The sequence below is a fragment of the Protomyctophum parallelum genome, assembly GCF_964188405.1.
Source record: "Protomyctophum parallelum genome assembly, chromosome: 17".
Taxonomy (NCBI): Eukaryota; Metazoa; Chordata; class Actinopteri; order Myctophiformes; family Myctophidae; genus Protomyctophum; species Protomyctophum parallelum.
The window spans coordinates 21,309,193-21,453,371 of NC_139719.1; the positions used below are offsets into that span (position 1 = coordinate 21,309,193).

The 144,179-nt window shown below is 44.1% G+C and overlaps 6 protein-coding genes across 8 annotated transcripts in view; 3 read left to right on the forward strand and 3 right to left on the reverse strand.

Annotated features, from left to right (window-relative positions):
* Window positions 1-13,275: 13,275 nt before the first annotated feature.
* On the forward strand, window positions 13,276-48,470 carry myocd (myocardin; the record flags this gene model as incomplete). Its single annotated transcript, XM_083786660.1, has 13 exons — window positions 13,276-13,330; window positions 19,696-19,761; window positions 30,184-30,348; window positions 36,433-36,617; window positions 38,796-38,900; window positions 40,061-40,443; window positions 41,690-41,864; window positions 42,293-42,913; window positions 43,359-43,910; window positions 44,519-44,662; window positions 45,158-45,280; window positions 45,634-45,691; window positions 45,847-48,470. 13 exons carry the CDS (start codon window positions 13,276-13,278, stop codon window positions 46,500-46,502), a joined length of 3,288 nt encoding a protein of 1,095 aa, XP_083642786.1. The 3' UTR covers window positions 46,503-48,470.
* A 1,403-nt stretch (window positions 48,471-49,873) lies between these two features.
* map2k4b (mitogen-activated protein kinase kinase 4b) lies at window positions 49,874-67,694 on the reverse strand. 3 transcript variants are annotated; one of them, XM_083786661.1, is made up of 13 exons: window positions 67,483-67,694; window positions 66,812-66,847; window positions 66,244-66,276; window positions 63,883-63,988; window positions 63,050-63,224; window positions 60,504-60,623; window positions 60,044-60,163; window positions 59,886-59,937; window positions 59,664-59,791; window positions 57,004-57,081; window positions 55,199-55,347; window positions 53,227-53,272; window positions 49,874-51,919 (listed from the first exon to the last, which is right to left on the reverse strand). In XM_083786661.1, the coding sequence occupies exons 1-13, from the start codon at window positions 67,610-67,612 to the stop codon at window positions 51,806-51,808; spliced, it is 1,287 nt and encodes a 428-aa protein (XP_083642787.1). In that variant the 5' UTR covers window positions 67,613-67,694; the 3' UTR covers window positions 49,874-51,805. The 3 variants fall into 3 exon arrangements, with proteins under 3 accessions (XP_083642787.1, XP_083642789.1, XP_083642788.1); XM_083786663.1 differs by lacking the exon at window positions 66,244-66,276 and having other exon boundaries at window positions 63,883-63,976; XM_083786662.1 differs by lacking the exon at window positions 66,244-66,276 and having other exon boundaries at window positions 67,483-67,693.
* Window positions 67,695-68,436: 742 nt separating this feature from the next.
* On the reverse strand, window positions 68,437-72,392 carry adprm (ADP-ribose/CDP-alcohol diphosphatase, manganese-dependent). Its single transcript, XM_083786810.1, has 3 exons — window positions 71,602-72,392; window positions 71,049-71,171; window positions 68,437-69,872 (listed from the first exon to the last, which is right to left on the reverse strand). The coding sequence occupies exons 1-3, from the start codon at window positions 72,197-72,199 to the stop codon at window positions 69,568-69,570; spliced, it is 1,026 nt and encodes a 341-aa protein (XP_083642936.1). The 5' UTR covers window positions 72,200-72,392; the 3' UTR covers window positions 68,437-69,567.
* Window positions 72,393-73,891: 1,499 nt separating this feature from the next.
* Window positions 73,892-75,784, reverse strand: LOC310874646 (glucosidase 2 subunit beta-like; the record flags this gene model as incomplete). Its single annotated transcript, XM_083787507.1, has 1 exon — window positions 73,892-75,784. The coding sequence occupies one exon, from the start codon at window positions 75,782-75,784 to the stop codon at window positions 73,892-73,894; it is 1,893 nt and encodes a 630-aa protein (XP_083643633.1).
* Window positions 75,785-80,844: 5,060 nt separating this feature from the next.
* LOC310874380 (myosin heavy chain, fast skeletal muscle-like) lies at window positions 80,845-117,123 on the forward strand. Its single transcript, XM_083787155.1, has 41 exons — window positions 80,845-80,885; window positions 82,158-82,383; window positions 83,467-83,610; window positions 84,323-84,479; window positions 84,603-84,630; window positions 84,747-84,852; window positions 85,321-85,413; window positions 85,512-85,575; window positions 85,672-85,770; window positions 85,863-85,966; window positions 86,388-86,526; window positions 87,212-87,330; window positions 88,026-88,175; window positions 88,290-88,460; window positions 88,863-89,061; window positions 92,095-92,205; window positions 92,616-92,683; window positions 92,783-92,870; window positions 93,831-93,948; window positions 94,525-94,648; window positions 94,915-95,051; window positions 96,112-96,367; window positions 99,672-99,914; window positions 101,535-101,711; window positions 102,088-102,233; window positions 102,481-102,571; window positions 103,080-103,314; window positions 105,451-105,605; window positions 106,641-106,767; window positions 106,879-106,997; window positions 108,154-108,350; window positions 109,122-109,305; window positions 109,722-109,887; window positions 110,559-110,683; window positions 111,087-111,395; window positions 112,102-112,305; window positions 113,583-113,708; window positions 114,854-115,024; window positions 115,405-115,509; window positions 116,096-116,191; window positions 116,971-117,123. Exons 2-41 carry the CDS (start codon window positions 82,180-82,182, stop codon window positions 117,112-117,114), a joined length of 5,799 nt encoding a protein of 1,932 aa, XP_083643281.1. The 5' UTR covers window positions 80,845-80,885; window positions 82,158-82,179; the 3' UTR covers window positions 117,115-117,123.
* A 3,359-nt stretch (window positions 117,124-120,482) lies between these two features.
* gas7b (growth arrest-specific 7b) overlaps window positions 120,483-144,179 on the forward strand; it is a 59,517-nt gene continuing 35,820 nt past the window's right edge. Inside the window, 2 exon segments of the mRNA XM_083786689.1 lie at window positions 120,483-120,977; window positions 137,957-138,074. Of these exon segments, the coding sequence (XP_083642815.1) occupies window positions 120,798-120,977; window positions 137,957-138,074 (298 nt within the window). The 5' untranslated portion in view covers window positions 120,483-120,797.

Here is a 144,179-nt window from a genome sequence, read left to right on the forward strand (position 1 = left end):
CTCCCTATTCCTTCACGCTTTCATCGAGAAACTCGATTCACAATTTAAAATATCCACCTTACTGTGGACATGCATGCACACTTGAGATTGTTGCTTTGAAACAATTTGCAGTTTTCAAAATATTTAACCCATTTTAGGCGGGAACCCCTTCTGGTGTTAGCATTATGTTATGCTTTAGCTATTGAAAAATAGCAGATCTACAAGCTCATAGCCACCGAGGGGCGCGCTACGAGCCTGTAGGTCTGCTATTCTTGAAAAATCGAAGAACCACTGACATAGAAACATGGCTTTTTCAGAAAACTGTCAGGATGTAGAAGACATTTTTAGAATCTGATCTCAGGTCAGAGTATGGCCATGGCCATTTACAGGGTAGCAACGGCAAAGAACACGATTCTATACATATATTTTACAATGCTCTTGTAAGACAGATTGGGGAGCCCAGGGAGCCAGATTGCTCATAATGCTGAGCTGCTTATGCCAGGATTCGATCCCACGACCTTGTGGTTCAGAGCCAAGTTCTCTTCTGCACCACCCAGCCACAAGAAACAATGTAGATTAACATTCCATGAACGTGCAATCTTTATACTTGGCAGATATTATTTTTTATTATGGCATGGGCGAAGCCGTGTGGTGGTGTATACATTTTGAGTTAAGACCATTAATATCAACCCATGTTCCTCTGCACTGTAGCAATTAGTACAGCTGGGGATGCCTATAGCCTGTCAATCATCGCAAAGTAACTAACTGCATTTACTTTTTTTTCCTTTTTGGTAAAAAAGCTGCAATGTGACGTGCACTGATCTTGTAGATTGCTCTTTTTTATTGTATTTTTTAAAACTTGACAATATTTGAAACATCTGCGTTTTTTTTTTTCATTTAAGTACTCAGTACTAAGTATATTTTGATGCCAATACTTTTATACATTTCAAGCTCAAATTTTCCAAAACAACAATTAATGCAATGATCAGTGGTGCAGAGTAACTAAGTACATTTACTCAAGTACGATACAAGTGCTTACAATGCACAGTACAATGTTGAGGTACTTTTACGTTACTTTCCATTTTTGTTACTTCTACTAAATGCAGCATTTGACAGATTTAGTTTATTCATTCTTTGCAGATTTTATTAATACAAAACATCAATTACCTGTAACTACTTAATTATTGGCGTCATGAGCTTATAGATCTGCTATTTTCTGAAAATGTGAGTACTTTTCCTTTGGTACTCAGAGTATATTTTGATAATATAACTGCATACTTTGACTATTCAAAGCTTGACAATCTTTGGCAAATTTTAATACTTGTACTCCAATTTAACACTAATGTAAAAGCTCACTGCAGCTCACACAGCACCCTAAAACCCATCACCCACCTTACTGTACTGTATGTAGGTTATTCCAGGTTTCTTATACATGGGCATGAATATCCAAAGGCTACAAACCGAAGAAGGAACTAAATGATATTGTCTGATACTCAAACATTGCCGATCAACAAGCCCACAGCGCATCGCAGCGCTATACACGTTGTGAGCTTGTGAATCAGCTGTTTTTTGGTGCACACGGGCACGATGCGCATGCATAGTGTAAGCATACTGTAACTCAACAGTGTGACACCAGGAACTTGGAATAGAGCTACTGTTCTCTGATGCAACCCAAGCCCAATGGATGAGCTCTGTATGTGGACACAGTGACCCTGTCCCGGGACAGCGCGGCAATTTATGACTCCGCGCTATCAGCAGTGTTACTGAACCAAGCTCATTCAGCATGTCGTAGCAACAACTTATTCAAACCCCGTTGGAGTATACACAATGTCAGCCTACTGTTCGCTGTCCAAGTCCAAGAGGTCCATCTTGATTCTCTGGTTCTTAACCATAATTATGTATACCGCATTGACCGGGATCCCCCCAGGGCTCTGTACTTGGCCACGTTCCTTTTTCATTCTCTTTTGCCTGAAATGGCCAATCTACAGTTGTGTTTTCAATCAAAATAAAATACTTTTATGACATGCCCAGAATAGGGATGCTGGTGTTCATGTGGTCGAACTTTTGGCAAATATTGATTGAACCCAACTATACACCATTCAAAGGACCTGTTGGGAAATATTTTTCAAGACTTTCCCCTTTAACTTATTCTCTGGCCTTCCTTCCAGTCGATCTCCCCGCAAAAGGCGCAGCACATTCTGCCTCCCCCGGACATGAATATTGACTTAACCAATGAGGTAAAAGGCAACAGTTTTTCGGCGTCTCGCAATCCTATCAGCTGTGGTTTATCCAATTATCTTCAATCGAGAATGCAGTGCGAGTTTCCCCAAAAGCACTTTTGGTCTTGGAGGAGGGGTGGGTGTGAGCTGGGGGGGGGGGGGGTTAAAACGCAGACGAGGAAACATGGCCTCATCCAGGTCTCTAGAACAACATTTGATCAGAACCCACTGCGGGTCCCTGGGGTGTTAAAAAGCAAGCATGACCCTGTAGCTGTTGGTGCCCCATGCTGTTGTTTCAGCTTTCAGATCAGGAAAAGAAAGAGAGGTTTGTCTGACCAACATTACCTATCACAGGAAAAAATAATAAAAAATGGCAACGTACCGCATCAGTTTGCTCGGCGTGACGATGGCGTAGTAATTTCTTACTGACAACCTGCATAAGTCAGGGCTCTCAACATCCTGCGGGTAGTGGAGATATAGCACATATAGCACATGTAACTGTTTGTTTGGTTTGAACGTGGAATGGCAGAAAATGTCACCCCTGATAAATGCCCCGTGGTGCAGATAAGACCGTTCCCCTCGGCCTGGCAGGCGCATGCACGAAATCTCACACATGTAGTTTGAGGTGGTGCACACACACGCATGTATTCATGCACACGCATGTATTCATACACACACACACACACACACACACACACACACACACACACACACACACACACACACACACACACACAAGTAGAGTCCTATTTATAAGTATCTGTCCTGCCTTGGGGAGGGTGGGGTGATGGGGGAATTGTAATGAAAATGAAAAATGCTTAATAAAAACTTGGTCACAAAAACAAGTATCTGTCCTGCAGGGGTCAAGTTGAGTCCATTGAAGTAGATAAGGGTCCAGTGTGCCCAGCAGTGTCCAGTCTGTGGCCCGTGGCAACCCTGCATCTGCGTTCCGTCTGTCAAACCTCTTGTGCAGAAACTGCTTCAAAAACACTGAGGGGGAGACGTCGCCCGGAGTCATTCTGCAAACGGGGAACGCGGATCTGACCTCAGATCAGCGTCTGCGGGGCCTGTTGTTTTTTACTCTATCGCTGTCCCGATACGCGCCAGGCGAGTTGTCATAACGTTCGGCATAGAAAGGGGAGGTGGGGGTGGGTTGGGTCATACCAACAAAAACATGGCCCGAAACTCTCCACATTGAGGGAAGGAATGTGCTGGCTGACAGGCCATTTCAACCAGGCCGTTTGGACCATGGTTGGACTGGCTTGGGACATCCAGAAAACCAAATATTTGCACTAATGGGTATCCATCCCTTCTCTATATTCTGAATCTGCTCTGTTAATAATGCTGTGGTAGGCCTAACTATAACTGGCACTCGTACCCTCCATGTGAGAACATCCTTTGTATTTCAGCTATACGTACTACAAGCATTTACTGTTAAGTGGTGACCGGTGACACACATAGGCCATTTCTGTCAGGACAACTCATGGAGGATAAGATATGTTGAATATAACATGAGCAATATATTTATTTTGGCTTGGCAATGAATTTAATCTAAAAGTGCATCTCCCAACCATAGGGACTCTGAATCGCCCATACATAAAATATAGTCTAAGGTCCAAAAGCGGCAGGTGGTTGCTGGGGCGGTGGAGGGTGAGCGCCAGTTAAACAGCAGCAGCAAGCGTCGGCACCATTATAGACGCAGCAGCAAAAGGCAAGCAAGGACTGAGCAATGCAAATTCCCCATTCAAATAGGGTGTTCTATTATGAAGTGAGTATTAGGACTGTTACGATTACCGGTACAAATTTAAGTTGACAATTAATTGTCACACAAATAATTTGCGATTAAGGATTTAATTGTGTGTTTTCTTTTTTTGCATTGAACATTGGAATGTTACAATTTGTATTTCTGTTTGCCTTTTAGACAAATTGCACAGAGCAGATATGAGACATAACTTAAATAGACAAAAAAATAATCACTCACACTGCACTCACACATAAGGAGAAGGCCAAGTGCAGACCCCTGAGGCACCCTGGTCAACGAACTAAAATGTCTATAGAGGTTTCAGTGGTAAAAAAAGAGGACTTCTGCTTCACATGGAGATGCAGCATGCAGAGCTCCTGCAGGTTGACTCGGCTCTGCAACACCGTCTATAGTCTCATGGCTCGCCATAACTTTAACCATACTATTTACCCTGGAAGGACTTCACATAAACCTCCTGGGATAAATACTGAAATTATATCAGTGATTATAGACTGTACTGTATTTCTTTCTTTCTTTTTTTACTTTCAATTTTAACGTAATTTTTTCTCCAACTCTTGATATAGTTTCCCTTTATAACTGTGCGGGGTCAGGCGAGATAAAAGACATTTGCTTGGCATAAATGATTATTCCCCCGTCTTGATGCGTCTTTCATTTGAGCCATGTTAGTCACGGAACACACACATTTAACAGCAACAAAGTAGACTCCTTTGAGTTATTAAATGTTCTGATAGTGAAGTTTTTGGGAATGCCACACAAAGCCGGCCCATAGGCCAGGAGTTACAGCTAAGCTTGTGGAGAGAGATGCAGGGCTACCTTCTCTTGGCTGCTCTGTGTGCTGATGCCTTAAAGGCATGCCCCCCCCCCCCTCCCCCCCCCCCCCTGCCCTGAAACTGTCTGCCCTGCGATGGCCACCGTCCAGCGCCTGCAGCAGACTGTATAGCGCGGAGGCAATTGAGAGAGAAATCAAAACAACCACAAAGACACCAAAATAATAATATCTCCCCGGTGTGTTTTTTTATTTTTCTTTTTTTTTGCCTTTCTGTGTGGTGCAGATTTCAGTCTGGGTCCACCAAGGAGCGTCCGTATCTCCCTCACTCACTCACTCACTCTGTCTGTCTGTCTGTCTGTCTCTCTCTCTCTCTCTCTCTCTCTCACTCGTTATTGTGTTTTGGGATTCCACTCATATTGGTTACAGCCAGGGGACCCAGAGTCTCTCACACACACACACACACACACACACACCGACTTTTACACAAACGAGCTCCGCTTGATGAGAGAGAGCACAGAGTGGAGGCGACGGAGGAAGGGGGGAGGATGGAGAGAGACCCCGATGTTGAGTTGTGTTTCGATAACAGGAGGGGGGGGGGGGGGGTAAAAAGAAAGATCTAAGATGAGACATGGAGGCGGCCCTCGCGGTCTCTCTGTCGCCTCTGGTTTAATTATGCTCGTATATACCTCTCAAAATAAAGGGTGGGTCGCAAAACACACCAAGACTGCAGTTCAAATAGTTTATTTCATATTTGAACAAATGCGGACAAACGTTTCGGCTATCCATGCTTTCATCATTGTGCTCGTATATATATACCTCTCCGACGTCGTCATGAACTGCAGATCAGAGGCGGGTATATATATATATATATGGAAATGTCTGGTTCCATCCAAGTCTCATTCTCACCCCTCCACCTTTTCTTCGTCTCTCTCTCTCTGTCTCTCTCGATCTCACTTCGTTGCGCTTTCTCCGATTTGATCTTGTCAGAAAATCGTCTCCCTTATCCGTTTTCAGTATTTCAGTCAAATTACATGAGCTTTCCACAATTCCCCCCCATTTTCTCCCCTCCCTTCTTATTGCTGTATGCCCCCCCCCCCCCCTTATTGCCCCCCCCCCCCCCCCTTCCCCCTCTCTCGTTTTGGCTTCAGATAGCCAGATTATGTTCGTGAGAAAACCCTTAGTTCCCTGATAACACTGTGATTCGGTCTTGATAAAAGCCTGAATTGTTCCCAAGAATGTCTCTGTGGACTAATCTATAGTCTCGTATGAACGCATCGACTTCCTCAAGTTTTAACAGTGGAACTAATTGGAAAAGGGAGAGTTGAGGAAAAACAAAAATGTTTAAAAAACAAGAGGGCTGCGCACACCCAGTTCCTGGCTGGTGCTGGACAAAGGTAGATACCGTGTCAAAGAAAACTAAGTCCGCACAAACAGCTCTGCTGCACAGTGCCTTTAGTTTATTTAAAACACTGATAGTGTCAGTGACAATAATTGTCAGTGTTTTAAATCAACTAAAAACACTGTGGAGCAGAGCTGTTACACCTTTTACACCAAAAACAAAAATGATATCAAACATGTACCCATATAAGCATCTTGAATGGTTGATTTCCGTAGTGGTGTACTCCACTACATGTATTTGAAAACTTTAGTTACTATAGTTACTTTGTAGATTGATTTTGATTATTATTACAAAACATACATTAACCACTTCAGCCCTATTATACATTTCGGTCACTTGAAAATAGCCGATCTACAAGCTCAAAATGTGACGCATTTTGAGCTTGTAGATCTGCTATTTTCTTTTATGTTTTATACATTTGAGAACTTTGAATGGGACATTCTGTATAATGACTATACTTCACTTTTGGTACGTTTACAGTACATTCGAATGCCAATACTGTAGTACTTTTAATCAAGTAAATATTGAATTCCGAACCTTAACTTGTAAACGGGAGTATTTCTACAGTATATTGCAGTATTGATACTTTTACTTAGTAAAAAGAAAATCTTACTTTTTCCACCACTGAATGTCCGTGGCGTGTTTGTTCTGCTGCCGGGCTCCAGGCTGTATAGCCTATATATTCTTTATTTTTTTGTATGTTTTTTTTGTGGCTTTCGCCTTTATTTATTTATTTTTTATGGAGGGACAGACAGTAGGCTGACAAGAAATGGGGAGAGAGATGGGGGGGGAAGACATGCAGTAAAGGCCGTCGGGATCGGGAGGCGAACCAGCGGCACACTGCCAGACTGGATTACCAACCAAGGTGCCTGGACCGCTGAGCCACGGCCCAGGCCGTATAGCCTATATCTGACGGGGGGGGGGGGGGGGGGGGGGATGTTAACCTGGGCAGTGTTCATCGCAGCGCGCTGCCCTGCGGCCTCGTGCGGTGACAGTAAGCAGCAGCCGAGGGCGGAGGAGGGGTTCGGGGGGTTCGGTGGGTGTACGTTAAAATACTGCTATATCTGAGGCAGGGACCCTGCAACTGCACTCTAGGCTGATACGATGCAGCTGCTGCTGGGGCCATAGAGGCTGCTGCGCCTGCCTCTGTACACACACACACACACACACACACACTCACTAATGCCCTTAGACCCCCCACCCATATCCTGTCCACTCCTGACCTGACAGACTCATCTCTTGTCGTCAGACAAACTCTCCCCCCGATCCCTGTCTATATCTCCATTCCTCCTCCTCCTCCTCTTCCACTGAAACCTCCCCTGACCTCCCCCCCCCCCACGGCCCCTGCCAGCTCCTCATCCTGTCCTCCCAACAATACCTCGGATCTTACATTAATCCTCGGGCTCCTTTATAGCCACATGTCCCCATCCTTTCTCCTCCTGTGCCCCCCCCCCATCAGAGGGAGTACATCGCTTGGGTTATAGCCCCTCATATCGCCCAGCCTCTCTCTCTCTCGCTCTGGTGGGACTGATTGGCCCCTAACACGCACGCCTAGATTCCAGTCGGCCTCGTCGTCTCTATATACATAAATTATAGCTCGAGAAACGAAAGTCTAAAGGGATGGAATGGTGTAATGCTGAAGATACAGGAGGAAGAAGAAGCAAGATCATTAACCCATTTTGGTGTTTTAAACATTATGTGACAATTTAGCTATTGAAAAATAGCAGATCTACGCGCTTGTAGGTCTGCTATTTTTGAAAAGTCGTTCAAATGTGGCGCAAATCATTGAGTATATATTTCAGAGTGAACATTTTTAACTAAAATTCTGGCTTCTGGGGGGTCCCTGGAACTACATATTTTGAGATGGGGGGTCCGTGTGGCCCAATAGAGATAATTCTGGGGGTCCTGAAAAAGGTTGAGCATGACTGACAAAGAAAAACATAGGTTTTTCAGAAAAAAGGTTTTGATTTAGAAGCCTTTTTTTATCGACCTCAGTCCAAAATGGGTTAATGGGAATAAGACTCTTGACTTGTACAGCGTAACGTGCAGATATAGTTGCCATGGTGCAGAGCACATGTTGCATTCATGCGGCATTAGGCAGTAGATTCCATGACACTTCCTCCCGCGACACACACACTCTTCCCAGACAAATGGCCGACGAGGGGACAACTGGATTCCTCACATTGGCACATGCATGCACAGCGAGAGATATGTCAAGCACGTAAAGCACGCGGCACTTCCCAAACAGTGGCTACAGGAGCCACACATATCAATTCCATTACTGTAAAGCAGAACACGTTTTTTTTTCGTTTTTTTGCACATTGTTTAACCGTTTACGCCGTCCCCCCCATCGCTGTATATCCCCAAAACACGAGGAATCACAAGCACTAACAATAGTCATATTTTGATAGAGATGTCTATGTCGTTCGCCAATAAACACACACCAATAAACACACGCTGTTGCTGATGTAGGACGCGGAACGCGGAACTCTCGTCATGGTCGGCCCGACGTGCGATGCATTATGACTTATTTCATTTGAGTAGCGTGTTTGAAATGAGCGTACAGCTGGGCCCTAGGGGGAGGGGGGCCTGGGCCCTAGGGGGAGGGGGGAGGGGGGCCTGGGCCCTAGGGGGAGGGGGGAGGGGGGCCTGTCCGTGACATTCTGCTGCACACAAATCACTGTCCAAAGGTTAAGAGTCCCTCTTTGCAGAATGAACGCGTACACACACACACACACGTACACACACACACACACACACACACACACACACACACACACACACGCACACAATGTACAAACCATTCACATTTCTGTCTGGTACATGAGCATGGGCTCATTCTTTCTGTATCTCTTTGTCTCTCTCTGTGTGTCTCTCTCTCTCTCACACACACACGCACGCATGCACGCACGCACGTGCGCACACACACACACAACCATAAGGCTCCAAACGGATCAGATGAGACTTGTCATGTACGTTGACACAAGGCCCAATTAAAGGGGAGGATTAAGCCAGGACTGGGTGACCTCTGTAGGAATCTCCCTGTGACGGTGTGTGTACACTGTCAAACCTTCCTGACAGACCTCTCCTTTAAGCACTTTCACCTGCTAATTAAAACACCCTGGACTATTTGTGTTTGTGAGCGTGTGCGTGCATGTGTGTGTGTGTGTGTGTGTGTGTGTGTGTGCAAGTGTGACATGCGTCCTTGCTCGCGCGCACATGTCTGTAGTGTGTGTGTGTGTGTGTGTGTGTGAGACAATGAAGCACGTCTGCGGCCGACGGACCGGAGAGCCGATAGATTTTCTGTCCAAGAAGTTCCTATGTAAATATTTGGCTTTCCCATCGTATGGTTTTTTGGAGTCAGCGCCAGCACACGCACACACACGCCAGCACACGCACACACACACGCCTGCACACACACACACACACACATACACCAGCAGCACACACACACACCAGCAGCACACATATACACACACCAGCAGCACACACAGGCCACCTGTAACAAATGGGGAGTGTCACTTACTTCACTGACTTACCGTTTCGCTATTACTCTGCAGTTGCAGCTGTGTAAAGGAAAATGCAGGTCAAAGGTTTGTCCTTGGCCTCTAGGGAGTGTGCATGCAACGTTTCACGCAGATCGGTGCAGTTTTAGATAACAATGGTGAAAATCTGCCTCATGGTGGCGCTATAACAGGCTGTTCTGGAAAATATGGGGCAGAGGGTCATCGTTGGCATCCAGTGTGTGTGCAAAGTTTGGCATCGACCAGGGTTAACGGTGCCGGACAGACGGACGGAGGGAAAAACATACTCTCTCCCCATGCCTGCCTGGTGGAGACAATGAATAATGCACATTAAGTGCATGTGCAGTGGTTCTCAAAGTGGGGTCCGGGGACCCCCAGGAGTCCTTGAGGGGTGTTATCCCACTACCAGCATCGGAGTAGGGTTGACGTGGTGTGAGTTTCCTGCGATGGAGCTTACCAGCACTCCACTTGACTCACACTTCATAAGTACTCTGCCTTGGGTCTAGGAGTATCATCCCGCCCTAAATGTCTTCACATATTGTACAGTTAATATAATAAAACGCATTATTCAGGCACATTTCAGCCAGCTCTTTTGCCCATTATAGGACCACTCTCTACGCAACGTCATCAAACAGTGACGCACCAGTGGTGACATCATTCTGTTTTGTTTAGTTTTTTTCAGGCAGGTCGGTCAAGCTTCTAGTATGTATGAAGTATTGCTGTATACTGAGGTGAGCATAATGTGCAAGCACATAACATGGGGATACCAGGGGCAGGGGGTCCCCCCAGCCTAATGATGAGTTCATATAGCATCACATTCACTTCTCACATTCAGGGTGAGAAGTTGAGTCACACGAGAGAGACTCAGAGTAGAACCGCTGCTCCTTTCGCCTGGAAAGGAGCCAGCTTAGGTGATTCGGGCATCTGGTTAGGATGCCTCTCGGGCGTCTCCCTATAGGGAGGTCCTCGACGCACGTCCCACTGGGAGGAGACACCGGGACAGACGTCTGGGGATCCCCCAGGAGGAAGTCACTGATGTTGCTCTGGAGAGGGAAGTCTGGAGCACTCTGGTGGAGCTGTAGCCCCCGCGACCCGACTACGGTTAAGCGGTTGAAGATGGATGGATGGATATAGCATCACATTCATTTTAACCACTTCGTTCATTCATTCATTTATGCTTTCGCTATTCAAAAATTGCAGACCTGCGTGGCACAATCAGCTTTTTAGTTTTTATCCATCGGGAAATAAATAAATAAACAAACGTTGACAAATGTGTGTGGGGGGGGGGGGTGGCGGCCAAATACACAATTGAGATCCAAGTGCTGCATTATGTAGGATTCTTCAAAACTGAAGTCGAGCAGCTACAGTAGTATAGTGTATAAGTGGACTGGGAATTGTAAACGATGAGGTACAGTATATAGTGACGAGTCAAGCCAGTGACCGGTGTGTGTGCTGCTACTGTACACACAGCGACGTGACCGGTGTGTGTGCTGCTAAGCACCAGCAGTGTGAGTCATGCCCTTGTCACAGACTCACTGGATGTACGGGTATATGGGCGTCATGCATGTCTCCGCGGAATATTTTAACACAAGTAAATAAAACCCGGATCTACAACATATATTTTCAAATAGGCAATGGATCTCACTTTGAGAACCATTGCCATAAGGGTGCCGTTTAGGGACGTCGACGAGGCCTCCTATATCATGGAGACTTGGAGATTAGTGGTGGTGGCGGACATTGGGATCAATATTAGAGAGACATTGGGAGACCCCGAAGAGACGGAGAGACATGACGAGTCACACTCACACCAGGACAGGGAACCAGGGATGATGAGGGGGGAGGGGGTTGGGGGGGTCCAACTGGTCAAAATAAATAAAAAACACTGGCACTGAGTGTTCATTCCCTAGCATCCCTATTTGTCACAATATCAGTCTGCTGCACACTTTTACTGTTTAGTGACGTCCTAGTGTTTCCTGTTTTCCCTAGTCGTGTTTGCCTGTCTTGTCTTACCTCCTTGTGATTACTAGTTTTCTCCACCTGTGTCCTGTTAGTCTCCTAGCCAATCCCAGTGTTGATTGTTTGTTCTGTTCACCTGTGTATTGTGCTCCCTCTGTCTACTGAAACCATCAGTTCCTTATGCTCCCTGCTTGACTATAGATGTTGTTATGGTGTTCTGTAAGTAGTGTTTCCAGTCCTATGTGTATTCTATGTTATCCTGAGTTTTGGGGTGAATAAATCCCTTTGCATTTGACCTCCTGCCTTTGACCAGTCTATTCTGCATTTTGGGTCCTACTTCTGAGTCGCACCGTGACACTATTCCGAGGCTAAACATTCAGATATTGTATGTCGTAACAAACGGACCAGTATTAACGGTCAACTGACTGGTTCCTCCTGGGCATTCTCTCGGGCCTAATCTGGTTCTATTCTTGTTTCTGTGTGCCGATCCTCGTTGAACAACTGTCGGGGAACAGAAAGCCTCGGACATGTTCAGCCCGACAGCCTCATGTGTGTACATAGGAGCGGACTAGACGTGCTGACGGACACTTTCGGAGTGCTGCATGCCGCTTAGCGGCAGCAGTTGTTGGCCTGCATAACGCCGTCTCGGAGGAGGAGGAGACGAGCAGACAACAACAACGCGGAGTCGGTCGATTCGCTTCAACTTTGACAAATGTCCGGCTGGTATGTGGGAGCCGGAGGAAGGGATGCTTTGTTGAATTACAGGCTGGAGAATCTCCTATCATACTTGGCTGATAAGATAAGGGCTTCTCCGTAACGGTATATGACTGGGCTGTAACTGGACACTTTCCTTTATACCGTATATACCTCAAAGGCCTGGGCATGTTTACAGGAGTTGTCCTCAAAATGACCATTTCATACATATAAACTTCTTCTACTTTTGACTCTTTCTATCGTTTGGCACTGGTAGTGCTAGTGACTCCTGTATCTCTTTATCTCTCTCTCTCTCTCTCTCTCTCTCTCTCTGTCTCTCTACTGTCAGCCTGTGGTCAGATAGGCAGATATATTTACATTGGTAGCAGGGAAGGAAGGAACCATCAGAGTCTCCCCGGTCCAGCCTCCCTGCTCTGCCCTCTCCCCAGGGGGTGGAGCGAGCAGTTGTTAGCCCCTCCCCAGAGCTGGGCATATCTCCTCTCCCTCTCTCTGGCCCTGCTCAGAGCTCGCAGCTTGATGGGACCAAAGCCTTAACCGGCCCACCGTGTGTGTGTATGTGTGTGTGTGTGTCTCTCTCTCTCTCTCTCCCTCTCTCTCCCTCTCTCACACAAACACACTCCCACATCAAGACCCCGGGGGAGAGGCAGTGAAGAGGAGACAGGAAGAGAGTGGAGACCAACAAGAAGGCTAAAAAAGACACATCAGATATTTTTGTTCTGTTTTTCGTTTCTCGCAACCAGTTTTTGCAACCCAGTCTCCTATAAAAGACGTTGATGAGGCAGGTCGGGTCAGCTGGTGGAGGAGCTTCATCTCAGTCTCTGGGGGTCCAGCGAAGAGGGGCGGGGGGGGGGGGGGGGGGTGTGTGGGACTGAGAGCGCGTGGCGCTCATCGAGTGTGTGTGCCGCCCGCGCGCGTGTAATTCTTTTGAACACTGGAACCGTACACTAACCATTATGACTCTTCTGGGCTCTGAACACTCCATTCTGATCCGGAGCAAGTTTCGCACAGGTAAGTCCAAATGATGACAGATGATTGTAAAGGGCTCTCTCTATCTGCTGTGTTCACCTGTCTGTTGTTTATTATGGGATGGACTGTGGTGTTGTTTTGGACATCATGCCTTGAAGAATAGAAAGAATGAATTGCCACTTTTTTTTGTAGTTTTTGCCCCATCTCTTGGCGGCACGGTTATTGGTGTTTAGTGAATATCGACCCAATAGTTTCCCTTTTGACAACGTCGTCGTCGTCGTCGTCCCCCCCCCCCCCCCCCCCCCGTGCCGACACCTCACAGCACACGGCCTCGGTCAGTAGTAGCACCGGGCCGGTGGAAGACTGACAGGTGTGCGCGATTTTACCGCACGCACGCGCGCGCTGGTACGAGGAATACCAGAGATGGGGAGGCCAGCCCAGCCCAGCCCCGGCCCAGCGCCGGTGTCAGAGTAAGAATCATGATGTATACCGGGCCTAACGACGTGTCCTGTCGCGGCCGCCGTGGATTTATGACGGCGTGGGCGTGTTCTTTTTGATGTCCCCCCCCCCCCCCCCCTGCCCTGCCTCGTAATGAAAATGAGCGGAACACGTGAGCGTCTCCTCGTCTCTCTCTCTCCCGTCGGGGCAGGTTAGTCGGTGCACTTGTTTCGTGCCAGCCGCGTGACCCGTGGCCGCTCGGGGGGGGGGGGGAGACCTTCCCTGCACTCCGAGGCTCAGGGGTTCCTGATAACGAGAGATTAGTCCCAAATACGGGGGTCATAAGGTTATCACCACACGGCCTGTGTTGTGTGTGTGTGTGTGTGTGTGTGCGTGTGTGTGTTCTTGCGTGTGTGCGTGCGTGCATGCTTGTGTCTCTACCTGCAGGTACGTACTGTAACAGGGAGGAACGCATGGACTGCAAACACTGATTTAAACTCCCCTTAACGCACAGCAGCTGTGGGGGTTTGTCTCTCTAGCTGCAGTCTCTCTCACACACCCAGCCTCCCTGCCCACATCATACAATCACATGTCTGTCTGTCTGTCTGTCTGACCCCCCCCTCCTCCCTCCCCCTCTCGTCTCTCTCCCTCCCAGTCGATTCCTCATTGTGCGGCCACTCCGTCTCTCTTCCACTCTCCTCCTGTGTTTTATCCCGGGCCATGTTGAAATGTCATTCTTCCGTCTCATTGGACATCTGCTGCTGCTCCAGACATAGCAGCAGTAGCAGCAGCAGCAGTAGTAGTAGTAGTAGTAGTAGTAGTAGCGCCATTCGTTGTGCTTCCTGTCTGTAGTCTGAGCAACACTGCCACCTCCCTGAGGAGCACGTAACTGATGGCAGTGACCAGCAGCAGGCCTCTCTCTGCTTCTCTGTGACACACCGCTCCATGTTCTGCAGCAGCACGTGTGTGTGTGTGTGTGTGTGTGTGTGTGTGTGTGTGTGTGTGTGTGTGTGTGTGTGTGTGCGCTAGTGTGAAACCCTCGGTTACATTCGCACACGCTCTCTGCGTTGCGAATGGACAGACTAACGCCGAGTTAAATGAACACTCGAGGTTTTTGCAGTGCCGTGTTTGATACACGCCAATTAACTACAAAAAGAAACAACACTTTTTATCAGGGGGGGGCCTTATAGTTTCGCAGCGCTGTGGAGGGCGGAATACGAGCGGGGGGGGGGGACTTCTGTTCACTTTGAAATGGCTCGGTGGAGCCGTATATATACTCCTGACTTCACTTTGCTCCAATCTCTCTGAGCTGTAATTGCCTTCCAGAAATGGGAGGGTAAACGATGCTTTTCCTTTGTGTCGGTTGGAGCAGATCGGGGCAGGGTGGGAAATGACCCCCAGTCAGTCAGTGCCCTGGGGAGGGCAGAGAGAACCCAATGCCTGCGGGGGGAAAAAAACAACACAACAATTTTCACACAGTATATGGCTCATGTTTGTGGGGTGCTGCTGTTGTGGTGCTTTTGACAAACACGCTGTAGGCTTTTATAACGTGCCACAGATGTGGAGAAGATACCTGTAGCATGCCCGAAAAGGTCTCTCTCTCTCTCTCTCTCTCTGTGAGCCTGGTGCGATGTTATGTTCTGTGAGGAATTAATGTCTGGTGATAACAGGCCTCAGCGAGTATAGTGACCGGTGAGCGTATTTATGAGCGCACGACTGAAATATGGTCCCTAAGTAAAGTGAAACTGTCTCTAAATCTCTCTCCGATAGCCACTCATGATGAGTGAGGGGGCGTCGGCGGGTGGGTTTTAAGCAAAAAGATGGATGGCTTTCTTTAAACTGTAGCAGCTTAAGTTGCATTCGGTGGCCAGTAAAAATATGACACCGGCTAACTGTTGTTCCTTTTTTTGCACCATGCTGGAAGCACATTATCAAAGCTGTGGGAACTACCACTGCATGGGCCTAGCTGTACGAGAAGAGATAAAGATCTCACTTAAGTACTCCCTGTGAACCACCACTTTTTCCTGTGTGTGCGCGTGTGTGTGCGTGCACGTGTGCGCGTGCCTGTGTGTGTGCGCGCGCCTGTGACTGGTTCTCATGCTGCCTTGATTAACAGCTTAAGTGAACGTGGTCTGTTCCCTATACGGCCATTACGTAATTCCAGGACAGAGGTGTCAAATGGAAGTTAAATCAATACGGCGAGATGTCAAATACATGTTATACATTAAAACGGCTCCGTACGAGTCGCGAGGGCCTCTGCAATCCGTTCGATACTTCGTTCAAACATGTGACATTTGCTCCTCGTGCATTTACAATCTTGGCAGTTGGCGTACTGTAGTGTGCGTTAACATGCACATTAACCCCTGGAGACAGGGCAAAAACCGGTCCTAACGCTCCCCCACCCATCACGTTTTTGGTAAAGAATGTTCAGAAACAGTGACGACGGCTTTACTATACAAGCTCACAACGCAAAGCCGCTATATTTGTTATATTGCACTTATGTAGGGAAGAAGTGGTTAATTACTGGTTGTTATTATTATTATGAATTCTACTTTACTTTACTACTCAAACATTACATATACATTTAGCATACACACATTTAGCCCAAGAGCCTGCACAGCGTTCCCCTTATTTACACCGGCGTCTCGCACCGAAAATAGCAGATCTACAAGCTCTCAATGCATCCACCGCTGCAACACATCTTGAGCTTGCGGATCGTCTGTTTTTCAGCCCGCGAGACACCGGCACGCAACTCTAACGTATAAATCAGGTGTAATGTGTCCGTATAGCACAGCAAATCACCCGGCGGGTTTCTGTCACCGTATCTGTAAACCACGTTTATCATTCACTGTCGGCAGAGCAGCTCCAGAAAGTATATCTTAATGACATCACAGGTTAGATTCTTGGCTTCTCCTTCATCTGGGCTCTGTTTCATGTTCACAAATCTACGACTCGAAACCGACGCCGTGGCAATAAAACACGAGTGTTCTGTTTTTTTGGACGGGGGATTTTCACTTTAGGCTAAGAAGGTATTATGCTAAAATAAACTCCCATACGTCATTGAGGAATACCTGTTTATGAGAAGTCATACACACATGCTTGATACATCTGCGTACATTCCTGCTCTTGTTGAAAGAGAGTTCACGGGTATACCGATGAAAGCTAACGCTGCGTCCGTCCATTTTTATATACCGTATAATATATAGTAATATAGTAATATATAGTTATACGAGAGGATGAGGATAGTTAGGAGAACTGTTAGAATTATTAGCCTCTAGCCCCGTCAGAAGGTGACTCTGGCAGCAGACACATTTTTTACTGAAGCTTATTTTATAGTCCCACCTTGTGAGGGTGTCCCTTTGCCAAAGAGACATGACACTAACAATTTACTTGTGGAGCATTTTGTATTATGAAACAGGCTTAAACCCATTTTGACCTGAGATCGATTTTTCAAAAATATCAGACCTACAAGCTCGTAAGCCTATGAGCTTGTAGATCTGCTATTTTTCAATAGCTAAAGCGTAACATAATGCTAACACCAAAAGTGCGTGCGATTTTTGTCCCGCGCGACGTTGAAATAGAAATGTGAGAGGTTGTCAGTGTGTCGCCGATGTGAAGTGATGCTCTTTGCTGCTCTGGGGCCTAAAGCTGAAATGACCACCATGGTTCACCCATTATGCACACACGGTATACGGCTCTGCTCTGGGGCCTAAAGCTGAAATGACCATCATGGTTCACCCATTATGCACACACGGTATACGGCTCTGCTCTGGGGCCTAAAGCTGAAATGACCATCATGGTTCACCCATTATGCACACACGGTATACGGCTCTGCTCTGGGGCCTAAAGCTGAAATGACCATCATGGTTCACCCATTATGCACACACGGTATACGGCTCTGCTCTGGGGCCTAAAGCTGAAATGACCATCATGGTTCACCCATTATGCACACACGGTATAATGACCATCATGGTTCACCCATTATGCACACACGGTATACGGCTCTATTTAGAGCATTCTTAGAGTCACACATTTTACTGTGTATATATACCGTATAGGCCCAGATGATCCTATATCAATTACGCTTAAATTACTTATACGGTTACACGACCGGAATTATTATCTCGGCTGTAACTTTCCGTGTAATGACGAGTTGGGATTTCAATAATGAGGCGTTCCTATATAGAGTTGATGCAGAAGTTTAAGCAGAACCCCACAGCCAGGCTTCTTTTTTTATATCAAGTGACTCCCACAACAGCAGATAAGAGGCGAGAACGTGTGTGTGTGTGTGTGTGTGTGTGTGTGTGTGTGTGTGTGTGTGTGTGTGTGTGTGTGTGTGTTTGTGGGAATGAAGTGCGGTATTTGTACAAGAAAGACGTTTTTTCCTGGCCCCGGCCAGTGACATGTTTCGATCTCCAGCTCTGAGGGCACACACAGACTAATGCCTGCACCCAGTCTTCGTGGTGTGTGTGGGTGTGTGTGTGTGTGTGTGTGTGTGTGGGGGGGGGGGGGGGGGGGGGGGGGGGGAGGGTCATGGCCCCTGCTCTATAAACTGAAGCAGATGGTGTGGTTTAGTGAAGGTGAATATTACATAACGGAGGTGCTCTCCTCCAAAGATGGAGAAACCCCCGGTCAACCCGACACCTGGTCAAACTGCGGCTATAGAGAACACCAAAGCTCGTTTTGCGTCACGCGCTGAAAGGGGACTAAATTAATGACATACTCAAATGTTGCTTGAGATTGTATTGCCCCGGGCTAATTAAGGAGAGAATAGGAGAACTTGTTATTCTCCGCTTTTTAACTGCTCGCTCGCTAACTTCTCGCATTTGCGCGCCACGAACACCTGAGAGTGATCGGCAGCGGTGTAAAGTGATTGGCCCATAAAGAAGGGCAGAACACATCGTACTGGCATGTCAGACGCACACACGCACACGCACACACACGCACATGCACACGCACACGCACACACTAACAGAATGTGACTCAGACAAACAGACACGGGGGAGGGACACAGCTTCATGTTTAGGAGCGTTCCTTTTATTTTTAAGACACTCCACTTATTGTATACGGGCGTGTGCATACCGCACATGCACTAATACACGCTCACATGTGCACACACACACTCTCACGTGTGTGTGTGTGTGTGTGTGTGTGTGTGTGTGTGTGTGTGTGTGTGTGTGTGTGTGTGTGTGTGTGTGTGTGTGTACACACGGTCGCGCACGCAGCACACACCCATGGCCCAGAGTAGACCACACAGTGCCGAACAGATCTGTTTAAAAGCCAGGAGCAGTGTTTATCATTCCCTACGTCTTGCTCAAAGAAATATTTGTGAGAAAGCAGCTTCACCTTTTTTTTCTTTTTTCATTTTTTCTTCTTTTTCTCTTCTTTGTTTTCTGGCCTGCAGGTGGATGCATGTGTGTGCGCGACCTGTGGATGTAAGGGGAGTGAGGGTTTGTGCATGCATCTGCGTGAGTGTGTGTGTGTGTGTGTGCGTGTGTGCGTGTGTGCGTGTGTGTGTGCGTGCATGCACGTGCGCAAGCGTGCGTGTGTGCGTGTCCAAACTGCTCGCTGTCTGTTTAATGAGTTCCAGAGATTGGCATTGGGATGCTTGTTTCGATGATGGATCGTTGCCTAAATGCAACCTGCTGGAGTCAACAGCGAGCGCACACTGAGTTGCGCATTGCGATCCCAACCCTCCCGACGGATTCGAAAAGCTAGTAGCCGTCCAAATCAAACATTATGAAACGCAATCACACTAAATATGTTACTGATTTAAAAAGTGAGCTGAATTCTCAGTCTCTCTCTCTCTGCCCCTTTCTTTTCTCTTTCCCTTACCTGTCTGTCCTTCCCCCTTTTCCTCTCTGTCTTTCTCTGTTTTTTCCACCCTGTCTGTCCGTCCATCCGTCCGCCTCTCTCTCTCTCTCTCTCTCTGTATCTCTGTCTCTCGCCCTTCTCCTACCCACCTGTAGTCCTGCAGCTCAGACTTCAACAGAGGAGGACACAAGAGCAGCTCGCAGACCAAGGCATCATGCCTCGTGAGTAACACTTATACCTACACACACACACACACACACGCACGCGCACACACACACACACACACGCAGGCACACGTGCACGCACGCACACACCAGGATTCTCACCTAAGTACCCACATGCAAACATACTTTTACACTAAACGTGACAAGAGCAACAAAAACCCCCTTCATCAGAAAGGAACGAGATAGATAACGCCAGAGACAGAGAGAGAGAGAGAGGGAGGGAGAGAGACACCTGAACTAATAAAACAGAATACCAACTGACAGGGGTGGGGGGGTGGAGGGGGGGAGACCAAGAAAGGTACAGAGGGGGGGGGGGAGACGTAGAGGGAGATTGCCTATCTATCTATCTATCTATCTCTGCATGTGGCATTGTGCCGTCTGACTCCGGCCCTGAAACATGACACACGACATGGCCTTGCCTACACACGAGCCGAGGCACTTACCTCACAATAAAACTGTGTAACCACCCTCCAATGCCCCCCCCCCCCACACACACACACACACACACACACTCCCACCCCCCGCCGCCCCATCACAGCATGTTGGCCTCTTCCTTACTGTCACTCTCTCTCTCTGTCTCTCCCTGTTTCTCTCTCTCTCTCTCTCTCTCTCTCTCTCTCTCTCTCTCTCTCTCTCTCTCTATGTAGTATACAAACAGACGGTCCTCCTAGACATGCCGACAGACAGACAGACAGACAGACAGACAGACAGTGTATATATCGCGGCTGTCAACGTGAAGATGCACACGACAGATCGTCGACGACATTTTCATGAAGTTATACTATATATAGGAAACTATATATAGTATATAGTTTCCGTCCCAGCAGGTATAGTATAGCCACATAGGAACTGGCAGACAGACAGACAGGCAAGACAGACAGACAGGCGGACAGACAGACAGGCGGACAGACGGGCAGATATTGCTGCCAGCGAGCAAGCAGACAGGTCGGTGAGCGACCGCCGAGGAATGCTCTTGTGTTGGAGAGGCTCTTAGGTCTCAGTAGAAACAGCGAGTGCTCGGCCAGCGGGGCCAGATTTACGTAGACGAGCACCTGTTTACAGCACAGTGCCTACAAAGCACGGTGCATCGCTAGAGGGATATCTAAATAGAGCAATCCTGCTGGACTGAGCTCCGGCCGGGGGCTCAGATTTATGTGTTTTGCACACACACACACACACACACACACACACACACACGGGGGCTTTGCACTCTTTAGATTATGAGGTATGAGACATCCAGAAAACATTACGAGAGCATTTTGTACAGTACTGTGCCAAGGCGTGTGCGGTGTGTATATATACGTCTCCCCATTCTGACCTGAGATCAGATTCTAAAAGTGTCTTCTACGTCCTGACGGTTTTCTGAAAAAGCCATGTTTCTATGTCAGTCGTTCTTCGACTTAAAAAAAAATTAGCAGACCTACAAGCTCGTAGCGCACCACTCGGTGGCGCGCTATGAGCTTGTAGATCTGCTATTTTTCAATAGCTATAAAGCATGACATGATGCTAACACCAAAAGGGGTTCCCGACCAAAATGGGTTAACCCTGTCGTCCCTTTGGCATATGTCCCAAGTCATGGTTGGTGAACATTTGACAAAAAACATTTCGGCGAAAATATAGGCATTCAGATACATTTGTCAATCTACAAGCTCCCATTGCTCCAGGTTCAGACAGTGTTTTTTTCCCCCCAATGTTTAGCCTTTTCTGCCTTTTATTGATAGATACAAGTGAATATTAAAAGGAAAGACTGAGAGAGAGAGACATGCAGCAAAGGTTGTCATGAACGGGACTCGAACACGCGACGCGCTGTCAGGCCAGAGAGCCCCTATATGTGGCAGCATGCGCCTGGACCACTAGGCCAGCGGGCGCCCCCAGACAGTGTTTATTATGTACAACAAAGTAGAGTGTTTAGGCGATTATCTAACGACTACAAGGGTTAACATGGGACACACCACGCTTGTTTCAAGCTCATTGGCGTGTATGGGGGGAAATGTCACTTTATCGAGTGTCCGTGGGTGCTCTGCACAAGTGCACGCTGGGACGACAACACCACGTTTGATCGTATAATAGATGTTTTGTGCGGCGGAGGACTGAGGCAGAGAACCAGCGTTTAACCGAGATATTATCTCGCTTCCTCCGGTACAGTCTAGCACATTGTTGCTGCAAAACAACGCGTGTCTCCCGGCACAGGCGGCGCAGTGAGGGAAGCCAGTTTTCTTTTCCTGTAGCGTCGGTGCCGCTGGTCGTATACGTTTAGACGTCGTGTTGGCTGCTCTTAGACTGGGTATTTATACATGACTCGCCTGCGAGGGGGGGAGAGAGGAGGAGGAGGAGGAGGGGGACAGGGGGGACTATAGGGCCAGGAGTTTAGCTGAATGATATCTCTGGCACCGCGTGCTGTTTCGCTGAGGCTCCAGCCCTTCACAGATAACCGGGGGTATAAGTGTGCGGGGGGAGCGGAATCCAGAGGCCCAGCGCGGTCCTATCAGTTTCTAGGAGTCTGACGGAGATAAGGAAAGCAAGGAGGAACGCGATTGGACCGGCGGCGGCGGGCGGCGGTCCTCAAGCACTTTTTTTTTTCTTCCCTTCTTCTTCTCGATTGGTGGTTTTGTCTGGGCCGTTGTGTGCACAGCCGAGGAGGGGGTTGTCGGCAACGCATGCAGATAGAAAGAGGGGTTAGTTTTGAAGAGCGAGTTCGTGAGTATTATTTATTAGCTCCTCCACGCACACACACACACCACGGAGACATAAAGAACCCGGTAGCGGCAGCCGGCGCGAGGCTGTCTCGACAACGGGGGCCTCGTTTTTGTCTGTTCTATACCGCATCTTTTTTCATGTCGCGGGATCTGCCCCCGAAGAATAAAACATCTCACTCGGAGCTCGCGTCAGGCAGCGTCCTCCTCCTCCTCCTCCTCCTCCTCCGTTCTCCTGTGGATGTGATGATACTTCAGATCCTGGCTAGGCTGGGCTGGCTCCCCTGGCTGATGTTATTCCTGCTGGGGGAGATGGACACAGCGCATGCAGGGCCCGTGTATATATTACCCAGGGAACATCTGGTGTTTATTAGGCTCTCTGCGAGACTCAGCCCCGCAGGAGCCCCTCGTCCTACCAAGGCTGGCGTGTGGCCTTGGGGAGGGGCATGCTCGTGTCTGACCGCTCGCCACTTGTCTCGCCGGTCATGCGCGCACGCACGCACGCGCCGCACACATTCAGTGGGCGTGCACAGGCATTTTGAGGGGCAGCTCAGACAATGTAGGCCCTTAAGTTTAATAACAGGGTGCAAGTGAAAAAGTGACAAGGTTTCGATGTTTAAGAAAGTTACATCTTTGTCAGGCGGCAGGCCTGACCTGTTATTAAACTATAAGGGCCTAAATTGTCTGAGCTGCCTTCTTTTTCACATGTAACCTGTACTGCTTCTGAGACGCACCACACTGGCCTGCCATAGGCTAGAGGCTGCCTCTGAGACGCACCACACTGGCCTGCCATAGGCTAGAGGCTGCCTCTGAGACGCACCACACTGGCCTGCCATAGGCTAGAGGCTGCCTCTGAGATGCACCACACTGGCCTGCCATAGGCTAGAGGCTGCCTCTGAGACGCACCACACTGGCCTGCCATAGGCTAGAGGCTGCCTCTGAGACGCACCACACTGGCCTGCCATAGGCTAGAGGCTGCCTCTGAGACACACCACACTGGCCTGCCATAGGCTAGAGGCGCGTTTGGAACTCCCTTCTACATTTTGCGGGGCAGGTTCTCATGGGAGGAACCCGCCAGCTGCCCAGTTAATAGTGTGTGAGAGTTATAGATTTTGAGGCATAAAGAATATATTAGAACCTTTTTAATCCAGAATTGGTCGATTGGTCACCATGGACCACGCACTGTACACTGACCGTACATAACAAAAATAAAATGAACAAACTGTACAAAAAACGAACTTTCAAAAGGGAAAATTGCTGTCCATTGGGCAAAAGGACAGGTGCTTCTGCACCATCGGTGTCTTATCTGTGCACGCCCCTGTACATTTTGTTGCGAGTGTAACGTGTTCTCGTCACAATCACAGACACATACTGTAAACCGCTAGGGGTGTACTGTAGGTGTGATGACGTGTACTGTGCACACACCATCACATGCACACACATATGGGCGATTTATACAAGGGCCCGGCGTGCATTTCCACTTCCATTTCCATGGCAGCGGTGCTTTAAAAAAAAGAATCAATCCTCTGCAAATGGAAACACAAAAGGGAATTATTCCTGCCCTAATGCACCGCATGCGTCTCTCTCTGCTTCTCATACCCGCGGTGTTTACATTTGACGGATACAGTCGGCAGGTATATATATATATATATCACTCGCCTATATAGGTTTAAAGTGCGTCGTCGTGTGTTTTAACACGGCCCACGGAATGTTTAAAAGTCTGTAAAAGCCGACTTCAGTCGCACCGTATCGCGTTACATCATGCCCCCCCCCCCCCACCCCGGGGGACATCCGCCGCTATAAGTCTGAAGGGACGGCCTCCCAGCCCCGGCGCGCTGTTCCCGCGGCCACACACTTTAAACCATTTAGGGCGGGTTTCATTATGTTATACTTCATAGCTATTGAAAAATAGCAGATCTACAAGCTCGTAGCGCGCCACCGAGTGGCGCGCTACGAGCTTGTAGGTTCTGCTATTTTTGAAAAATCGTGCAAATCTTTGAACATATATTCTTTCAGAGCGAACGTTTTTAACTCAAATCTTTGCTATACTGGGGGTGGGGGGGGGGGTCCCTGGAACAACATATTTTCAGATGGGGGTCGGCTGGCCAATTACATAATAATCTTGGGGGTCCTTGACATGAAACAGTTTGAGAACGACTGACACATAGAAACATAAAACATAAAAACCGCCAGGATTTAGAAGACATTATTTTGTGGAATCGTTCCCGGGTCTAAATGGGTTAAACACAGTTAAAGCTCCGCGTATCCCCCCCCCCCCACCGTGTACAATCGGGTCTTAAATCAGTCCTCGTGCCAAGGGAGTGTCAGGTTTGGCGAGTGAGTTCCGAGACGGCGGGGGGGGGGGGGGGAGGGGGGGGGGGGACAGCGGTGACATGCGGAATTATAAACACATGCCGTATGTCACACCTGCTGGGTTTAACACTAACAGACATGGCGTGTCAACGTGAGGGACACTAATGGCTTATTTTTAGACCTCGCCGTAAGAGCAAAAGTCGCTCTCGCGGAAAGTCCGTCATTTTATGGTGAGCGACATGGTCATGTCGACCCCCTTTTGGTGTTTTAAACGTTATGTTATGATTTAGCTATTGAAAAACAGCAGATCTACAAGCTCATAGATCTTGTAGGTCTGCTATTTTTCCGAAAAATCGGGAAAATGTAGTGCAAATCTTTGAATATATATTCTTTAAGAGCGAACAACATATTTTCAGATGGGGGCGGAGGCCAATTACATGTAATTTTTGGGGTCCTTGACATGAATATTGAGAACCACTGATATAGAAACATGAGGTTTTTCAGAAAAAATACATTTTAAAAGGCATTTTTAAAATTTCGACGTCAAGCCTAAATGGGTTAAGTACAACCAACCCGTCAGCTGCTCCAGGCCTCGTGCTGTCTGCATAGGTCTACTGACTGCTCTCCATGTTGGCTCCAGGGGGGCAGTCAGACAGATATTTTGTGAAGCCACAATGGAAATCGGGATTTCCTGAAAGTTCATACCTGCCTGTTGTGGTGCTGTCATTGGGCCAAAAAAACCCCATAGCCCCATAGAAGTCCACGTATTTGGGCCCAACTTCACCTAGACTGTATTACCTTAACATGGTCATGAATACTTTCTGCTTCCAGGCACTAGTTTAAAGTCTCATTTCTAATGTCATAATATTCTTTTTGGAAAATTATGGTCCCATTTATTAAAAAAATGACCATAAAGTCGCGTATGTTCTGAGGGGCGTGGCTACCGTTACAGTCTATGATCGGGATTCCCCACCCACTCGAGTCAAAATAAAAACCAACTAAGAAGAAGGGGGGAAGTCCCGCCTCGTTGTCTGGGCCAGCCAATGGGCCAGCTGGGCCCAAACGGATCTAGAAAGATGGCGATGTACAATTCAAGGACTGACAGGCTTCATTTTACGTTCATGTTAGACCCGGGGAACGCTTTGTCCATATTTTTTACAGTCTATGGTTGGCTCATCAAAACCCTTACTTCCCTTCACGCGGTAAATGGTGCAGTCATATAGCTCCCTTGTCCAAAGTGCTTTAAAGCAGACGTTCCCAAAGTGGGGTCCGGGGACCCCCAGGGGTCCTTGAGGGACTTCCAGGGGGTCCCCACTAGCTATGATGGATAGTTATAGGAGCCAAATGGACCCATGGAGAGTTAAACTAACAGTGATTTTTACAATATAAATTGGGGTCCCAGAGATAGAAATGCCATTAAATGGGGTAATGCATATGGAACTGGGGGTCCTTGAAATTATTAAAATGGTTGAGAATCACTGCTCAATTCAATTCAATTAGCCTTTATTGTCTCCGAGGAGAAATTTGTCTTGGGCACCAAGAGACAGCGTTATACACATACATACATACATACATACGTATACATACATACATACATACATACATACATAAAAGAAGTAGATTTTTATCTCCTTTCTGTTCATTTATTTGTAAAATAAATAAATGGTATCCAGGTCTTGCTGTGAACTTTTACTCCTGTATGGTTTTAGGTTGTTTTATTAATGTTCTTTTTAGGTATGCGGTCTAGCTTAAACTTGGACTCAGGGGTTGGACGCCTCTGCCTTGCATAGTCCCCAGTGAATAGGCAGTTATTTTGGACTCCTTTTTAAATATATGAAGGTATTGCGGCAGGGATTTTTACAAAAAAGCCCCCCCCTTTTAAATACATACACACATACATACCTACATACATACATTTCAGAAGTTTTAGCAGTTTTTAAGGACCCACTTTTAGGCCAGTCCTAGAGCCGTAAAAATCTTCTCTTATGGGGGTCCCTGGCATATTTCAAATGGGGGGTCCGTGGGCTAATTAGTGTCAATTTGGGGGTCCTTGACATGAAAGGTTTGGGAACCACTGCTTTACAGTACGTACAGTATGCAATGTGCATTAACCCATGTTGGGCGGGAACCCCTTTTGGTGCTTTAAACATTATGTTATAATTTAGCTATTGAAAAATAGCAGGCGCTACGAGCTTGCTATTTTTGAAAAATCGTGAAAATGGAGTGCAAATCTTGAATATATATCCTTTCAGAGCGAACGTTTTTAACTCAAATCTTTGCTACTGGGGGGGAGGTCCCTGGAACAACATATTTTCAGATGGGGGTCGGCGGCCAATTACATAATAATCTTGGAGTTCCTTGACATGAAATGTTTGAAAAATAGCAGATCTACAAGCTCATAGCGAGTGGCGCGCTACGAGCTTGTAGGGTCTGCTACTTTTTAGGTCAGGCCTACAGTAAATGGGGTTAAAGATAATGCATACCGACAGCGGGAGGGAAACATGTATAGGTCACCGGGGGCAGTTAGGCTATAGGGGGAGGTTAAGTGTTTTCTTTGACAGTAACCTTTACCCAGGAGGAAACGGGAGGATCAAACCGGGATCCTCTCCCCATTACAAAGCTGCCACTTCACGTCATGAGCCGCCCACCATTCGCACTTCCTTAGTTCCTTCCTTCCTTCCGTCCATCCTTCCTTCCTTCCAATCCTTTCCTTTCATGATGCTGTTCCTCTCGTCCCCTACAGTATGTCCTCTCTTCCTTCCTTCTGTCCTTCCCGTAAATGGACACTGTTCTCGCTCTGTCCTTTTCCTCGCATCCATCCTCATCTCCTCAGACCTCCTGTTACTTCTGTCCTCCTTCCATACAGGGTGTTATATTTAACCCATTTTGGCCTGACCTCGAAATCAAAAATATATATATATTTTCACGATTTTTCAAAAATAGCAGACCTACAAGCTCGTAGCGCGCCACTCGGTGGCGCGCCATGAGCTTGTAGATCTGCTATTTTTCAATAGCTAAAGGATAACATAATGCTAACACCAAAAGGGGTTCCCGCCCAGAATGGGTTAAAGATGTACAGTTGAATTAGTGTGAGACACTGAAAGCGGAGCATTAGCCCCGTTAGGCCAAATACTTTCTGCGTTTCGCAATGATTATAATTGATATTGGACGTCAACATGACTTAACGCTGATGTTGAAATCGCTGTTTTTGTGTGTGTCTTATGACAGATCACCGCATGTCACGTCTCCGTTTCCAATACATTTCTCACCACGCGATATTAATATATTTCACCTGAATCGGCCAATAAAACTATAATTAATTTAATGTTTGGCAATGCATCTCATTTAATCCTCCTACATTTTTATTTGGCTCCCGGGGGAGATAATATGATAAAAATTGTATTCGACCAAACGTGTATTGCCATTTCTTTCAGTGAGATAATCAAACTAGACCCCCCCCCCCTCCCTTGCCCTGTCATCACTGCTAGGTAATACAGTCTAGGCCAAGCCAGGTCATGTCTGGGACTGATTGTTTTTGCAGGTCTTAATAGGGAGAGATGGTTGGATAAGGTAGACAATCTCGCGCCCGCTGCGTGCCGACCGCTCTCCTTTAACCTACTCCAGACGGGAGTTCATACATAGCATTATGTTATACTTTAGCTATTGAAAAATAGCAGATCTACAAGCTCATAGCGCGCCACCGAGTGCCGCACTACGAGCTCGTAGGTCTGCTATTTTTGAAAAGTCTTTGAATCTTTGAATATATATATTCTTTCACAGCGAAAGTTTTTAACTCATATTTGCTTCTGAGGGGGGGGGGGGGTCCCTCATCTTCAGATGGGGGTCGGCGTCCAAGTATACATACAGACCCCCACATATTCTGGGGGTCCTTTGACATGAAAAAGGTTGAGCTACGACTGACATAGAAACATAGGTTTAAAAAAAAAAAAAGATTTTAGAAGACATTTAAACGTCTTCTACACATTTTGTATAGAATCGCCCTCCTCGGTCTAAACGGGTTAATTATAGAGCCACTGCGTTTATTTTCCTAGCAGCAGAAAGTGTCTGGCTGTTGAGTGGCGGAGGAAAACAGAGGAGTAATTCGAAGCACTCCAGAATAGATTGATTGTCTCCTGTCAGCGTGGCTTCGGCAGCTTGAGTGCCATGCCCTGCCATGTTGCTAATGGACGGGGGGGTCCCCACGATGCAGGCAGCGAGCAGTGCCATGCCCTGCCATGTTGCTAATGGACGGGGGGGTCCCCACGATGCAGGCAGCGAGCAGGTACATGCAGACGCTTCCAGAACGCAGGCGTGCTTTGCTTTGCATTCTGGAATAGATCTGGTTGCAGTGATGGAAGAAGACGTATATCCATCACACTTTAACCACAAGGCCACTGACCTGAGATCAGATTAAAAACATGTCTTCTACATCCTGACAGTTTTCTGAAAAATCTATGTTTCTATGTCAGTCGTTCTTCGATTTTTCAAAAATAGCAGACCTACAAGCTCATAGCGCGCCATGAGGTGGCGCGCTATGAGTTTGTAGATCTGCTATTTTTCAATAGCTAAAGCATAACATGATGCCAACACCAAAAGGGGTTCCTGCCCAAAATGGGTTAAGAGTGTCCACCCTGAAACTGGGACCCCGGCCGGGTCATACCAAAGCCTGTAAAAAAAAATGGGACCCAATGCCTCCCTGCTTGGCACTCAGCATCAATGGGTCGGATCGGGGGGGGGGGGGTGAAATCAACTAATGATTCCCAGGCGCGGCGCACGCTGTCTCACCGCTCCAAGAGATGGGTCAAATGCGGAGAACAAAATGTCACTGCGGTAACGTGTGTGACTAATCGTAGTACGACTTTGACTTTCTTTACTTAAGTGGTATCAATATGGCAGGTGTATATACTCGTTACAAGTAAGAAGTTCCATTATTCAAAATGTATACTTGAGTTCGCCGGTTCAAATGCGGATATACCGACGACCGTTGCTGCGTGTCACTCACCATCTCTCTCTCTCTCCATGTTCTGTCAGACTATACTGTCCTGTCAATAAAGGCATAAAAGTAATTGTAGTCGTGGAGTAAGGGAGCTTTCACACCAGGACTGTTTGGTTCGTTTAAAATGCCCCTGACCCCTTTCTAAGCAAACTTTGGGTGTGAAAGCGCCCTGAAATTTCTACTATTTTCCTCTGCGATGTAGTGGAGTAGAAATAAAAGTACCTCAAAATGTAAGTAGACAGAACTTAATTAACATGTGCTTAGTTACTTGCCACCAATGTCTGGTTGTATCATTAATATAAACCAAAATTATGTTGCATTATTTGATAACACTACGAACACGTACTCGTAGCAGTTAAGCGTGTGTGTGTGTGTGTGTGTGTGTGTTGTTGATGTGGTGGTGTGTGCCGTGTATAGACCCCGTCTCAGATGCCTCCTGTCTGGAGGCCCAAATGAGGCTAAAGCGAGCGCGGCTCGCCAGCGACCTCAATGAGAGACTGGCCGTGAGGCCCGGCCCCCTTGAGTTGGTACAAAAGAATATCATTCCCCTAGACCCGGCTGTCGGAATGGACTCCACGACAGGTACCGGTGGAACGGGGTTGCTGTGCAGTGTCTGTTCGTTTTAATCCTGAGAACGTGCCGCAAATGTCACCTAAATGGACCCATACGCCGTGATAAAGGGTCCATTTGGTTACGTTTGTCCACTCTCCGAGTTCACAAATGGATAAATTAACACTGAGGATTTTAGCCCCGTATGAACTAACATGTTTTAAACGCGTGTGTGTGATTCACAGCTTTGGTTTGTGTGTGATTTATACGCTTTTCTTTTTCACTCGCACAACGTCGTCATTTTGTTTCGAGTGGATAAAAGTGCACTTCTCTCAGCTGGACTCACTCGACCCAACTCGAATGTGTGTGTAGATATTAACCAAAACGGCTGTCAAAGTGGTGTTAACTAAACATATCTCAGAGGAATCTGCTCGAGGCTGTATAATCCAGCATGAACTCGATTGCATTGCAACGTCGGCCATTTCTGGGGGCGGTCTTGGATGGCATGGTGGTGGTGTTGAGGAGAGGTGCCGTATACTGTAGTGTATGCCCATTCAGCTGTTTGGGGAAAACCCTCTTGAGATTATACTGTATAACCATACACTGACAGTGTATGGTTTAACCCCTTTTTTAGACCTGAGTTAAAAACATTCACTTTGAAAGAATATATATATTCAAAGATTTGCGCAACATTTTTACAATTCTTCAAAAATAATGTTAAATGTTATAATTTAGCTAATTGAAAAATAGCAGACCTACAAGCTCGTAGGTCTGCTATTTTTCAATTAGCTAAATTATAACATGATGTTTAAAACACCAAAAGGGGTTTCCGCCCAGTATGGGTTTAAAGCTGCAAACCTGTATAAGAGCTTATGTCGATCCTACAAATGTCTTCTAAACAGTTTTCTGAAATTTTGCTCTATCAGTGGTGCTCAAAAGTATAGCCAAAATTATATTTGTTTGGACGTGGAGCCCCATCTCAAAATATGTTGTTTAAGAAGCAAAGATTTGAGTTTAACATTTTGCAGTTTAACATTTTTAAATTATTTCTATGAGCTTGCTGCTATTTTTGAATAGCCAACGTAATAGACATGCTTTCCCGGTTTGAATGGCTTAATGAATACGATGTTGTTTTAAAGGTATATTCAGTGATTTCACTCAAAAAACCTTAGGTTTCGTTTTTGGCTGTGGGATCCAGCCTTTCGTCCAATCAGGATAGAGAGTCAAAAACGAAACCTAAGGTTTTTTGACCCCCAGGGGTTAACTGGGGACAGGGAGGAACTCCTTATATGGCCAGCACACTCTATAGTAGGGAGCATTATCACAACAAAACAAAAGAATAAGTGATATTTGAATTAAGTGAAATCACTGAATATACCTTTAACTAGTTGGTATGTAGCACACCTGCCAGTGGTTGGAGATGTCTCCCTTGCCCTTTCATTTAGCCCATTTAGGCCTGACGATAAAAAAAAATGTCTTTACTTCTAAATTATTTTCTGAAAAACCTCATGTTTCTATAGCAGTGGTTCTCAAACAGTTTCATGTCAAGGACCCCCAAAAATATATGTATTTGGCCGCCGACCCCCATCGGAAAATATGTTGTTCCAGTGACCCCCCAGAAACAAATATTTGAGTTAAAAACGTTGGCTCTGAAAGAATATATTGAAAGCTTTGCACTACATTTTCAAGATTTTGTTCTCAACCAGTGGTCCAGGGACCACCAGTGGTCTTTGAGGGGGGTCCGTATACGGGTCCATTTGGTTTCATATTACACTCCCAAGAATTAATTTATTGTTAAACATCTGCATTACTTAATTTACAAGAAGTCTTTGATCAATGATTGCCTGTTGCCAATGCCTATATGGTACCAACATCAATACAGCACGTTGTGGGTCTGAGAGGCTAAATGCAGAATAAATGATGGTCCTTGATGTGATGAGGGTTGAAAACCACTGATTTTAGACAACCAGCAGTGGTGTCCGTCAGGTAGGACCGGTACTGGTTGACAAGTAGTGCTGCCTGCAGCTCATAAACATCTACCTGTCCGAGCAGTGATTCTGCATGGGGTCCTTGGAGGGCCAGCGATATTTGTCAACTCGATCAATTTAACCACTTTTAAACATAATACTTTGGCTATTCAAAAATAGCTGATGTATAAGCTTTTAAAAAAACGTTTTAAAGTTGAATAATTCAGATTTCTATTTTTATTTATAAAACATTTTTTGTGGCTTTCGCCTTTATTTTATATTTTTCATGGAGGGACAGACAGTAGGCTGACAGGAAATGGGGAGAGAGATGGGGGAGTGACATGCAAGTGAAGGCCGTCGGGATCGGGAGTCGAACCCGCGGCACACTGCCATACTGGATTACCAGCCAAGGTGCCTGGACCGCTGAGCCACGGCCCAGGCCAATTCAGATTTCGTTTTTACACAAATCTTGTCTTCCCCACGGCGCTTTTTTGAGATGGCGGTCCACGGCCAAATAAATATCATTTTGCGGGTCCTTGACATGCAAACGTTGGAGAACCCGTTTCTGTGACGGATGTCCAGAAAAGCACTTTATTTGTCAATTTCTTTGATTTAAGGATAAGGAGTAGTGCTGAGTGGCCCGTTGCAACACTCTGACCTTGCAGTGTTTGTCATTCACCCCAAACATCGCAGCTATTCTGTCTCCATAGAACTCCTGTCTTTCACTCCAAACATCGCAGCTATTCTGTCTGCATAGAACTCCTGTCTTTCACCCCAAACATCGCAGCTCTTCTGTCTCCATAGAACTCCTGTCTTTCACCCCAAACATCGCAGCTCTTCTGTCTCCATAGAACTCCTGTCTTTCACCCCAAACATCGCAGCTATTCTGTCTCCATAGAACTCCTGTCTTTCACCCCAAACATCGCAGCTATTCTGTCTCCATAGAACTCCTGTCTTTCACCCCAAACATCGCAGCTATTCTGTCTCCATAGAACTCCTGTCTTTCACCCCAAACATCGCAGCTATTCTGTCTGCATAGAACTCCTGTCTTTCACCCCAAACATCGCAGCTCTTCTGTCTCCATAGAACTCCTGTCTTTCACCCCAAACATCGCAGCTATTCTGTCTGCATAGAACTCCTGTCTTTCACCCCAAACATCGCAGCTCTTCTGTCTCCATAGAACTCCTGTCTTTCACCCCAAACATCACAGCTATTCTGTCTCCATAGAACTCCTGTCTTTCACCCCAAACATCGCAGCTATTCTGTCTCCATAGAACTCCTGCCTGTCCAAAGCATGTATGTCATTTTAGATACATACAGCTATATGTCTTTCAGAAAACTCTTAGGATTTAGAACAGTGGTTCTCAAAAAATAGCAAATATACAAGCTCTGCAAGCTCATACATTTTTGTTTTATTATAAAATAATATACCGTATAATTATTCTCTTGTGGGTGTCCCTGGCACAAAACATTCTGAGATGGGAGGGGGGGGGGGGGGGGGGGGGGGGTCCGCGGCCAAATACAATCATTTTGGCGTTCACAAAAACGTTTGAGAACCTTGTACGACGAATTAGGGCATTATAATTTACGAGAAAGGGGGAAAAAACCAGAAAGGTGATATATGGAGATACAAGGTATCTGCCCGACTGTGACGAAATGCTGGTTTTATGTTTGCCCCCCCTGAGCTCTCGGTAAACACGTTGCGTCATTTAAAGGACCGTTCACACTGCACTGTCAAACCCAGAGTGATTATTTAACTCTTATGAGAGTGTAAAATGGATCTGTAAGGATTCACTCTTGAGTGTGGATTTAACGGTGAACCTCGTTAGACTGTAGTTTATTGAGATGAGCAGCAGCTGTATTTGGGTACAGCCCTTTCTTTAGACGGGCGAGTGCGTTTGCGCGCGCACACGTGTGGGTGTGGGCGTGTGTACACGTGTGTGCACGTGCACGTGTGTGTGATAAGTGTGTGGTAAGATTTGCAGACTGCATTTTGTACAGCACCTTGTAAATATTTGTGTTCTTGTATTGTATCTCTTATGTGGACACATAAATGAATGATTATGTGTGTGTGTTTGTGTGTGCTCTGTGTGTGTTTGTATAACTTTGTAGCCACAAGTATGCAAGTACATGTGTGTTTGGATGCTCGGATTGGCTTCATTGGTATGTTCATGTGTACATGTTCTCTGTGTGTGTGTGTGTGTGTGTGTGTGTGTGTGTGTGTGTGTGTGTGTGTGTGTGTGTGTGTGTGTGCGTGTGTGTGCGTGTGCGTGTGCGTGCGAGTCACCTACACTGCCCAACGCTCTATGGCAGGACCAGGCTGTCTTACCGCTGGTCCAGGACCAGGCTGTCTTACCGCTGGTCCAGGACCAGGCTGTCTTAGCGCTTGTCCAGGACCAGGCTGTCTTAGCGCTGGTCCAGGACCAGGCTGTCTTACCGCTGGTCCCCATGCGGGCCTGAACACAGGAGGCATTCCGTGACCCTATGCTTTCAACCCGGTGTCCTTATTTCGGACGTGCTATGATTTGATTATTTATTTACTTATTATGGGCAAACACTATAGCGAAATAGCAACCACTATATATACCAAGGAAAAAGAGCTGTTATCGGTTATATTCGCCCACACAACACTTGTATATGGCAAAGTATTAACTAGCGCTTAAAAGGTAATGCCACTCATTTTCAACATTGAACTGTCATTAATACCATAGAGTTGTCATGTGGTCAGTGACATCACAAAGATGTATACTCTTTGGTTCACAGAGTACATCTTCGTGATGTCACTGACCACATGACCTCAAGTTCTAGACCTCCAGTTCTAGGCTACACAGAACGGGAGGGGGGGGGGGGGGTTATTTCCACACAACAACTCTAAGGTATATTAATGACATAGTTCAATGTTGAAAATGAGTTTTTTTCCCCTTTAAGTGGTAGAGCTCTACAAGCCCCTTTTTAAATAATACGTCAGTGACCTCCTCCAGCCCGTCCGTCACTTGTTGGAAGTGTCTGACCTTTGACCTCTAGCAGAACACTTGTTAGAAGGGTCTGACCTCTAGCAGAACACTTGTTGGAAGTGTCTGACCTTTGACCTATAGCAGAACTTGGAAAACCGAAACAGGGTTCATCTCACATAAGTTCCTGTGACGCGTCGCGTCGTGCACCTCAATCAACCTGTGACATCCAATGGACAGATCACACGCATGGAACTTCACAATTAATATACAGAAATATACAGTATGTAGTGTCAAATTGTCTGTGTGTGTGTACGTGTGTGCGTGTGCGTGTGTGTGTGTGTGTGTGTGTGTGTGTGTGTGTGTGTGTGCGTGTGCATGTGTGCGCACACGCGTGTGCATGTGACCACGCAGGCTGTATGTTGCGGTGGGTTTAGTCTTTCTCAGAGCAGAGCTTGTGGTGTGATTGAAGCCAGGGTCTGTTCTTGGCAGGTCACATGTTTGCATACTAAAGGAGAGTCTTATACCTCCTGCACACGCACACGCACACACGCACACACAAACGCACACGCGCACACACACACACACACACACACACCCCTCTTCCCTGCTCTGTCTCTGTCCCCTCACTAACCCCCATGAGGTTGCAGCTCCTCCAGATAGCGCCAGCCACGCTCTTAGCTCGGCCAATCGCGGCTCCCGTTCACTATCAGCCCGGCCAATCGCATGCCGCGGTCACTGAAGTGAAGTGGTTCTTGTTTCGGTCTCTCACCAGCGCGCCGTAACACCTCGGCGCTGAGTGTCGCGCTAGGTGAGAGTGACAGGCGGGCGGCGTGTGAATACCGCTGTTCACGGGGCCTGAACAGCCCAGCAGGGCGGGGTGGGGGGTGGGGTGTGGTTGGTGGTGGTGGTGGAGGGGGTGTGGTGTGGTGTGGTGTGCGTGGTCGGTATACACGTACGAATGACCGAAAGCCACCCACAAACACGAGCCTTGTACAAACACACTTTGGCGAGGGCCGAGACACACAAACACTCACCCCCTTTTCCCTTTTCATGTGTCAAACAACATTTAAAGCATGGCCTGTTTGCAGGCAGCACTCTCTCTTTCTGCGCGCCGAGAGACTGGATAACATCTTATTTACCTCTTGTCTCCTTCTCTCTCTCTCTCTCTCTCTCTCTCTCTCTCTCTCTCCCTGTAGTAAACCACGGCAAGTTCCCGAAGCAGGAGGACTCGTATGCCTTCGAGGAGGACAGCAGCAGCGACGGCCTGTCTCCCGAGCAGCACCACAGTGACGAGTCACAGGGGTCGGCCTGCCCTTCGTCCGAGGCCGTTGGCAGCGCGCCCTCCTCGTCCTCCTCTCCTGCCCTCACCAGCCCGAGACAGGTGAGAGAGAATGGCCGTCTCTCTCTCTCTCTCTCTCTCTCTCTCTCTCTGTTCTCAAACCTGTTCTCCTCTGCCGCGGGACAGCCATCTATGAGAAGATCTGTGTTTAAAAACACATTAAATCTTTCTGTGTTTTCTTAACCACATAAACCTGGTGTACTGTGTTGACTGCCTCTATCCTTGGCGCCCTCATTGTCCCTCTCTACACCAAATCTACACAAAAATCACGTTGTTATGCCTGTTACTATATGACACGCCCACAATAGGGTTCTCTATAGGGTTCAAGTGGTCTAGTCTATTCTCCTATATGTCGTTGAGAAGAAGACTCTCACCTCAGACAGTTGCTAACTCATAATACTTGCCTACTACGGCACACAGTCCATAAAGGCTTTGGTTATACTGCCCTCGTATGGCGGCATGAAGACCTACACCCTGTCTCTGTGGTCTCTGGCGACCATTGGACTGAGTATAATATCAAGGCAAGGGCTCACCCTGCCTCCTTGCACCCTCTTAGTCATTTCATCCTGGAGCTGCGGCCCTGACGCTGGGTAATGCCGACGTTGGCCACGTCAAACAACACCATCAAGTCTCCCCATTCCACCTTCCACTGGTGACATCATCCCAATTAACGCTCCCTTGATTGACCCCTTATTCTCACCTGTGACATGTTCCCGTTTAATTGACAATGTGTGCTTATCCGACATCATCAGTTGGAACTGTTTTGTTTTTGGACGTTTCAGAATACTGTCGAAATTTATAACGTCGTTTTTTTTTTTCAACGGAGGGAAGAAAGCAGTTTTGTTTGCTGTCCAATTCTCACTTTGTATTAGCATTCTGCCAGTGCATTTGTCAGACGCGAGGGCTACGATGAAAACCCATGGCAATGTCAAAATATATGATTGATTGGGCACACTTGTCAGAATTCCTCTGCGAATGCTGTCCGCACAAGTGATATTGATTCCCTCCGAAATACCACTTAGAAGGCGCGCAGCATTTAAAAAAACGTGCGTGCATAAACATGTCATGTTCCATAAGGGCTGGTCTGGAGTTTTAATACATTCGCTGAACATTTCATTTTCCCGCATGACCTCGATTCCCAGAGAGGGTCAGACGCTCTTATGTAGCCGCTTTGGAATTCATGTTCCTTCGACCAATCACAATAATCCACCGTGACACCGCAAACTGCAGGCAGTCCGTGAGATTCGACATCGATGACAAACACAATAACCAAAGCAATTCATCAAGCGTTTCAAAGCTTTCAGCTGGGTCCAAATCTTCTTCATTCTATACGTTGGGTTTAGTGGGGTTTTTTTTCCCTTTAGCTTTTTAGTTATTACTTAGGGTTGCATCTGGGAATATAGCAGACAGAAAGAACAGTGGGCGAATCTGAGAAGGTGAAGAGAAGGGCTAAGTGGGTCTGTCTGTCCAACTCTTAAAAGGAAGTAGAACCATCTGTAGCAATGTTGATATTCCAGATAATACACAATAAAAAAATCCTCTGTGTTCACTGTTCATTTATCTCTTGCTCAGAGTTACAAATTGAGGACTTTACAGTGTATAGCCTGTAGGCACAATCATTAAACTTTTTTTCCCTTTAAATTAGCAGATCGTTTATCTCTTCTTCTTTAGGCTCTCAAGTTAGACATGCATTTCCGGCCCAGGCTGTAGCGTAACGGTCTGGGCACCGGACTGGTGATCCAGTCGCAGTGTGCCGCGGGTTCGACTCCCGGACCCGACACGGCCTTTACTGCATGTCATCCCCCCATCTCTCTCCCGTTTCCTGTCAGCCTACTGTCTGTCCCTTCAAAAAATCAATAAAATGCGTAAGCCGCAAAAGAATATCTTAAAAAAAAAAAAAAGACATGCATTTCCACAATCTCTGTCTGTAACTCCGCCTCATAAAAGTTGCGGAAAGCGTTGCGATGGGAAGCAATCATCGGATCAGATAGAATTTCCATTTCTGCTACGCAGCGAGCTCCATATAGGCTTTGACTAAATGTGAGTTATGCTACGCGTCCGCGACTGCAAAAGGCGAAGGGGGGGACATCCTCTTTTATGCTCTACGCCATTAATTTTCAGCATTTACGATGTAGACTGTTGGGGAAAAAACTTTTCAAAGTGTGAGCCAACATTGTGTCTCCAGAGGCTAATTCTACTACTTGTAAATTGGTTGAACAGGGAGGTCCGTCCAGAGACCCACCTGATCAAAGCCAGGATGAGGGCATGTCTGGTGCCAACGGCTGCCAGGCGACTCCACCTATACCCGTTCCTGCCATTGTCAAGGTCAGACCAACTTCAAAGACTACACACACACACACACACACACACAAACAGACGAACACGTACGTCATGTGAGAACTTCTTCACAGGCCCCGTCGGTTTTATTAGCTCTCCATTTGGCCGAAATGTACATATTCACACACTTCATTCACTGACCCTTGAAAAGTAAGCCATGAGGCCCATAGGGCTTTCTGTAGCGTGAGTGAGGCAGCTTGATGTACAAGTACACCCCCTTGACATGATGCCAGTACGGTGGTTTTCAACCAGTGGTTCGGGGACCACCAGTGGTCCTTGAGGGGGTTCCGCAGGTGGTCCCGCCCCAGCTAAATGATGGAGAGTTTGTAACCAAATGGTTCTTTAACTTTTTGAGAGTGTAAAAACCATTTGGTTTCATGTTACGCTCAGAAGAGTTAAATCATTGTTAAACATCTGCTTTGCTTAATTTACAAGAAGTCTACATAATTAGAGAATGGAATTGTGGACAAAATCCCATCCAACGATAACAAAATTCAGCAAGTCTAAATCTCACCAAATGGTGGTTCCGTGGCTCAAATGCTGAAAAGAAATCACACCCATGTGAACCGAGTGGTGCAACTCCCCTCTCACCCCCCCTCCTCTCTCTCTATCTCTCTCTCTCTCTCTCTCTCTCTCTCTCTCTCTCTCTCTCTCGCATTAGCAGGCAACAGTGCAGCACTGTCTCTCTCTCTCTGTTTCTGCATGGAACAACAGCGCCCCTACTGGTACTCATACTGGTGCTCATACATACATACATAGGTGAACACATACATAGGTGTACACGGACATTGCTGGTTGTAGGAGTGGTTGCACCACTCAATAATGGGCCTTGATATGAAAAAGTTTGAAAACAACTTGCTATAGTATTACGTCACTGGGACTTATACCCCCTTGCAATCCAACCCTTGCAAACTGACCCTTGAACTTAACCCATTTTGGGCGGGAACCCCTTTTGGTGTTAGCGTTATGTTACGCTTTAGCTATTGAAAAATAGCAGATCTACAAGCTCATAGCGCGCCACCGAGTGGCGCGCTACGAGCTTGTAGGTCTGCTATTTTTTGAAAAATCGAAGAACGACTGACATCAGAAAACTATCATTTTCAAACAGACAACTAAACACCCACCCCGATTCTTCTTTTCCCAAACAGTCCAAGACGTCGTCGGACAACAACAAGAACCGCCACAAGAAGCCCAAGGACGTGAAGCCCAAGGTGAAGAAGCTGAAGTACCACCAGTACATCCCGCCCGACCAGAAGGCGGAGAAGTCCCCTCCGCCCATGGACTCGGCCTACGCACGCCTCCTCCAGCAGCAGCAGCTCTTCCTGCAGCTGCAGATCCTCAGCCAGCAGAAGCACGCGCACGCGCAGCAGGCGCAGCACACGCACACACACACGCAGCACTCCTCCTCCTCCCAGCAGCAGCATCAACACGTGCACACTCCGCAGCAGCACACACACGCCCAGGCGCAGCAGCGGCAGGCCAGTTTCAGCTACCAGCCACTGCACCCGCCGCCGCCTGCCCAGAGTCACAAGTGAGTAGGCCTACATTATTATTCTTTTAATTCAGACTTTTACTTGAAACAAAGGGGGTGCATACTTAGTTTAGACTAGTCATTGGTTAGACACGGGTTAAGGTTAGGTTTAGGTGTGCTGCCCCGTGGGAGGTTAGGTTTAGGGTGAGGGTTTGACATAGGTTGTAGTTGTATAGGACTAATGGTCTAACCAATGACTAGTCTAAACCAAAAACTGTCTAAACTAATTACTGCACCCGAAACAAAGTATTTCTATATTGCATTTATTGATACCTTTACTGAAGTAAAACGTTTAAAAGTACTTATTTTAACCCATTCAGGCCTGACGTCGACATTTAGGGGAAAAAAGTTTTCTAAATCATGACAATTTTCGGAAAGATTGGAGGCACATTTTAACGATTTAAAAAATAGCAGACCTACAAGTTAATGAGCTTGTAGATCTGTTATTTTTCAATAGCTAAATTATAACATAATGTATAATAAGTGAGTTGGACCTGCCGTTAAAAACATTGAATGGTCCATGAGGAAGTAAACCAGTGGTTTTCAAAGTTTGGTGGAAATTATGAATTATTATATAAAGCCTTTTTAATTTCTATTTAAAAACATTGAGCACCCACTTGAGTGTCAAAAAATGGGCATATAACTAACTGTTCAAAATCATAAATGTTCAAAATCGTTCAGTAATAGCAAAAATAGCAGATGTAGAAGCTCACAATGCATCACAAGATGACATGTTGTAAGCTTGTAAATCAGCTATTTTCGCTATATAAAAAAAACTTTAGTTACTACTAGTCACTTGGTAGTTTTTGATTCTTATTACATGAACCACTTCAGCCCAATATATATAGTACATCGCGACACATTGTGAGCTTGTAGATCTGCTATTTTCAAAAGATTTTCATACATTTGAAACCTTGAAATGAAACATTGTACATTATGATTCCTTATATACTTTTGGTACTTTAAAACCTATTTTAGGCGGGAACCCCTTTTGGTGTTAGCATTATGCTATGCTTTAGCTATTGAAAAATAGCAGATCTACAAGCTCATAGCGCGACACCGAGTGGCGCGCTACGAGCTTGTAGGTCTGCTATTTTCGAAAGAAATCGAACGACATGACATAGAAACACATAGCTTTTTCAGAAAACTGTCAGGATGTAGAAGACATTTTTAGAATCTGATCTCAGGTCAGAATGGATTAAGTACATTTTGACGCCAATACTTTTGTGTACTTTTACTTCCGCAGAGCGGCCGGTGACCACCTGAGCGGCTGTGGCGGCTCCAACGGCCCCGCCCCCGGCACTGTGCTCCACCACAGCAGCTCCTCAGGGTCTCCGTCCAATAAGACCCCCTACCCCAACCCCACCAGCCTCTCACCGGTCAAGCCTGGCCCTCTGCCAGCCAACCTGGATGACCTGAAGGTATTATATGACACTCAAATGCATGCACTGTAAATGCTAGGCAGGGTTATTTTGAGTTCGTTCCATGTAATCATAACTAGACCAGTGGTTTTTTTCAACCCTTTTCATATCAGGGTCCATTATTTATTCGGGCTCAAGCTCGTAGCGAGCATGTATAGGTCTGCTATTTTTGAAAAATCGTGAAAATGTGGCACAAATCTTCGAATATATATTCTTTCAGATGACTTTTTGTTTATTTTCGACGTCAGGCCTAATTAAACATCTATAAGAGTCCAGTTGGTTACCAACTCTCCATCATTTAGCAGCTGGTGACCACCTGGAGCTCCCTCAAGGACCACTGCTCTAAATTGTAATACTAGAAGATCTCTCTCTCTCTCTCTGTCTCTCTCTCTCTCTATCTCTCTCTCTCTCTCTCTCTCTCTCTGAAGGTGTCAGAGCTCAGGCAGCAGCTGCGCATCCGCGGCATGCCCGTCTCCGGCACCAAGACGGCGCTCATCGAGCGACTCCGGCCCTTCCGGGACTCCAACAACAACAACGGCGGCGCTGGCGGCTCCTCTCCGTCGTCGGGCTCGAGCGACATCGCCACCATGACCTTCCCCGTCACGCCCACGGGCTCCCTGCATTCCTCCTACCAGTCGCCCTCGCCCTCCTCGGCCGGCGCGCTGTCTCACCACGGGGGCGGGGGCGGCGGCTGCTACTACCCGTACCCCAGCACCTCCTCCACGCCGCCCGTCTCCCCGGCCTCCTCCTCGGACGACCTGTCGCTCAGCGCCGGCGGCTCGCTCCCGGACAGCTTCAGCGACGTGCCCATGTCCTCCTCCTCCCCCCCGCCGCGGTTCCATGCGCTCCAGCAGCAGCAGCCTTCCCTGTCCCCCCCGGGGGGGGCGCCCCTCCGGCTCAGCTCGGAGGAGGGCCCGCCGCGCGGAGGAGGAGGAGGGGAGGGCTTGGCGCCGGACGGTTTGGTGGAGGCGGAGAAGGACAAGATGCTGGTGGAGAAGCAGAAGGTGATCGAGGAGCTGACGTGGAAGCTGCACCAGGAGCAGAGACAGGTGAGCACGAGCGGCTCCGCGTTGCCTTTGGAGCAGTGGTTTGGTTTTCAACCCTGTTTTCATTATCCACGCCCATTATTTATTGGGTATTTGAGCCACGGACCACCATTATTTATTGGGTATTTGAGCCACGGACCACCCACTCTCAGAACCAAAGCTGAGCTTGAGATTGCAGATCTGCTATTTTCAAAAGATTTTCAAAACTTGACAACTTGTGAAACAAACTCGACAACTTGTGACCTTCTGCAACAATGAGTACTTTTACTTATTTTAAGTACATTTGGAATTTTGAACTTTCACGTCTCTATACTGCAGTATTCATACTTTTACTTGAGTAACAAAACAACAACATGCAAGTACTTTTTCCACTATATACTGGCTGGCTTGCACACGCACAACGTATACTGAACTAAGCAGCTCTCTCTGTGTGTGTCGTGTCCGTCAGGTCGAAGAGCTGAAGATGCAGCTCCACAAGAGGAAGCGTTGCTACGGAGCGACGGAGGACGGAGGCCCCCCTCCTCCTCCTCCTCCTCCTCACCCCCACCACCACCACCACCACCACCACCCCTCCTCCATGGCCATGATGGGCCAGCAGCAGCACTTCTTCGGCGTGACCGTCAAGCAGGAGCCCGTGGCGCCGGGCTCCTCCTCCAGCTGCCCCCTCGCCTCTCCCAAGATGGACGACATGAGCGGACACTGCAGTGGTGGCAGCATGGGGGGGCCCCGCTGCGGCATGGACGGGGCCGGGGCGGCGGCGGCGGGGGTCCTCGGCCTCGCCTCCTCCTCTGGCAGCCCCTCCACCGCAATGTCCGCTTTCCTCAGTCCACAGTGCTCCCCCCAGGACTCTCCCAGTGGGAACCCCTCCTCCTCCTCCGGCAGCCCCCAGCCCCCCTCCTCCTCCTCCCCCCCCAACAACAACAACCCCTACCTGCTGTCTCCGCTAGGCTGTGGTCACCCTCTGCCCCAGGGGGGCAACGCCAGGGGCCGGAACATGCAGGTGTGTGTGTGTGTGTACACAGCGTGCTGTACTGTTAGAAAGGGGGTACAAGCATAAGTTCCGACATACTAACAGTCCGACAGTCACTAGTCCGACACCCTATACCCCCAAACCCTAACCAAGCAAGCACGACGCGACACGCGTCGAACCAACGCCGTGTCGTCAGCAATGGGTGATTTGCGCCCGTCAGACTTTTGGCGTTTCGGATAAAGCGTCCGCACCCCGTTAGAATGTACAAAAATTGTGATTATTAGAGTATTGCCATCATGATTTAAACTGCTTAATGTCGTCACATGAGCTCGAGAGTGGATTTCGCACATCTTATGTCTTGATTAGAAGTCAATTTTGGACCCCCCCCCCCCCTTCTCGTGTGCAAATAATTGCAGCATCTGTGAGTTCACACCCACTGTATATATATATATATATTTCTTTTTTTTATGAATTAAACTTATAGTTTAATGATAGTTCTCATATTATTATTATTACTAACTCTGTGCTCGGCGTGGCTCTGATTCGCTCCCGTCCCGCTGTGTTATGGTACATGATGACATACAGTATATATATATAACGATGCACCACAACCTACCGTCTGTCCCTGACTCCTCCAGATCCAGCAGAAGAACGGAGTCCAGCCCGTACATTGTTCCTACCCCTCAGACCAGAGGGGCCTCCAGGGAGTCTATCCCAACTCATCTGAACTTGGCCTTAACCCCAGAGCTGCAGCCAAGGCCAATCCCTCCAATATGCAAAAGGTAAGAAGTTCAGAAAGAAAAGAGCTCTGTGCGTACGTATAGTGTAGTTTGGTGTTGTTGATACTTTGCTGGATCACCTCCTCACGTTCCCCCCTTAACCATTTTTCTCTTTCTATTAATGTGTTGCCCTTCCTCTGACCCTACTGTACACTAGTACTGTACTGTACACTAGTCGTCCATCCTCCATAGCGGGTCATTTTTTACTGTACCTCCATCCCATACCTCTGTTCTGTGAACGGTTCGCCTGCTTTATCACATTGTTTCATGTTTACAAAAAGAAAAAAAACTCTGTTGTTCACAACGCCAACCATTACTTTTTCCCCAAACAAAAAGAGTTAGGGATCACTTTTAAGGGCTTAATTATTTTTTATCACTAGGGCTTTATCCGTGTTTCATTCTTGCGTTTTGTAACTCTCTCATTCTACCTAGAAAGCTCCCCTTCTCCAATTTGGTAGCAGGCTGATTAAACTTTTAACCTATTTTTCATGTACTTAGATGTCAATATTGCCCTCTCATCGGCAAGGTGGCCAAAAGTGTCAGGTCTCTGCCTTCAGTAGCTCAGAATCGGCTGCATCTGACTTAAGACAGCCCCCATGCTATGAGGATGCAGTCAAGCAGGTAAATTCCAATCCGTGCAAAAAAACAAATGCATTAGATCAGATGATGGCTGGCCAAAAATTATGATCATTTTTTTTTTTAACTTAACTGGCGTTGCTTTAATATCAGTCAGTTCACCCCTTGTTTCTTCCCTCTCATTTTCTGTGCATCACCCCCTTTACGCACCACTTCGTTCATTGCACTTCACCTTTCCCCCTTCGTTAAGTTTAAGTTGGTTTCTTGACAGCTTGACGCTTTTGTTTGTGAATGTCATGGTGACGAGAATGGGCTTGAAACGTGTTGATAATTTGGGACACTGCATGAGGAGGCCTGTGCGTTGATAAGACGTCTTAACTGTTCTATTCCCATTGCAGCAACTGACCAGAAGTCAACAGATGGATGAACTTTTGGACGTGCTTATAGAGAGCGGAGGTGAGTTAAGGCCTCGCGATGCTCATTTTTAGTTTAGTCACTCTGTTAAGAGTAGTTTTGATCGAATGAAGGTGTGGCTGGCATTATTACACATCCATATTAAATCCCGCTCCTGTGCTGTGACCCTCCTCAATCCCCCTCCCTTTCTGTTCAAGAGATGCCAGCTAACGCCAGAGAAGAGAGGGAGAGGTCTTCTATAACCAAAGTTGTACCCCACATTACTGTGTCCCCAGGGAGTGCCGGCCTCGTCGTCCCAAAGTTCCACAGACACTACGTTCACCTGTCCCCCTCCTCCCAGCTCCCATACCTGGACCACCTGTCGGCCAATCACATGGCCGACAGCCACCTGGAGACCCTGCTGGGCGGTCCCATCGGCCGGGGGGGCGAGGCGGCCCTTCTCAAAATGGCCGCCGACGACGGAGGGCAGGAAGACGAGCGGAACGGAGGAGGGGGGGAAGGTTACGCCAGTCCGCATGGCCACCACCACCACCACCACCACCACCACCACCCTCAACATCCCAACCAGGACAAGCTCCTGGCCCACAACAGAGACCTGATGGACACTCCGAACCCACTGTCCCCCATCAACAGCAGCAAGGTGTCCCCCGTGGGCGATCAACAGGGGATGACCATCGGCATGGCCTTTGGCGAGTCGTCGTGGGAGACAATGGAGTGGCTGGACCTGACGCCGCCGAGCTCCGCCACGGCCTTCCACGTGGCTCCGCCCAACGGGCCCAGCATCTTCAACACGGAGTTCCTGGATGACATTAACTTGAACTCGGCCATGGACCTTCACCTGGAGCACTGGTGAAAGCGGCGACGACCGGCCTATAGCGTCGACCAGACACAAGCTAGTGGCAGCTAGGAATCAAACCACAACACTATAGGACACCAACTAGAAAACTAGCCACTAGCCCATGGACCACTGGTTGACAAGAGATCAGCTGCAATACAGACCATGTACTAAAGAATGCCAAATGAACGGTACCAATAATACGTCTTATTATCACAGATTGATTTAGTCTAAGTGCCAATGTTTGTTCCTGCACTGCAATGGTTTGACGTGTCATATCACCCACAGCCGACCGTTTGTAAACTCATCACCAACCAAAGATTGCTGTTTTATAAAAGTCAGGAATTTTAATTAGAGAATTATATTTTGCCAAAGACTTTATTTTTCCCACTTCAATATGGAAAATTGTTGCTGTCGTATCCAGCGTCTAACGACAAGGTGCTTTTCGATCGTTGTCCTTACTTAAGGACGATGATGCGCACAACTGCCAAAGCGGTCACGGATACGGTTATGATTTTCTGTACGTGAATAATGAAAGGTTACCTGTACGGGATTTATGCAAGAATTGCATTCAATGTCAGTGTTATTCCAACTAGACTTGAAGACACATTTTAACAGTCGTCGTATGCTTTCTGAGTCTTGAGTTTATGTTTGTATTACTGGAAAACAAGAAAGATTATGAATCGAATTGGATTACTTACAGTATGGCCAATTTGTAAATATCATGAAAAAAATTTACTGACAGAGACAAGTTGACGTCTGCATATTTTGTCAGTGGTGTGGGAGAAACACGTTGCAACCTAGAAACAATTGTGTAATCAGTTTATTTTTATGTAAATATGAGAAAGAAATTTGTACTTTTCACCGGTAGCTTTAGTACACATTTGTCACTTTTTGCTTCAGCCTAGATTGTGTGCAGAAAAGATTGTCATTCCTTCTAAGGACTTTTTTATACAATCACTCCATTTGGGCATATTTATTCACAGAATGGCTTTAGGAAGGTTGTTGTTTTTGATATACCTATACATACGAACAGCCTTTGGTCTTATCACAGATTTACTCTACTAAACAAATGAAACTGTGCTTTAATCACAACAGGTTATTACAAATTTGAATGCTGTGAAATTAGCATTGCTAGTGTTGTGAGAGTGCGATTTTCCATCAAACTATTACACATGTTTTCATCAAAAATATAAGGAAAGGCTATGTTCAGTTTTCCTGATGCCCCCCCCCCCCCCCCAAAGAGAACTAGAACTATAAAGAGACTTTAAGATTTTTTCTAAATTTTTCAAAAATAGCAATGTACAGTACAAGCTCGCTGCGGGTTTGTATATATGCTATATTTTTTAATAGCCAACGCTAAGTAAAAAATCTAAAATGCCACAGATGCCTTCCTGGCTTTAATGGGTCAATGGAATTTTAAGGACCACTAGGACTATCTTCATTATAATTTGTTCTAATGCTCATTATAAGATTATAAGCACCAATTCTGTCAATTCAGTCTGTGTTCTCAGAGGACGGCTGTGGACAGTTCAGAAACCTGCCTACCGGTAACCTACAGGTTTGGACATAATAATAATAATATTTGGGACTTATATAGCGCTTTTCATAGGTACTAAAATACACTTTACATGTGTGGGTGGGCCAGGGGAGGGAACATAAGACAACTTTATTAACTGTTAGCCAGCGCTAACTTCAAACATATATTAATATATATGCCATAACAAAGGCTTCTATTTCACCCATTTAGACCTGAGGCCGATAATGTCTTCTAAATCCTGACAGTTTTCTGGAAAACCCATGTTTCTATATCAGTCGTTCTCAAACATTTTCATGTCAAGGACCCCCAAACATTATATGCAATTGGCCTCCGACCCCCATCTCAAAATATGTTGTTCCAGGGACCCTCCAGAAGCAAAGATTTGAGTTAAAAATGTTCGAATGTTGAAAGAATATATATTCGAATTTTGCGCCACATTTTCACGATTTAAAAATAAATAGCAGATCTACAAGCTCGTAGCGCGGCACTCGGTGCTACGCTATGAGCTTTGAGAGGTTACCGTCCACTCGTCCAGATTGGACTTTGCAGGAAGAGAACGTCTATCGTTTCCATTAGGTTGTATTAGGCAGGTTTCTCAACTGTCCATTGTCCACCAATAAGACGCATCGTGAGTGGACGGAAATTGTCCCGTCTTATTATGAGCTTTGTCTGAGGACCAATCATATGAAGAGAAGGTTGAACATGGGGTCAAGTGCTCCTTTAACCTAACACAAAGCCAGGGGAATGTTAAAGAAAACGGTTAATATGTCATCTCTATTTTAGTATTTTTCTTTATCAAATATACACTTAAAATGTTTTATTTTGTCCTTTTTTTCCACATTTCCTTGTATTTCCAAGACAATCACATGAAGATATTTATTTAATTTTTCATTTATATTTATACATTATCATGTATTTATACTGACATTCCTTTATGATTAGGATTTTCTTTCTTTTGCTACCATTTTGACCATGCACATTTCTTAGCCAAAGTTTCTCTTAATATGATGCAAAGTGAACCGACCACTTCAAGAAGGAAATTAAGTTTCTTAAAATAAATCTTCCTGAGGGAAAATATGAAGCAGAAATGACCAGCACTTGTGAATAGGAATAAAGTAATATATTCAGATCTTAACTGTGAATGATAACTGCACATAACACAGCATAAACTTGCACCCTAGCCTATAACTAGCTGTCATAATGTGAGAAAGTTTTGATACTCTAATTCTGTCTCAGAAGGAGAAAATAGAAAAGAAAAAAAACTCTTATAGTTCAGCAAGAAGTCAATACATTTGAGATTTGAATCAACATGAATATACCATGGCCATCTTGTTTGGCAATTAAATGGGAGAGGATTCATTCTGCATTCATAAATGTGCCTTTAAAACTATAAACAAGCATTTAGTTCTCATTTGACATTTTTTTACCAAACTTTTTCCTGTATCTTATGAATTAACTGTTGCACTTGTTAAGTGGGTTTATATGGTTACATGTACTAAAGCCCATCCTCTTCCAATATACTTAAGTTGAGTTCCTTTCTTCTCTTCCTAAACCGTTTTGCATAGATTACAAATATCTACTGGCCTTTGTTTTATGTGATGAGGTTGATTTTGGTGTCTTTTCCGTTATCAAGTAAAAAGAAAAAAAGATGAAAAATATATATATCACATGATCTGACAGAAGCTTCCTTGTTGCTTGGCCACCGAATCGCTTTACTATTTTGTAAAATACAGTATCTTTCCACTGCCATGTATACTGTCGAGCAATAAATGTATCACAGCAAAAGTATTTCTGCGATTTACCTTTTATTGATGTCCAATTCACAAGAACACCACCATACAGGTTTGGAATCTTTCAATGTGAACTTTATTTTTAACCCTCGATAAAGATACAATATAATACTCATTGCCCTTAATATTATCTTTATAATCTAATATGAACATTCTAGTAAATTGCCATTTATACAATATGTACTTCTCATTTATATTCACCAGTTGTAAGTTAGCTTCCCATGTCCATAATTGTCTGGGGAAGAATTCTCTTGTGTCCATGATTCTGGCTGGTTTTTATAGCATTATAAAAAGGGAAACAGCTGACAGTATTCTCCAACGACAAGAGAATTGTGTCTCTACAAGATAGTTGCAATGTGACGTCGCAAATACACAGTGTCCCCGAAACCCCCAACATCGGTGGCCATTTTCCAACATGGCCGACACCCCAACGTTGAATGGCCACCACCCTCACCCCTTTACGCACACCGTTCAGTTTGGTTAACTAGCCAACTCCAAATTGTGTTGGTCTTTCCACTAAATGTTACATATTGATCGTGGGTGACCCTGACTGGTAGACGTGGCTTTCTGAGAAAGAAAGACAAAAAGGGTGCGTCTCAATAGCCTGGAGAATGAAGCACCCCACCAGCTGCAGGCAGCTATAGGGAAGCAGGTAAGGAGACAGGGATGCACATTAAGACTACGTTGAGACACACCCAGAATGTAATACGTGGGTTTGGCAAAGGAAAACGGAACATTCCTTCATCAGTGCAAGCTAGAGGAACATGCCGAGTCACTGAAGAAGAGCATGCCAAGTGTATTGTTGACCCAATGAGCTGTTCAACTGTACAAAACGCTTAAAGACCCATGTATTATTCTCAACTCGCTTTATCCATCAACATTGGGTGATGCTCTTAGAATATCCTTTTACAGTATCCGTCACCACACATGACACAACTCCTCTATGCTCTTCTTGACCACTTGACTGGGGTCTGCCAAGAACATCCTTCTCCGTTTGGGAACAAGCCTCAACTGCTGTAAAGAACATCAGATAAGATGTACTATATATATATATATACACACACATACACATTTACATCGGCGGACATTATGTCCCAGGGCAAGTTTATATCAGGCAATGTAGCATTTGATGTGAGAAATCGTATGTTGTCCCCAATCATGTATCAAGACAGAAAATCTCACAGATTGCATATAAAAAAACGAACCTAAATCGGGAAGAAGAGAAAAAAAAAACAGTAAAGCCACGCTACCCTATCAATCAGCTTCCAGAAGAAAAATACTTTTGCATACGCATTCATGTAGCATGAGTGAAGGTGCCCACAACAAACTGAGTGATAAGAGAGTGTGTTTTAGACAGTATAGGTCTATCTGCATACACCTGTACATAATTAAAAAAATGCAGAGGTGAACACACAAACGCATACATACGGGTCGACATTGTACAATCCCATAGGTATTTTTTGTTCATACGTAATAAGTGTCACTTTTTCAACATTTTTATTTGGTAGGTTCTGTATTTGTGTACATCGGGTTCAAGTATATATATATATATATATATATATATATACACACTCCAATTGTTTTTCTTTTCTCGTGTAAAGACTAAAAAAAGAACGAGCATTGCATTTTTACTAAGACATCGCTTTGCCTTCACGTTTTGCTCTGTGAAAATGGTTCATTTTGACATTTCACTGAAACATTGACTGAGGATGGGAAGCATAAGGATCTGTTTGATGATAATAATATTAATAATAATAATAATGATAACAGTAATCATATTGCACAGGGCAATTTGGAATTGTTCCTTTTGCTGGAACACGTGAAACAAACAGGTGATTCCTAAGTAACTCTGCATCCGAGGGGGCTAAAGATGTCACGCGCCGCGCGTTGGCGTACGTAGTGTCCCTCCCTCCGTCGTGTGCTGCAGTGTTTTAGGTTGCCCCCCCCCCCCCCCCCCCCCCCCCGGGGGGTCCCCCCTGCATTGCCTCCCATCAGTCTACGTACATCGGGGAGATGGGGGCGGCAGGGATCTGATCCAGGATGCGAATCACGTACGTGGCGACGTCCACGAACCGCTCCTCGAAGATCAGGATGAACGGGTGTTTCTGAGAGTAAAAAGATGGCAACAAATTCAAGATTATAGCTCGTCAAACCGCGTTCAACTTGGCATCCTTGTTTTGGGCTAGTTATATTACACTAACATAGAATATTTCAAACACATTTGTCAAGTCCCCGCCCGTGGTTGTGACAAAAATCCTCGCTCTCCATCCACTACCATTGAAATAACGCGCTTTTCAGTTGCTTCGTATTGATATTCTGTGTATTCAATTATTATTCAGTAAAAAAGGAACATCACAGGTGCAGCATGGTGACTGGGCATATCATGTTTGTTTTTTAGTTTTTTCCAAAAATTAACCAGGGCGGAACAAGGCAGAAAGAGCCTGCTTGGTTAGTCAGTCAGGGACCAATCAGAAGGCTCCCTACTCATGACTGAGATATTATGCAGGTGTGTGATTGAGTGTGGGTCAGTCTGTATGCTGGCAGCAGCAGCTTAAGGACAGGTTTTTTTTTGGAAGTGACTCGAGTTGGCGTGTTTTATTTTATTTTATTTGGATTGAACACTTTATTGGCTGTTTGTTAAACGGATAACAAAAGGTTCAACTGGCCCGTAGATATTCCTTCTCCACTTTGGGAACCAGGGCAGAGAATTGGAGCTAGGGGGATTTTAGGGATTTTCTTTGTGGAATTATTGCCTTCAGGAGTTTGGCGTACACTGTTGACCCGTTTCAGACGGCGGACCCTAATTCAACGGACAGGTAAGGCCAACATTCTGAACGGCAATATTAACACTTAATCTGCTGCTAGCTATTGGCCTTTATGAAGTTCCCAGTGCCACCATACGCGTTCACTTTAAGAGAAGGAGTTTGACCACAGTAAAGTTCCAGTAAAATTTAAATACTGCTTCAAAACAAATTTGTATTTTGTTTTGAATACAATTCAAATTTGGTTTGATTTATATTTTACTGAATACAAATTTGTTGTGAAACCCGCCTCTGGTTACAGAGGTGGGTTTCAAAGACCGTTCCAAAGACGGGGTTATTTTAATCTTTTTCTGTTCGGCTTTCTCCACACCACCTGGCCAAACAAAAAAAGGGGGACTGGTAGGTTCATGTCTAAAGCAGAGCAGTGTGGAAAGGCCAGGGTTAAGGTTAGGGTTAGGCAAAGTTCCAAAAACAAAGAGGAACAAGGAACAACTGGCGAAGACAACTGGCCAGTCACTGCAGGTATTTGCTGATGTGCTGTAGGCTATCTAATGAAGCAGGGTTTATGTTTAGAATTAATAACAGTACTTAATAGAATTGGTCGGTGAGAGGTAGAACAACAAATATAAAATGATGTCATAGGAACTTACCAGGAGCTCCTTGTACTTTGGCCTTTTTGACTCGTCCTTTGTAAGGCTGGTAAAAAGGATATGAAAAATACCAAACAATTAGAAATAATCATGCATGAGTGTAACGCAGCCCTGTGCATCTGCCAGCAGAGGGCAGCAAAAACACAATGAGTTACTTCAATACTAGACCATACTAGCTCTCCACTGCTGGTACATGAGAAAAATATGAAATAATAATCTATTAATAGTTGACACTTTCTATAATAATAAAAAATACAATATAAAAATGACTGGTTTTAAAATAAATATATATAAATTATTATTTTCCTTAACTGCATCAGCAAACTACTTCCTGCATTGACATATTGCAACACTGTATCCTGCATATTTTAAAAGGCATTATTTGCAGGGCTGCACATAAGTGGTGCGCAGGTGCGCATGCGCGGTAAAAATTAAAAATGCGCTGTCAATCAAGCGCCGGGAAGCGCTTCTGCGTACCAACAGCTGGGGCCGCCCAGAATGATTATTATGGCCAGAATACTAGAAAATGTTGTGGCGAGAGCATTTCCCACCGACTGCCACTCAAAGTGGCTACTGGCCCAATCACAGCGCGTCCTTACTCATAAGGGGGAGGATCCATGCTTCTTTCTGAGTGCTAGGAGCCTGGGAGGAGGCGGAGGGCGGTTGACAGGAAAACCTTACACAAATAGTTTCGTCTTCTCTTCTCCGTTTCAGATAGCAAACTACTGTAGTCCCCGGTGTAAAAGGTCATGCTTTGGATGCTTTGCACTCTTCCCATTTGCCGCTGTGCTTGTGTTTGTTTTCCGGCTGTTGGAGCAGCATGGTTGCTCGTGTGCGATGCCGTCTCAAAACCCGAATCCGAGGCAGAAACCATATTAGCGTCTCTCACAGCCTAGGCACCGGCCACCGACTTTTTACGGGTACTAAGGTTTTAGTTCCGACATAGTGGAGTGGGAAGAGTTTAAAGCATTGCGGACTGGCACTGCTGCTGCCCAACATGAACACCGTGTCTCGACATACTGTCCCTTATTATCGTAAAGTAGGGTAGTGTACACTGTTTATTTTTTTCACCGAGGAGCCATGTGTGTGTGTCTGACTGTCTGACTACGTACGTCGCCTCATTTAAAAACAAAAGGGAACTAGGGAAGCCTGATGTATGATTCGCCATACGATGTGTCGCATGTTAAAAAAATAGCTGATCTGCAAGCTCACAACGTGTCGCAACACGTTGTGAGCTAGTAGATTGGTTATTTAAATACAAAATAATACAAAATCTAAATATTGCTTTGATGCTCATATCATATTATCCTTAAGTTGTTAACTTGTTTTTATTATAATATGCATTCCATAGGGCTGGACCACACATGGACCTAGATTTTAGCAAATTTATATATTTTTAATAATGGGATGAATCTACAACAAGAGCCATTCTAGGGCTAAATCTAGAGTTGCAATACCCTCCATTGACTCCCCACTCATCCAATAAATATTGTTTTGCTATAAGTTATTCATCCCTCTTTTATCCATCCGGCGAGACGGGTCGCCGCATTTTAGGAGCACCAAGCAACTCCTCCAGGTGCTCTTCTGAGTACTAGACCAAAAAAGTTGTGTGCAGCCCTGATTATTTGCTTATTATAGATTTCTATCTGAAAACCGTATGTGTGGCAGTTTAACACATTAGGCTAGAAAAATAAAATAAAAAAACACTTATTTATTTAACCCATTTTGGTGTTAGCATTACGTTATGCTTTAGCTATTTAAAAATAGCAGATCTACAAGCTCATAGCGCGCCACCGAGTGGCGCGCTACGAGCTTGTAGGTCTGCTATTTTTGAAAAATTGAAGACATTTTTAGAATCTGATCTCAGGTCAGAATGGGTTAATAATGAAACTGTCAGGATGTAATAGACATTTTTAAAATCTGATCTCGGGTCAGAATGGGTTAATACAGAATTCTCGCCATCGTTATTCACCATAGGTTGACAAAGTTGATGAACTTGGGAGAGAACTGCCGCTCCTCCGAGTTGCTGAGCTGAGGAGGCTCTCCCTTCACCACTTGGGTCAGCTGGTCAAAGACGCTGTTCCACTTGGGGTATGGAAACCTTCCGGTGGCCAGCTCGTACTGAAAAACAAACACAAACCGCCAGACACTTGATGATACACTGATGAACTCTCCCCCCACCCACCAGACACTTGATGATACACTGATGAACTCTCCCCCCACCCACCAGACACTTGATGATACACTGATGAACTCTCCCCCCACCCACCAGACACTTGATGATACACTGATGAACTCTCCCCCCACCCACCCAGACACTTGATGATACACTGATGAACTCTCCCCCACCCACCCAGACACTTGATGATACACTGATGAACTCTCCCCCCGCCCACCAGACACTTGATGATACACTGATGAACTCTCCCGGTCTCCCCCCACCCACCCAGACACTTGATGATACACTGATGAACTCTCCCCCCACCCACCCAGACACTTGATGATACACTGATGAACTCTCCCCCCACCCACCCAGACACTTGATGATACACTGATGAACTCTCCCCCCACCCAGACACTTGATGATACACTGATGAACTCTCCCCAACCAGACACTTGATGATACACTGATGAACTCTCCCCGCACCAGACACTTGATGATACACTGATGAACTCTCCCCCCACCCACCCAGACACTTGATGATACACTGATGAACTCTCCCCCCACCCAGACACTTGATGATACACTGATGAACTCTCCCCAACCAGACACTTGATGATACACTGATGAACTCTCCCCGCACCAGACACTTGATGATACACTGATGAACTCTCCCCCCACCAGACACTTGATGATACACTGATGAACTCTCCCCCACCCACCCACGAGTATACAAGTCTATTTCACACCTCTACTACGCACACATAACAGAGCCCTAGTTAACCCATTTAATAATAATAATAATAATAATAAACTTTCATACATAAATGCAGCTCAAAGTGCTTCACAGGGCAGGACACAAAAATATAATACAATAAAACACAAGTAGTTAAAATGATAGAACAATGGCAAAGAACAAAATTCAATATAAGAACATAAAATAAATAAAAACACCACATGCAGCAAATCAGTCAGGGCAGGGTAGGAACGTGCATAGTAAAACTCAACTAAAAGCAAGAGTGAAGAGGTGAGTTAGAGGTGAGTTCGACCTGAGGACCTGTTCGACCTGAGGACGAATCTATAAATGTTTTCTGAAAAACCCATATTTCTATGTCAAGGACCCCCAAAAATATATGAAATTGGCCACCGACCCCCATTTGAAAATGTTGTTTTCAGGGACCCCCCCAGAACCAAAGATTTTAGTTAACGTTCGCTCTGAAATAAAAAATAAAAAATATAAGAATAATAATAATAATAATATATATATATATATATATATAATTTGCGACACATTTTCACCATTTAACCCATTTTGAGCGGGAACCCCTTTTGGTGGTAACATACATTATGTTATAATTTAGCTATTGAAAAATAGCAGACCTACAAGCTGCTATGAACTTGTAGGTCTGCTATTTTTGAAAAATTGTTAAAATGTGCCTAAAATCTTTCAGAAAATTGATGATTTAGAAAACATTTTCAGGCCTGAATGGGTAAAAATAAATAGCAGACCTACAAGCTCATAGCGCGGCACTCGGTGCCGCGCTATGAGCTTGTAGATCACCAAAACACCAAAAAGGCGTTCCCGTTCAGAATGGGTTAATAAAACAAAGACTCACCAGAGTGATTCCCAAGCTCCATACGTCAGACCGGACATCGTATCCTTGTCTGGAAGCACTGGGGTCTATCCTCTCGGGCTGGAAAAACCACACGGTAGAACACACACACAGTCAAGCCGAGCACAGTATTTCACATCTTTTAGGGCCATTAGCCGTTTCAAATGGCCCGAGCCATTAGCCTTTTCAGCGGATGGAAGGAAGGAGGAACTATAGTGTAAATAGCCTTTTATCCGTGCTGTACACAAGCTGTATGTTTGCCATGATGATCCAGGAGGACATACTGATGGCTAACATCTAATCCATGCCCATATCTGGACTCCAGTACGTTTACACTGGGTTCTCCCAAGTACTCCCAACGAGAGGTTTTAAACCACTTCAACCAAAGGAGTGACTGACGGGAATACATGACGACATTTCTCTTTGTTAGTTTAGAGCTGTTGCACCACACGTGCAGATAGGCCTATACCGTGGATGTCTTGACTAATGGAGTGCCATGTCACGCTTGCGAATACACAGAAACATAATCTCTTTCATGCGTAGGCCTATTTAATAACACCACAATATAAATCATACTGAATGTTGTTCCGTTTCTTTTACTTGCATAATGGGTCATTAGACATTTACCTCGCAGACGTCATCTCTATAATTGAATGCATGAATCCATTATCCAAACGTTCTCTTGTAGGACTGCTTCATAACATCAAGTAGTATGACTAGTACACCTACAGACATGTAGGTGTACATTGTGTGACCCCTACATGTCACACAATGGACCATTGATGTGCATCCAGCCAGGGTCATTCCTGTGTCAATTCACGACGTTGACACTCGGCAGCTTTTTTAAGTGTTGGTGAGAAGTGGTTGTTTTTGATCGATGCGTGAGGTAGACACACCCTCACGGGCGCACATGCAGCTCCGACAACTATTAGGGCCGATTCATACACCTATTTTAGAGCCGAATAAAAGTCGGTTCGGCTCTGTTACTGTAGTGCCTACAATGTGACGTCATTTGAGGTTCGGGGGGGGGCGGGTACCGTTCTAAAGTCGGCTCTTCGGTGCTACTTAAAATTTCTGACGAGCCGAAATCATTTTGGCACTACAGCGCCGAAACAGTGGTAAAATAGGAGTATGAATCGGCCCTTAGTCAAAGGCTCTGAACTAGTGCAGCAGTAGTCTCGCGTTTCCAGACTGTTGCCTTCCGCAATTCTCAAATGCTACGGTCATACGGTTCAACAGAGCTCCATCATGATGAGTAAGCGATAAAGTGGAAGTGAAGCCTCCTCCGCACTTCTGTTTCATCTTTACAGTCGTGCACAAAATGTATCCTAATGTAAATAGAAGTGTGAGACTAGGAATTATTCAGCCGCCAAGAATAGCCGTAAATTGTAACATAGAAATCATGGTGGCTGAAGATAAATATTCCCCAACAGTGCAAGATATTGCTGCTTCATCTCTTTGAGGTATATGAAGTGCGATAGTTGGATGAACATGAGCGGCGTGCAAAACCATGTAGCCGCTTACAAGCATTAGCTCACACTGGCTGTGCAATGAGAGCACCATTATCAGAAACTAGCCCTATTTTATAGGTTATTGTACAACAGTGTCACATGATGCGTTTCAAGCTTGTAGATCTGCAAAATAGAGACGCGTTTTGAGTGGTGCAACCACTCCTATAACCAGCAATGCCCGTCTGTCCCCAAGTCCGTCCCCATGTCCGTATGTTTAGGTACCAACAGGGGGCGCTGTTGCACCACTCACTTCAGACATGTCTGATTTTTTTTTCCACCCAAATCACGATGCAAGGTTGAACGTGGTTAATGGTAAATGGTAAATGGTGCATTTATATAGCGCCTTTATCCAAGGCGCTTTACAGAGATTGTGCATTACATTCACCCATTCACACAAACATTCATACACCGATGGCAGCGGAAACCATGCAAGGCACCAACTAGCACATCGGGAGCAATTAGGGGTTCAGTGTCTTGCTCAAGGACACTTCGACAGTAACTCTGGGGGAGCCCGGGTTCGAACTGGCAACCTTACGGTTACCATCCAGGCACTCTACCCCTGAGCCACCGCCGCCGCCGCCGCCCCCGTTAATGTTTGTGAGAAGTCTTTACTTGTGACTATGCCAGTATAATGCAGTGTTGTTTTTGGAAGCAAATTTTTATTTTAGTTTTAGTCATAGTCTTTTGAATAGTTTACATTTAGTTTTAGTCACCTGGAATGTTTTTGTGTTAAGTCTAGTTTTAGTTGACTAAATATCATAAGATTTTAGTCGACTAAATCTAGTTGATTTAGTCGACTAAAATGTATTTGTGGGCCATGATGCCGTCGTAATGGCTGATTTTACACTTCGATCTACAAGCTCACAACGCGTCACGCTGTGACATGTTGTGAGCTTGTAGATCTGCTATTTTCAGCATGCAACCAAGTGTAAAATGACTTATACTGGATCTCTTGTCCACTAGTCCCTCCCTATTCCCTAACATTTTAGTCTAGTTTATATTTGTTTACGAAATTGTCAGTATATTTAGTCTTAGTTTTAGTCATCATAGCTTAGTTTATTTAGTTTCCATTTAGCTTTCGTCAGTGAAAAAAAAGGTAGTGGACGAAAGTTTTTAGTCGACGAAAACACTCTTATAATGCCATCTGCTTACCGCCATGTATGGCCTGCAGCCTGCGTCCCTGGTCTTCGCTATCGAGTCCACCAGCTGACCGCTGATGCCAAAGTCACACAGCTTGATGTTACCCTTTCGGTCCATTAGAATGTTGGAAGGTTTGATGTCTGTGAACACATAGGAGACACACAGGATACTGAACGGAACCATTTCTGCCGTGCAACAAAACACACAATCCACCAAAAAGTGACAGAAATTTACCTCTGTGGATTATTTTCAAGTTTTCTTTTAAGTGGTTCAGTGCTTTTACGGTCTGTTGGGAGAAGAAGCAAAAACACATTAGCTGAAGGCCCTCCACTCATCGTTTTCAGAAAACGTGCTCGATATGAAATAACAAAAAAAACAAAGTATGTACTCACTGCTAATGTTATTTTGCCTAATATTTCCTCTGGAATGACGTCATCTAATGCACAATATACATATTTGTAGAATTTGTCGAACGAGGTAGACATGAGTTCCATACATATCCAACAGTCACCCTGGAAGTATAGGGCAAATGTCAGCGTGATATTTGAAATACAAGACATAATTTACAAATTTGTCACATGGCGATGTTGCTCGCCGGAAAGAACGCATTCACAAAAGGAAAAATCCTACCACTTTAACCATTTTAAACTTTAGCTGTTTAAACAATGACCTCGGCCAAATACAGATAATTCTGTGGGTCCTCGACATGAAAAGGTTTGAGAACCGCTGACACAGAAACGTAGGGTTTTTCAGAAAACTGTCGTGATTTAGAAAGACATTTATATATAATCTGTTCTCGGGTCTTAACGAGTGTTGATAAGCGAGAGTCGTGGAGGTTACGACGAGTCAGACCTCTCTGAAGAGGGCGCCGTAGAACTGAACGATGTAGGGACAGTCGCTGCTCCTCATCACCACGTCTAGGTCCATCAGAAGCTGCTTCTGCTCCTTCTCATCCACCGTGGAGCGGATCCTCTGAGAGACAAACGGGGCACATTACACACACATTACACACACAGGGTGCTGCCACACTATCAAAAGAGCTGCGCACGTCCTCGGCTGTCCGCAGCTTCTTTTTCCGGGTTTTTAGACAGCTGGTGGATGGAAAAAATGCTCCACTTCCGCGGACGACTTGCGCGACGGCCAGATTCCCGGAAACGCTCTTCTCCGCGGCAGTCGTCCGCGGAGGTGGAGCTTATTTTCCATCCACCAGCTGTCTAAAAACTCGGAAAAGAAGCTGCGGACAGCTTCTTCTGTCCCCAGAAACGGGGTTACCAAGCCTGGCCTGGCCAGACAAATATCAACTGCGTAGAAATTAAGTCTGGGAGACTGGATGGGGCTAATACTAACAGAATGCACAAGGTTATGTCTATTGGGAGATCGCACGGTGCTGCCACAGGGGGTCACCAAGGCACAACATGCATTGGTGACTGCAGGCCTTTTGCTGCAGCTAGGTTGATACTGAGAAACTGGAAGAGCTCTGCTACGCCAGAGATCACAGACTGGGCCCAACTTATGACTGAAACGGCATCCTTTGAATACTCAATTGCCAGGAGGAATAACGTCAAAGGGAAGTTCCATGAGATATGGGACTATTTTTATTTGTATATCAAAGGATTGTTGTGGTTATATCATATGTAATGTACAAATACAAAATGTTACGAGTGTCAACAACAGAGTGTGGAGGGGTGTTGTCCAGGGGTTTTCTTTTTTTTGACTGCTAGGTGTGTTTTGTTTGTTTGTTTTTTCTTGTCTTTTTCTTTTGTGTAAGTCATGTGGATTTTGTATGCTTTATTTAAAATCATTAAAAAACTTTGATGACAAAGAAATTAAGTCTGGAGTCTCTGTGTGAAACCTGCACTTCCACGGGTCGGATTAACCCATTTAGACCTGACGTAAAAAATAAATAAAAAAGGTCTTCTGAAAGAATGTATATTCAAAGATTTGTGGCGCATTTTCACGATTTTTCAAAAATGGCAGACCTACAAGCTCGTGGCACGCTATGAGCTTGTAGATCTGATATTTTCCAATAGCTAAAGTATAACATAACGCCCCCGGATGGTTAAACAAATATGCCTCTGGCGATGAACCTGCCCCATTTTTGCATACTGGTGCCTCATTGCGTCATTGGTCCCTCACTACTAAGGAGGGAGTGAGATCCAATCACAACTGAGCAAATCTGCCGAGGGCAATTTTATTTTTGCGATGGCAGATTTGTCTGGCTTCCGGGCTGTACCCGGGCTGGATATAGCCTGGGTATAGCCACACATTTATGCCCACTGCATAAATGTGGACTTAATGTAATTTGTTTCGTTTTGATTGTATCGCATTTTATTTGCGCTAGAAACTATAATAAGTATGGCACTGAATGATGAAGTTCTACGTTTATTATTGTTTTTAATAACGGAGGGAGTAGATTTCCACCTATTTGATAAAGGATGTTTTGGCGAGACAGACATTTGGGCCTAACTTCTGTTAGCGCTCAAATAACCAAACACCTATGATGTAGGCATGTAGCAGGAAGGAAAACCTAACTTTAATTGTTTTTAGGTGCAACGCATAGTCTAGACTAGAGGGGGAAAAAAAGGTGTGAATGCAAGCAGCGGGCGGAATGCGCAACGGCACGCTGTTTCCATAGCAACAGTTCTTGGGACTTGATTGCAATGCTCGTCTCTTACATTGTTTTTGTTTACTAAGACTATTACCCTGCCACTTTTTATACAAGTCAATTATAGGAAGCGAAAGTGACTCGAGTTACAGTTTCGCTTGTGAGATTTCACAAGTCTGCTTTCTATTAGGTTTCACTCGCATGAAATGTCATCTCCGGTGTGCAGGGTCATTAGAAACATGAGTGTTTAATGACCACTTTGTTTTCACGCGACTGTTGGCACAAAAACATGGCCTTGGTGTGCAAAAGCCTTAAGACTACATATGAAGCAGGATGTTGCCTGGTGAGTGTACACCCACAAACAATGACAACTAATTTAAGTCTACACTTAGCAATGACTGAAATTATGCCTATTAGGCTATATCAATTTGTTGTAACCTTGCAATAATTTAAACTTTCAGCACCTGGGGAGCCGAGTGCTAGAAACTCTAAGCGCTGACAGGAACATACAATAACAACTCCCTTTCATTGCAAACAACAATGAGAAACCCCCAGCACTGTAAATAAAGGACTCTAGCGAACAGATAGCCTTATTTTTCCTCCTCATAACTGAAACACGAGAGGCAGAGATGACTGGCAACTAGCAAAGGTTTCGGACCGAGGGAACTGCACCTCAAACCAACAAGGGGGCAAAAACAAACTAGCCTGAAAAAGAAGACGACAACAGACAGACAGACCGAGAATACGGCCAGCTCAAGCTACTGTATACGCCCATGTCCGGGTGGGCTGTCACCTTGACGGCCATGATCTGGCCCGTGGGTTTGTGCACCATCTTGTTGACGGAGCCGTAGGCCCCGCGGCCGATCTCTCCCAGGTCTCTCAGGTCCTCCGCCGTGAAGTCACAATGCTGCTCGGGAGAGATCTTCAGCTTCCCTGACGACTCGATGCTGTGCGTCCGCAGGCGCTCTCTGGATGGCGGCGGTGGTTAGGACAGGAAGAGATGGTGAGGGGGAGGAGGAGGGGGGCAGGAAGCGGGTGTGAAGTGAGAGAAGCACAGTGTGGGACAGAGCAAGGAATCCTTATAGATTAGCATCGAGGTGGTAAATATTTCATCGGCGATCTCCGAGCCGCACTAAATGGAGAAACATTTGAAGAATGCCCTCGCTCCGTTCTCCAATATTCATTTCGTTTGAGGGAAAACAATGTGGCAAGCGCATTGCTGAGAAATCTCTGGCAGCTGCATTTGTGCCAATCTTAGTACAAAATGTTTTGATTTGGAGAGTCCTAGATCACCGATTATCAATGGTTTTACTCGTGTCAAAAAGCACAAATTTGAAAAATTATTAAAGTTTCTATTTAGTCAAATAAACACACAACACTTTTTATCAAAACACTTTATCAAAATAAATAAATAAACACATGCTGAAATGTACATGCTTAAGCCGTATTAAAAAAAGAGAAAAAACATGACAAAGCGATGCACAATGACATAGGTAAAAAGCGGGACACATCAGCTGCATAATGGTCGATAGTACCAATGTCATCAAAAACGTGTCAATATATCGGTGTGGCTCTACCGCACACATCTCATCACAGAAAGACAGAAACAATAGTATCTTTACTAACATGTGCGGGTTCTGGAAAGAGGGAACTGGTGGTGGATTGAGAGGAAGTCTAGAGGCCGGTTTCACAGGGGGATTGGCGAAGTTCAGCTTCAGCGCTTTACGTTTACCTGGCACGGCAAAAAGATAAGAAACATAGCCAAATTCCTACAGCATGGACAATGTATTGTGGGGTGAACAACACACACTAATGTAAAGCAAGAACTGATAGAATATGATGATACAAAGCAGACAGTGTGACAAAATGCCTGTCTTACCTTGGTGAATGTCTCTATGTATACTTAAGTACAGGTGCACCGAAGCCGATATATACTGAGATCGGGTGCCGGGCCCGAAATGCAAAGAACTGATACATCAACACATATTTACCTACTATCTTTCCTTGAATGCACACATTTGGCCGGTTCTTTATCGTCCAAAATAGCACCAATTATTGAGTAGAAGAATATTGTATGCCGAGTAGCAATCTTCCTCTTGCAAAAACTAATTAAGACAGACCGTTCTCATAACTAAAAAGGACAGCCGCATGTTTATAAGCACTACCATTCCCATGACCCAGACTCTGGACCCAGAGGGACGGCTGCATTGTAATTGGCTGGTTGCTTGTCAATTCCTGCTCAGTATATAGTATACTGTATACAATACACATAGTTTAACCTAAACTGGAAAAATAAATATTTGCAATTGCTGAATTTAATTTAAAAAATAAAAATGGTCAGTTAAAAGAAACTTGACCTTTTATGCCAAGTACACAAAAATAAATGACATGGTCGTGAAAAAGTGGTATCGGTCGGTGCACCCCTAGAAATAATACATCAGAGAATAAACAAAACATATATTGCCAAAACATCCATGTCGTGTGACAGTGTCATTATATTGAGGTTAAAAAACTAAAGAAAAGAAAATAAATGGCCGGAAGAGTATTTTGTGGCATCATCACAATTTCACTTACTCATGCTAGGAAAAACACCATCTCTAAAAGAGATCATCTTTCATACACAGATTGACCCTAGGGACTTTAGGATTGTCTCAAGCATATTCTCAAAGATCAAAGGAAGCACAAAATGCACTTTAAACACAAGCAGGCAAGTGCCCAGAAGTGCAGGGGTTCCCAGACAACAGTACATGTGCCATTTCTTTTGCCTTAACTTTTCATTAAACATTATTTTGTTTAAACAGGCAGTACAAGTCTACTTATTATTATTATGGGCAAAAGACTGATAGTGGGAATCCCAATGCATGACCAATCCAATGATTACATTTTGAATTGTGCAGTTCAGACTTGAGCAATTCCCTCAAGATATCAAAGTGACCCAACACTTATCCAACACTTTATTCAAATGTGTGCCAACGTAATTAAAACTACAGTTGACTTTTGTGACCCGCATACATTGGCTACCAGAGAGGTGGACCCAGTTAATTTCTCCCAGACACACAATAAGTGAATTGTGTGCAGTGTGTTGGGCAATTAACCGGAAATACAGTATATTGAAACAGATATTTAGAACCAATATCCGACTTAATATTGCTGATGCAGGTTAATCAAATGATCCGATATTTTTCTGATAATTGTTACATTTCTTATATAAACAAATTGACACAACTTCTAATAGATTTTCTGATTAGTCTGATTAACCACTTAATCCTGTATTACACTGTGTTGTACAATAGTACAACACAGTTCAGAAATTGCGTAAAATCTAAAGCTCACAGCATGCCACGATGCAAACAAATTGTCAGCTTGTATGTCGACTAATTTGTACAGTATATCTGCCATTTTCATTATCGACGCAAAGGTTTGAAATAATGGTGAAATTGAAGTCGTATCACCCGGCCATAATCGGAGGATATAATTTAAATTCAGAGCACAGATTAGCTAGGCCCGGGTACAATGACAAGTGTGGTTAAAGTGTTGAGTCCTCTTCACCATGCCCAACAGGACCAAGTCTGGGGTGCAAAACAGATCCCATAGCCTTTAAGGAAGCCCAGGTGCAAAAATGAATCTTCCTTGCCCATATCTGAGTTGGTATTAGTTAGGAGCAGTGAACAGTGGACAGACTTCCCCACTACCAGAGCACCACACAGGCTGGTTCAATAGTATTAAGTGGCTTCATTTTCCTTGCTCTATCACATCTGACATCGTGATGAACAGACTCAACCAGAAGTTGGGGAAAAAAAGAACAAAAATAAATAATAATAATACTCCACAACATTGGAAGCCAAGTTTGTCGGGCAGTACAGTTGACATCATCTAATATTTTAATGTCAGTATGGATAGAGTCAAGGGAAGCCATTTTATACTATTGAGATGTACCCACAGAGAGAGGAGGTCGGTGTGCTATGTGTGCGAGTTCTAAATGCTTACTTTGGGGGACTCCAGACAGGCTTATCTGAAACCCTGAAGTAAAGAAAACACATTTTACTACATTTCCTTGGGCTTCTATAAGTTTGGTTTGGTGTTCTTGTTCTAGTCATTTCAGCAATCAAACCATACCCGCCAGTGCAAATGCTGCGGAGTGAACAGCAGGTTACAGCAGTGAAAAGCTATTGGACGGACTAATAAAAAAGGACAATATCTGCAGCCAGTCTCTCATCCGCCATTCGGAATGTCTTGTTATGGGGGATACACGTTTGTAAATCCGGTCCAAAGCTAAGTTAAGTAGTTTGCTGCAGATATGAACAAGTCAGCAATATGTGTTGCAGGCTAGCACAAGGTAAAATAAGACCAATGTAAAGCCCTCTGGAATAATGTCTCAGGGTTCTGACAATATCGCAAATGTGCAAAAGAGAATGGAGTAATGGAATGACATGCAAGTAAATGAAGAAAAATTATAATTTACAGAGCTGAAAACAAGGGAAACATTTCAAGGATTGTTCACTATAGTTTCATGAGAATAACCTAGAGAAAACCTCTAGAAATAAGTGTTGAATACCTGTTTCATTTTGACATCTCCAGCACGTGTTGGTTTCTGCAAGGTTTAGATAAAACATTTGATACTAAAATTGGGGACACATAGATCATGCAACTCAATGATGTTAACAATTCATTTAAGAAAACATTATAGCCTACATACTATATTGCCAAGGGTGGCATACCCCGTTTCAGTCAGATTATGATTTACGTCAACGTAACATAAAGGCTAAAACACACTACAAGAGTTTAATTGCTATAATTACGTAGTTATTATAATGTAGGCTAGTAGACAGAGCTATGCATGCACATATTCGCTTGTATGAGGAGAGGGAGGACACTGTCCAGTGTAGTGCAAGTGTAGGCCTTCGTACGTGGTGCATGCATGCAGAAGCATATGAGAGCTAATATCGATTGATGGGGAATCCAATGATAGCATTACTGTTATATTGAAACAAATAAAGCGATTTGTGGCGATTGTCACGTCTGGAAATCGCTGGACTAGTGCGTGCGGGGAATAAAAAGGTTAGATTGTCGCACAGCAGGCCTAAGCTAATGGAAAGGGCTACTGCATCACTGCTAACTTGGTAGCCATAGTTTCAGGGGAGCTAAAAAAAAAGAAAAAAAAAAGAAGCAGATCAATGTCCTAGAATAAAGTGTAAAAAGTGATCAGAGCCCGTCTGATCTGCCTACCCTGCATGCTGCTGCTGACCGTGGTCAGGTTGTGCGTCTGCGGGTGGTGCTGGTGCGACGTGGAGCCTGCGATGTTGCTGTTGTTGCTGGAGGTTGTTGAGTTGCTGTCAGGAGGACTGGGAGTCGCCATTGTTGTGTTGGATTCCAGCAGCAGCACAGCAGCGCTCCGCTCAACGGGCTGCAATGCCGAGAGAGAGAGCGCTAAAGTTCGCCCTCTCTCTCTCCAAACGGGATACTGCGCCAGCTGAACGCAGTTGCACCATACGGCCACGTCTCTCAGTCACGAAAGACAGCGACGCGTAGGGTACCATGCAGTGGATAAAAGTTTAGTATTAAGTAAATTTGGGGATTTATTTTTGCAAGCTTTTGGTTGATTGCATGCTTGATTGCTTGCTTGATTGATTGAATACTTTATTAACAGTGTGCATGGACAAGCAGTCAAGCACAGTAGCCTACAGTACAAGTCAAGTACAACGCGGGTCAACGCTAAAAGGATGAATCCAGAAGGCCTTTCGGCTTGTTTCCATTGGGGTCCAGGGACCAGGGCACTCATTCATTGAAAAACATTAATGACAAATGATGGACAAAAGCTCATGACTTTTACTCCACTTTTACTCAGACTACACAGAATATGCTAAAAACAAAAATATATACAGTAATGTAGTACAGTGAAAATATCTGTGTGCGTCCCCGCCCCTTATCCTTCCAACTAAGGGCTAGGCCATCCCAAAAATGCCAGACGCGGGAGGTATAGTTGGCAAGGGAAACCCTTTTTGCCCATCATTCTGCACAAGACCAGGCAGTGAGGCTATATGCCAGAAATTGAATAACCTAGGATAATTTATTTGCTGCATAGATTCTGCTGAAGGTATTTATGTAAAATATAATTGCTGTCATAATAACCAGCTATCGAAATCAAACGAAAGAAATCAGCATGTAACAAGAAAATAAAACATTTCTTTCCATTTATTGTAGCCTTTGGCCAACATTCATACAGTTTATACATTCTTAATGTTTAAAGTGAATGTACATATCACCACAACAGTCACCTTAAAATAAAATCTTTAGGATTTAATATTAATCATAAAATATGAATTGGTTTTTAATTTCCCCAAAATAAAATAAATAAGTAAAGAGAGATTTGAGGTAGCAACTAACTATCTGCAGAGATGAGGTAAGTGTGTGTTTGGGTTGAAGAGTTTAGACGATAACAAATATGTCAGTCTAGCTATGCTGTTGTTCTCAGCACACAACGAATCTTAACCACTACATACGTACTAGTTGACCCAATCTACAACCTCACGTGTCGCAACACAAGGCACATGTAAGCTTGAAGATCTGCTATTTATTTTCCAAATGTTTGCCCCCAAAATAGGGTTTGTCAAGTCAGAGAATTAGCAATTGTAGTTATTTATAACCACAAAAAAGGTTGGGGTTTTGGCTTCCAAACGGGTGTAAAAGGAAGAAGTAAAGCAGGAAGCTCCTTGAATGCAACAAACTATTAGGAATACCAACAAAGTCGCCCTTTTACCAACTCGCTCTGGGCGTGCAACCGGCGGAACTGCTCAACCTGGTATGCCTAAAGTAACCTATAAGTAAAATATGTTTAAAGTAAACGGTTATACCTAACCTTAATCCTAACCGTAACCTCAGTAAAACGGTGGCAAAACCTAACCCTATTCCTAAACTTAACCACAGTAAAACTATGCCTAACCCTAAACTTATTTCTAACCTTATTCTCAGTAAAACAAAATAAATACAAGAACTGTCGCACCGAGCGGTCGGCGTGAGGTCAGCGGAAATAAAACGAGGGCGAGATGGATGGATTATGGGTGACGGTACCTGTTACCTATATAAGAACTATTTAAGTATGGCAGAGTTCAAACACTTTAAAAGCAACATACAGGCAATGCATTTTACCTAGAGCTGTTCCTCAGGCAGCATGCTGATGTACTCTGCACTACTTTAATAGCACTAATAAGTAGTTTAATGGATTCAAAGAGCTTCTTACTTTGTTATAATTGTCGTGTCTTTTGCTGTTAATTTGTAGCATGAGTCAAAGAGAAATTCTACATGAGCTTTCTGTCACTTTGGCATCATGGGGAAAAGCAGCTCTCTATCGGCGATTCTTCCGTTCCCTTTTAGAACCATCCTGTCGTCATAAACGGAGACTGTGCCGAAGGCATCACTGTCAGGCGGGGTCTCGATCACCCCCTCTAAAGTGAGGTAGTGCACTCCTGAATCTTTGTCCCTGTGGTATCCGCCATCGTGGTCATGGCCAGCCATGAAACACACCACACTGCCGTGGGAATGGAGAATCTCCAGTAGTTCATCGTAGTTCCAGGCTAGACAGATGGGATCCGTGGAGCTGGGGTGTACAGGGAGATGACCTGTCAAAGATAAACCATTTGCAATGTCACCATAAAGCCTACAGTGGGGCCAATACACCCTTGACATTTCAACATGCCATGCCATGGGATTGCAGAACTTGAGAGGTTGGGGTAAAACTTAGGCTATGACTTATCAAATTATTATTGATATAAACAGCTATAGTGTAGATTCTGTCTTAACAAACATTAAATGCCTTTGACAATGAATGGAGAATTTACGTCATATGTGTCTGAGCAAATCGGCTGTCGGGATGTCGGTGGAAATGGAAACCCTTGGACAAAAAGGGATTATTGCACCTCCACGGATAGCATGGGTTAGCATCTGTCTCTACAAGCTCAGGTTTCACGAAACTCCAGTGTGTGGCCGACGAGTCCAAAGCTATAGTTGTTTTGCGGAATGCTCATTTTACATCACTGAACATGCTGCGTATACGCAATTTCAAAACGGGTGTTACACAAGACATTGTTCGATGTAAAACGTGCAATCCCCTAAAGTAACTTGGCTTGCATGCCTGGTGATTATGAGCACCTGCAGGTAATGCAGGTGTAATGCACAGAAGAACACTAGAAGAATTCATCACTTCACTGAGTTTATTGACAGATGCTTATATAACAACATAACCCTCTCCCTGTGTGAAACCAGAGCTTGCAGAGACAACTTAGAGAGTAACTCTTGTTGTCTGTAGAGGTACAATATTGCTGAGTTTATCATCATTAAATACAATCAGTCTTTTCTTTCTCACAAAGAGGGCTGTCAAAGGAAGAAATTGTGTTCGCGTTCAGCTCAAAAATGAAACAATAAACATACTGTTTGTAACACACTTACAGTATGATATTGTCTCAGTTTTCCTACTTTTGTGTGGACTGTGCTCATTGTGAAGTTTACGTTGTTGTTAATTGATAGTTGCTTTTTATAGATGCTTTTTGTTCCGTGTCTTATAATGCCAATGCCGTAAGGCAGTGATTTTCAAATGGAGTATGGGGTAACACGTACATGGAGGAATGAAAAAGAAGTGTGTGTGTGTGTGTGTGTGTGTGTGTGTGTGTGTGTGTGTGTGTGTGTGTGTGTGTGTGTGTGTGTGTGTGTGTGTGTGTGTGTGTGTGTGTGTGTGTGTGTGTGTGTGTGCGCGTGTGTGTGTTGAATTAATTCATATATAAAGTCTAAAGTGCACTTACTGACAACAGTCACCTTTTCACTTCTCTCATCAGCCAAGGTCAGAACTGTGTCCAGCCAATCCAGTTGCTCTTTACTGAATCCACCGTTGAACTTCACAAACCTTCTCTCCAGACCCTCAGATTCTTGGTCAAAAAAGAAGAAAGCAAAACATGCAATCTTTCTCTGAATCAGGGTAAGGGTCTTTGGGACCAGTGGCAATATTGGCACACAGGAGGGTGATCACTGGCATAAGTGTGAGATAGAGGATTTTTGGTTTAAAATTGTAGTCAATAAAGTCCCTCACATGTGTATGTAAATTACATCCTGCACATAATTCTACATTCATTAAAACTCTGAACTCTGGGGAGGGAGACTGGGAGATAGTTGGGTTATTGCTAGTATAAGTCTAAAGTTCATTAGCAATGTGAAAGAATATTTTTAAAGAAGGGGAAAGATGAATAATTTCCTTCGGTAAAGTATGTTATTTGTATAGGCCAGTCTATCTATCTATCTATCTGATGGTGATCCTTACTATACACAATGCATTATTAACTAATTCATAAGCGTGCATACCTGGAGGATGGTTAAGGTCTTCATTGTCATTGTGTTGCTTTAAAAGTCTCAGTGCATTACTGTATTGCACACTTGACTCCTCTCTCCCAAGAAGGCTCACATCATAGGCGTCCAGCACAACGAACCTGAACTTGGGGACTGGGCTGAAGTGGTAGGCGTAGATGCCGTCCGCCTGGAGGCCACCCTGGCGGTCACTGACACACTCACAGTGGGCCGTGCTGCTGTTGAGCCGCGAGCGGAACAACGTGTTCCTGCTGAAGTTGTAGAACTCGTGGTTCCCCCAGACATGGTGCACCTGGACGGGACTGGAGGAGAACTCTCTCATCACGGTGTCCAGGGCTTCGTCGGACGCCTCGTGCCTCTTGTTGAAGCCGTCTATTATGTCCCCCAGCTGGAGGGTGAATCTCGGCGTGACAGCTGACGTCGACCACGTGTGCTGGGCGTTTCGCAGGAGCTGCAAGCTGTTCCTGTAATAGCGTTTTCTCGTGTGCTTATAGTTGAACCCGTCATCGATGTCCGCGTACTGGATGTCTGCTATGACTCCGAATGTAAACAGTGGCGTTTTTTGAGCCGGCGGCGCCGGGCAGCTGTCATCCATTCTTGTTACGTTATAAATGCCACTGTGTTTCCTGATTGAGTATCCTGCACAATAAGACTTAACCAAGTAGCTTCTCAGAGTCCTGTTAACATGTTGGAATGCAGCCAGTACGCCTGTTGTGAGAACAAAATCGTTTGTACTTGTAGCACTACTACTGACCAGATACAGCTGGACAGGTGACAACAATCGAAACTAGTAACTACAGTCAAATATAGTATTCATCCCATAGCAGGGAGGGACGGTTCAGTCTGGCTGTGATTGGCTAAAACACATGGGCAAAAAAACAACAACAACAATAAAACGACTCATATCGTGTGCGTTATGTCATTGCCGGAGGTCTATGGTTGCGTAGCCGTTACCCCACAACCAATCAAAGCGGGATCGTCCCTTCGGGCTATGGACTCTAGTGTAGACTGTTGCATACTGTAAATGGCATTCACGAACATCCTTGTAGCGTTGTTCCTGCGCATAGGTGAAATTTCTTCTTTCTTTCTTTTTGTACATAAGAGACTGTTTACACTCGGAGTGTTTACAACTTGTCTTAACAAGCTTAACAAACTGTAAAAAATATGTATTGTTCACAGTTTTAATTAACTATAATTGTATTGTTTTTATTATGTTTTTATTATATCTATTAATTCAAACCATGCATTCATGCCAGTCATATCCTCCTTACAGGCGGATTATGCAACAATGGGCCCCTGCTGGCTGCACAGACTTCTAAAAGACCTCCCCCCATGACCTCGGCAGGTAGTACTACTTGCAGTCAACACCACAAAAATATTTCTCTATATATATACATAAAGTATTCTCAATTGTATCTACACTACAGCACACATTCCATTGCTGCCCTTGCCCTTGTCTTATAAAAGGTATAATGGTTTCTTTCATCCACAAAGTGTATGTTTAGGCTATCCATCAGTTCACAGTAGACGTTTGAGGTTCTGTTATTGACATTAATTTCATGACTACGCCCTTTAATAAGAAATGCAAAGTTAACAGTGACAATTCATGCAAATGCTCTGGCTAAAGGCCTCCTGAGCTATGCCACTTGCCTGGGCCCGTGCAGTAACCCAACCATGCTTGAAACACATTTTCTCCAGGAATGAATAAAGGCTTCACACTTCACAGGGTGTAGGCTATTGATTGATAGGGGAGGGGAGTCATGTAGTAGGTGATGAAGTATCCCCCAAAATTGAGGGAGTTTTTTTTGTAATATAGACTTACTTTTTGTAAATTTGTTTTAAGGTGCTGCAAGTGATATTTACTAGTTACAATATTATAAAGTGTTTACTTAGTTTGTTCAGTAACAGCTGTTAGAACAGCAGTTCTAACAAAAAATATGTTCAGAACTCCTTTAGCAGCTTCTGGAATCGAACCCGGACACGCTGTCAGAAAAAGCCTATGTAGTATGCACCTTAACCTGTTTCAACAAATGCCAGTGTTTGTAAAATCACATTTTGTTTGGCAATTACAACGCGCAAGTTCGTAGATCGGCTGTTTTCACCAAACATTCACCTGTTTTTGCCAAATAAAAAAGATTCGCTTATTTCCCTGGATGTTCACCCAGTTTAGGAACGCTAGGATTCATGCGGCTAAGCAAATGCTGCGTTCATACGGGCAGATGTGCAAAAGATGCAAAGCTACAGTGTGTTTGTAGCTGTTGCAGCTTTTGCAGCAAAAGAGTTAAACTTAGAGCTCATCGTGTATATTGGGCATGAAATCCATGCTTTGTTTATGGCAAGCAGCAGGGGTGATGAACTCCATGAGGTATTCACAGTGACTGGGCTCCGAGGTGGACTTAAGTACTGTATCCATTCCACAGGTTAACGTTACGGTGGTCGATCTGTTGGGACCTTCGATGCACCCTGTTCCATGATCATACTTCATCACAGAGTAGATGTCACCATCAGCTCCCGCCCAAGATCCCCAGGATCCAAGGTTGGTGGGTCCTCCGTATTTGGGTTTCTGGGACACGTGGTTGAATGGACATAACTTGTAGATGTACTCGCTGGACGAGAACTCATAACACTGGCTATATAGGTACGAAAACTCGGCACTGGGCCCAAAGTCAAGGGAAAGCTCCTTCTCAAGTCTCCCGACCTGATCACCCAGTTCTCTGAGAGCTCTCTCTGCCTCCCCAAATTCATCCCTCGATTTCTGAGCGGCATCAATGAGCTTCTGTGTATCTTCGTTATAGGGTGGCATTGCCCCATCATCCTCCTTCTCACGAGTGTGCTTAGGAGGAGGAATCTCACGAGTGTGCTTAGGAGGAGGAATCTTCTCATTCTCGTCATGCTCCTTAGTCTCGACCTGCCCATCCAATGGGACGTCATCCTCGGAGTGCTTCTTCGGAGGAGGAATCTTCTCATTCTCGTCATGCTCCTTAGTCTCGACCTGCCCATCCAATGGGACGTCATCCTCGGAGTGCTTCTTCGGAGGAGGAATCTCCTCATCATCCTCATCCTCATCATCCTCGTCATATTCCCTAGTGTCGTCCTGCTCATCCAATGGGGTGTCAGCCTCAGGTTCCCATGGTTCTTCATCATCATCATCATCATCATCATCATTGTCGTTCTTCTCGTCCAATGGGATGTGATCCTCAGGGTAGGGTTTAGAGTCGTCATTGGATACTGGCTCCTTGGCCTCCTCCTGGAGAACCTCTGCTGGCACTGTGCTGTCTGCTTGGGCCTCTACTGGCGCCACATGTGGAGCGGCATCAAGGGGAAGATACTGGAGAACCAGTGTGTTTTCTTTGAAGCTGCTCCACACCGTCTGAAATCCCGTTATGTCCACCTTGTCGAATCCCCCCAGTAATCCCCGAGCCTCTTTCAAGGAACCGTCCAAATTTGGGTCAAGCTCTATGTGAGACAGAAGCTCTGCCACTGAGACAAAGTCATCTGCATTATCGTCCAGTTCCAGAAAAGCCTTGGCCATCCTAGCCTTGTCCTTCTCCATCTGAATGAGCACTTTTTGATCTCCCCAAGCCTTCAGATGCTGATTTTTAGGTTCTTTTTCTGCTTTCTCTGCAGTCTCCTTCGCAACTGACAGAGCCTCCACCGTTTCTTCCACATTTTTTCTACTAGCCTGAAGCACTTTTAGTTTGCTCTGTTTTTCTTCCTGGTCCTTCTTGGCTTTAAGTATAAGTTGCTGCTTAAGAAGAAAGCCTTGTTTAGCTATGTGTGCTTTCTTCTGCAGGACCTGGAGCTCTTTTCGCCCTAGATCCTTGCAGGTGTTCTGGCAAGAAGCTTTGCTGTTATATTCATCCGATGTGTCACAGCAGTCACAGATTCCATCATTGACACGGGAGGAAGGAATGACAGCAGGTCGGAAACCTACATTTGCGCAGTGGAATCTGCCATTGGGACAAGCAGCTGTGCCTGGCTCATCAGATCCGTCCTTGCAGTCACAGTAATCGTCATTGACTCTATCAAAGGAAATGGTACGAGACCCGTCCAAGCAAGTAAAAGGTTTATTCTCCTCGTAGAACTGTACCTTTGATAAAGGAACACCTCTGGGGCGCTGAACCTCTAATGATGAGACGGCCCCCACAATGAGCAGGAACAGTAAGTACCTACTAGACATGATGAAGAGCGTTAGCCGGCTCTGGCTAGTATTCTCAGAACACCCCTTGTTTTGCCAGTTAGAGAAAGCCTCTCAACACCTGTTGAACTGTGAACTTGTTAATATGGCATAGCTCCTTGGATGATACGAGTGTCCTTGAAGAGGGTCTGTGTGAGTGGCTAATCTTGCAAGTGGATTGTCTACTGATAAGTGGCAAAATGTCTTGTGCACACCGCCATCAGTTCAAAGACGTATCTCAAATATATTGATGGCTGACATCATAGCATGGTGTCATAGATTACTGACATCATAGATGACAAGATCATAATAATGAATTGCATTTTTATATCGCTTTTCCAAGTGCTCAAAGTGCTTTACAATGCTTCCTCACTTCCCACATTCACACACCAATGGTGGCAGGCTCACATTGACCAACTCATTGCAGGCAATGTAGGGTTCAGTGTCTTGCCCAAGGACACTTCGACATGTGGACAGGAGGAGCCGGGATTCGAACCGCCGACCCAGGGATCATTGGACGACCTGCTCTACCTCCTGAGCCGCAGCCGCCCTACAAATCATAGACTGACCACATAGAAGCCACACCATCATTATACCCTTTCTTGATAGTAGACACTATACAGCGGGATGCCGGCTGACTGAAACAACGAAACTAGCTTTATCTAATCTATAAATTCATCTGTGTCTATGTCTGTCCTTTGCATGTCTCGAGAACCATTCAGTCACTCGTCTTTAAACATTGTGGCTATTTTGCAAACAAAGGAAGACTCCTTCCGCACCAGCATTGTGGAGGTGCTGCCTATGATGAATGACATTGAAAACTCGCCTCCACTGAATCCTTGTCTGCCAATAATTACTGCGTTCCTCAGGGTATCATTCAGTGCCTTGTCCATTTAGAATTTACAATTTAGACATTTAGCAGACGCTCTTGATCCAGAGCGGCATACATCACATATATAAAAAGTAGTTCTCATGAATCATGTATAAACTAAGAACGTAACAGTGGAGTATCTATGTCAACTATACATACTATACTATATTATACAATATACATGTGTACTATAAAGTGCTATGACTACATGAAATGCAATTCTAGTGCTGTCTACGTAACGAGCTATAAGTCTGTCTAAAATACTCTCTAAGTTGACATAAAATGCTATCTAGGCTAGGGCAAGTGCTACCGGCCACGGTGGAGTCTGAAGAGGTGGGTTTTCAGACCACGGCGGAAGATTGGGAGTGAGGCTGCAGTTCTGACTGTGATGGGAAGTGCATTCCGTAGTTTTGGAGCCAGGAGGGAGAAGAGTTTGGGACGTGTGGAGTGTCGTCCCGGCGTGTCAGCAGATATTCGGTAGAAGAGAGGCCTCAAAGAACCTCCTGTGTGTCCCGCTTGTGAAACCTCCCGTTTATGGTGGGAGCACAGAGCCTGGCGGCTACCAGCCCCGACAGTGTGGGTACCAGCAGAACCAGAACCAGGAGCACAGGCAGGACATGCAGGGGGTTCCTGAGGCATCCTGCGTGTGTTGCTTGTACTGCTCCCACCTCCCTGTTGTAGGTGTTCTGGCACAGAGCGCCGCTGTTATATTCATCCGTTGCGTCACAGCAGTCACAGATTCCGTCGTTGACGCGCGAGGAAGGAATGAAGGCCGGACGGCAACCTGCATTTGCGCAGTGGAAACTGACGTCGGGGCAAGCAGCTGTGCCCGGCTCGTCGGAGCCGTCCGCGCAGTCACAGTAATCGTCGTTGACGCGATCAAAGGAAATGGTACGAGAGCCGTCCCAGCAAGTGAACGGTTTGTTGTCCACGTAGAACTGAACCTTTGATAAGGGAACACCGCGGAGGTGTTGAACCTCTACTGATGAGACGGCTCCCACAGTGAGCAATGCCAGCAAGTACACACTGAACATGATGATCACAAACGGGTCAGACTGGGCCAGCGTTAGCTATATAGGTACAACTATTCTCAGAGCACCCCTTGTTTTTCAATGTTCACACTAGAGTGCAAAACCGTAACGACACAACTCTTTGGAGGCCGGTAGGTCAGGTTTCCCCCATGAATATGTTTCTACGTTTTAGAACTAACATTTTATACGGGAGCCAATGAGGTTTGGAAAATTGGGCTGATTTCATAGTATGATGTCATACTATACTGTCCACATGACGTCCGAGATCCACATACACATAGAGGCCTTGTCGTCACCCAGCTGTCTTGTTAGTAGACAGTATAGGGAGATACTGATACTGATACTTTATATAATGAAACTAATCTACAAATTCCACAAATCCTTGTGTATCAAAGGTGGCACTATGATTGGGAAAGACCAGTGACAACGATCGAAGTTAGTGGCCCGCTCACTTCCATTTAGTATTTTCTGGGGCATGCACTGGAAATGAAAGTGAATGTGATCTGACTAAAAGCCTGCCATCTGTTCTCTCATGCAGAGTCCTGGTGCAAATGTGTCATGTGTCGACTACAATCTTACAATGATCCAGAGATGCTGTACCAAGATAACTCTGTATTCATACTACACTGTGTCTATCTGATCTCCCTGGTCAGTGTAGTGCCTCTGTGGCTGGCAATGGTCTCCCTCTTTTGCCATTCTTCTGCAGATTCCTTCCTTGAGCAACAGTTGTGCCCTGGCAGGCTGCCACAGATGTATAACAAAAGCTTGGAGGCATTATTGTCTGTACTATCTATCATGTATATACTGTGCCACTCTGATGCTCTCTCTCCACCCACATACATAACAGGCCTCTAGCCTCAATAAAAAGCAAGGCTTTTGCACACCTACAGGTGCATAGGTGTAGCCATAGGCTGAAACGTTGCTGTTTGTTTTTGAAGACGGGTGTTTGTTTTCATTGTCAGGCCTCTAGCCTCAAAATGAGGGCGTGTAATGTCATTCCCAATGTAATGAGAGTGGCCCCCTATACAAGGAGCAAGGTCCAAAGTGTTCTACATTTCTCAGCTGGAACTTCTGGTGACTACATTCTTTGGTTCCATTGTTATGTGGCTGTGATAGATTGAGCCGCATGTAAAAAAAAAAAAATCAACTGTCCATTGTTACATTGCTGTGATAGATTGAGCTGCATGTAGGAGAACAATTAGTTTTTGGCACACACATTGCTAAGGGGAAGATTTACAGAGTCTTCTGTATCCAACGGAGGGAGGTATAAGAGTTTATTTGAATTCAAATTGAGACAACTTAATTGAGCTAACTTTATCGTTTCACGGTCGAGAAGAGGATTGAAGCGTAGCCCACGAGTAAAAGGATACCCTATTGGCCTGAATATAAGACTATGTTTCTTTCCAATGGAAATATCCTAAAAAATGGGGTCGTATTATAATCAGGGACTAGACTATTTGACATTCAATGTTCTTTTTCCACAAATGAGTCATGAAAAATCATAATCAGAGTCTTATATTCTGGACAATACGGGTGCCTTAAGTAAGCTTTGATGGAGACAAAGTATTTGCTATATTGCCATTCATTTCAGTTCCTGTATTAAATTAATTCATTGGATGACACCAGTGTGACATTCTCCGAGGTGATACAGGCCCTTCAAGAGGATGACCAGCAGATACTGAACACCGGAAGACAGAAGAGGAGTCAGTGAGTCCTCTCTGAAAAAGGCCAACGTCCAGCTAGAGCCGCATTGTTGTTGATGTGAGTTCAAGACCAATTGCCCTGCAGAAAACCAAAACATACACAGTAAGTCCCAGTTCAATGGATCATTTATATTTCTTGCCATGGCCACTCGGGGGCTCTGTACTAACGCTATTGTGCTGTGAAACTGCCTATAAGTCAGCCTATATTGTGCTACAGTAGTGGCCTTATGACAATTCATTGATTGCATAGATAATTGGCAAATTGATGTTAATGTCCCACTTGATATATACTTTCTACAATAGAAACCCTTGTAGGCCTATGTGGAGCCTGTTACGGTCTGACAAGCCGATCCAGAGAAGACACCTTAACAGATAATATCTTTCAAGCCAGTAGTGTGTGTGGTTCTAAGCCCCTAACTTATATCCAAATCCACCATGGCCTGTGTGCGCACGGTTTGAGTCTAATTTGAGAAACTCTACTGTTTGTAGAGATCAGGGCAGATCCTCGGGAGAATTCCTGCTGACATTTGCGCTATGGGCTTCCCTACAATATCTAAAATGGATCCCCCTCTCCGATGTCCAGCAATCCACACACACCACCTAAAGCTAGCATAAGATCAACGGATTAAGCATGATTAGGGCCCATAATCAAAAGGCAATATTTCACGGATGCACCATGATGCCATTAGTAATTGCGTGACGCATTTTACTTTAATTTTCTTATTCAGACATACTGTGTCATCGCTGTTGGGCGGAAAACATACTTTTCAGGGAATGGGAAAAGATAACCTGTTCCAATGAATCCAATGTAGTTATTATTTAAGTTCTTGTCAATAGCCTACTTTCTTTTTCATTGGTTAAATATTCATGAAAACAGACAAACTTAACAACTTTAAACTGGACTGGCAAGTCCACAAACTCTCTGAGATTGAGCTTGTAAATTGGCTGCTGTGTCTACTTTTGCGCGCCACAGGCATACGGCAAAGTATACACTATGGCATTAATTAAAACATGAAATATGGGCATACAGGACTTCTGGCCGACAGTGACAATAGTATCAGCGTCCCTGAGTCTTCATCACAGCAGGAATTTCAATTATCCGGGTGGCTGATTGAAACGTAAGCCTCACATGGAATAATAATAATAACATCTGTAGTAGATTCTCATTCTAAAAATAAGCCTAAAATGAGATAAATGTCACAGAACGAATCGGGGAGTGGCTGGGGGTCTCTCCCCATGCCCAAAATGAGAGGAGGAATTTAAACAGAGGGCTAGATTAACGGAATAAAAGAGGCCCCCGATCCCCTGTCCTTTCAATTGCTGTTGAAGCTACAGAGCTACGAGGGTGGTGAGCCTTATGTTTGTGATTACAATAGGGTCATTTATGAATGAATGATGTCATATTGTAGGCTACATTACTTTACAATTTGCCTTTATCTCATTATGATATTTCCTCAGAGCACTAGTAGAAATCATTCCAACAAGACGACAGAGTCAAGGTGGGTAAGTGATGTTTCTTCCATGCTATTTTTTTTAAAGTATTAGTAGTCTTATGAATTATGATATACAGTGCAATGTGTACATAATTGTTTCAATAATAGTCTGTCACATAGAGATGGGATGGGATGGTTTAACCGACATGTGTGTCACTAACCATTTAGGAGGACTAAATAACCAAAGTTAACCGAAATTAAGTCGTATAAAATGAAATATGAATGGAATAAATCTCTTTATATAAATATAATATAATCTATAATTTTTCCTTATACGTTATTTTACAATGCCTAGTAAAGAAAAAGAATCACACTTGTGTGAAGTGAGGGGCGCTCTTATCATCATACATCATCCGTATCATATAGACTGTTAACCGCCCACATTCCACAGGTTAAACGTTTACAAGAAAATCACACCCGTGTGAAGTGAGGGGTGCTCTTATCATTATTCATCATCAATGACGTAACATGTCGATTTGCTCAGACACAATATGACGTAAATTTTCCGTGTTATTGTCAATGGGAATTAAACAAAAATACCGATTTGCTCAGACACATATATGACGTAAATCTTCCATTTTAGGGAATTAAACAAAAATACCGATTTGCTCAGACACATATGACGCAAATTCACATTTCATTGTCAATGGCATTTAATGGTTGTGTTAGGACAAAAATCTACACTATAGCTGAATATAGGCGTGAGGGGGAATATATAGTGAGGGGAGCTCATCATACATCATCATACTGTACATCACATTCCGTGCTCAGCCAATCAAATCATCACAAATGTCATTCCGGCCAGTCACTTTTGGCGTCTTCACTTTTCTGCCCTCACTTTTGTATCCTCAATATGTACTTTGCTCAGCCAATCAAATCATCGCTATATGGGGTGATCACTGATCAGCCAATCAAATCATCGTGTTTGTGTTCACGCAAACAGACAAAGCTGGATGTAGGAGGGGATAGCGCCCCTCAAAAAGGCCCAAATGCCCATCCCTACTATGAAGATAGCATTCACGGCCCAGGCCGTAGCGTAACGGTCTGGGCACCGGACTGGTAATCCAGTCGCAGTGTGCCGCGGGTTCGACTCCCGGACCCGACACGGCCTTTACTGCATGTCATCCCCCCATCTCTCTCCCGTTTCCTGTCAGCCTACTGTCTGTCCCTTCAAAAATCAATAAAAGGCGTAAGCCGCAAAAAAATATCTTAAAAAAAAAAAAGAAGATAGCATTCACAACAAGAGCCCCATAATACATTTATCTTTTGTCATTCTAGATCATTACCATAATTGGTAACCATGAGTACGGATGCAGAGATGGCCGTCTATGGGGAGGCGTCCATATACCTCCGCAAGCCGGAGAGGGAGAGGATCGAGGCTCAGAACAGGCCGTTCGACGCTAAGACGGCCTGCTATGTGACCCATTCAAAACAGCTGTACGTCAAGGGGAACATACAGAGGAGAGACGGTGACAAAGTCACCGTCAAAACCGCCGCGGGCCAAGTGAGTGATAATTGAGCCATTGATGAGCACTGCATGTTACTCTGAGAGTTAAATGAATACTGAGGATTTGACTGTGTGTGTGAGTGTGTGAGTGTGTGTTCTCCATTGCCCTTTTCTGAATCAACTCTTGTTTCTCCTGAGTCAAGCCTGTCAATTTCTATTTGGGAACTCTGATTCTAGTGTAAAATAAATGGTAAATGGTGCATTCATATAGTGCCTTTATCCAAGGCGCTTTACATAGATTGTGCATTACATTCACCCATTCACACACACATTCATACACCGATGGCGGCGGAAACCATGCAAGGCACCAACCAGCACATCAGGAGCAATTAGGGGTTCAGTGTCTTGCTCAAGGACACTTCGACACTAACTCTGGGGGAGTTCAAACTGGCAACCTTGCGGTTACCATCCAGCCACTCTAACCCTGAGCCACCGCTGCCCACACACCCAGTGTGTGTGTGTGTGTGTTAGACTAGACTAGTCTTGGTTTTAAGTAGGCTACGTATAGAGGTGGGTTACTATACTGAACAACAGCGGTTTATACCTGTCGAACCTGGACAAATAAGGTTCAACAGGAGGGCAAGTTCTCATTTACAATTCAATACTCCTGATTATATCCTGATTATATTCCAGGTAAGTACAGCCCAGACAATTGACATGATTCTTCTAGCCCAGTGATTCTCAACCTTTCCTGGATCAGGACCCACTTCAAAATCTCAAAAGTATTTGCAGCCCACCCTTCTTTAACACCCACCCACTTATAATAACATGGCAGCCATTCCACTGCCTTGTTAAGTGGTCAGATGTGTGGGCCGGGTACATTTGTGTTCTGGCTTCGATCAATGGAACTAAGGCTAATGGAACTATGAAATGGACCTGGAATTAAGTCCCAATTATTGTTATTATATTATATGTTATATTATCAATAAAATCTTGTTCACAGGTTGAGAGTCACTGTTCTCCCCATTGATGAGTGGATGACGATTTAAGTATCAATGCATGCCGACCATTTCACCTAACCCCCTTTTTTCTTGCTTCTCCATTATGGAAAATGACCCGGACGTCGTCACCATTTCCAAGGTTGTGACGGTGATGGACGACGACGTGTGTCCCATGAACCCACCAAAGTTTGACAAGATCGAGGACATGGCCATGATGACCCACCTCAACGAGCCATCCGTGCTGTACAACCTCAAAGAGCGCTACGCAGCGTGGATGATCTATGTGAGTAGCATGTCGTTTCACCGCCTACCTAACACAGGTTCATATTCAGAACCTTTTCAGGAACAGGGGCCCACTTTAAAAAATCTTGGGCCCAACTGATGGGCATGCATTTACATTTTACAGAGCATGTTAATTTATTTATTTTTGCTCAAAGTTTCTTTATTAATATATTCCAAATCACATAGGCTATAGGTCAATAAAACAATAGCATACAAAAAACTCTGTTACCCCTGCACCTTGCACCGATTAACAAAGGACCTAATTGTACTTACAGACAAATAATGTCCCACATTAAAGGCAAAAGCGTTACAAGATGAATTCTCAGCAGACCATGTGCACAGCTCACTGTTCAATGGGGAAATGCTGGCTAGTCTAGGCTACTGAGTTAAGAGTTTAACTTCCTCATGCTTTTATACCCGTTAGCTCCACCACTAGATGGCAGTACAAACAGTAAGAACTGTCACTATGAACTTCACATTTTTAACTTAACTTATTGAATGGCAGAATTATCATTTTTAAACTATGAATCCCCAACCAAAACTGGCCTTTCAATGGAAGCACACTATTATCAATATAATCTTAGTGTTTTGCCAAATATTTGGAGCCACATATCCTCACAGTTGGGAATTGTTGCTGTATACTGTATGTCCTTGCGAGCAAGACCAGATTAAAATGATTCCGGTGATTTATGGACAATTGTGTTGAATTGCAGACCTACTCTGGGCTCTTCTGTGTCACTGTGAACCCCTATAAGTATCTGCCGGTCTACAGTGCGGCCGTGGTGTCTTCCTACAGAGGGAAGAAGCGCATGGAGGCTCCACCGCACATCTTTTCTATCTCCGACAACGCCTATCAGTTCATGCTCACTGGTAAGGTTAGATTACTATTAGGCGGATGTGTCACTCTCGTTTCCACGTTTAATGCTCCATTCGGATTTTATCGTATGGTTGCAGTGAGCAAACACTATTTAAAAAAAATAATCTTTTTCACAGATAGAGAAAACCAGTCTATCCTGATCACGTAAGATATGCTAATTCAGACCACTACAGAACAGATACAAATGACAAAAAAACATAACTTTCTGACTTTACTTTATGGCTTTGTTCACTTTTATCCTATTTCTTTGGAGCTTATAGCGGTGAGTCTGGTGCAGGAAAGACTGTGAACACCAAGCGAGTTATCCAGTACTTTGCAACAATTGCAGTGTCTGGGGACAAGAAGAAAGAAAGTGGTAAAATGCAGGTGAATGAAACAAACATTGATATAATGCGCAAAAAACACCCGATGCTTATTATAACGGAATAGGTTATATCGGTCCATAAAAATGCCATATCGGAACGGTCTCAAAATAATACAGATTATTGAATCGGTTTTCACCAGCAAAAAATAAATAAAAATGGAAAAAATTCTACATTTAATTTGTGTATGTACTCATCTCATTCAGTAGTCAATTCAGTTGTGAAAACCGATATGGAAAAGAGTATATGCTATTTATTGATTGATTGAATACTTTTTTTTAACAGGCCCTATATTGGAGGCTTTGGCCCCCTATAGGCCCTAGGCTTGTTTTCACCGTGGTCCTCTGTATAATATCGGAATCGGTCAGAATCGGTATCGGCAGATATGACCCTGCAAATAATCAATTATGATCAATGATGATCAATTATGTTATGATTGAACCACATACTGAATGTGAACATAATCTGACAGGGTTCTCTAGAGGATCAGATCATTGCTGCAAACCCCCTGCTCGAGGCATATGGCAATGCCAAAACAGTGAGGAATGACAACTCATCCCGCTTTGTGAGTTATTAAGCAGTCAGATCACAAATATGAATTATTCCACCGTTTTCTCATTTCTCATTAATTTAAAATGTCATATTTATTTATCTCGCAATCAGGGCAAATTCATCCGGATTCACTTCGGAACCACAGGGAAACTGTCTTCAGCTGACATTGAGACATGTGGGTCAAATGAACTGTGTGGACTGTGACACTATATTACTACAGTATGTGAATTCAACATGTAAAGTGGTTTATTCTTTAAACATTTTTATACAGACCTCTTGGAAAAGTCCAGGGTGACGTTTCAGCTTGCAGATGAGAGGAGTTACCACATCTTTTATCAAGTGATGACCAACCACAAGCCGGAGTTGATTGGTACTAATCACAGAAACGTTCATCTGAATAGCAACAAACACACTATGTTTGTCAAAAAGGTAATAATATTCACCAACGGCTATGTTTCACAGATATGATGCTCATCAGCACCGACCCCTATGACTTCCCCATGATTAGCCAGGGTCAAATCACAGTGGCTAGCATCGACGACAAGCAGGAACTGGTGGCTACAGATGTAAGTGGACATAGTTCATGCTAACGGTTAAAGGTGATAACGTGCTAATGTGCCTCGACCATACAGGCATATGCAAAAGCTAATTAGTTTATGTAATTTGGATTTATAATTTAGCATTTTATTAGATTTAGCACTGTTTGTGGACATGGCACTCTATAATGTATAATAATCATAGCCTCACTGTACAGATGATCTACCGTTAGACAGATATTAGGTTCTTAGCTTGCTGATACTTGATGACTAATTCTATGTATTTGATGTATTACCTTTGATGTATTACCGTGTTGTTCTTGCTTACTGTAAATCGCTCTGGATTAAGACCGTCTGCTAAATGCCTAAATTGTGTAACATGAATTGACTTGCTTTCAGTTACATGTCACCTTGTGCAGTTAACAGTTGATGTGTTGTGTTCTATTTGCAGATGGCTGTAGACATCCTGGGCTTCACCCCGGAGGAGAAGACCGGCATCTACAAGCTGACGGGTGCCGTGATGCATCATGGGAACATGAAGTTCAAACAGAAGCAGAGAGAGGAGCAGGCCGAGCCGGACGGCACAGAGGGTAAACAACATCCCTGTTGACTTCGACAGACAATTTGACCTTTTTTTTTAAATCATTTTAAAATAGTGAAAATAGCCAATATACAGCTTGTAGAGCTGCTATTTTCACTACTTTTGTGTAACACTCTGGTATGACATCATAGTAGGACCCGGGGTAGGCAACTTTGGCACCGGTGCCACCATTGGCACAAAGGAGGCATAAGTGTGAGAGAGTATTTTTGGTTTAAAATAAACTATTAAAAAAAATGTAGTAAAATAAATAAAGTCCCTCACATGTGTATGTAAATTACATCCCGCACATAATTCTAAATTCATTAAACCTCTGAACTCTGACAGGGGAGGGAGTCTGGGTGGGTTACTGCTCCCAATGCTCCGAGTCTAATGATCATTATAACAATGTGAAAGAAAATATTTTAAAAGAAGGGAAACGGCTTTATTCGTGAACAATCAAAAACAATATATTGGGATTTTTTATGTGTCATTACTGTCGACATGGCACACTGACTAATATCTAATAAGAATAAGGCACAAAAGTTGAAATATGGAGATACATACTTTATGGTACATGCTGATGGATAACATACTGTACGCTTGCCTGCCATGATAGCTGTCCAGTTGTTTCTATAACAATACAATGTATGGTAAAGCAGCAGTATTATGTTGCTCCAATCATGTTGTTGTTTCAGTGGCAGATAAAGTGGCCTACCTGCTAGGCCTGAACTCTGCAGACCTGCTCAAAGGCCTCTGCTACCCCAGAGTGAAGGTTGGGAACGAGTACGTCACCAAGGGCCAGACCGTCCAACAGGTGATGTGCAGTGGCCGTGCCAGCAGCATTAATAACACAATCTCTGAAAATGCATATCCTACTATAAATGTGCCACGTCTCTGCATGCGTGCGTGCGTGTGTGTCTGTGTACGGTTGTAATGCACGTAACTCGAGAACCGTTTGCCCCACGACTTCATAGTCGATACACGCGTTCCACTGCACACCCCCAACAGGTGAGTGCAGTGCCCGGTATCGAGTCGGGCGGAACCCACGGTTCTCCAGAACCACCACAGAAGGCTCTGGTCACTCAGGCTCTGCCAGTGGGAATCCCCTCAGTGGGAATCCCCTCACCTGTGCAATTTCCAGCCTCTGCCTCAGCCAATTGATTGCCGTGGCAACCCCACACCTGACAATTGATGCAGTGCCCGGTGTCGAGTCGGTCGGACCCACAGTTGGCCAGAACCGCCCCAAAAAGGCCTCTGCCCGGGCTCTGAACAGGGCCGCTACCCTGTGTCCATATATGGAGCTGGCCTGTTCTGACATCATTCTTCCATATTTAGGCATGCCTAACAAAGAACTCCATATATGGGCATAAAAGAGACACAGACATAATTATCTGGGCGGGGCATTCATTTCCAACTTGCATCGTTCCAAGTAGGCCAGCTGTAGAGGCTCCAACGGCGCTCTACTTGCCATAATAATAACCCTGTTGCATTTTGCAATTCCATTCCAAGGTCCATAACTCTGTTATGGCTCTAGCCAAATCCGTCTATGAGAAGATGTTCATGTGGATGGTTGTCCGCATCAACCAGATGCTGGACACCAGGCAGCCAAGGCAGTTCTTCATTGGAGTCTTGGACATTGCTGGGTTTGAAATCTTTGATGTAAGTGACAAGTGCAGCACCGCAATGCAAATTATCCAACATATATATAGCATCTTTATCTAATCTACATCTTGTTGAACCTTGTTTTTCTTTTCTCTTTTTTTTCTTTTTTAGTTCAACAGTTTGGAACAGCTGTGTATCAACTTCACCAACGAGAAACTGCAACAGTTTTTCAACCACCACATGTTTGTTCTTGAGCAAGAGGAATATAAGAAAGAAGGCATCGAGTGGGAGTTCATTGACTTTGGAATGGACCTGGCTGCCTGCATAGAGCTCATTGAGAAGGTGTAACACCAGTGTCAAAACCCAATCTGTGCCAGGAACGTTTGGTTACGTTTTAAGCAGCAGGTACTACCTGTGCCAGGACGTAAAGTTACGTTATTTAAAAAAAATTTTTTTATATATATATATATATATATATTGTTTTTTAATTTAAAAAATAATAATAATAATATATAGTTAAAAAAAAAAAAAAAAAAAAAATCTGACGTGCACGCGATGTGCACATGGATGCGCCCACGGTTATTTATTATTTAATTTGTCCCATATCTCTGGCACCTGCACAGCGTTTCTATTGTAACAGGTGGCATGGATTGTGTTTTAAATGTTGTCGACTAAAACCATGGAGAAAAGTGTTCTTTCTTTCTTTCTTTCTTCATATTGTATCTTTACTAACCCCCCCTACAGCCAATGGGCATCTTCTCCATCCTGGAAGAGGAGTGCATGTTCCCCAAGGCTTCGGACAGCACCTTCAAGAACAAGCTGCACGACCAGCATCTGGGCAAGTCGCTGTGTTTCCAGAAGCCCAAGCCTGCCAAGGGCCTGAAGGCCGAGGCTCACTTCTCCCTGGTGCACTATGCCGGCACAGTGGACTACAGCATCGCAGGTATAGGGCTGGAGATCTCTGTTCAGTATTTCAGCCGTTTAGACGTGAGCGCCCCCCTCCTGAGATACTTCCGGGTCCTACTTTTGTGTCGCTTTTGTGTCCACCATAGAGTTATACTGTGTCGCTCCTTCGGACTAAATCTGAGACGAAAACAACCACAAAGCTACTGGTCTCCCAAATCTGGCTGTGACAGGCCGTCTGCCCCACGCTGAATACTATCGCCATTTTATTTCATTGTGTCAACTAAATCCTCATTAATGCAAACTAGATTCAACATACTCAACCCTGCACACATTTTAAATATGCCCCCGAAATATTGTACTGAGCAAATGGACTGTTACCACCTTCAATACTAAGGCCCTCATTTATCAAACGGGTGTAAAATCTGCCACAGATTCGAGTGCAGGTTTTGTAGTACACCCACGTCGCCACGGCATTTATAAAGTGATCGCAAACAGCTGATCCTTCCTTAATTTTATTCTCACGTTAATAAATGTCACGGCTGAATTTTATCTGGCACGCCCTAAGAAATCAAGCCTCGCCCTCGTTTTTGCGACATGAACAACGGCAATACGTTTCCTGAAACCATGGTTACATGAAAAAATAGGTTTCTCCCGTGCCTTGCTGCCCGCCTCACCCCCCTCTCTCATACACACGCACAGCACGCACACCCAAGCCCAACTAACTGGTGTGTTGTTAAACAAATAAAGAACGAACACCTGCATGAATTAAATAAAGTTGTAGGCCTACCCTGTCTGTTTCACTCTCACCTCGCTTGCCTTGCTGTCATGCACGCACGCACCTACATCATGACACATTAAAATAAGGCTGTCTGTTTCTCCTCTCGCTTCCCTTGCTGCCCGCCTCACCCCCCCGCACGCACGCACGCACATATCGCTATTTGCAACTTTCACTGTGTGTTGTTAGTTGTATATTAAATTATTAAAGTATTTTTAATTTAATATACAACAAGATATATTAGTGAACGAAAACCTGAACCTGTGAACCATAATTAAATAACAAATAGGCACCCACACGCTGCTGTTTTGCAGGTGCTTCTCCTGTCCTGTCCTGTCTGTCTGTCTGTCTGTCTGTCTCTCTCTATCACAGTGGTCCGTCCGTGACCAACTGACCATGCACGTTCCGACGTTCGACAGTCTATTTAGATTGCCTCGCAGTCGTTAGTCACTGCAGTGGCCGGGCTGTCAAGTCAACTGTCATTATATGAATGTGCAGCCAAAACAGTATATAGCCTCATGTGGCTGGTGGTGGGCAGCGTGGGCTGGCTGGGTAATATACCTATATCTCCGATGCAGTTCCCACTTGCGCTGGGAGCCTGGCACGGTACATTTGGCATTCGAGCGACGCGTCGGGTTTATTATATTGCACATACCGTAAGAAAGACATCGGCCTTCATGCTGTAGATTAGGCTACAGTAGGCTATACCTGCACGTTGGGACTCTCCACAGCTGAGCTGCAGCAGCTGCTGCACTATACTCTCCAACGTCCCGTCATGGAAATATTTCAGCACAGACAGCCCAAATCCTCGCATGTATGCGCTCATGCAAAACACTGTTTAAATGGCTTAAGCATCTCTTGCAACATTGTTTTTAATTGCGCGATTTTATCTCCTACTAATTTCATATGACACATGTATTCCTTAACATTTTTATTTATTAATTTTTTACATGTAGCCCATATACATTATACATACATTTTATATAAACATTTTAGGAGTGAATACATATATGTTTAGATGCCTGTGACAGCCTCTCAGCAGTTCAGACAAGGCTGCTCCGCTTGTGTAAGACAGAAAATAGCGTACGGCTGCCGTGACTATTTGTCCTACTCAAGTTCAATTTCAAGCTTTGCCGGAAATGTTAAATGCCGAAAATGTCGGTAATTTCGGCGTGCGCCCATATTTTGGCGTACGCACGGTTGATAAATGAGGGCCTAATAGTCTTTATTGTCTCCACATCATATATTTTATTTGTCATGGACACTTGTACAGAACATTAATAATTCTACTCGAGTTGGAAGCATTAAGACCCGTTTTAACCCTCAATGGCTTCCTTTCTGAAAATTAACGTCGTTGTATAAAGATTCACGCGTTTAGATATTATATTTACAATGAGAAGCGGACGGGAGCTGGTGCCACTTGGACTTGTAGGACTACAATATGACGTCGGACTTAAATACCTCACGGTTTGATTCCCATTCAGAGGGCTACCATTAAATTATAAATCCATTTTCCAATGCATCTCGATTCCAATACATGATTTGTTTCCCCCCCTCACTACTAACTCACAGTGTCACAAGTGCTTTCTAATGATCCATAATGAAACCGATCCATTTTATTCCATTATCTTTTAGCACACTAAGCACTACAAACACAAACACCTGAGCTGGCACACGCATGTTACAAACACTGTGTACTTAGATACACCAGCGTCTACACTTTCTCAGAAGACTTAGGCTCTTCGGAGTCAGTGTAAATATCATGTTGACCTTTTACAGAGCTAGTATAGAGTCACAAATCTCAAGATCATGGGCATGTCCACCCCCCCCCCCCCCCCCCATCACTCCCCAGGCCATCTTTGAACAAGCAGTGTTGAGACAAGCTCGGAATATTGTATCTGACCCCTTGCATGTGTTTTACAGAGAGTACGAGCTAATGCCATCCGGTAGGAGGTATAGAACTCCACGGTATGTGCATAATAGATTTAAACACTCATTTGTTCCCCTGTCAATCAAAATGCTCAATCAGAGATTGCCGATTGCACTTCATCACTTTATCAAGGGAATGTGTGCAATATCTCTATTTTGTATGTTTCATGGTGTTTTTCTTATGTGTCTGTTATTTGTATGCAGCTGCGACTCTGTCTACAAGACACATTTCTCCCAAGGGAGACAAATAAAGACAACCTTGAACCTTGAAACATTAAGCTTCTTTCTTTAAAAAGAAATCTTCCATTGTCCGCATCGCAATTAACCTATGAACCCATTTGATTTTCCACCCCATCCTAATCTCAGGCTGGCTCGACAAGAATAAAGACCCTCTGAACGAGTCGGTGGTCCAGCTCTACCAGAAGTCTGCTCTCAAGCTGCTGGCTCTCCTCTACGCCAGCTTCGCCTCAACAGACGGTATGATGGAGCATAAGTCTTTCTCATTCTTAAATCGTTAGTTCTCACACTTTTAAGATGTTTAAAAAACAGCAGATGTGCAAGCTTGCAGCGTGGCACGAAGTGACATTTCAGAATAATAAAGTATTCAATCAATCAATCAATCAATCAATCAATCAATCAATCAATCAATCAATCAATAAACCAAATTCAAACTTCTCCAATACTTTCAAGGTTAAAAAATAGCAGGTGTGCAATCTCACATTGCAGCACGAAGTGATACGCTGTGAGCTTGTGTATCGGTTATATTTTAATAGCCAACGTTTAAAAAAAACTGTGTTAGATGATAGAAGTCTGTCTTCTGTGTGATTTTAAATATTTCGTTTCAATTATTTACATCATAACCATAGCAGTCCATATCATCCTAATAGCTGATCTAGGGAAGAAAGGTGCCAAAAAGAAAGGGGGATCATTTCAAACGGTCTCAGCTTTGTTCAGGGTACGTAATGTAATGCCTTTTGTCTTCAACCATACAAAGAAAAATGTACCACTAGGGTGCACCAGCAGCTTTTTACCACAGCACTGTCCTCTCCGACAGGAAAACCTTGGCAAGCTGATGACAAATCTGAGATGCACACATCCTCACTTTGTACGATGTCTGATTCCCAACGAGTTCAAGACTCCAGGTACAACGGTGAAACTGACCTAAATGCTGCAGAGTGCTGGGAAAAGCACTGACATTTTATACTTGAGTAAAAGGACAAAAGTATTGGCATCAAAATATACTAAATATACTATAAAGTGCTATTATGCAGAATGTCCCATTTCACAAGTTCAATAATGTATACAAATCTTTTGAAAACAGCAGGTCTGCAAGCTCACAATGCATTGCATCAGGACTGCATTGCAAGCTGGTAGATCGGCTATTTTCAAATAGCCGAAGTAGATAAGGCTAAAGTGGTTAATGCATGTTTTGTAATAATAGAAATAATAAAAACACAGAATCTACTCTACAAAGTATAGTGACTAAAGTTTTCAAATAATTGAGGTAAAAGTACAATATCTCTGCTGTCCGGAAGAAACCACCAAAAAGAAAAACAGGTTTTTGGTTTCAATATTTTTTTTAACCAACACACAGACGTAAAGGGTGTTCAATAGCACTCCACCCATCCATCCATCTTCAACCGCTTATCCGTAGTCGGGTCGCGGGGGCAACAGCTCCACCACAGTGTTCCAGACGTCCCTCTCCAGAGCAACATTAGTGACTTCTTCCTGGAGGATCCCGAGGCATGTTTCCTACAACTGCGCCTTGGTCTCCTCCCTGTTCAATAGCACTGGCGTTGCACTTTTAACACTGGAGTTAGGCTTCCGCCGAAGCACTTTTTAATACATTCCATTGGTTCAATATTTTCTTTTTACAGACGTAAAAGGTGTTCAATAGCATTGATTTAAAACCTCCAAATGGAGTTAGGTGGTTTCTTCCAAACAGCAACGATATATGAAAAGAATCTCAAAATCCTACTTTAGTACATGTACTCAATATAGGCTACTTTGTTACTTTCCACCACTGACTGCTAGTGTTATAACAGCATTATTAGTCGGTGTCATATGAAATGTGGATATTTATTTTAATTACTTTGCATCAGGTTTGATGGAGAATCCATTGGTCATCCACCAGCTGAGATGTAATGGTGTTCTGGAAGGAATCCGAATCTGTAGAAAGGGCTTTCCAAGCAGAATCCTGTATGGGGATTTCAAGCAGAGGTACAGTACAGAATGGAGGTTACAGTTGGACTAATTTAGCATGATGCATCATCAATCATTAAAACACATTGAAATTAATGTAAACCCTGGCTGGAGCAAACCAACAACAAAGTGGTGAATTCTAGTGTTAATTTATTAATAATGCACTGTATCTATAAACCTGGAACAGGTGCAAAGTGTTGAATGCCAGAGTAGGGGTGGAGGAAAAAATCGACTCACTCAAATATTGCGTTTTTTTTATGTCACGATTTTTTTAATAGATTTTAAAGTTCTGAATCATTTAAAAAAATATCTGAAAGACTTACTGACGTTAATTAGCAGAATTGAAGTGTATGATTCAACTTTTCTTGGTTTATATTGTTACAATATAGTAAGAATCGCAATATAAATCGAATCGGCAGCCTATAGGTATCGAGATTGTATCAAATCGGGAGGCAAGAGAATCTGTCCCACCCCTAAAGGCCAGTGTTATTGTATTAATGATGTTACTGTACTGTATCTGTAAACCTGGAACAGGTAGAAGCCGGCGACATTCCAGTGTTAATGTATTAATAATGCGTCTATATGTATAAACAGATACAAAGTGCTGAATGCCAGTGTTATTCCTGAGGGTCAATTCATCGACAACAAGACGGCGTCAGAGAAGCTCTTGGGGTCCATCGACGTGGACCACACTCAGTACAAGTTTGGCCACACCAAGGTGCTTTACATGTGCTCGTTTTATAATCTTACACTACTGTAGCAAGAACATAACAATGTTGTAGAGATATTATAGTATATCTACAGTATACTGTGCGTGCGTGCGTGCGTGGGGTGGATACTTAGTTTAGACTAGTCATTATTTTGTTAGATATTTAATGTTAGGTTTAGGTGTGCTGCCCCGTGGGAGGTTAGGTTTAGGGAGAGGGTTTGAGATAGGTTGTAATTGCCTAAACTAAGTACTGCACGCGTTTTTTAACCTCCTAGGTGTTCTTCAAGGCTGGCCTGTTGGGGACCCTAGAGGAGATGAGAGATGAGAAGCTGGCGAGTTTGGTCACAATGACTCAGGCACTGTGCAGAGGCTATCTCATGAGGAGGGAGATCACCAAAATGAACGAGAGAAGGTACAGAGCACGTTGTTGTGCTCAAGCTGTCACTCACTGTGTGCGTTATCCTATCAAAATATCGTAGAATGCCGGGGCTCCACAGTCATGGCTGAGGGAAGTAGGGGTTGGGGGGGGGGGGGGGGGGGCTGGAGCACAAATAATAATAATTTTAATTCAAACAGATTTCTGTTACTAGGCCTAATATATATGCTGTATCACAGTATCTGCGCCTTATCGTTGTTAATTGCCTGTGTCAGTTTGCTCATGCGAGGGAAGGTAAAAGCCACTTTTCTGAGTGAAAATGCGCAAATATGCACGCGCATTTTGCGGCGTGCGGCGCCGCCACCTCCTACTGTAAATATCTTCCCGTAGCCATGGCTCCACTGATTGTGTTGTGTCGCGTTGCGTTTGTTGTGGTGTAAGCCAGTGCTTCTCAAACATTTTCATGTCAAGGACGCCAAAATTAATATGAATCCATTGGACCACCCTCATCTGAAGATATCTTGTGCCATCCACGGACACGCATAGAAGATTTGCGCGTCAGTTTGTGCTAGATCTGCTATTTCTTTGTGAAAATGTGTGCAAATCTGTGAATATATATGTATTTTTCAAAGCTCATATCTTTGCGTCTGGGGGTCCCTGGCACAAAATATTTTCGAGACGGGGGATTCGCTGGAATCAGGTCTTAATGGGTTAGCCCACTTTGAGAACCCACCAGTGTTGTTTTCGTCGACTAAAACTAAGACGAAAAATGCTTGTCGACTACCTTTTTTCACTGACAAAAAACAAATGGAAACTAAATTAAAACTAATAAGCTACGATGACTAACACTAAGACTAAATATAGTGACAATTTCCTCGACAAATAAAAACTAGACTAAAATGTTAGGAAGAGACTATAGTGAAGTGAACAAGAAATCAGTACAGTACAAGTCATTTTACACTTGGTTGCATGCTGAAAATAGTTTCAGTCAAAAGTTTCAGTCAAAGGACTATGACTAAACTAAAATAGAAATTTGCTGCCAAAAGCAACACTGGAGCCCACTGATCTAACCAGAGAAACCCACTTCTCTGACCAGAGAGTCCATCTTCGTCGTCCAGTACAACATCCGCTCCTTCATGAACGTCAAACACTGGCCATGGATGAAGCTCTACTTCAAGGTCAAGCCCCTGCTGCGGAGCGCCGAGACGGAGAAGGAGATGGCCGCCATGAAGGAAGAGTTCGCCAAGTGCAAGGAGAGCCTGGCCAAGGCCGAGGCCAAGAGGAAGGAGCTGGAGGAGAGGATGGTGTCCCTCGTCCAGGAGAAGAATGACCTGCAGCTGCAAGTGGTGGCGGTATGTTGATTTATACCATTTTGGGGCGGCGGAACCCCTTTTGGTGTTAGCATGATGTTGTGCTTTAGCTATTGAAAAATAGCAGATCTACAAGCTCATAGCGCACCACCAAGTGGCGCGCTACGAGCTTGTAGGTCTGCTATTTTTTGAAAAATCGAAGAACGACTGACGTAGAAACATGGCTTTTTCAGAAAACTGTCAGGATGTAGAAGACATTTTTAGAATCTGATCTCAGGTCAGAATGGGTGCAATGAGTTTGGAAAGGATGGCTGGGTGGGTAGTGGGGTTGGCATCCAGAACCGGAGGTGTATGTAGTATACCCGATCCAACATGGAGGAACCAGAATCGGTTCCATCACATTAAACGGAAGCGTTAAGCTTCGGACCGTTTTTAACCCACCCCCTGCCTGGAACGCAAGTAACGCAAATAAATTAAATTCCCCGTGCGTGCCACGAACGCATTTTGCGTTCTATTGGGGTCCCCCCGTTATATGAAAATGTCATCTCTTACGTGCACATCAATGTTACCCCCGAACCTCTATCTTTAAAGACGTGGCCACAGCACGAAAAACAAAAACACCATGCACAAATTAATGAGTAACCTATTGAATCCGAGTCAAAACAAGCTAAGACAACACTGACAGCCGCAACCGCAGAGAGAAAGAGACGTGGCCGGCTCCCGGCACACACACACACACACACACACACAGTCACACACACACTGTGCTGTGTCAGAGAGACGAAACACGTTGCCCAGGCATGTGCGCGCACACACACACACACACACACACACACACACACACACACACACACGGCTCGCCTCTCACCGAGTTGTGTCTCAAAGAAAATCGCACTCGCACCATGGTGATCTCAGCTCTGCGCAGTATACACGCGCACACACACACACACACACACACACACACACACACACACACACACACACACACACACACACACACACACACACACAGAAGCACAGCCCCCACTCCACACTCCCAACAAAGCGAACGCGTGGTGTCATATTTCAAGTGGACGGTCCTAAAAATGCTGCTGGATAAGATTGAGGTCCCCCCCCCCCAAGCACACACACACACACACACACAGGAGGTGTGAGCGAGCAAAGAAAGTGACAAAAAATGTCCCTGATTGCCTCCATCGGTGTCAGTTGAACAACAGAAGCAATGTTTCCTTACCTGAAAAACGTCTCGGAAAACGACTATCCATGTGAAAATGCAAATCAAAACTTTTTTCCCTCGTCCAAGATTGATCCGAAGCCATCCCATGTCCACTGTCCACGTGCAAAATGCATATAAAACTTATTTCCCTCATTGTCAATCCAACGATCTCAGAATAAAAGTATACAAATTCTCGCATTTATTTGCGTGCATGCATGCGCGTCCTGCCCTGAGTCCATCTCCACTCTCCAGCGAGTCTATCAGACTGATAATCCAATCCATGCAACCAGATCCACCGTGCACAAACAATGCACGTATTTCCTCTGTACACCGTGCACAATGCAAATAAAACCCTCGATATTGTCCAATTTGTCATCAAACGATTGATCAGAATAAAACTTTCTGCTTTTCATGCAATCCTGTCTTCATCCCTGCCTCTTCATCGAGTCTAGGGGTCTGGGGTCTAGAGGTTCACCAACAAGCTATCCGATTGGTTAAACCTTTCCAACAATGGCATGGTAGCCGGGCAACCGGCAGCATGTCCGGTGTTGCCAGGCCTTGTGATAGAAACAAGCAACAAGGTTCATGAAATAATGCACATAACATACAATCAAATGGCTTTATTGGCATTAGAAACGTAAATATTATATAATGTAAGTAACCAATAACCAAAGGAAGTGATTCAAAGTTGTATTATGTTTCTAAATTAGTATTACGATTCCATTGTTTACATACTTTTGACGATTGCGATTGGACGGGGGTTGCCAGGGCTTGTGAGTGAAACAAGCAACCAGGTTCATGAAATATTGCACAGTGTTCTAGACGTCTTTTATAAGTCTTTTAGACGTCTCGCGCACGTGTTGGTGCGCGTTCCATCTGTAAGTGTGTGAGAGTCCATGCTCAATGTGACTGTGTGTTGTACTACACCGCCATCTCATGGCCACAGTGCCACAGTGCAATGACATGAGTGCACCACCATGGTGTGGCCATGAGATGGCAGTGTATTACATGCAATACAGAGTATAATTCAAATCAGCTATTTGAAAATAGCAGATCTACAAGCTCACAGCGCGTCTGACGTGTTGTGAAAAGAGAACCCCTTTAGGTTTTTTTTTTTTATTATTTTATTTTTTTTCTTTATTTTATTTTCAATTTTTTTCAATTTTTTTTTTCAATTTTTTTTCATATTTTTTTTCATATATTTTTTTTTTTATTATTTTAATTTTTTTTAATTTAATTTTTTTCCTTTCATTTTTTTTCCTTTCATTTTTTTTTTTTTTTTTCCTTTTTTTTTTTTTATTATTATTTTTTTTTTTTACCATGCTGCATTCAGAGCCTCACATGTACATAGTGGAACATAATGGAATAGTGTTCTTTTTTCCACATTAAAGTAAACAAACGTATCTTTAATTTGATATATGGCTTGAATATGTGGCCATAGTAGAAATTCTGAAATTCAGTTAGAAGCTAACTGAATCTTCAGATCGCTATAACTAAAAATACTGGATTTCGGACTGTGTACCACCATTTATTCAAGTGTTGATATCTACATAACAGAACATAGTTATGGACTCAGTTTATTTTTTCCATGAAAGCAGACATGACAATCCTCCTTTTGAAATATTCCGTGTCATTGGAGCCCCACCAGAGATTATTCTATACATTTCTAAAAGTAGGGGATTTAACATTGGCAGGACCAATTGGCATTATAAAGACAGCCTGGCGGGAAATGTGTTAAGAGGGTTAAGGATATTGGAACCGGTACAGATCAGAGAGACGGAAGGAAGGAAGGAAGGAAGGGGCTCCATGATGTCATGGACACTGGGCTCACTTATTTCCTGGACTACATGCCCTCCCCCTATCCACAAGGAGGAGCAGTGAACCAAAGCATTATGGGAATTGTAGTCCAGGAAGGAAGTGAGCCTATAGTGTCCATGACATCATGGAGCCCATGGACACTTTGAAATACTAAAATATTTTAAAACACCATATTACCCACGTATAAAAACCCCAGGAAAGTGTTTCTTGTCTCCCAAGCGTCACTAAAATAAGATCTGGTTGCAAAAGGAGTGAAGTGGCCCTTTAATCAAACCCTCTAAAACAGCGTTGTTAACATGAAGCTTCATGCAGGACAACGAGGGCCTGGCGGACGCCGAGGAGCGCTGCGAGGGCCTGATCAAGAACAAGATCCAGCTGGAGGCCCGGGCCAAGGAGCTGAGCGAGCGTCTGGAGGACGAGGAGGAGATGAGCTCGGAGCTGACCGCCAAGCGCAGGAAGCTGGAGGACGAGTGCACAGAGCTGAAGAGGGACATCGACGACCTGGAGCTCACCCTGGCCAAAGTGGAGAAGGAGAAGCACTCCACCGAAAACAAGGTTCGGAGGAAAAGAGGGGGGGTTTCTTGGTATATACCCGGGACTTTAAAAGAATATGTGTTATTATTATTTTTGCTGAAGATCCAATTCAGTGGTTCTTCAACAGGTTTTGTTTTGTTTAGTTTTTTCAGAACACGGACTCCTTAGCTGAGAACGAGATGAAGCAGGGATCCCCCCTTCCCCACACACACACACACTGTATACACACTATATATTGTAGGGCTGCGAATCTTTAGGTGTCCCACGATTCGATTCGATTCCGATTCTTGGGGTGACGATTCGATTCAAAAACGATCTTTTCGATTTTTCCGATTCTCGATTCAAAAAAGATTTTTTTTCGATTCTAAAGCAGTTTTTTTATTTTTATTAAAAACAAATAGAATAAATAGAATTTTAGCATGATCTACTCCAGTCTTCTGGCATGAAAGCAGAGTACATTTAGTAAAAAGCTTGTATAATTGTAAAGGTTTTATCAACTGAATGATTTAAACACACAAAGGTTAAATCCAAGAGTAAGAACATGTCTCATTTATTTAGCTTGCACAAATTTGAACCAGTACAAAAGTTACAAAATCTCTTCTCACTCAATACCAGAACAATACATTAGTATTAAAACAGGTGTAAAATAAATACAATTGGCAGGCTTAGCTTAGCTGGTAGTAAATGCACTATGCAGAAACCCAGGCCATAATGCATTGCATGCACAGGTACATTTGTGCAAAAAAAAAAAAAAAAAAAACGACATCGGACATCATTAGAATCGCGATTCTAACTCGAATCGATTTTTTTTGACAGGCCTAATATATTGTATCAAATGATGTTGCAGTTTAAAAAATGTCATAGCTAGCTGCATAGACTTATGTATAGCATTGTGTTGGATTCATATTTTCGGCTAACCACAAAATAACAAGAATGACTCGGTCATTACTGCCAGGTGCAACAAATGCATGTAGCGCTCGTTTTTGTTCGTATACTGTATCTGACGTTCTTTTGTTGGTTCACTCACTGTGTTTTGTTATGGCTTTCCTCTAGCTCCAGTTAGCTCATAGCATTAGCTTCTGTTGCCACTCGCTCCGCATTGCGGCGTTCAGAGTAGGCCTATCCGGGTTTTTATGCCGTTCAGATGGGTTTTATGGGTACTGTAAGTCTCCCATTGGCTTAAGAGGCATCCTAGAGGTGGCCAATCATGAAAAAGTGTCCATTGCAGTCATCTTTGCGGTCGACTCGTCAGTATTGGTGCGTGCAAAATGTAGTCCAGGCGCTTTTCAAGCACCTGGCAAAGAAGTTCCTTTCACACAAATAGTGTAGTACTAGTAACTCTAGGGATCCCCCTGTTGAAGACCCCCTGTTGAACACTTGGTGTAAGCACTATGTTATGCATTAGCTATTGAAAAATAGCAGATCTACAAGCTCATAGTGCGCCACCGAGTGGCGCGCTACGAGCTTGTAGGTCTGCTATATTTTTTTAAATCGAAGAGCGACTGACGTAGAAGACATTTTTAGAATCTGATCTCGGGTCAGAATGGAAAACTGTCAGGATTTAGAAGACATTTTTAGAATCTGATCTCAGGTCAGAATGGGTTAATGTGAGAATGAATGACTTCCCAAATCATCCCTCAGGTGAAAAACCTGACCGAGGAGCTGTCGGCCCTGGACGAGAGCGTGGTCAGGCTCACCCGGGAGAAGAAGGCCCTCCACGAGGCCCACCAGCAGGCGCTGGACGACCTGCAGGCGGAGGAGGACAAGGTCAACACGCTGGCCAAGGCCAAGCTCAAGCTGGAGCAGCAGGTGGACGACGTGAGTCGGCTGACCAGTCGTCTACTACGGTGGTTCTCCACATTTCTTTTCAGGCCGCGCCCAAATAATCCTATTTGAACTGGGGACACGGTTTGTTTACTTGTGTGAGAGTGAGAAAACAAATGTTCCACATTAATAATCATCATCTGGCCAAATATAATTCCCGGCCCACAGGATGAGAACCATTGGTCTACACAAATAAAGATGAGTTAATAATGGGGGAGTCGAAAAGAGCTTGTCTACTATGAGTGACAAACTGAAATCTAGATTCAGGTCGAGGTTACAGAATGCAACATAATTCGGTGCTAGTTCAATCAATGGAGAGTGTAATAATAATAATAATGCTATGATATGTTTCAATACTGTGATGTTACAGCTAGAGGGCTCTCTTGAACAAGAGAAGAGGCACAGCATGGAGTTGGAGAGAGCCAGGAAGAAGCTGGAAGGGGATATGAAACAGGCGCAGGAATCCATCATGGACCTGGAGAATGACAAGCAGCAAAGTGATGAGAAGATTAGGAAGTGAGAACACACATCATTTAAATGGTTCTTAACACATTGTTTTTGTTATGCCTGCTTCTGGTCAGACATAATTAAATACATGCTTTTGGGAAATGTAGTCTGTCTGTATAATGTTTGACATTATATTAGCAATTGAATTAAGTTTAATTAAGGAAAGACTATGTTAACCACATTGAACCAATTACATTTTGTCAAACTTTATCAAAATACTGTCAAATGTGGTCTACCGGTATGCTCATCTTTATAGGAAGGACATTGAAATGTGTCATCTTCTTGGGAAAATCGAGGACGAGCAAGTGCTTGGCATTCAGCTACAAAAGAAATTTAAAGAGCTTCAGGTATTAAACAAATCACATCTTAAAAGACAATTCATCCTGGCATCTTCACTCCAGGAGGTCCAAAGGGACCCTTTATGGGAGAGTGTAGTGTACAAATGGAACCGTTCCATTTGTACATTCTCTGAGTTACAGATCCGGTCCAATTTGGACACCCGGTGGTCTCCCAGACAAAACGTTCCCAAACAGTGGGTCTGGTACCCGGCCATTTGTGTTGGTGCGCTTGTCCATTTCTTATGCATTGCGACTCGCAAGTAAATATCTGCGTATTTTTGCCATTTAGTTAATTTTGTTTTTATTTCAAAATATTCAAATAAATAAATAAATAAATAAATAAATAAATAAATAAATAAATAAATAAATAAATAAATAAATAAATAAATAAATAAATAAATAAATAAATAAATAAATAAATAAAATATAATAAATCCCTTAATTTGAAAAAACTAAATGTTTGAATGCTGACTGTGCTCTCGGGGGGGTGGGGGTTGTATACCATGTACCGTCGCAGGCTCGCATCGAAGAACTGGAGGAGGAGATGGAGTCTGAGCGTGCCGCCAGGGCCAAGGTGGAGAAGCAGAGGTGTGACCTCTCCAGGGAGCTGGAGGAGATCAGCGAGAGGCTGGAGGAGGCCGGCGGCGCCACCGCCGCTCAGATCGAGATGAGCAAGAAGCGAGACGCCGAGTTTCTCAGGATGAGACGGGACCTCGAAGAGTCCACGCTCCACCACGAGGCCACCGCTCAAGGTTTGTTTTATGGTTTTTTGGCCATTTGGGAATTATAGCATTTAAAATGTTTCCTTTCAGTTTAGTTTCAATTGGTTTGCTATTATGTACAGTGTGCTTTAGTTTAGTTTAAAGTTTTTGAAAAGGCAAATCAGATCTACAAGCTCATAGCGCGCCACTCTACGAGCTTGTAGGTCTGCTATTTTTGAAAAATCGACTGACATAGAAACATAGCTTTTTCAGAAAACTGTCATTTTCAAACAGACATTTTTAGAATCTGATCTCAGGTCAAAATATATTTATTGCCCAGGCCGTAGCGTAACGGTCTGGGCACCGGACTGGTAATCCAGTCGCAGTGTGCCGCGGGTTCGACTCCCGGACCCGACACGGCCTTTACTGCATGTCATCCCCCCATCTCTCTCCCGTTTCCTGTCAGCCTACTATCTGTCCCTTCAAAAATCAATAAAAGGCGTAAGCCGCAAAAAAAATATCTTAAAAAAAAATATATATATATATATATATTTATTGCATTTTTCTTTTCTTTTTTACAAACAAACAATACAACAGAACAATACATAATACATCAGACAATACAATGACTTAAAAAAAACTAAAAAACTAAACAAAAACATACAGTACATGCATATATAAATACAATATAATAATATAACAACAAAAAAGTTAGTTTATTCTATGTTTGTTTTCTTCGTGTACCGTAATATAGGGTCGAGATTCAAAAATAATAAATAAACGTTTTCGATCTACAAGGCGACAATTTAGGCTTAAAAATATTGCAAGATAAGATTTCATATCCGTGAACAAAAGCGAGGGCTCACAACTCTCACTCTGTAATGCTCAAGGTACATTTATTCACAATCACAGCAGGCGTCCTGGTCTTTCTCAGTTTGCCTCAGCCAGCACCAAGACCGTAGGATGTGCGCTATTTTATTATTATTATATTATATTATATTATATTATATTATATTATATTATATTATATTATATTATATTATAATTATTCTGAAGATTTCATATCCACCCAACATCTTAGGCTAACAGTATGTATGAAATATTGACAAAACGCATTTTGACAAAGACTCAAATCTAAGTACGTTTTCTCTACGAGTTCAGTTAGTTTCACTTAGTTTTGTAAACACACAAAACAGTTTGTTTTTTGTAAAGTCACATATTTTGTATTTAAATAAAATTTCCAATTCTATTTTTCATTATTTTGTTAGTTTTAGTTAACTATAATAACTATAATAACCCTGCACTCTGGTTTGCTTAGTGGTAAAGTGCATGCCCACCACCGTCCACTCACAGTAAACAGTTCTTTGTATTGAGTTTGTGCTTGAAATGTACTGTAATTCTGCAAACTGCAAACGATAAATACTTCAATTAATCAATCAATCAAACCACGGAGGTTATATGGATATGGATCCGGCTTTGTCAAGCGTCTATATGAACCCAATTGGCCCGTGTTGTTCTGGTGAGGGAAGGCTGGTGGGGACCGTGATAAGTGTCATTGCACTGATCTGGGGTCAGTGGGGTGGCACCATCTGTCAGCAGGGACGTGCACACATATACATCAAAGGTGGCTTCAGCCCCTGCCCTTTTACCCGTCTGTAAAACAACTGCCCTTTCCAGACCACAAATGCAGCGTTTACTAATGGTGAAAGAAATGCACATGCCCCTCCTTTGAGTCCTTTCCATGCCATGCCAGAACGGAGCATTCAGGAGAATTGCTTTTCCCCCCCCAAGTCTCCTGAACTTGAACACAGTATTTTGCGTTGAACAAATTTGTTTAGAAATCCATGTCGTATACACCGCATCTCCACTAGCTAAAGAGTGCAAGGTTGTGCCTGGGAAACAGCTGATCTAGAAGCTGCGTTGTGAGCTTGTAGATCTGCTATTTTCGCTATTTTAGTCCAAAAGTGCCCTCTTACGGGATTCCAGCCCCTGCCCCTCTAACACTCTCTGCACGTCCCTGCCTGTCAGCATGGAGTGTTGGGCGGGAGGTGTAGAACGAAGGCCCTACGTCCTCCTGGTGGGGGTGTGTGGGGAGGAATTAATTGGCATCACGGCAAAATTGGTGAGAAAATAACTGGTAAAAAAGCAAAATAAAATGGAATACAATAACCCTGCTTACCGCTGCAGCTCTGAGGAAGAAGCACGCAGACAGCGTGGCTGAGCTGGGAGAGCAGATTGACAACCTGCAGCGCGTCAAACAGAAACTGGACAAGGAGAAGACTGAATGCAAGATGGAGATAGATGACCTGCTCAGCAACATGGAGACTGTGTCCAAAGCAAAGGTACAGGCTGATGGTTCCGTTTGGTTTAAGCAAGGTGACTAATGATTAATGATTAATTGTCATCCAAATTATAATAATTATTGTGATTAACGGTTTCATTGAGTTTTGGCATTGAATAATTTATAATTTATACTTTTATTCTATTTTATAATAGCAGAAATAGCCGGTCTACAAGCTACGATCTGCTATTTGAAAATGTATGAAAATTTTTCAACATGGAAAAGATTAGGGCGATTAGGACAAAATAGTTGCAATTATCTCAAATGATTGCGATTAAACGATTATGTAATAATTGTGACAGGCCTATAGATGTTTTACTTTATCGTTCAAATGAATGGCCAAGGCCTCATTCACACGTACCAAACACCAATCAAGCAAATGTTTGGTCGTTTTTTTGGGCCACCACAATGCTTTTCCAGTGGGAGTCACATGGTTTAGGTGTGTACGAGGCTTCGTATACACCTACACAACGAATGTTCAGTCCGTGTGCGATGTCTGATTGCGGTTTGATTGCTGCTCCAATTAATCTTCAATGGGAGTCACATGGTTTGACCAAACATTTTTGTTTGATGAGGGAGGAGCAATCAGCAATCAAACACAAATGTTTGATCAAACCATGTGACTCCCATTGGAAAAGCATTGTGGTGGCCCAAAAAAACAGCCAAACATTGCTTGATTGATGTTTGGTACATGTGAATGAGGGCTAAGTGGTTTTCAATCTTACCAGTGTGTGAATATGAAGTTTACAATTTACAATTTAGGCATTTAGCAGACGCTCTTAATCCAGAGCGATTTACATTAAGCAAGAACAAAAAAGCATGGGAATACATCACATAAAAAGCATTTATCATGAAACATGCGTAAGCTAAGAACGTAACAGTGGAATATCTATATAATGAAACTTTACATATTATAAACTATACATATATATACTATACTATGCTATACATATGTACTATGACGTGCTATGACTACATACAATGCAATTATAGTGCTGTCTAGTTCCAAGTTTCCAATCCAATGCTTGGTTGTCAGGCCAACGTTGAGAAGATGTGGAGAAGCACGGAGGACCAGTTAAGTGAGCTGAAGGCTAAAAGCGATGACAGCATTCGCCATTTCACTGACATCACTGTCCAGAAAGCTAAACTCCAAACTGAAAATGGTAATTAATTAACAACAGTTATACTGTATATATACATATATATGAATTGGATAAACCTGTTTAGTAACACGAACAGAATTTCTCATAATCGATGATCCTTGTTTCATTCAGGTGAACTTTCTCGGCAGCTGGAAGAGAAAGAATCCCTCGTGTCTCAGCTAACGAGAAGTAAGCAAGGTTTGGCTCAGCAGGCTGAAGACCTGAAGAGATTTGTTGAAGAGGAAGTCAAGGTACACGGATTGTTTTTCCAGTGCCATGTTCATCTCAAGAACACTGATTTGACCATAAATGGTGGCCATTTTTTTTGTCAGTCTTTTGAGTAAACCTTTGTTTAGTTTTAGTCATATTTAGTCATCTGAAAAGTTTTTGTTTTAGTCTAGTTTTAGTCGACTAAATATCATATAATATTTACATATACAGCAACACCGTCCGACAGGTGAAACCGACTAGCTAATGGGGGGCCATTTGAAAACAAAGGTGGCTTGCTGTGTTTGGCTTCAACAGAAATTTGCAAGCACTGCAGGGCTGCCAAAGTATCTTTTGTTGTTTTTGTTCGCCCACATCTTTCAGAAGCCAGACTGGGCAATATCTCAATTGACTGGGCCTGTGCCCGAGTGGCCCAATGGACGCTATACTCTTGATTTTTATTTATTGGCAATGACGAAATTGTCAATATATTGTGTCTTTTCGTCATCATAGCTTCGTTTTCATTTAGTTTTCGCCAAAGGTAGTCGACGAACATTTTTCATCATTATAGTTTAAAGATGGAGTGCCGTGATTTTTTTCCACCCTAAAACATGATCATCAGTTATTATTGTTATATAAGGAGGTATACTTTTTTCAAAAAAGTGTACAGTATTTGTTAAAATGTTGTTTTTATGTGGGCACGCCCACCAGTTCATTAAGTATGCCCGGTTTGCCTGGTGGGCGGTGATGGGTTGGTGATCCACCTGAACTGAAGCACCCACAGCTGTAGTTGTATGATAAAGGGGGAGGGGTTAGGGGAGGGGCTGATAGTGTGACTGTGACTGACCCGTTTGACTGTCAAGGGTTCAGCCTCCAGGAAGAAACCCTTAAAGGTATATTCAGTGATTTCACTTAATTCAAATATCACTTATTTTTTTGTTTTGTTGTGATAATCCTCTCTACTATAGAGTGTGCTGACCATATAAGGAGTTCCTCCCTGTGCCCAGTTAACCCCTGGGGGTCAAAGAAACCTAATGTTTTTTGAGTGAAATCACTGAATATACCTTTAATACACCATTGCACATAAAAGCGACTCCAGGGTGTCTAATGTAGTACTGTCACCTCATAGACACATGAAAAACTGGAAAAATACAAAGATTGTGGCACTCCATCTTTAAACTTTTTTCCCCACTGGTACAGGCCAAGACCTCCCTCGCCCATGCTGTGCAGTCGGCTCGTCACGACTGCGAGCTCCTGCGAGAGCAGCTCGAGGAGGAGGTGGAGGCCAAGGCGGAGCTCCAGAGAGGCATGTCCAAGGTCAACGGCGAGGTGGCCCAGTGGAGGACCAAGTATGAGACCGATGCCATCCAGCGCACCGAGGAGTTGGAGGAGGCCAAGTAATACATTTTCTTTCTTAATTAATGATGTACGTAGCTTGTCGGAGTTAGTTCAGCCAGGTATACTCGAGGGGTATAATACGCTGCATTACTATGTGGGTGTATTCGGTGTTATGCAAGACCCACATGTCAAACGCTGCATTCTTCCTGCGTTGCTTCTGCATATGCGTTCCTGGTTGTTGTGGTTTGCTCCCTTCGCCACCCCAGCACCACCGGTGGACTCTGCTATTAGTTCTGTTCCACATGGTGGGGGTTGTTATTGTATATCTACCTTCCTGTGGTGCTTAATGTTTAATGATGGTTGTTCAATTGTGCCGAGCAGGGAGAAAAATGTACAGTAGCCGAACGCCAAGATTAAATATTATATCCACACTTATTATGTTATTATATTCTCATTCTATAATAAATATTTGTTCAATCTAGACCACCCACATGCACGACAATCCGTTCAATACTTACATCAAAAAATAAAAACTTTGTAAATCTGCTATTTTCACTTCCGTTGAAGATTGACACTTAATCAATCAATTAATAATCATTGCGATTTCAAAAGGGCTTTTTAAAACACGTTGACAAATCTAGAGAAACCTTATCTTATGGGGCTACCCTCATGGCACGAGATATGTTGGGCGACAGGCGTCCGCGGCCAAACGTTTCAGAACCACTGGATTTAAGAGTCATACGTGCTTCATAAGATATTCCACCGTAGGCTACATAACACCAAACATCATGTTTTTCCAACATTTTGCTCCGTTCATGTTGTTCATATAGGAAGAAGCTGGTGCAGCGTCTTCAGGATGCAGAGGAGATGACGGAGGTAGTGAACTCTAAGTGTGCCTCTCTGGAGAAGAGCAAACAGAGACTCCAGGGAGAAGTGGAGGACCTGATGCTCGACGTGGAGAAATCCAACGCCTGTGCTGCTAACCTGGACAAGAGACAGAGGAACTTTGACAAGGTACAGTAACGGCAGTAGTACTGTACATAGAAACCTTTCAGATGTGTTGGATATCCCATTTTGACCTGAGATCAGATTAAAAAAATGTCTTCTACATCCTGACAGTTTTCTGAAAAAGCTGTTTCTATGTCAGTCGTTCTTCGATTTTTCAAAAATAGCAGACCTACAAGCTCGTAGCGCGCCACTCGGTGGCTATGAGCTTGTAGATCTGCTATTTTTCAATAGCTAAAGCATAACATAATGCTAACACCAAAAGGGGTCCCCGCCACAAAATGGGATATAGAATTAGAAAGTAGAAACAACATATTTGAAATCAAATGCTTGTTTCAGGCTCTTATGTATTTTTCATTTATTGTATTTTCATCATGGGCATAAAAATCTATCTGCCCCATTAATTTGTCTGATATTTGTTATAGATTCTATCCGAGTGGAGACTGAAATATGAGGAGAGCCAGGCTGAGCTGGAGGGTTCACAGAAAGAGTGTCGTTCTCTGAGCACGGAGCTCTTCAAAATCAAGAACTCGTACGAGGAAGCTCTGGACCACCTCGAAACGCTCAAGAAAGAGAACAAGATATTGCAGGGTAAGATGTCGAATATCGTCATGATATTCCCATTTCCTATTCCCATTTCCGAATGAGAATATTTTAACAGGGTTTGGAAACGGTCGTGCGTGGACCATAGACTGTAAAAAAAAATATGGACAAAGCGTTCTCCGGGTCTGATATGGACGTAAGATGAAGCCAGTCAGTCCTTGAATTGTAAATCGCCATCTTTCTAGATCCGTTTGGGCCCAGCTGAGCCATTGGCTGGCCCAGACAACGAGACGGGACTTCCCCCCTTCTTCTTTGTTGGTTTTTATTTGACTCGAACGGGTGGTGGATTCCGATCATAGACTGTAACGGTAGCCACGCCCCTCAGAACATACTCGACTTTATGGTCATTTTTTAAATAAATGGGACCATAATTTTCCAAAAAGAATATTATGACATGAGAAATGAGACTTTAAACTAGTGACTGGAAACAGAAAGTATTCATGACCATGTTTATTAAGGTAATAGAGTCTAGGTGAAGTTGGGCCCAAATACATGGACCTCTATGGAGCTATGGGGTTTTTTGGGCCCAATGACAGCGCCACAACAGGCCATTATATGAACTTTCAGGAAGTCCCGATTTCCTTAGTGGCTTCACAAAATATCTGTCTGACTGGACGTGGACTCATCATCGTGGTCACCATTTCTCATTTCCCGTACAGAGGAGATCACTGACCTCGGTGATCAGATCGGTGAAACTGGGAGGAGCATCCATGAGGTGGAGAAGGCCAAGAAGACGGTGGCGAGTGAGAAAGCAGAGATTCAGAGTGCTCTCGAGGAAGCCGAGGTGTTCAGATCTATAGACTCTGCATGTGTGTCGCTTTGAAGGAAATCTCTTTACAGCGTTGTACCTTGTTGTGTACCTTTACACAAGACTCCTGACCACCATGGCTATGTTACAAATACTATAATAACATACAGTATATAATGTAAGGAGTGAGTCAGTAAGACACCGAATGTACTTGGAACACACTAAATATTATCCCACATTACTGTAGTATGTAGTGACTGACCTCTCCCCCACATTTACCGCCAACAAATGGTGCTTTGCTTTCGTTAATGAAGTGTACATTGTTCGTATGCATGCATTCCGGGTAAATTGCAGTAGACTACTGTGCACAGTCGACTGCGGTATATATTGGCCCGGCGACGTGGAACACCTATATTTCCGTGTGTATTCCCAATCTCAGGCCTCTCTGGAGCACGAGGAATCCAAGACCCTGCGCGCGCAGCTGGAGCTCGCCCAGGTCAAGGGCGAGGTGGAGAGAAAGCTGGCGGAGAAGGAGGAGGAGCTGGAGCAGCTGAGACGTGGCGGCCAGCGGACCGTCGAAGCCCTGCAAGGCACCCTGGAGGCCGAGATCCGCGGCCGAAACGACGCCGTCCGGCTCAGGCGCAAGATGGAGGCCGACATCAACGAGATGGAGGTTCAGCTGAGCCACGCCAACCGCCAGGCCGCCGAGGCCCAGAAGCATCTGAGAAATGTCCAGACGCAGCTGAAGGTGAAAGGCTACACAAATTGATTTCCTTGCATGATTTGGCGATCTGTGTCGCAGCAAACCGTGCGTCCACGTAACTGCTCACGTATAACTTAGGGTGCGGTCAATAGCATCTTTGGTGCTTGGGGACTGCTCCTCAGCAGTGGTGGAAAGTAACTAAGTAATTTTACTTGAGTACTGTACTTTTTTTTTGTACAATTTTAAGGTATTTGTACTTTACTTGACTATTTCCAATTTCCAGTACTTTTACTTCTACTCCACTACATCTCAGAGCCAACATTTTTACTTTTTCTCCACTACAATTATTTGAAAACTTTGGTTACTAATTACTTTGGAGATTTTAATTTTGATTAGAAAACATACATTAACCACTTCAACCCTATACATTTCAGCCATTTGAAAATAGCCGATCTACAAGCTCACAATGCATCGCATTGTGAGCTTGTAGATCTGCTATTTTCAATAGATTTTGTACACATTTTTTACTTGTGAAATGGCACATTCTGCACAATGAGTACTTTTACTTTTAGTACTTTAAGTACATTTTGATGCCGATACTATTGTACTCTTACTCAAGTACATTTTCAATTCCGTACTTTTACTCGTGACGAAGTAGTTCTAAATTGCAGACAGTATTGGTACTTTTACTTAAGTAAAAACAATTGAGTACTTTTTCCACCACTGTTGCATGATGGGGACTGCTCTTCAGGACGCACAGCTGCATTTGGACGAGGCACTGCATAGCCAGGAGGAGTTCAAAGAGCAGGCGGCCATGTTGGAGCGCAGGAGCGCCCTGATGCAGGCGGAGGTGGAGGAGCTGAGGGAGGCCCTGGAGCAGTCCGAGAGGAGTCGCAAAGCGGCCGAACAGGAACTGACTGACGCCAGCCAGAGAGTGGGATTGCTGAACTCCCAGGTGAGTGTAGATTTAGATTTCATCATCAAGTAGGCTTAACTGATGAAATATGTCATCATCGGTTGATCTGTCCATTATCTGATTGACCTATTATATGGTCAATTAATTGATTTAGATAATACGGAGTACGATAAAATAAGGTAAGACTATATAGGGCTCCGTTTTCGTCACTGCTAAACCCCTTATCCCTAAACTTCTTCGCCTTTTTTACTATTTTGCAAAACATTTTTGAATAGTTACAATGGCCAGTCTACAAGCTCACAACATGTCAATGTAGATTGGCTAGTTGAACTATTCAAAGATGTTTTTCAAAATAGTAAAAAAAAGAGGCAAGGAAGTTTAGGGATAAGGGGTTTAGCGGTGACGGAAATGGAGCCCATAGTGCCAAATTCTCATAACATGTCATCTGCACTCAAACAAATGTGTTGAAATTGCATAATATGTTTTAGTTTAACCTTTACTAATGATGGACAAACACATGCAGAAAGACAGGCGTCTCTGCATCCACCTGCCTCACTACCAATGCATCATTTTCTACTAAATCTGAAAGTCAAAGATAGGTCCTGCTTTTGTTGACAGTCAATTCAAATTGAGTTGTCTCTTTCACTTTAGAGTAGACAGTTGTTCTGTATAAAGTTCCTTTGTAATTTACCCTGATTTATAATGTTTTGTTTGATGTATTGTTTTGTGACTGTATATTGTGTATTGTAACCTCGGCTACGTTGAAATTGAGGGCTTGCCCTCAACTGTAGAAAAAGACACAGGAAGAAAGTCTATGATGTAAAGATGACACACCCCGGAAACCTTTTAGGCTCACACTTTGAGTATAGGCACACGTCACTCTTTCACATTGAGTAGGCAGGCATCGTTGTTTCACTTTCAATAGCCAAAGAAAAAGGAACAAACACCCGCCCAGTGCAGTCCACTTCAAATGCAGTGAACCAACTTTAATAGGGAAACGGTAACGTTTCGGCCTAGGTGGCCTTCATCAGGCTATCTTTATGCTAAGTGTAGCTTTTTATACTTTCAATAGGCAGGCCAGGCATCACTCTTTCACCTTGAGTTGGAATGCATCACTCTGTTTAGCTTTCAGTACACTGCCCCTCCGCCCACACCCAAAAACAACAGCGAAAAATGTTTCATTGGATTTGCTGGTATACAAATCACGTAGGTGAGCTGTTTGTGATTCAAAGTGGAGAATCTTGCTGAAAGGTGACAAGATTTCAGGCAACAAAAGCGTTCTCTTGGGTATTGTTGAATATGTAACTGTCTTCCAGAATACCAACCTGATGAATACTAAGAAGAAGCTGGAAGCTGATGTCACTCATCTCCAGTCTGAGGTGGAGGATGCTGTTCAGGAGGCCAGGAATGCAGAGGACAAAGCCAAGAAGGCTATCACTGATGTTAGTGGCACTCAATGTGGGCATGCACACAGTCGTGCACACACGCACAGACACACGCACACACACACTATTGCATTGTTTCCTATTGTACTAGGCCTCCAACACCTGTATTTAATTCAGCAGGAGCCATAATAGGGCCAGTCCAGGACCAACTTTTTGTGATGAATTTTTTTTGATGAATTGAACAATGTGGACCCTGTTGTAAACAAGTGTAATGCTTAATTGGGTCGTCCACTCACAGTTGACAGTCTTTGTATTGAGTTCGTGCTTAAAATGTACTGTAAATTCTACAAACTGTTAATAAAGATTTCAATCAATCAATCAAAAAACTTAATCACATCAACAGTGATATTCTGGGCATGTCATAATAGGCAAACATTCAGCGGAAATAGACAAACATTCAGCGGAAATAGACAAACATTCAGCGGAAATAGGCAAACATTCAGCGGAAATAGGCAAACATTCATCGGAAATAGGCAAACATTCAGCGGAAATAGGCAAACATTCAGCGGAAATAGGCAAACATTCAGCGGAAATAGGCAAACATTCATCGGAAATAGGCAAACATTCAGCGGAAATAGACAAACATTCAGCGGAAATAGGCAAACATTCAGCGGAAATAGGCAAACATTCAGCGGAAATAGGCAAACATTCAGCGGAAATAGGCAAACATTCATCGGAAATAGGCAAACATTCAGCGGAAATAGACAAACATTCAGCGGAAATAGGCAAACATTCAGCGGAAATAGGCAAACATTCAGCGGAAATAGGCAAACATTCAGCGGAAATAGACAAACATTCAGCGGAAATAGACAAACATTCAACGGAAATAGACAAACATTCAACGGAAATAGACAAACATTAGGCAAAAAGAAGAGAAAGCGAAAGAAAAATGATTTATGCAAACTAGCCCTTACCCGTTGTGAAATACTTGCTGCCTTGTGGCCTGGACTGTGCACACATTCAGACACACATTCAGACAGACATTGTCAGAATTATAGTATGATGACGATGATGATGATGTTTTATCCAGCTCTCACCTGCACTGTCCCCTTTTGGCACAGCGCGTATAGCGTATACATCTGCTATTAAATGTCCACCGATGTACGTAACTAACTACTGTATGAAAACAAAATAAAATGCAGGCGGCCATGATGGCCGAAGAGCTGAAGAAAGAGCAGGACAACAGTGGTCACCTTGAGAGGATGAAGAAGAACCTGGAGGTGTCGGTTAAAGACCTGCAACTTCGTCTCGACGAGGCTGAGAGCCTGGCCTTGAAGGGCGGCAAGAAGCAACTCAACAAACTGGAGAGCAGGGTAATTCTCACAGGCTGTTCAGGAATGAAAGAGTGTTGTTCGTGCCATGAACATCAGATAGATAGAGCTTTATTCTGCGTTCATTTCGTCAAACTATGACGAAAAATGCTCGTCAACTACCTTTTTTCACTAACGGAAACATAATTTTAGTCCTCAAAGCTTTTTCATTTACTTTTTATATTGACTAATTATACTATACAATATACAGTATATATAGTTTGTTACAGATGACTTCAGATCCCTAAAACTATGGATCCCCCCCAAAAGTGTACGACTAAAACGAAACTATAACATTTATTGTCAAAATGAACACTGTTCAGGAATGTTGTTCATGCCAGTGAAAATGAGACAGCTCTTTATGGATGCCCTCCTTGCCAAAGGTGCGTGAACTGGAGGGAGAGCTGGATGCTGAGCAAAAACGAGGAGCTGAAGCCATAAAGGAAGTCAGAAAGTACGAGAGGAGAGTCAAAGAGAGAACGTTCCAGGTAAAAAACTGTTGCATGACGAAAGTTGAATTGGTGCTTCTGAAAAGTCTGATTTTGACTTCTTTACGAGTGGATTTTTCACAAGGCCCGGGGTTATGATCTTTAGGAGTCAAGTGGTCATACACTGACTATAGCAACGTCTCCCACACACATGGGCTGGGACCCATTCGTGGGTCGTGGACCCTTATTTTTTTGGTTCCTACATTTGATTTTCAATTCTTGTTATTATTTCAAAACATTTTCAAAATACATTCCCAAAAAAGAAAATCTTAAATGTAAGAAATTCCATAAATTAGAACAATTATTTATGAAGTTTGGTTCCTGGGCGAATATCTAATTTCTGTTTTGGGTCACCGGCTAAAACGTTTGGTAATCACTGCACTATAGCCTGCAGGCCAATCCAAGCAAAACAATAAAAATCAACTAAACTAAGTAGCCTATCAACTTTTAGAGTGGAACGCTGATTTTAGGTGTCAGTCATCATTATCTCCCTGGCCTGGACATACTGTATTTTCAGTGAAATGACAAGCGAAGACCGGCGCAGCAGCGCTGCCCAACAATCACTCCCCCCTCCATTTTGTTGCAGGCGGAGGAGGACAAGAAGAACGTCCTCAGACTGCAGGATCTGGTGGACAAGCTGCAGCTGAAAGTGAAGGCCTACAAGCACCAGGCAGAGGAAGCTGTAGGAGCATTAATATCATCACCCAACATTATTATGACACTGCATGATCACACTGTGGGCTCTCTGTTTTCGCCCATGCTAAACCCCTAAACTACTTTGCCTTTTTTTTTTACTATTTTGAAAATAAGTTTTGAATAGTTCAACCATAGATATATATATAAGAAAGCTAGATGGCTCACGCCTCACCCGCACTCTGGCCAATGGAGAGCGGCCATCTTACCTCGGGGCCACATAACATTGTGTCTGGGGCACGTACTTTTAATTAACCACAACTTATTCAGTTGTGGTTATTTTCAGCCGATTTTCGTTTGTTATAAACGTCAGAGACGTCCGCATACTTATATGCATTTATACGACGTTCATATAAAAAAACAAAATGAAGCAGATAAGCGTCCTGGATCATATAGCCACGTTGACAACGTTTGTAATAAAAATAGTAAAGAAAAAGGCAAAGTAGTTTAGGGATAAGGGGTTTAGCATGGACGAAAAATAGAGCGCTGTTTGTTTTTAATGTGGATAGTGTATTAAATCATAAATAAATACAACTTTACCGCTTAAAAAAGTGGTTAAAGTTTTATACTTTTTGTCTATTTTATACTTTGTGGCACAATAGTGTCTTGCAGCGACAAGTCGCATCTCGACACGCTGTGAGCTTGTAGATGTTCGCTGTGTGTGTGTGCGCGTGTGTGTGTGCGTGTGTGTGTCTGTGCTTGTGCGTGTGCGTGTGTGTGATATACTGTACATAGTTGTTTAAATTACTTATTTAACTTTTTCTACAGGAGGAACAAGTAAACAACCACTTGGCTAAGCTACGGAAGGTGCAGCATGACCTGGAGGAGGCCGAGGAGAGGGCGGACATCGCTGAGTCCCAGGTCAACAAGATGAGAGCCAAGAGCAGAGACGTGGCTGGCAGCAACATGTGACGGTGACGACGGTGCTCTCAAAAAACGTCAATGTTTCTTGGCTTTTAAAAAAAAGCCTGTAAAAAAAATAAAAAAAAAGGGGGCTATGTTGATTGTGAGATTAATCCATTAATCCAACTCATTTAAATCGTCCTGGTACTACATGGACATAGTGACATAACATAGTGACATAACATAGTGATTCTCAAACATTTTATGTTTATTGAAGGATCCCCATTAGAGACCATGAATGAGCCTCTAGTCTTCCGGGGGTCCTGATGTTATGTCAACGACCCCCACATATTTGGCCAAGAGCCCCTTTTTTGTTCTTACATTAGTACAGAATTCTACAACTGTCTATGTAGGTGGGGAGATAACAGTGGGGAGAGCGAAACCTATGATCTCAATACGGTATAGTCATTCTTTCTTTATTTCTATATCTGTCATTGGTGAAGTAATAGTGAAATTAAACTGGTTTATTTTTGCTTGGGAGTGGGAAGTGGGAGGAACCCCCTTGAACCTGGGCGACTATACACGAGTGTTGACATGTCTATAGTGTTGAGCTATACAATGTAAAGCCTATTTGGGCAGGTCATCATATCCATCATGCAATACCTCTTGTCAACAAGTAGTGGTCCTACTTGCCTAACCAGGATGCAGGGAGACCAACTACAGCCAAGGCCATGGTAATTATGTTGTATTACCATGCTCTACCATAGTACCATACTGTAAGTCTTGGGCAAAATAAAGTATTATACTGTATATTAATTATTAATACTATATTCATTAAAAATACTAATGGCTTGCGGATTTAACTGGACAGATCACAGACCTATTTTATAAACTGCACAAGGGAAAGTCATTCAAACCGACCTTAAATCGCATGATATTAATAAAATGGAATGATATCCTTATGCAGTGAAATTGAACAAAGCATGCTTTCTAATGTATTGGTTTTATTTATTTATCTCAACAGAAACAAGACTGAAAAGAGCAGAAGACAACATTTATGAAGATTTATGAACATATGAGTTTTTGTGTACTACTTTAATCCCTACAATGCAATGCATGATGTTTTGTTTTGTTTTGAGCTCAAGTTTTACCTGAATGGAATCACCATCAGAGTAGCCCCACAGGAAATATTAGCTCTGGTCCATAGCCCTAATGCCCTTTGCTGCCGTTGCATTCGGCAGCAAAGGGCATTAGGGCTATATGGTCCAGAGCTAAGGAAATATAATGAATAATGACAATGAACATCCAGAGCCCCAGGAACGGCCCAGGGCTCGTACTGTAGTGCAGGGGTAGGCAACCTTAGGCACGGGTGCCAACATTGGCACAGCAGAGGGTGGTCACTGGCACAAGTGTGAGAGATGATTTTTTAAATGTATATAAAAAAAGGTTTACAGTTACATTAAGTCCACTCACATCTGTATGCAAATTACATCCTGCATTAATTATAATTATAAAAATTCTACATTCATTTAGACTCACATTCATTGAACTCTGACTGGAGAGACAGTGGTAAAAATAATAATTGAGTCTAAAAATCATACATGCTGATGTGAAAGAAAATGTTTCTAAAGAAGAGAAAGAAATAAAGGTTGCTATGTGTGTATGAACAATCAAAATCGGATGGAAATGTATAGTTTGGATGTTGTCATAATTAAACGTAATGTCGATATGGCACGCCGACTATCAAGAAAATAAAGACAGCACTTGCTGTAGTGTACTCTGTGCCACTTTACTCTGTGCTGTACTCTACTGGCCACTTTAGGTGTTGCAGCTTTCCATGCTCAGACACACACAGACATACGGACGGACACGCATAGCTCTGTAATGGAGCGGAGGCTCAAAAAATAAAATAAAAATAAACAAGCCCAAATTGATTAAATCAATTAATTACTAGCTGCATTATTATCTGCGGGGGTCCGCTATACTGTAACTGCCTCTGTGTCAGTTTCAGTGCAGTAGTTTAGGTAGGAACCAAGATAATCTAAAGCGGAACTATTGTGTTCTGAGTCGTTCGTTTCCGCCTGGACATATTTGCGGTGAGCACATACATCAGCCAGACTTGGCAACACTCAGCAGAAAGATAAACTACCAGTGTCAACTACCAGTGTCGCAAGTTTCCCAGGTGAATATTGACCGCCGCTTTTGAAGCAGCTGGTAAAAATACACTACAATCAACTATCAACTCTTTATTCACACTAGTAGAGTCTAGAGACTAGACAGGTTCTCATCTAAACCTGTGGTATGGACTATGGGTAGGGACTAGCCCCTCTCGGAACCCTCCATAAAGCTTTTCTGAAATTTGGATGTCGCTTTATTGTAGGGTCCCTGTTCATAACTATATTTTCGTATGGGAATTTTGGAACGCGGACATAAATATGCTCCGTAACATTATATCTGCGGCGTTTGACGGCCTTTTTTTGTTTGAGTTATTCTGAATTCGTGAACTATAAGTACCTATACAAACCGCTGCGAATATCTCCTGTGGCGCGGAAGCCGTTAAGTATTTTTAATCTTTGTTTGACCGATTTGGTCGCTTTATTTCTTCTTGTTTGTTTACCGTTTATTGTACCGCCTCCCGGTGTGCGGTTGGCTTGTGCCGGCTACGTCCCTGCCTCTGATCTGCTCTGTCATAGCTATAGCGCCACTAGCTAGCCAGATAGGCGGTACAATGAGGTGTCAATAAACAAGGAAGGAAGAGAAGAATCAAAGCGACCAAATCGGTCAAACAAAGTTTAAATACTTAACGGCTTCCGTGCCACAGGAGATATTCGCAGCGGCATGTATGGGTACTTATACTTACGAAAAAAAGTCGTCAAAGAGCGCAGACAGGCCGCAAACATGGTGTTTATGTTTTATTATGTCCGCGTACCAGGTGGCAGGATACTGCTGGAACAGGACCCCATGGTCTGTGTCGTCAAAAATGTCAGAAACTTCAGTACCATTGGGTTCTGCTTGGAGGGCTAGGTAGGGACCATAGACTGTAAAAAATAAGGACTAGGGAGACCCCAGGGAGTCCTAAACTAAATGATTGATTTAGGAGCCAATTAAAATTAAATTAACAGCTTTGAGGATTTAACATTATACTACATGAGTACATGGGGGTCCCAGAGATGTTTATAAAATGGGGGCCGTGGCTTTTAATGCAACGGTCCTGACTCCTGACTTCTTAATGAAATTAAAAGTGTTGCCTAATGAAGTCAAGTGTGCAATCACAAAACATTCAACATTAGCATTTGGCTACTTCTGGGTAGCATAGATGCGATGCGAGTCCCGAAGTCCGGACAGGGCTGTGTGTTTTTTGTTGTGTTGTAAATGTATCTGGGAGGAGATTTGACTTGACTGAGTCACAGTCACTGGACTTGGTGAGGCGCGGCAGCAGCAGCGCAGACACAGCTCAGCTCACACACACTCAGGCGAGAGAGGAGCCGAGCGGAGCCACGCTTGACAGCTCTGGGAATAACCTGTTACTTTTGCGCACAAAATCATTTATTTTTTGCCATCAGGGATCCCGCAGCAGCATGTTATTCTATCCATTGACGAGTTGAAAGGGCTCCGCAAGAAAGTCGGCATTGAGAAAGCCAAGTTTGTGTGTGTGTGTGTGTGTGTGTTTTTTTTTTTAGCCCCCAGGAGGGATCATATTTTCTGGGCATTGTTGTTGAGAATAATTCGAGTGCGCCGCGGACGGACGCGCGATGTCTGGATCTTACTGCAAAAGTTTGTACTCGTTCAGCGGCGACCAGCATCAGCAGGGACTGAGCTTCGAAGCCGGAGAAATCATTAAGGTCGTGCAGTCTCTGCCAGGCGGCTGGTGGGAAGGAGAGAAGGATGGGACCAGGGGATGGTTTCCCTCAAGCTATGTTCAGGTTTTGGAGGTAAGGTTAAGGTGTGATATATCCTATAGCCAGCAGGCAGCACATTTTAGTCTGGAAAAATGCTTATTAGTTCTTGGTACGGGGGGATTAACTTAAAAATAATAACAATTCGGAAATAAATGATTAGTTCTGGCATGCACTCGCAGAGAGAAAAAGAAACGTCTGTCTCCAAATTAGATTTGGGAAAGTTTCTGCCGGTGTTATTAAACAGTTTACCCCGTGGGATTAACACCCATCCATCACCCCCCATTCCTCGACTGAGTCGACTGACTGAATGTCTCTGAAGTCTCCAAACTTCCTCATTCCACAAACATTCCAATGGAATTCTTCTCAGGTCCCCTGGCTGTCTGTGTGCGCATGAATGCTCTGGGGCAGGGCAGAGAGAGACTGAGGAGGCAGGCTCCACTCTCAGGACAGGCACAGCATCCCCCCCCTCTCTGTATGTCTGTCTGTCTGTCTCTGTCTCTCCAAAGCTGAACATGCATAAAGAACCAGAATCGACAAAAGTTCTCTATTTTAAAAGCACCATCACAGATTGTGTTTGGAAAATTGGATTGACTTTAAACATTATTTTTGTCTTGGAACACCAGCAATGCATCTATATTGAGTGCCAACGGGGGTGGCATTGGTCAAAAAATGGCAGATCTACAAGCTCACATCGTTTTGCAGCGCTTTGTGAACTTGTAGGTCAGTCTATTTTTGGTGAAGAGATGTGGTGTAGAGAGGGAAAAAGAGGTCCTAACTAAAGGGTTTAAGTGGTTAATGGTCAATTTTTTATTGGATGGGATGTGAGTGACTTGAGTCTTGAGATCAGGAAATGGCTTGTTGTCTGCAAGCAATGAAACCATTATGAGTATCGTGATCATTTGTGCCTCGTATCCAAAGGCGATGGGCGCGATGCCAACACTCCCCGCCACAGTACACAAGCCGCCTTCACTTCTCACCTCATCACTGTCCCAGAGAACAGTGTGATTTGATAAAAAGCGATGATGTAAACTGCTCTGCTGTGATTTGGAACAACAAACAAATGAAATGGAATGGCCAAACACACCAGACCAATCCAGCCCATAGTTCTGGGTTTGTGCTGACATTTTAGAAATGATCTGGTCGTCATGTTGAAATAGACTTACAGCCAAGCCAAGCCCCCCCCCCCCCCCCCCTCCCTCCCTCCCCTGTGGTGTTTTAGACAAATAGGGATGCATATTTAAAGTATATTATATACACCCATGGTTTTCTTTTACAGAAATGACAAAACAAAAGAATAATTGTTGAAAGTGGGAGTGGGGCCTTGTTGCCAGGTTTCTAAAAGTAGCAACAAAATGCACTCATACTGGGTGTAACCCTCAGGTTGGCGTTAAGTGTACTACTTTTCTCCAAAACACAGATCCCAAGTTGGACAACTGCAGCTCGGTCCTGAAGCTACAGTAAATCTGGGCCAGTCATCCTTAATATACAGTATTATAGGAATGCCAGTGGCACTATAAGGAGTCCCTGGGAACCACATGGTTGTGGTGACGTAAGGGTGCATTTATATATAGTGCCTTTTTTTTCCAAAGCGCTTGGGTCTCAACTTTGAGACCCATTTTGCGTCCTACGTCACGAAAATACCTCCATGAATTTGGCCTGCCTGCAGTTCCAGCTCTGGCCAGTAGGGTGGTCAGTTGCTCTGGTCGCCTGGGAGCTCCGCTTTAAAGCGCATATCTCCTCCAGGTCAGTTGGCCTACCCAGGGCTGTGTAAGATGTCGCAGCCATCGGTACAGAGGAAGCCGCGAGGAGAAATGGTGTTTCTATGACATTTGGTTAAACCTTTTGCATTTGTGGGCAGAAGTGAAAGTGCTTTTGGTTATGTTCTCTACATAGACCCTTCCACATGTGATTCACATTTGGTGTTGATTGGATATTGCATTCATGATTTGGGGGCATTTGCAGAACTAGACCGGTTCCCTGGTCTACTTTGGGAGCAATGAAAGTCGGTCAGGGAAATTGTCTGACCTACAGTTCAAGAGTAATAGGCCAAACCGTTAAGCACGCTGGTTTAGTGCCACCATGAGGCCAATTAAAATAAGTCAAGTGTCTTCCTACCTACTGGCATCATGAACAAAAAGTTTGACCTGGTGAAGATAATGACTTAAACAGTTTGTTAAGCCCACGGTTGGGAGGGTTCATGTTTGCAAGAGTTGCACCATCGCTTGAGCTTACCTGTCCTTGACAGTACAAGTTGGATTAGTACGTAGATATGTTAGCAGAGATACATTTCGCTGCAGTGCAGCTTGACTGAAAAGTCAATGTTCAGCTTTAGAACAGGACTGTGCCTTTGTAAAGAAGAGATATTCAGTGTGAGGGGTGCGTTATCAGTTGCACCACAACACAGTTCATCTGGAATGCAGAGAAGCTGCGGCATTTTTTTTCATGTTGCAACGGGGAAAACTCAAAGCTCCGTCCACTTCTCCTTGAGTCAACTGTCATTATGAGCAGAGCGTACTCAGACCGTACCTGGGTGATGGCACCATGGAAATGCCCGGCTGATGGTGTAACAACAGTCACTTCCTTAATTCCTCCTTTCAGTAAACCAGTTAAAAGCCTTACAGGAAATCGCCTTAAATTCCGCTCACCGGTTACACAGTAATTTAGGAATTTGCTGCCATAATCCTGTCGCAATCACACATTCAGGCTAATGTGTGTTGAATTGATGGTCTAGACCAGGGAATGTGTTTCTATAGCTGGCATGGTTTCACAATGCACCTCTTTGATGTAACCCTGAGACACCCCTTCATTGTCACCCTCAGCATTGGGGCTTTTGTTCTCCAAACGGCTCTATTCTTCACAGACTAATGAATCATTCAGCAGAAACCCATCTAAACATTCTCCACAGGCGTTATACTTGATCCTTATCTTTACTAACAGTAAATACACTATCTATAATAAACACGATCAGATGGTTTAAATGCGTTCAAAAGCTGGGAACGGAGCCCCCTCTGTTTTCTCAGTTTGTTTAATTCCTTTGAGGCATAATACTTTATCAACAGCAAATAGTACAGTGGCACGATTTATACAATGGTGCTAAAAGGATATCACAAAAAGCCATACAGGCTTTGTTTTCCATTGTGGTCCTCAAAGTCCTGTAAAGTTCATTCAAAGTGTTGTTGAATTAACCGTATATCAACTCAATTAACATACCCCTCGCAGTGTGTTCCACAGTCAGTGGTCATGGCAACCAGTCCAGAAATTAACCAGCACACCAGTAGTGTGAGTCATGATACTGATTTATGTTTAGTGACCGGGCTGATTTGCACCCACTGCACACCTAATGAGCAGAAGAGAGGGGGAACAAAAGTTTACAGCAGAAGATTAACACAATCGCTGGTGACTTGGATGAGACGAGGCCGGGTGACATCAGCGACGATGACTCACTGATATGTCAACCCAAAGACACTGAATGGGGCGCATTGTTCAGAGAACATGTTGATCCTTTAGTTTAACGGTTAAGCACTTTTAACGTGCAAGTGAATTTGAACAAATTCCAGCACACTCACTCACTGCAGGTGGACTACACAGCGGAATCCTGAGTGTTGCTTAAACCCTCAAAGAGTGCAACAATGGTCCCTGTTATGGGTGGACTTTTACACATTTTCCACTGGAATACTAGCACATTGCTGGATAAAAACGTAACATATTGCCCTCCTTACAGTTTAGCACTGCCACGGGATTGTTCCCACTTTAGATTCAGTTAACGATTACAGCACTTGAGCAAGAGGTGTCTACAGTCACACGAGACAGGACATTAAGGGGAGGATAAAACAATATACATGTGCATTATACATCTCTCTCTCTCCCTCCCGCTCTCTCTCTCTCTCTCGTGCCCACTCCCCAGACACACACTGTTCTGAAATAACTTATGCTACTTTTATAACTCCATCATAGTTGGACACGGACACTAGTATAGGAAGCCCTAGACTCTGCAGTGGTGGGCAGGTACTTGTACCGCTATACCACCCCGAGTGCCCCACATCGGATGCTTTTCATTCATGAAAAGGTTGGAGGATATTACAGGTTCTGACAAGTTAGGAAGACGTTAAACTGACCGTACGGAATGGACAGGTATTTAATAGGCATTTCCTGCAGGGAAAAAAAAATTCCAGTAAATTTCCAGCTTTACGTGAGTGGGGTTTCAAAGCTACTGTCAAGTCAACATGCAGCACTGGTCAGTGTAAGTGTGCTTGATCGATTATCGCAAGTTGTTGTTTCAAGGCTGTGAATGTCTTGACACATTTTCACATTTTATTCTGGTCACGTCAACCGAACAGATCAAAGAAGGCGCACGCCACATCAAACTGTGGCTTTATGTTATTATAGTAATTATACCATTACTTCATTATCCCATTAGTTGTTGTGGAGTCTTATTGTAGTATATCCATCCTTCACTCAGTCATGCTACGGTACAGAGAAAATATTTGATTTTCTATTTGTCTGCTACTTAAATCATTGATCGACACATGCATTTTGATCCCAAGTTGTCTCCAAGTTGTCTCCAAGCCTTTCCGCAGCCAGCATTGTGTTCACATGACTGCAATAACTGGATTCGTATCAAGAGCACGGTGTAGCTGACTAAGATATTAGGATGTCTGGATGTAGAAGAGAGACTATACCCCATAAGATAAATAGTCGTATAATAACAAGTGTAGTAGTTCACTGAACCTGCGCTGTTGCACTTATAGTATAAACAGAGTTATGGCCTTGGACAGTCAGCCGGAGTTCAGTTAGACAACGCTGCCCACAGGATGCACGGGGCATTCCCATAACAAATCAAGGCTCCCCCATAAGCGTTGAAATATTAATGTGGGCAGTTAACGTGTAATAGGAGCTCCGCAGCTGGGTCTATGAGGCAGACATCTGGAGGCGTAGTCCCAAATGACTCCTCGCTGACTAGAGTCATTTGGGCCTGCTTAAGTGTGTGTACATTTTGCCACTTGCATTAGTAAGTTTCTTTCTTCCAGGTTGAGATAAAAGTCTTTCTTTCCAGGCTAAGAATAAAAGTCATTTTTATGTAAGTGTAGATATTAAGTTACGTTACTACTATATTCTGGTCACTGACTGGACCTAATTTCTCCCCAAAAGGATGAATTGCTAGACGACGTTACAACTCTGTTCAGCCAGGGGAACTGTTGTAAGTGATTTGGGAATAAGGGCTGTAAATTAGGCAAAGCAAGGGCTCGCAACTCACTTTGTAAATTATACATAACTGCAATTGCCTCCTCAGTGTTTCTCGTGGTTGTATATGTCAGCTGCGTTTATTATGAGAGAGAATCATCTGTATAGTTGAGTGTGGGGGCTTCGGGTGCTGGTCTGGATGATGATTTAGGCTGTCATAATCCCTGTGTACAGTGTGTAGTGCAATACTGGGGTCAGCCCCATTGGTCCAGCATGTAGCCAGGTGCTTCCCCCGGCATCCTGGAAAACAGCGACCTCCTCCCTGCGCCGATCATGTCATGGCAAAATACATGGATTCACCCCGATGTCATTTGTTATTCCACGGAACATTCAGAGAGCTCTGAAACATTAGATTACAGTAAATTGGCGGTACATATAGTGGTACGTCACTGAGCACTTTTAGCCCTAACCTCTTTAGTGTGTTTTCAAGTTAGAGAATATAATAGAAATATTATGGAGCAGTGAGCGAGTGGCTCTGGAGGTACAGAGGCCGATTGGGAATCGGGAGGCTCCGGCTTCGACCACATGCTCCTGCCTTATTGTCTGTGTCCTTGTGCAAGGCGCTTAACCACTAAAACTGCTCCCGTCTAGCGGGTCGGTGCCTTGCATTATCGCCGCCGCCGTTGTGTGTGTGAAGGAAGGGGTAATGCATTCAATGTAAACCCTAAACCATAATGGAGAAACTCAGAGGAAGGCGCTATATGAATGCACCGTTTACCATTTAGGCCTATACCGTTTATTATCCTCCGCAACTGGCTGACTGCATTGGGTCTCGCTGAGGGTACAAAACAGACGATGAGAAGGAGACACTCTGTCACACTGCAGCTCGGACAATTAAGCCTCTTTTATTAGGCCTAATGATGAATGGAAGGTGCGAGGACAAGGAGTGACCCACGTTTTGATGTATACTACATCATACTACATTCTTCAGAGTCATCCGGTACAAAACAGACTTCAGTGTGCAACACAGATCAATAATAATAATAATAACACATTTGATTTATAGCACACTTTACATTTCCGCAAACCTCAAAGTGCTACATGCAGGGCATTGGCCAACATAAAACATTGGCCATAACAACAGCAATGGCAACTACATGGGACCGTATTAGGGTCGAAGGGTCAATAAAAAAACTGGCTTAAATCAGAAAGAAAAAAAAAAAAACTCAAATCACAAAACATTTGTAAAACATTACATTTGTTACCGTGAAGGAAGGTCACTGTGAGTTTAAAGTATTCTTTGGCAGTGGATTGATGACACGCAGCCATATACATATTATCTGATCATGAGGAGATGACCAAGTCTGTCCTGCCCAGATAGCATCTGTACACTGGAGAGACAGAGAGAGAGAGAGAGAGAGAGAGAGCACGCCACATGCCAGTCAGTGCGTTCATTCAACATTCAACTGTAATTCAATTGTGTGTCACGTCAGGCGTGGTGTTGTGTTCTCGTGTCGTCTGCAAAGCCCGGAGCACGGAGACATCCAGAGGAGGAGGAGGAGCAGGGCTGGAGCAATTCACACAGAGGAGGAGGTGGGCGGGGCTACCGGGCGTGCACAAAACAGGCTTTGTTAGTTACTTGCAGAGGGAGCACTTCAGCGTACACGCCAGAGCAGAACACATGCATGATGCATGCATGCATGCAACCGCACATGCACTCACGCGCAGTCGCGCACGCACAGACACATCTGTCATCATCGTCTGCTCAGGGCCTAAGCAAATGGTGTGTGTCTGTGTCTCCATCCACACTGCGTGCGTGCTTGCGCACCAGCACACGAGCGTGCATGCGCATGCTTGAATGTGCATGTGTGACCCTTCTTGTCTCTGAGTGTCTGTGCATCTGGGAACGAGGCTGTGTCTCAGACTCCCACATCTGCCCAAACCAAAACAATGTCTCCCAAATAAAGATAGGGTCTGGTGTGCAGCCCCCATCTCTCCCTCTCTCTCTCTCTCTCCCTCCCTCTCTCTCTCTCTGCTCTTTCCCCCCTCCCACAGCACATCCAATCTACTCTCCGATTCAGTCCCAGCTCAGTGTTTCCAGCCCAGTGCACAGACCGACTCCCCCTCATCCCCCATAATAGCCTTACGGTAGTAATTAGCTGCCCGACACACGTGTGAGAACTTTCTCGCTGGCTGCGTTTCTCACTCACCCGGAGAGAGGCCCTGCAGCAGACACCAGCCGAGTGATCTCAGAGGGTTGGGAACTCTGGCTGGAGGTCCAGGGAAAGAGCTGTTGGTTATAGTTTGTTGTTTGGTGTCTCCACTGGGTAACGTCGTTGGGAAGAATGACTGAAGAGAGGTTGTTGTTATTATGACCTCATGAGTTCTTGTGGAAGTCTCTTCTCTTTTTCTCTCCCCTGAGCGACCGCCTAACCGCTCCAATGAACAGCTACGTGTGTCCGTATGTATGTATGTATGTTCCCATGTATGTATGCATGTCCGTTTTAGTACTATACGGCAATACCGCTGGGTGACCTGTGCTGAGCAGCCATCACACACACACACACACACACACACACACACACACACACACACACACGTGTGTGTGTGTCCGTAGCACCGAATGTGATGATTTGATTGGCTGAGCACGGAATGTGATAAGAGCGTCCCTTTTCTTTTTACTTCTGTTTCACAGTTATGTTCTGTGATTTCCTGGAATGACATCCAAAAATAGCCATATATACGTTTGTTCGTCTAGCCACGTTTTTCAACCTGACGTACTGTGCCTATATTTTGGGCTTGTTGTTGGGTGAAAAGAATGTAGAAGATTTCGATTTTTTTTAGCCTGAAGCGTCTAAAAAAGGAACATAATGGGCCGTGTGCGCGGGAGAGGGAAGTCAGACATGGCCAGGGAGGGGGATCTTTGTCGCTGCACGCACTCCTCCTGCGGGCTGTCAGGCTCCTGTCAGCAGTGGTGGAACGTCACTAAGAACATTCACTGAAGTGCAATTTTGAGGTGCTTTTACTTTACCGAAGTATTTCCAAATTTCAGTAGTTTTACTTCTACTATGTACATCTCGGAGGCAAAATATTGTACTCTGACTCCACTACAATTATTATGAAAACTTTAGTCACTAATTACTTTGTAGATGTAGATTGTTGTTACAAAACACACAAACCACTTCAGCCCTATATAGTATACGTTGCATCCATTTGAAAATAGCAGATCTACATGTTCACAATGCGTCGCATCTGCGTCCTCCCGCCGGTGGCAGGTGAGCCGCTAGGTTACAGCATGCAGTGGCAAGAAGCTGCAGTGGGAGGAGGAATACATTGGCATATAAGCAACTACATTGGGAGGAAAAGGGCTAAATAAAAAGGTTCCTCTATCCGTCATAATGACAAAATATAAAGGGCATAAGTGGTGAACCCAATGTTGGTGCAGTATAGTTGCGTCGCAGAGCAGCCTGTAGCACAGAAGCTTTAATGTATCTGTTTTTGAGTGGTGCAACCGCTCCCTTATGGAGCTATGTGTGTGGGTGGCTGGCTGGGTGCATCTGAGCACGATAAACAGCATGGTTGTTTTTCACCACCTGTGCGCAACCTAACACACACACACAAATACACACGCACATATTAACTCAATATATGGTAATTCCAGTTGTGCTAGCCAGTACCGTACAGTGACAGTATAGAGTACAGTTGAGGGTAACTGTCATTTCTCTACCGTTTCGGACGTGGGGCGGCTCGCCGGAACCGGGCCGGCACCCTGGCCGTGATCCTGTGGGTCTGGAGTCTGGACCCCCCGGGGACCCCCACATGGAGTTGCACCACTCACTTCACACGGGTGTGATTTTTTTTGGCAATGAATGAGGCTAGCGGTAGAGTAAATTAATTTGTGAAATAAATTTGATTAAAATCTTTAACGCAATTAATCCATGCTTGAATGACCCGCCCCACACATCCCATAATCCCATCGACTCTGCACTATCTATCTTGGTTATTGCCATAAAAGGCTGCACAATGTACATAGGCAGAGCCTCAAATCACAAAGCATGACAAGTTGACAACTTGGTGATAGACAGAAAGACACCATCCTGCCACACTGGATTTGTATTTTGTAACTTAATAAAGAATAAAACATACATACGTATGGTAATGTATATATCCGCCATCTTACCATTCCCACCACAACAATATACAGAAAAACATGGCATAGTTTGGACTTTGGACATAGTTCGAATGGTGATTAATCCGATTAAAAACTGTTATCGTTTGACGGCCCTAAAGTTTACACAGTGTGACTGTAGTCGTAAAGTCGAGGAACGTAGTTTACTAATACGATGGTGCTGACACGCACAGAACGGGAAGGCAGAGGTGTTTTATGAGTGAATAATAGGAAACAGACACTTCCCCGTGTGTCTGTCACTCTTCAACTCTGCTGTCAGCAAAGGGAGGGGAGGAGGGAGGGAGGGATGGTAGAGAAATCAATTCAGACTCCCGAGCACACAGAGGTGTGTGTGTGTGTGTGTGTGTGTGTGTGTACCTTGCAGCTATTTTTGGTAATACCTCCTGACTGTCTGGAAGACGCCCTGCCAAAAGAACTCTGTGTGCATCACTTGTGTTTGTTGTCACATCTCGGCCCGATCATTTCACTCATGAGAGTGAAGAAACGGATCGTTAGGCGTAATTCAGACCTGGCTGTGTTGTTTCTCTTTGAACGCTTAATTTGTGCTCCGTCCGTGTGATGGTGCCAGCAAAACTGGTCTGATTTATAGGCTTCGGGGGGTTAGATTAACATTCTGGATTTTGTTGTGGATTTCGCTCATCTCGCTCGTGGCTGTTTGCAGCTCTGCTCCGATGCGTGCAGCAGCTGCAGTTTGCTCGTGGTTTTGCTTTTTCACGAACCGGCCTTGCCCATATATATATGAGAAAGTAAGCACATGTCATCTCAGGAAGATAGAAACATTTCTTGCTATTTCTCAGGGAATGAAAAACAAAAAGGGAAACAATCATCTATGTATCGGCAGACTTGAAAATGTCATGGTTTACAGCCACACTCACTGAGAATAGCTTGGATTGAAGAGATACTAGAGCATATCTTTGCTGTCCCAAGTTGGTTCAGTAAGACAGTTTGTATGGCTCACGTCCATCCTCCATGTCCATGTTCAAGATTCAGTCCGAGTCTCTCTCTCTCTCTCCGATCTCTGGCCAACTGGAAACTGCACTGCTGGTCTGACAGGTCTCGACCCCCACAGACCCTCCTCTTCCCACGTCCAGATGTTTTTAGAGAGGTCACTAAAGGACAGATTCAGTCACACGGAACACATGCTGTGTGCAACAGCAGTGTATGCAAACACACTTGAGTGCTAATATAACACATATTACACACACACACACGTGCACGTGCGCACCCTGAGCACACACCCAGTCACCAGTCAGGGGATACTGACTCACTTGGACAGCGCTTCGCTTTTAGAATAGGGCTTTTCCATTGAGCCGCTGTGTTGAAACTTTGGACCACTGACGTTGCACATTTCTCCACCTTACCCCAGACAGACGATGCGTGGGTTTGACCACCTTTGCCTAAAAACCCTCTCTGACGCATAGTGTCGCTTGCGTTCAGTGAGTCACCTATCCATCACAATGTTTCTATTGTGTGGTGTAGTGTCCCACGTCTGCAACTCTCGGGAAACTTTAAGAATAGACTTGGCCAAAGATAAATAAATGAACATGAACCACTTATACACCCTTTATACTTCATTGAGTAGGTTCCCCCACTGGTCTATACTTACTTACTGTCTTCCGAAGATGGCTGACCTACTGTGACGGCGCGTTGTGAACTTGTAGACTGCTCTGCTTTTTTGTCTCCACCAGGCCGAAGGTGGAGAGAGTATGTTTTTCACTCCGTCCTTCCGTCCGTGTGTCTGTCCGTCCTTCCGTCCGTGTGTCCGTCCGTCCGTCTGTGGAAAGCTAATCTCCGGCACCGTTAACCCGTTCGATGTCAACAATGAACCTCTGCCCCCACATTTCCAGAACGGCCTGTTATAGCACCACCAGGAGGCAGACTTTTGAAAAACACTTTTTTTTATATTACTACTCCAGATTCTGTCCAAAAATCCCGCAAATCGTTACACACCATCTCTATAGTCACGTGTTCAAAATGGATCTGTCCGATATTTCATATTCCATCCTAATTGGCTAACATTGGCTTTCAAAGTTTGCAGGATTGGCCCTTTTGAAACAAAAATCCTCAAATCATGAACGCAGCGTGAATGTTTTACGTGAAATCTTTCACAGACTTTCCTACTAGTTTTAATATATTTTCGGGGCTTTTGTGCCTCTATTGATAGAGATAGCAGACTGACAGGAAATGCGGAGAGAGAGAGAGCGAGATGGGGAGTGACATACAGCAAAGGTCGTCGGGATCGGGAGTCGAACCCGCAGCACACTGTCAGGTGGAATTAGCACCCTGTGTGTGAACTGTGCTTTCCTCTGCTTAAACACACTTCCTGCAGTGCTTACAAATATTTTTCAATCAATCAAAGGTGCCCAGACCCAGACAGCTAACACCAGCTGTCCGGAGCCTGATCAGCGATTCTTTACTGAATTTGTACTGTTATTCTGCGTGCCTAATATGCTAATGTCTGCTATTTCATGGTCCCGGGACAATACTAAGATGCACAATAGCTGTTTATTTAGATGGATTTTTTCTAGAATTCACCACTTTCAGCATGTTTTGTCTGACACCCAAATAAACTGTGTGTGTGTTTATGTATGGATGTTGTTTCCTCGCCTAACCCTTTCCCACAGCCAATCTTTTTTCAAAATGAGCACAGATGCCTCCCGGTGCAACTTACTGATGTGGCCTCTCTAACCCACACTGTCCAATTAACATTCAGCAGGAAGACTCTGTTTTGACTAGATCAGGCCTGCATGTTGTAGACTGAGTATTCATTGGATACCGTCGCAAACCACATTTTCACAAATATTCAGATTATAATAACAGTGTCTGGCTAATTACTGAAAGTTGAAGCGATGCAGAAACTTTTCCCAGTGCCCTTATCCTAGTCCGTTAAAAGTGCAGGTGAACGGGGTAACAACCATGTTTACAACATCCTTTACACTCCCACTGACCTCTCAGAGCCAGGGCTGACTATTTATTTATGGCCATTTTCCAAAGGAATTTAACAAATTACCCCTGGTTTTCCAGGCAGAGAGCCAGTGTCACTGAAATGAAAAGACCATGGGGCATTTTCTTGTGTGCCTTATTAAAAGATGCGGCGTGTTCTTTTTGTTGGGTCGGTCGGGTGTGTGGGTGACGTTACGTATGTAATTCGCAGGGAGTGTACAATACCAGTCATACCACAGAATGTTCAGAATGTGTCTGGAATTCATGTTTTGTCACTGTGCTAGTTCCTCGTACTTTCACGTTGATATTGCAGTGTCAACTTGAAGCTGCAGCATACTCATGTATTGCTATCGGGGAAGAGAACATGTTTGTCTCAGACGTGTATTCGTAAATATCCCTCAGACACTGCACTCCCCTCCAAAGACCCATCCAGTAACACATACAAGAATCCCTTGATGTTATCTGCGATGATGATGATGATGATGAAATATATTTAATTAAACCTTCAGCGCTGGTGCGATCATTCCAGAAAACAGACATTCGTGTGTCTGCACAGTACACACAGCTCGCAGGCGGCTGTCCCGTCTTTCCTCCCGGAATCTTCCCCAGTGAGGGGTGGGAGGGTGGAGCGGGTGGGTGCGCACACAGAAGTCAAGGCAGATGGCTGTGTAATACCAGCTGAAGCACTGCTACAACGGACGGGGTGCTTATGAGAATTGAGAAACAACAAAAATAAAATAACGTTGGTAAAAACAGAAGCGCAACACAGGGATAAAGGAAACATTCAATGTCCAGTTTGCTTTGGAGTTTTGCTTTGATCTGACACACATGTCTCTTGCCCCCCCCAGCCCCTCCCATGCACCCATCACTGGGGGAAAATTCCGGGAGGAAAAACCGGGCAAGCCTCACAGACAAGACACTGGAAGCCGCCTCGAGTGTTGTGGTTGCCTCTCTCACTCATCGTATAGCCATGGATGAGTCTTCGTCTGTTCTCTGCCAGGGGCTCTTTGGCATGCTGTGAATGTGGAGCCAAAGGCTGTCTGGGGTTTATAAGGTTAACCATCTGGAATGGTGCATTATTTAACGTTGCATATGCCGAGACAAGCTGGCTCTCAGATTTGTCACAGTGTCCCGCACCGCGAAGGTGTTCCCATTCAATCACTCGCAGCTGATTCTCTGTGTGAGCGACTTGTCATATCCACCGCTAACTCTCTTTCAAGACGGGGAGTTTTATACTTTTGTCCCTGCCGACACTAGCTGAGAACTCTCTCTGAAAGTCTGAACACTGAGTCATAGTTTCATTTTGAGACTTTAAAGCTTGCATATTGACAAACCGCAGTCGTTCGAGGAGAGATTTGCACGGCAGGTTCACCGACAGCTTGTGGTTGTTGTGGGTCTTTTATTTATTCATTTATTATTGCAGCGCTGGAAATCATGTATCATGTGGACTGCCAAAGATATGCTATGGCCAAGAGCCTCGCAGACTGTGCCCCCCTGACTGTACCAGGCCTATACTCCCATCTGTCTTATCCTGAGCTCAGTGAAACACAATACACCGGTGTCACTTCACTGATAAAGCGTAATATGTGGTCAAACAAAGCGCTTGTGTTTCATGTTCCCAGATCAGATATGGGGGGTTTAATTGTGTACGAAACAAACCAACAGGAAACTAGCATTTTACACTGAAGGTTTTCAGTGCGCTGAAAAAGTCCTGCGAGTTAATTGAACTAGTGTAAAGACTAGGGTCGGGTCCCGGAACCGGTTCCTTTTCAGACACGGTTCCGAGATTGAAGAACCGGAATCGGTTCCATCATATTTGGAATTGTTTCTGGAACTGTTTTTTTTTATCACACTGTCAGAGCTGGTATGTGGACTTGACATCTGCTATACAATTACTACACCAGTGGTTCTCAAACTTTTTAATTTCACTCTGAGAGTGTACAAATGGAACCAAATGGACCCATAAGGTTCCATTTATTTCCATTTGTACCCGTCGGACCCTTAAGAGGGAATCGTTAAGCAACCAGAATTCTTAAAATCCTAAAGGGTTCCAAAACCTAGTAAAGAGGAAAGACTGACCCATATTAAGGACAAACAGCAGTGCAGCGATTGCAAAGGGGTGTTGAACATTTGAAGGATGCCTTGCCTCTGAACTTGTTGAATAGAGTACACTGCAGAATCCGCAAGTGGAACCAAATGGACCCGTATTGGTCCATGTGGTTCCATTTAATAACACTCTTCTGAGACAAATGAACGCTAAGGATTTAACTCTGTAATCACAGAGTAACTGCATACTATACTACGTATATTAAGTTAGGCTTGTCTTTTTCAACTTGCACTGGCTGTTCCTCAGCACACATTTGTCACTGTATTTCGGAAAATATTTACAGCCGACAGACGCTGAGAATACATTTCAGTGCTGAGATAACACAGAGAGAAATATACTGGAACTATTTGAGGATTTCTTCTCTTTTTTTCTTCTTCTCTTCTCTTTTTCTGAGGGGCGGAAGGAGGACAAATATAACAGTGACCACTGAGACCATCAAAGGGGAAACATCACAGTAATGTTGTAGGCGACTGTGTATAATTACATCATGCAAGTCGTAAGTCACCGGGGGTTGACGTTGCTTCATGCAAGCAAGGGGCCGGCGAGCAGCCTTGCTTTGCCTCTCTCTTGTTCCTGCTCTGCAGTGATTTCTAATGACTTCATTGTGTGAGGTAAGGGAACAAGTGGCTCCTACCTCGAGGGGCACTTTGTAGCCAGAATCAATACGGCGAACACAGATAATAGTGTTTGTCTGCCACTGACAACTCGGTCGGTGCATCATGGCCCTGACGATATCTAATGTTGAAACGCAAAAGTGGGCAGACGCGTTTAACCTATTTTGGGCGGGAGCCGGGAACCCCTTTTGGTGTTTTTAAGCAATATGTTATATTTAGCTGTTGAAAAATAGCAGATCTACAAGCTCGTCGCAATGTTTTAACGGTTAAAACATTGCGACAAAAGGTTTATGCCCCGACTACGACGATTTAGTAGTGGGGAACACTATTAAGGTGACTATACTAAGTGCTAATGTTGGCCATTAATAAAACAATAGTGGTCAAATAAACACATTAATTAAATGGGTTAAACCCATTTAACCCATTCAGTACGGGAACCCCTTTTGGTGTTCCAAGCATTGTTATACTTTAGCTATTGAAAAATGGCAGATCTACAAGCTCGTAGCACTGCACTCGGTGCCGCGATACGAGCTTGTAGATCTGATATTTTTGAAAAAAACTATTTAAACTCAAATCTTTGCTTCCGGGGGGGGTCACTCACTGGAACAACATACTTTCAGATGGGGGTCAGTGGCAATTACATATAATATTTGGGGTCCTTTACATGAAATATTGAGCACCACTGATATAGAAAAAATGTTCAGGAGACATATTCTTTTTATTTCGACATCAGGTCTAAATAGGTTAACTTCTTGTTTGTTTTTCCTGCAAATTAATGCCTTTGATTCATACAACTAAAACATCACGCAAAAGTATCCAAAATAGCAATCCTGCAAGCTCGTTCTGAGCTTGTAGATCTGCTACTTTTGCTATTCTTTCCTGAAAGTGGGGTTTCCCACCCCGACTGCAAATTCTGCAATATATGCCTTATTATCGTCCTTCTGAGTTACACAGGTCTGGCCACCCATTCTGACCTGAGATCAGATTAAAAAAATGTCTTCCACATCCTGACAGTTTTCTGAAAAAGCTATGTTTCTATGTCAGTCGTTCTTTGATTTTTCAAAAATAGCAGAACTACAAGCTCATAGCGCGCCACTCGGTGGCGCGCTATGAGCTTGTAGATCTGCTATTTTTCAATAGCTAAAGCATAACAATGCTAACACCAAAACGGGTTCCCGCCCAACATGGGTTAAACCCTGTGGGACCCTCGATAACAAAACTAATCGATGTGGTATTTAATTCATCTGGGTTTCCCAACAATTAAGCCCCGCCTCCGTATAGCATCACCATGCGTTCCAATGGCCTCTTGGCTTTACGTTTAGCTACAGTATGTTGTTTTCATGCTAATGCATAGCAGCTGTGCAGAGACCGCGTGCCTCCTGTGTTTTTAGTCAGCAGTGCACTGTGTGTGTGTGTGTGTGTGTGTGTGTGTGTGTGTGTGTGTGTGTGTGTGTGTGTGTGTGTGTGTGTGTGTGTGTGTGTGTGTGTGTGTGTGTGTGTGTGTGTGTGTGTGTGTGTGTGTGTGTGTGTGTGTGCATATGGCCACATATACTCACTTTGTAGAGCTGGGTCCCTGTCCAACAACACACAGAACCACGGCAGTTTGTTCTCTGTGTTCCTCGCTGTGCGACTTTGGGCCCGCTGCGCTACATATTATATGATGTCACCGGCCCGCTGGTTGCGAAATATTTCAGGAAATGAGAACCTCATTGCACTCAAGCTGAGTCTTGTGTGCTTCTCCGTTAGCGTGTGTGCTGCCTCGCCTGTGTTTTGTGTGTGTGTGTGCATAGTTATATTTCCAGTAATTAGAACTCTCTTATGACCTCGAATAAATGGAAAATATAATAACAAAGCAGCAGTTTGACTTGGGGCAAAACCTATCTTTAATGTAACCTCCCGAGTTGCGTTTGTGGTGGTTGTGGCTCTATACTGGTGTGTTTATTTGTTGCTTTTTGTGTTGTTGTTGTTGTTTCCACAGAGGACGGCGTCGCTGAGCCACCTGCCCGAGGAGGACCTCAGGGATCCACTGCCACCACACTGGAGATGCTACATGTCTCCACAAGGGCGGCGCTACTATGTCAACACGGCGAGCAATGGTAATCGTGAGTACATGCGCATACAATTACAATAGTGTCTAATTGTCTGAGTTGGATGTGCTGTTCTGTTTAACCCATTTTGACCTGGGAATGATTCTACAAATGTCTTCTGAATCCTGACAGTTTTCTGAAAAACCCTACAAACATTTTCATGTCAAGGACCATAAAGATTATATATAATAGGCCGCCGACCCCCATCTGAAAATATGTTGTTCCATGGGACCCCCCCCCCCCCCCCCCCCAAAAGCAAAGATTTGAGTTAAAAACGCACTTGAAAACACATTTTTACAAGTTTAAAAAAATAGCAGACCTACAAGCTCCTGCTATTTTTCAATGGCTAAAGTATAACAATGCTTAAAACACCAAAAGGGGTCCCCGCCCAAAATGGGTCAATTCAAGTTTAATTTATTATGAACATGATGTGTCGCATTTTGCTCTGGATTTCACTTTGGTTCTGCTGGCAGCGTCGGAGCGCGTACTAACTTCCAGAGTGTCGGTACCAGAAGGCGACAACTGGTAGCTCCTCGACTCCAGGCCTTGTTTCTGCCAACACCCCCAACACAATTAGTATTCTGTTTCTCCCCGTAGCATGCTAATGTTCGCACTGAGAAACAATGACACAAAACACATAAACACACAAACAAAGGCCCAACGTGCGCACACACATGCACGTACGCGCACGAACGCACACGAACGCACACAAACACACTCATGCATATAGGCTGCTATACACTGTCTGGTCTAGAGAGAGACAGCTCAATTGGTCTTCTCCCACTGGCGGCAGTCTTTATGCTATCCCCAAGTGAACTCACAGTAACTTAGCTTGAATGATGACACTAATATCTCGTCGTGGCATTGTGGCAGTTTCCTCACGAGTGCCTTAGTTTCACTTCAGTGTGTAATAAAGGTTATCGGAAGTTTCTCCCGGTGCAGCTGCTTGCACTCACTCACCAATCAAACACACACACACACACACACACACACACACACACACATACACAAACTGGGGGGGGAGAGTCAGAATCACATGCAGGACAGTGTTGTTTTCGTCGACTAAAACTACGACAAAAATGTTCGCCGACAACCTTTTTTCACTGATGAAATCTAAATGGAAACTAAATTAAAACTGACCTATGATGACTAAAACTAAGACTAAATATACTGACAATTTCGTCAACAAATAAAAGCTAGACTAAAATGTTAGGAAGGGACTAGTGGACAAGCGATCCAGTATAAGTCATTTTACACTTGGTTGCATGCTGAAAATAGCTGATCTACAAGCTCACAACGCGTCGGCATCAAGGCCCGCCAAAATATAATTAGTCGACTAAATCAACTGTAGATTTAGTCGACTAAAATCTTACGATATTTAGTCGACTAAAACTAGACTAAACACTAAAACATTCCAGGTGACTAAAATGTGACTGAAAACTAAATGAAAACTATCCAGGAGACTACGACTAAAACTAAAAAAACTAAATCTGCTGCCAAAAACAACACTGGCGCAGGAGGTATATTTAAACTGTGATCGTTACATTATTGATTTGATGAGCGGAAGCAACAACCGCTCTTACTGTAGCAGACATGGTTATGTCTGCTACAGTAAGAGCGGATCTCATCTGATCTGTCTCATCAAAGCCCCCTAGCTGCAGCCTGCCTCCGATCATGGTCACAGTGCTGTGGTATGGTATGGAAGCTGAGCCCGGGGAGAGAGAGAGAGGAGGCTATTCTAAAATAAGCCCATGGACTCCACCCTGCAGGCCCACCAGAGACCAGAGAGAGAACTCCATCCCTCTCCTCTCCTCCTCCTCCTCATGGGATTTGGACTAATGGGGGATGAACCAAAAACATGCTTCTGTGGGACGAGCGTGAGCGGACTTGGCAGCGCCCGATTTGTTTTAAACCACTTAAAACCCTATATACTTAAAGCTGACCACCGGGGTCCCCCAGGGCTCTTTGCTAAGTCCTCTGGTATTTCAATTTTACGCCCGAAAATAGCAGATCTATACGCGCTCACAATGTGCCCCCCCCCCCCCCGGAATAGAGGGTATGTGCGTGACATCATCATCAAACCCGGAAGTTATGCAGGAATGCCTACTGAGTGGCAAAAAAAACTACTTTCTGGCCTCGACAACCCATGTATCCTGACAGAAAAGTCCTATCCGATTGCATTATTAAACGACGTCAAACAACGTTAAACTCACTTTGCATGTTGCTTTGCCACTCGATGTGCCATTCACTTTAAGCATGTGCATATGCCCTCTATTGGGATGCTACGGTATAGGGCTCACGTGGTTCATGTATTTTACATTTTTATTTGACATTACGCTCTCTCAGCATTCTCTTTATATTTCCCCCGTTTGGCCCATTTCCCATGCAGCAGTGGGCTCTCCGGATCTGTTTTGTCTGTCTGTGGTGTGTGTGATAGGAACGGCGGGGCTTATCTGGCAATAGATAATCAGCTATAATATTCCAGAGGGGTACAGCCGCTGATGTGACGAGGAGATGACGTGGTGTGTGTTCTGTGTTTGACACCGGTGTTGTTTTTGGCAGCACATTTCTATTTTAGTTTTAGTCATAGTCTCTGATGTTTTAATTTAGTCACCTGGGATGTTTTAGTGTTTAGTCTAGTTTTAGTCGACTAAATATCATGAGACTTTAGTCGGCTAAATCTACAGTTGATTTAGTCGGGCCTTGATGCCGTCGTAATGACTTTACACTTTACAAGCGTGACGCGTTGTGAGCTTGTAAATCTGCTATTTTCAGCATGCAACCAAGTGTAAAATTACTTATACTGGATCTCTTGTCCACTATTATTATAGTTGACAAAATCGACAGTATATTTAGTCTTAGTTTTAGTCATCATAGCTTAGTTTTCATTTAGTTTCCATTTGGTTTTTGTCAGTGGAAAAAGGTAGTCGTTAGTTTTAGTCGACGAAAACAACACTGTTTGGCACTTCTTGTGGTTCTCTGGCACAGCCTTTTGTTTTGCTATTTTCTTTTCGTCTTTCAATATGGCTTTTGGAGGACATCGATTAATGTTTCACGGCTGTTTCACACGAAAGCACAACATCTCCAGCAACATCCATCTCTCAGCATTAAACGAAAACAACTTCTATTTCTAGTTTTTGTTCCGATTTATTTTCCTTCTGCTGTTTTTGCGTTCGTAAAAATAGCAAAGGGAAAGGAGCCAAAAACCCAATGACTTCACTCCCTTATATGTAAGAGAATCATGCATTGTTGCCAAGAGGGGTATTGCAAAAAAAGCTACCCTCATAAAGACAGAGAAAATCACACAAGAATAGTATTTTCGAGAGCCTTTGCTGCGTAATGAGAAATTGGCGCGACGGAGAATGCTCCGCGGCGCGCATGCTGCACAGTTATTGCCATATTGGCCCCCAGCTGTCTCCAATTCGCCACTAACCCATTTTAGGCGGGAACCTCTTTTGTATTATAATTTAGCTATTGAAAAAAAAAGCAGATCTACAAGTTCATAGCGTGCCACTCGGTGGAGCGCTATGAGCTTGTAGGTCTGCTATTTTTGAAAAATCGTGAAAAATATTTGTTTCAGAAAACTGGAGGATTTAGAAGACATGTTTTTAATTCATCAGGCCTAAATGGGCTAAAGCAACTGTAACTGCGTTTTCCAAACGACCCCATCTGATAACATTCTAATGAAACAATCGTTATTTATAGCATCTCTCTCTCTCTATTTTAGCCAGACCGCCCTTTTCTTGCATGTAGAAGTTCAACCAGATTTGATTCCTGTCGGTCAGAAAGCCCTGTTTCTTCATATTTAAAATTGTGTTTTGAATATTGTTATTATGAATGAATGCCCTACTTTGTCATATGCTATAGTGTCACAGAAAAGTTGCAAAAATTGCTGATCTAGCTTGTGGATCGGCTATTGTTGCAATTTTGTAATTTTTGGGGGAAGTGAAAGTGGTAAAGTGAAGTGTATCAGTAGGTTTTATGAATATTGAACCATAGTCAACATGCTTCTTTTGTTTAAAGTGGAAAATGTGGTATATAGTTTTTTTTATTGTCCTAAAATATTGTCTATAATAGTATACATACATACATTCATGAATCCACTTGCTGACCGGCTGTTGGTATTGAGCAATCCTGTTTTATAGGGGGATATATGTGACCATACCATTAACAACCTATATAGGCAAGATTTTCTAAATGTCATTATGCTTTATGTAGCATGTGACATGTCAAACTATAGGGTGTTTAGCCACTTGCCCAAATGTGCCCATAATGTGCTGACCTCAACACATTTGTGATGACGGCTATGGCCATTTTTAGCCCAAGGAGTGTTTTGTTGTGCAAAACTAAATCATGAAAACCCCCTAGTTTCACATGGCTACTTAAAGCAGCCAGTCAGCCGGTCTTTTTTTTGTGACCAAATAACTTAATCCATTTTGGAACACAGGTTAATTTGTCCATTTCCAGAAAAGTAACAGTGTCGGTCGGACATACAAGGTTTCCACCCGACAGCGACGAGCGTGTTCCTGTGTGTGTTCCCCCCCCCCCGTGCCTGACAGGTCACATGTTTAATGTTTCTGTGTCGCCATGGTAACAGAGGACAGAGCTTGTATGCGTGGGTGATCTCGTTTTCCTGGGTGTTTCTTTTTTGTCTCTGTTGCATTGCTGTGTGCACAGCCCAGCGCTGCATGCGCCCCCACACCGCGCTCGGCTTTTGCACCCGCGGTTTGGTTTCACGAGGATTCTCAGTGGTCACCGTTTGCCTGTCCAGTGGTCTGGCTTCATAAACAATCCAAACCAAATACTTTCAGAATACACATCCGTCCCACTCCCCAGTGGTGGGGAAAAAACTATGTACTTGAGTGTTTTACTTAAAAGTCTGGAATTCAGAATGTACTTGAGTAAAAGTACAAAAGTATTGGCATCAAAATGTACTTAAAGTACCAAAAGTAAATGTACTCATTATGCAGCAGGTCTCATTTCAAGTCTTCAAAATGTATAAAAATCTTTTGAAAATAGCAGATCTACAGGCTCACAATGTGTCGCATCGCGGCGCATTGTGAGCTATTTTATAGCCAATCTACAATTGCCGAAATGTATCTAGGGCTGAAGTGGTTAATGTAGGCTATGTTTTGTAATAATAATCAAAATCTACAAAGTAACTAGTAACTAAAGTTTTAAAATTATTGTAGTGGAGTAAAAGTACAATATTTGCCTCTGAAATGTAGTGGAGTAGAAGTAAAAGTATTGAACATTGGAAATACTCCAGTAAAGTGAAAATTGTACTTGAGTACATGTAGTTAGTTACTTTACACCACTGTCCAAACCCCGGTGCACATAGCTGTAGCTGCCACAAACAGGCGGTCTGCGAACGTTGCCAGGTATTTATAAATGGCTTCTAAATTGCACCCAGCTATAAATGCTTGTTTTATAGATGCGCAGAAATGGCTCGTAACTGGAATGTCTAATGTAAACACGACGTCATTGAAAGTGTATGCTACACGCGAAATACTTCAGCAATGTTTAGATGTGAGGCCTATCATCTGTGTTCCTTGTTTGGTCTGATGTTGTGAAATGGGGGCCCGCAGGAAGGAACGCTATGTAGCGCGTAGCCGTGTGGCCAGAAGACATGATATATGGCATATATACTACATGTGAATGGACTCTCTGTGCTTTAATCCATTTAGGCCTGTCTTCTAAATCATGCCACTTTTCTGAAAAACCTCGTGTTTCTCAATATTTCACGTCAAGGACCCCAAACATTATGTAATATGCCGCCGACCCCCCCCCCCTCCCCCCAGAAGCAAAGATTTTAGTTAAAAACGTTCTCTCTGAAAGATTTGAGGCACATTTTAACTATTTTTGCCGCACTACGAGCTTAGTATATCTGCTATTTTTCAATAGCTAAAGTATTACTCAACGCTTAAAACACCAAAAGGGGTTCCCTTAATTGATGAAACCAGGAACAGAAGGCAAGTAATGCAACAGGGGAGATGAGTGTCATATGGTTATGAATTAAATATGGCATGTCAAAGCTAACTAGGCCATTAGTCCTTTTTCTCCCCCAACTGTTCAGATAAACTGTGATATCTCTACATGCTGTAACGTGGCGAC

Coding starts and splice junctions, on each gene's coding strand:
- map2k4b (XM_083786661.1), bottom strand. CDS start 67,612: ATGGCGACTCCCAGTCCTCCTGACAGCAACTCAACAACCTCCAGCAAC. Junction 60,164..60,503: donor ACGGCGCCCTCTTCAGAGAG/GTCTGACTCGTC, acceptor CTATACTTCCAG/GGTGACTGTTGGATATGTAT. Junction 55,348..57,003: donor GGAGCTTGGGAATCACTCTG/GTGAGTCTTTGT, acceptor TTTGTTTTTCAG/TACGAGCTGGCCACCGGAAG.
- adprm (XM_083786810.1), bottom strand. CDS start 72,199: ATGGATGACAGCTGCCCGGCGCCGCCGGCTCAAAAAACGCCACTGTTT. Junction 71,172..71,601: donor AGACCTTAACCATCCTCCAG/GTATGCACGCTT, acceptor TTTTTGACCAAG/AATCTGAGGGTCTGGAGAGA. Junction 69,873..71,048: donor TGAAAAGGTGACTGTTGTCA/GTAAGTGCACTT, acceptor TATCTTTGACAG/GTCATCTCCCTGTACACCCC.
- LOC310874380 (XM_083787155.1), top strand. CDS start 82,180: ATGAGTACGGATGCAGAGATGGCCGTCTATGGGGAGGCGTCCATATAC. Junction 88,176..88,289: donor CTGGGTTTGAAATCTTTGAT/GTAAGTGACAAG, acceptor TTTCTTTTTTAG/TTCAACAGTTTGGAACAGCT. Junction 106,768..106,878: donor TAAACTCCAAACTGAAAATG/GTAATTAATTAA, acceptor TGTTTCATTCAG/GTGAACTTTCTCGGCAGCTG.